The sequence below is a fragment of the Sphaeramia orbicularis genome, chromosome 16 (genome assembly GCF_902148855.1).
Source record: "Sphaeramia orbicularis chromosome 16, fSphaOr1.1, whole genome shotgun sequence".
NCBI classification, from domain to species: Eukaryota; Metazoa; Chordata; class Actinopteri; order Kurtiformes; family Apogonidae; genus Sphaeramia; species Sphaeramia orbicularis.
The window spans coordinates 2879374-3023552 of record NC_043972.1 but is presented as its reverse complement, the minus strand read 5'-3'; the positions used below and the strand labels follow the sequence as shown (position 1 = coordinate 3023552).

The following is a 144179-nucleotide window of genomic DNA, read 5'->3' as shown; positions in this document are numbered from 1 at the left end:
GTTTTTCAGTCCTTTTGATTTTGCCTTTATATACTATAGAAACAAATGTTTACTATACCCATGTTTGGGACCTTTTTTTTTTACAGCACAACTTCATTTATATCATCTGTCTATTATTTTTTTTTCGCTTTAACCTACTATATCAACAAAAAAGGACAAAAAACAAAAAAAATATATAAAATCTGATTTGAAAAATTTGTTTCATTTATTGCATAAATAACACACAGATGCTTAACGAACCTTTTCAAAGACTAAGAGTGAATATTGGTTCCAAATATTAGGTATATTAAATTAAAATCAAAATAAATTAAAATTATACTCAAATATTTGACATAAAAGCAGATCTTTACATTGGGTTTTTTCCCCTAGAAGGGCGATAATCAAACACGGTTATCATGATAATTAGAATTTAAACGGTAATACTAACCGTCTGCAGTTTTACCATGGTTTATCGTTATACCGGTAATCGTTACATCCCTAGTTTGGGGATGGCAACGTATCAGTTAATATTTGATTACATTTATTTAATGTCCTGTGGTGATGTCAACGATCATTTTGTGTTATTCTTGAAAACTATTGGGATATTCACTGAAAGGGTACAATATGGTTTAAAGTGTTATTTAAAAAGTAATACACTCAAACAGTACCTAATCCTATTTGCCTGATGTCATATTTATATGAGTACTTTAATAGTTGACAAAGTAATAAGCATCTCCCGCCTTGACTACTGCAATGCTCTTCTAACAGGCCTCCCAGCTTGTGTTGTCAAACCACTACAGAAGGTCCAGCCTAAAAGGGCACATGTCACCCCGTTACTTATTGAGTCACACTGGCTACCCATAGCTGCCTGCATCAAATTCAAATCGTTAATCCTAGTCTACAAAATCCTCCATGGGTCTGCTCCTACCTACTCAGGTGCACTGATAAAAGCTTATGTTGCCCCACGACCACTCCGCCCGTCTGGAGAACGTAGTCTGGTGGTCCCCAGACCTTGTACAAGACAATCCAGGCTTTTCATGGGTTGTTCCACGTTGGTGAAATGTTCTACCAAATACTACAAGAACAGAGGCGTCCCTGCCTATTTACAGAAGCTCCTGCAGACCCAGCTCTTCTGAGAGCACCTCCTGTCCTAGCACTGTCAGACATTTCATTTTAAATATTTTAATAAAGTTTTTCCAGGATTATCACAGATTTTCCCAGGATTATCTCTGGACCTGCTGCAGTGGTCCTGCCTCTCTCCTGCCTTCATCGTCAACACTCACTTATCCTCAACTGCCTTCATGTGTCTCCCCCTTCTCCCCCAGTCTCTATCTCTATCACTCTCTCTTTTTCTCTTCCTTTACCCTCTCTCTTTAACCCCAGCTGGTCCTGTCAGTCGTCCATCCTCCTCAGTCTGGCTCTGCTCCAGGTTTCTGCTGTTAAAGGGAAGTTTTTCCTTCCACTGTCACCATCACTAGTGTTTGTTCCTGGAGGATTCTGTTGGGTTTCTGTAAATTGGCTTCAGTCTGGTTTGGACCAACTCTTTTTGTTGTGATCTGGTGCTATAGAAATAAAATTTGATTGATTGAGTGATTTGATTGGTTTTCCCCTGTAAGTCGCTTTGGAAAAAAGCATCTGCAAAATGCATAAACATAAACATATAATATGTTTGTCTTTTTATTGATCTTTTGCATTTTTCCTTTTGTATTTTTTTCTTTGACAGCCATCCAAATAGTAGCGTACTGTCTAAATGTCAGGAAATACTCCAAAAACTGTCTAAATATTCTAGAGAACAGGAAAAATGAAGTCTTACATTTTCTAATCCGTGGTCTAAACCCATGGTATCAACATGGAATCATCAAACATTCATCATGTTTTTCTCTGGAAGACTTTCAAGTAAACTGTGAATTTCTGAATAATTGACCAGTTGATGCGGCGTTCCTTTCCTGCAGCCGCCGTACGTTTTCTTCTGTCAGTTATCTCCTCCTAGGAGATGTCGCTGTCATGCAGACGCTGGTACAAAAGACAAAACACTCTGATGTCTCCTCTGAAGACGGCTTCAAAAACAAGCCATATGCATATTTTGTTACTGGTTCCATTTGTTGACATCCTAAAAATATGTGGAGCTTTGTTCACCAGTTTATTACCACAATGAATGATGTGGCTTTTATTGTAAAGTGGAGGCATATACAGAACATGTGCTCAAGATGCAGGAAAAACACTAATTAACATCCAGATGCTGTTTGGTGTCTTTGTTCACATCAGAGGCATATTTCTTATGCGAGCTCTAATGTGTTTCTTTCTCTAACCGTGCCTATACCATTAGAGAATGCTATTCTCAAGTGTTTTCCAAGGCTTTTAAAAGATTTGTTGACATTTACTTTCCATTAAAGCCTCAGTGGAAATGTTACTTAACACTTATGTCCTCGCCGCTTCACCACCGTGTTTTGTTTTTCCAGACTGGATGTTAGGTCAAGTGGACGTTCATCTGTTCTTTTCTGTCTTATTTAAACACATTTCCTCTAAGTCACTTCCAAATATTTGATTTAAAAGTCTTAATTTTGTTCTTGAATGCAAAAGGAGAACACTGTTTTTACGATTTATATGTTGGAGTAAAATGAGCGTCTTATTTTTATAGGAATTACTGAAGTGTTTCTTCCACGTTCCAAATAGGAATATGTCAAAGGATTTATGGCAAAAATAACTAAAGTATGCAATGTTTTCAGACCACGAATAATGACAATAAAACTAATTCATATTAATGGAAAAGATACAATACTATAGTTTTAACTTTGGAAGAGTTCAGGAAACATTTGGTGGAATTATCCTGATTTTCAGTTGCATCTTATTGTGACACTCATAAACTTCCTAAAAGTACATAAAAATGAAAAAAGAATAAATCAGCTGCTTCAAGTTTGTGCTGATGGACTTGGGTTAATGATTTAATTGCTTTCCATTACTGCTCAGCACAGTCCTCATATTTGTAGTATCAAGTCCTTCCTAATGTTAAAACGGCAAAGAATATCAATAAAACCAAATTAGAACCTGTCTTTTTTGTTTTGGCCATCATTTTTTAATAAAACACTCCCAGTCTGAAATATGTTTCCCAGATTACATCTTATCCGATACCTGTGTGTCCTAAATTATGTATACTGGGCATTTATCCTGTAAACTGCTCTTTATCTGCTAAAGAAAGAAAAATGGTTGATTTATGTTTATTACAAGCTAAGCAGTGTATTGCTTTGTGTTGGAAAAATATTGGTCGCCCCTCTTTTGACTTCTGGTTAAATAATTTAACCCTTTCATGCACACTGGTCACTCCAGTGGACAGCTATTCTACAGCTGTTCTCTTGTATATTCATTGATTTTGTGGTTCTTTTCGTTTTTTTTTTTGTTTTTTTTGTTTATTTTTTACACATATCTTTATTAAAGTTTTAAGACACTACATATCTTTTCTGACATGAATTGGTAACATTCTGTGGCTCTCTCCCCCCAGAATCACAAGCCCTCTCCATAGTTTTCACACAATTCATCAGTAAATACGTGTTTCTGTGCGTCAAAAATTAAACGTATGGTGTCCAGCTGAGTGGACATTTTTGCAACTTCATGAAAAATAGGTTCATAAGAATTTTTTTTTTTTTTTTCATTATTGTTTTTTTATGTATTTTTAAATTTTTTTAAAATATTTCTTATTTCATTTATTTTTTAAATTTATTTTTCAGAAGAAAATGTTCAATTGCATTGTTTTTTTCATACCTAAAGAGGAAGAAAAAACACTCAGGAAAAAATTTTGATGAAGGTTCTCATAATTTGTGCATGAAAGGGTTAACCTCAAGTTTGGCTCTTGAGAAACTGACATATACGGTTAAAAAGAGAACTTGGGAATTCTATAACATTTGGAAGATGTTTTTGGATTTAATTAAGAGTGGTGATAATGAAGGGGTAGTGAGTAAGTGACAAATAGGGACATTTTGTTTGATGTGGGAATGTACACATATAGTATTATTTCAACTCTATACCTAAGTTTAATTTATTATGTAATTTCATCAGCTGTTTCTATATAATGCTGTCAGATTAATGTTTGTCACATCTTTTTGAGATTTATTTTATTTATTTTCATTTTATGTATTTATTTTGCTTTATTTATATATATTTATTTTCACTTATTCATTTATATATTTATTTTTTCTCTGCCATGTTCAAGATGTTCATGATGTTTAAAGTTTTGTATGAATGAAAAATAATAAATAAATGTTCATAAAAAAAAAAAAAACACTCCCAGTCTGCCTCTTGTTTCTTCTTCCAGCGCAGCACACTTTGTTCCATGTCTGTGTTTGTATCATCGCTAATACTCGAAATCCAAGGATGTGTCTAAATGCACATCATGTTTGTGTATTCTCAGAAAAACCAAGCTGCTTTTCTATAACCGCTGTGAGGAGGACATTCTGTGAATTGGATGAACTGGCTGCTCATGATGAAAGGTACTGTAGCCCTGTTATTTGTCCCCAGCACAAACTGCATCCAGTGTTTCCAGTTTTAGACGCAATATGATCAGCAAGGCTGTGGAGGAGAAAGCAAAAGAAAAGCACAGAGGATCTTTGAGAATGGGAAGGAAAAATAATTTGAGATCATCCACTTATTTCTCTCCTTTGGTAGACTGCTTTTGTTGAAATAAATCAGATTTTGTTGAAGTAGATAAAATAGATTTTATCATGGCAGTAAACACTAAAGTGGAAACTATTATGTGTACGACATTACATAGAGAAGGCCATTTTATTTTACTCTCCAAACTTTCCTTGTACAAAAGTTTTTCATTAGTGTCAATCAATCAAAGTTTATTTATCTAGCACTTTACAGCAACACAAAGAAGACTAAAGTGCTTTACATCTAAAAACATGATCAAATTCTAAGGTAACAGTTAAGTCAAATACTATAAAAGTGCACAAAACAATAAGAAAATAAGAAAAAAGAAAAGAAAATAAGTAATACTAATAAAAATAAATAAAAATAAATAAGTAATAATAATAAATAATAACAAAAATAAATAATAAGAAAATATAAGAAAAACGGTAAACGACACGCACATCCAAAAATAGGAGGTGTGCAGGATCCCAAAAAAAATTAACCATGAAAAAATGAAGGAAGGTCTGCACAACCTGTGTGTTTTTTGTTTTTTTTTTTTAGCTCCCAAACCATTTATTCTGTTACATGACATTTGGGGCTGAGGTCCTTCATCAGACTGACACCAGACAAACTTCCACAGGTGTTTCATATACAGCGTCTAATCACAACATGTGACCTGCAATATATGTCATTTTAGAATAACAGAAAAAAAGTCTTTTAAAACTTTTCAAACATATGATCAATTACACTGGGTTACAAAAAAATGTTTTTTGCAAGTTGTCTAGGTTTTTTCAGCTGAATTCGGACCATTTTGCAGCGCTAAATCCAAAAATGACATCTGTTTTTCTCAATCAGGTCAGGTTTTTTTGCTAATTTGATTTTGAAAAATTTGATCTTCTCACAAAATATAATAATTAATACCAAAATAAGATTGGTAAGTCCTAGAACCATCATGAAATTTTACATTTTGTAAGCATATGTGATGGTCTTTCAGAAAATCAGTTCTTTTGGTTGGTACTCCTTGTCATACCTGTGGTATTTGAAAGTGAAAATTAATCAAAAATGTTATTTTGCGATTTTATTATGACAAAAACAACAACAAAAAAGGATCATACCCATTAATAAATGCTGATCTGATTACTCTATATACTTATGTAAAAGGATGTGTAATTATTTGCAATATATCATATTTAGTTTGTGTTTAATTGGTCAATAAATATAGGGGTTCGTAAAAGTTTCAAGTTTATTTTCCAGATTTCACAAGGTCATACCACAGTCCCAATAAAGACAATGTTATTGAGAATATACATATGCAATCTATATGTGGTAGTCATTCATTGCTGAAAATTTCATGCATTTAGCTTGAAAACTTACTGAGATATTGCACTCTAAAATTTGCTACATTTTAAGACAATCGCGAAATGCACCAAAAACAGCAAGAGGGGTACCCTGTCCATGAATTTTTTTCTTCAAATGTATTTGATATATCAATCTGAAATTTTGGCTGAGGTGTTTTTTTAGTGTTGAACTTTATATGGTAAAAATTTCAAGCAAATCTAAGATGGCTGAGCAGGAGGCACTTGTTGAATTGAGGTGGAATGACCCTACTGTTATTGTAACTTTACTGTTCTTGATAAACTTGATCTGCACGAACATGTTTGAGTGAAAATCAATTGCTTGTTATTGTTATTAAACTGTAAATAACATTTTTTTTTTTTTTTTGCATATTATCTCCATGAAGTGAGTAATGATGAGTATTAGTGTATATTAAAATGTGAGAGAACATCAGATTAGCTGCAGTAAAAATGTTTTCGTTTCATAGTTTTCACACAGTTTATCAGTAAATACATTTCTTTGTTTCAAAAATGTAATGCATGGTGCCCAGCTGAGTGAACATTTTTGCAGCTCCATGAAAAATGGGTTCATAAAAACAGTTTCAATCACATTGTTTTTTTTAAGGCCTAGAGGAATAAAAACATTCAGGATAAAAAATCTTGATTAACTCTTTCCCCGCCAGAGCATTTTCCAGTGAGTTGGTAGCCAGCACCAGCCGCTTTGGTAAGTAAGTAAATAAGTAAATAAGTAAGTAAATAAGTAAGTAAGTAAGTAAATAAAAAAGTAAGTAAGTAAGTAAATAAGTAAGTAAGTAAAGAAGTAAAGAAGTAAAGAAGTAAGTAAATAAAAAGTAAGTAAGTAAATAAGTAAGTAAGTAAAGAAGTAAATAAGTAAATAAGTAAGTAAGTAAATAAGTAAATAAGTAAGTAAATAAGTAAGTAAGTAAGTAAGTAAGTGAGTAAGTAAATAAGTAAGTAAGTAAATAAGTAAATAAGTAAATAAGTAAGTAAATAAAAAAGTAAGTAAGTAAATGAGTAAGTAAGTAAAGAAGAAAATAAGTAAATAAGTAAGTAAGTAAATAAGTAAATAAGTAAGTAAATAAAAAAGTAAGTAAGTAAATGAGTAAGTAAGTAAAGAAGAAAATAAGTAAATAAGTAAGTAAGTAAATAAGTAAATAAGTAAGTAAATAAGAAAGTAAGTAATTAAGTAAGGAAGTAAGTAAGAAAGGAAGGAAGGAAGGAAGGAAGTAAATAAGGAAGTAAGGAAATAAGGAAATAAGGAAATAAACAAATAAAAAAATGTATTTGAAAAAAACAAAACAAAACTGTTGCATTATGCAGTTTCCAATCAAGACCATTTTTTTTTTTAAAGAAAAAAGCTAAAATTTTCCCTTTCCTGGGTCTCAGGAGGTTAATGCTGCTAATCTGATGTTTTCTGACATCTAGTTATTACTCAGATAATATGCAAAAAAAAAAAGAAAAAAAAAAACTCTTTAAATTTTAGTCTAATTCCAGTTAGTCATTGATTTAGATAAAAGAAGGGGAAAGTTCCAGTGCTGGTCTGAATGTCAGTGTATGGGCTGATGCATGAGTGTCCACTGTGTCGGCTGAAATGGAACTAAAACAACAAAGCCCATGAATATACAAGAGAACAGCTGGAGAAGAACTGACCACTGGAGTGACCACTGTGCATGAAAGGGTTAATATATGAAATGTACAGTATTCAGCCATGAAAAATGTGTTTGCTGCAGTGTGAGCTGAGTGTCTTATTTTAGTCTCAGATGAGTTAATAGAGGATGGATTGGATATGTATTTCCTCCCCAAACAACAGCGGTGTTTACATTTGCTCCTAAAATGCATTTTTAATGTTCTGAATGTAAGTGAAGAGCCGACACACAACATGGTTCACACACTGGTTTCCAGCTGACCCTTTTAATCCTTTTATAATTGGTCTCAGCTCCTTAAATTACCTTCAAACACATGTGTTGAGTGATAACATTTCAAAAAGAAAAGAGAAAAGAATCCAAAATAATTGATGATAGTAATAATTCATTTTGTTTTATAACACAACTAAGAATTGAACAAACAAACAGACAAGAATTTAATTAAAAATACAGAGGTTTAACATGAAAAGATGTGGAATAGAAGTATAAATAATGAACAGTAATTTAAATATGTGTCTGTAACATGCATGTTAATACAAACATATACACTTAACACTAGATGTTTCTTTATTGGAAAACAATTTCCTTTGACCTGCGTTTCTAAAGAAACGCTGGAACAATCTGAAAAAGATGACAGGCTTTTCTCTGCGTCTTTCTTTCTGCCTCTTCTAGTGCAGAAATAAGGATTTGCTTCGGGGATTGTTACTGAAGGTTTTAACAGCGTTTCGGATGCAAATTCAAGAGGCTCAAGTTGTTCCACTGCATTTGGACCCAGTTAGCGAAAGTGCAAGCTCAAATCCACGAGAGGAATAAAAATATCACAAGAGAATCAAAGGGATGACATTCAGGGCCTTTTTAAAAATCTTTCTTATTGTTTCTTGTTACATTAAAACGATATTTTGTCAAATACAACTCAGAAAAGCACTACATGAATCTAATACATTATCATTATCATTACACTGGTCAACAACAAATTTATTGTTGAAGTTTTTTGAGCTGATTTAGGATCATTTTGGTGCTGAATCCAAAAATCACATTCATTTTGCTCAATCAGGTCAACTTTCTGAACTATGCTACATATTGGCTTTTGAACATTTTTGCTTACATTTATGGGCATTTTCACATCATATGATACAAAATTCTTTCATATTTCTTGCAATAAACGAGTTCTGAAGATTTTACTTTTGCCAATTTATGATTAATGTTTTTTTTAATATTACAGGTGAATGAAATGGCTTCGACTAGAAGATCTTACAAAAATAAGCCTGACGTATTCTGCTACATCTGCGCTGAATACACCATCGTACCTAACAGGAATCAAGTCACAAGTTTCATAAAGTGTGTTTACCAATCTGATTTTAATATTAATTATTATATTTTGTGAGAAGATCAAATTTTTCAAAATCAAATTAGCAAAAAAAACCTGACCTGACTGAGAAAAACAGATGTCATTGTTGTATTTAGCGGTGCAAAATGGTCCTAATTCAGCTGAAAAAACCTAGACAACTTGCAAAAAACATTTTTTTGTAACCCAGTGTAATTATTATTATTAGTATTATTATTAGTAGTAGTAGTAGTAGTAGTAGTAGTAGTAGTAGTAGTAGTAGTAGTTTTAGTATTATTAGTATTAGTATTAGTATTAGTATTAGTATTAGTATCAGTATTAGGCTGTTTAACCTATTTTGTTGTGTCTTGTGACTGAGCTTTCAAATCTGTGTTGTTAAATCTACTAACACAGTTACAGGGACAGAAAAGTAGAAAAGGCCAAGCTCTAAACAGTATCAGAAGTTGTAGCATGTAATGATTTCTCCAGCTTTTATTGACATTGAAGCCATTTAAAGCTGTTCATTTAAAAACAAGGTTAGTTTAATGTTAGAAAGTCTGTGAATGTCAGAGTTAACCCAAGGACACACAGGTCTGACAGTGTAGGACTGTTTATATGCAGCACAAGTAGCAGTGTGTGTGTGTGTGTGTGTGTGGTGTGTGTGTGTGTGTGTGTGTGTGTGTGTGTATGTGTGTGTGTGTGTGTGTGTGTGTGTGTGTGTGTGTGCGTGTGTGTGTGTGTGCGTGTGTGTGTGTGTGTGTGTGGTCCCACAGCTTTTACAGAGCTGACAACAGGGTGAGTGATGAGCGCCTCCTTTAATGAATAAATAGAACTCAGGTACTGGGTCACGTATAGGACAGAACAGAAGAGACTGAAACCTCCAGCTTCAGCAGCAGAAGGGTCTCCAGTGACCTAGACCTGGACTGAAGAACACATCCAATTAGAAAACATGGGCCTGTGGACTCACTCTGACTGCCTCCAACAGATCAGTCTAACCCTGACCCTGACCCTGACCCTGACCCTGACCATGACCATGACCCTGACCATGACCATGACCCTGACCCTGACCATGACCCTGACCATGACCCTGACCATGACCCTGACCCTGACCCTAACCCTAACCCTGACCCTGACCCTAACCCTGACCCTGACCATGACCCTAACCCTGACCCTGACCCTAACCCTGACCATGACCCTGACCATGACCCTAACCCTGACCCTGACCCTAACCCTGACCCTGACCCTAACCTTGACCCTGACCCTAACCCTGACCCTGACCATGACCCTGACCCTAACCATGACCCTGACCCTGACCCTGACCCTGACCCTGACCCTAACCTTGACCCTGACCCTAACCCTGACCCTGACCATGACCCTGACCCTGACCCTGACCATGACCCTGACCCTAACCATGACCCTGACCCTGACCCTGACCCTAACCTTGACCCTGACCCTAACCCTGACCCTGACCATGACCCTGACCCTGACCCTGACCATGACCCTGACCCTAACCTTTACCCTGACCCTAACCTTGACCATGACCCTGACCCTAACCTTGACCATGACCCTGACCCTAACCCTGACCCTGACCATGACCCTGACCCTGACCATGACCATGACCCTGACCATGACCCTGACCCTGACCCTAACCCTGACCCTGACCCTCCATCAGATCAGTGTGTGGATGCAAAACCACTTTCTCCAACTAAACTCACACCAGACTGAAGTCCTTGTCTTTGTTCCACAAAAACCCAGATCCAGTCTCATCAGTCATCTGGAATCTGTTCCTCTAAGAGCTAAAAACCAGGTTCTAAATCTAGGACTAATACTGGACTCAGACCTAAACTTTAACAGCCACATTAAAACAATTCCATTATCAGCCTTTGACCGGTTTAAACCGGTCTGAACCAGACTCAGACAGACTGATCCACGCATTTATCTGGACCAGGTCAGACTACTGTACCGGCCTTCTGACTGGACTGTAAACCAGCTGAAGACAGCTGCAGAACATCCAGAACACTGCTGCTGGAGTCCAGACTAGAACCAGGAAGGACCACCATATCAGTCCTGTGTTCAGATCTGTGTAGAATAGACTTTAAAACAGCTCTGCTGGTCTACAAGTCTGTCCACGGTCTAGAACTGAAGTCCACCTGGGACATGTTGGTCCCATATGAACCATCTGGGACCCTGAGAACCTCAGGACTGGTCTGAGAACCTCAGGGACTGGTCTTCTGGTGGTCCCAGAGTCAAGACTAAACAGGTGCAGCTGTGTTTCAGTTCTGTGTGTTTTGTTTCTATGTGTTTCAGTTCTGTGTGTTTCAGTTCTGTGTGTTTCAGTTCTATGTGTTTCAGTTCTGTGTGTTTCAGTTCTGTGTGTTTCAGTTCTGTGTGTTTCATTTCTATGTGTTTCAGTTCTATGCGTTTCAGTTCTGTGTGTTTCAGTTCTGTGTGTTTCAGTTCTGTGTGTTTCAGTTCTGTGTGTTTCAGTTCTGTGTGTTTCAGTTCTGTGTCTTTCAGTTCTGTGTTTCAGTTCTGTGTGTTTCAGTTCTGTGTGTTTCAGTTCTGTGTGTTTCAGTTTTGTGTGTTTCAGTTCTATGTGTTTCAGTTCTATGTGTTTCAGTTCTGTGTGTTTCAGTTCTATGTGTTTCAGTCCAGGCTGAAAACAGCTGTTCAACTTCTATCTGCGCTCTTCTCTTTTACTTTGTTTTAACTGATTTTTATTGATGTTTTCTTGATTGTGTTTAATTATAGTCGTGTGTTTTTAATCTGTCTCTTTTCCATTTTTGTAAAACACTGTGGATGAACTGTGCTAGACTAATAAGTCTGCCTTGCCTACACTGTTTTTGTTCTCACATCTTTTACATCTTTTAATCTCAGTCTTTTACTTTTATAGTTTTTTATGCTGTTTTTTTGTATTTTACTTTTTTTTCTCCATACTGTTGCATCTTTCACGCTTATCATTACATTACATTACATTACATTACATTGCATTACATTACATTACATTGCATTACATTACATCATCTTCATCCTTTATCTTTTCGGATCTTTTATGTTTTCATCAGTCATTTTTGTATCTTCTTTCTCTTGTCTCTTTATTCTTTATTTAACCTTTTTTTAACCAGGTCGGTCTCACTGAGATGGGGATCTGTTTTTCATGGGAGGCCTGTCTGAAATAGCAGCGATACAGTCACATCTTTACAGTTTTACAAAAATAAAAGCGTGTGGAAACAAAGAAAAAACATATACTCAGTGGAAACATCTGCAGACCAACAGCCTTGGTTCCAGAGTTTTAACACTCTCTTTAAAGTCAGACAAAAGGATTCAGTTTCAGTAGACGGAGCTCAGACTGAAGCTTGTTCCAGACATCAGGAGCTGAAAACCTACAAGATTTTTTTCCCAGTTCTCTTACATGGTGCCATATCATTTCTCCTTCTCCTTTGCATTTCATAGTTCGGTAAACGTTAATGAACTCTTCTGTAAAAAGAGAAGTCCCTTCAAATGTTTTGTTCTATTTACTTGGAGTCATACCGGTCAATGATTTTAATGCAGAACAGAGATATATTTTACATATTTTACTATTGATTGCTAAAAAAATAGTAACAGTAAATTGGAAGAGTGTCAAATCACCAACAGTAATAGGATGGAAACAAAGACTGAAACAAGTGAATGACCGCATCTTTACAAATGAAAACGGATCTTTTTAAGCGGAGATGGCACATGGTCCAAGACTATTTGTATAATTAAACTTTTTGGGTTGTTGACAAGAATTGTTTGTATTTATATAGATGTGTACATATGTATACAAATATATGAATATTTCGATATTTGGCAATGTATCTATAGATGTAGTATAATATTTGTAACATTAATATGTGGTGTAATTTACTTTTTTTTTTATTTATATCTTGTCTCAGATGTTTTGTTCTGTTTCACATTGTGCAAAAATCTAAATAAAAGGTTCAAAAAAAAAAAAAGAACTCTTCCAATGCTTGTCTACTGTTTTTTTTTTTTTTTTGTAACTTATATTTTATTATTTTAAAAGAACAACAACAAAAGGAAAACACAACAACATGAACATGTCTGGGTAGCACAGTCTTACCAATTATTTTTCTTATATAATGTCCATTTTTTCCACTGTTTGTTCATTTGTGGTTCTTGTCGTCTCAATCTGTGTTAGTTTTTCCATTAGAAATATGTCCTCCATCGTAGTTATCTATTGATCCTTTGATGGTTCGTTCATCTTCCCCCATTTCCTTGTTATACATTTTTTTGCAGCTCCTAACATCACCTTTACCAAATATTTATCGTATTCACTAGGCCTGTAACAGTACACGTACCGAACCGAACCGTTTCAGTACATACCTGTTCGGTTCGGTACACAGCTGTACCCAAACAGCACAGTATGATGAGAAAAAGAAAAAGCAACGAAAGACGTCGTTCGATGCGGAACTTTAAATCCGCGCAAGTTTCACACGGACATATTGAAGGAGCACATATTGACCCGAAATATGAAATAGCAGCTGATATAAGGTTAAAAAAAAACACAACAAATATGATGTGAACCTGGAAGGAACAGACTGCAGACCCTCCACCATCAGTCCAGTCCAGTTTGGATCAGTTCAGGTTCAGGTGAAAGACAACAACCAGGAAAGAGACGGTGATAAGACGGACGTTGTTTGGCCCCTAGGAACTACGGTAGTTCTAAAACACTGACACTAGCTCTGTCTGTCTGTGTGTCTGTCTGTCTGTCTGTCTGTCTGTCTGTTTATCACACAAGCTGTATAATAGAGGAATAAATAGAACGTTGAAAGTATGTAAAGTTTTACTTTCACTTCACGACAGCATTCGTTATGTTATAGACTGCACCCCCAGGTATATAACTGCGCACCCCCCCCCACCCCCTGGCTCCGATGAAAAAAAAAAAAAAAAATCCCCCGTGCACACAGACACACAAATACACACAGTGTCCTAAACAGTTTGTTCTCTGTCCTAAAATAAATAATGTGGTTCATTGTGTTGTCAGTGTTTCTCTTCAGTTTGTTTCAACAGAATACCAGTTTACCCTCTTGTTAATGTTGCACTTCATGTGGAATTTTTTTGTTCTTTTTCTGCAGAATGTGAACTGACAGAACTGTGATAAGATTTTTGTTGTTTGTTCAAAACTACCTTTCAAGGAAAAGTGCAATACTAATGTTTAAAATACATTTAGTAATATTAATAATTTATTTTATTTTCTATTTGATTTGTAGCAGCAGAATTATATTATTCCTGTTTTTCTATATTCTATTGTCTCCAAAAATTGGGGGAAAAATGTTGAAAAATTCCTAAATGCATTAATAGACATTTTGAGGGGTTTTCTTTCTTCCCGAACCGAACCGAAAAAACCTGAACCGTGGCTTTGAAAACCGAAAACGTACCGAACCAAAAATTTGTGTATCGTTACAGGCCTAATATTCACGTATAGTGCCGTCACCAAAGTTGCACAAATAAAGAATTTCAGGTTTCTTTGGAACTGTGTCCCCTAATATTTGACATAGGACATTGTAGATCATTTCCCAATATTCCGAAAGTTTTGAATCTTTCCAAAAACATGAGAATGGTCAACATCCACCTCCCTGCATGCTCTCCAACATTCCTGATGCCTCTGGAACGGTTTACTTTGACACTTGGGTGGAATAAAAAGCTTGTCTACTGTTTTAACCAGGAAACTGAATTCACATATCATGTTATCGTTGTAATTTGAGTTCCTCTAACAGGTGGTAACCCCAGAAAAAATACTCAGTGGTGGGTCTTGTGTCTCAACCCCCAGTTCTACAAAGTCAAAGACGCTGATATGAGGATGATCTGTGTCTAAAAGGGTCTAAAATCCATAAAAATCCTGTGAGCCATATGAGGCAGGTGTTCAGAGGAGTTTGTCTGCTGTACCTTTCTGCTGTACAGTTCTTTCCAACGGGGAATTGAAGCCCTGAAGTGCTCTTCAAACCAACCAGACTCACAGAACAATAACAGCGATTCTGCTGTGACCTCATACGAAAAGAAGTTCAGCTGTGGGTGTTATCAGACTAATCTGGTGGTTCTCAAGAGAGCGGTATGTTAGCTTCAGCTCCTGTTGGAAAATCAGGTGTGTCCGAGTCAGACTGACTGAAGGACAGGCGGCTGGAACATCTGGGATCAGATGGCATTGATTGGTTCAAGGTTCCAGGTCTAGGGGCAGGTTGTTGTACAGCCAGTAGTCCACACATCAAAAACACAAATCACACACTGTTCAGGAGCCCAGTAGCAGCAGGAATAAAAGAGTTCTAATGAACAGATTCAGAGAAATGCAGTATTCTATTTTACAAAATGTCTATATATGTCCATATACACTATATTTCCAAAAGTCTTGTCTCCTCCATCCAAATAATCAGAGTCAGCTGTTCCAGTCCCTTCCATGTCCACAGGTGTATTAAATCCAGCCCTAGGCATGCAGACTGCTTTTACAAACATTTGGGACAGAATGGGTCTCTCTCAGGAGCTCAGTGAATTCCAGCGTGGAACTGTGATAGGATGCCACCTGTGCAACAAATCCAGTGGTGACATTTCCTGGCTCCTAAATATTCCACAGTCAGCTGTCAGATGGATTATAAGAAAGTGGAAGTGTTTGGGAACGACGGCAACTCAGCCACGCAGTGGTAGGCCACGGAAACTGACGGAGCGGGGTCAGCGGATGCTGAGGCGCAGAGTGCGAAGAGGTGGACGACTGTCTGCAGAGTCAATGGTACAGACCTCCAAACTTCATGTGTCCTTCAGATTAGCTCCAGAACAGTGCGCACAGAGCTTCATGGAATGGGTTTCTGTGGCCGAGCAGCTGCATCCAAGCCATACATCAGCAAGTGCAATGCAAAGCGGTGGATGCAGTGGTGTAAAGCACGCCGCCACTGGACTGTAGAGCAGGGGAGGAGCCTTCTCTGGACTGACCAATCGCGCTTCTCCATCTGGCGATCTGATGGACGGGTCTGGGTTTGGCGGTCTCCAGGAGAACGATACTTGTGGGAGCGCATTGTGCTGAGTGTAAAGTTTGGTGGAGGGGGGGTTATGGTGTGGGGTTGTTTTTCAGGAGCTGGGCTGGGCCCCTTAGTTCCAGTGAAAGGAACTGGGAATGCTTCAGCAGAACAAGACATTTGGGACAATTCCATGCTCCCAACTTTGTGGGAACAGTTTGGAGCCGGCCCCTTCCTCTTCCAACATGACTGTGCACCAGTGCACAAAGCAAGGTCCATTTGGACATGGAGGACAGAGTCTGGTGTGGATGAACTGGACTGGCCTGCACACAGTCCTGACCTCAACCCCATAGAACACCTTTGGATGAATTAGAGCGCAGACTGAGAGCCAGGCCTTCTGTCCAACATCAGTGTGGGACCTCACAAATGCGCTTCTGGAAGAATGGTCCAAAATTCCCATGAACACACTCCTAAACCTTGTGGACAGCCTTCCCAGAAGAGTTGAAGCTGTTAGAGCTGCAAAGGGTGGAGCCACGTCAGACTGAACCCATAGACTAGGAATGGGATGGACCTGACATTCATATGGGAGTCAAAGCAGGAGAGGGAATACTGTTGGCAGTATAGTAAATCTACAGCAGGGGCCTCTCCAAACTGCCCCAAATGTAAAACTGTTTTAGGGACCAGACTTCACTGCCTCTGGGAATGTGAAAAGATTCAACAGTTTTGGTAAACCATATGTGTTGGGGTCAGTGTGGTCATTAAACACCAGGTACAGACTAATCCATTACTGTGTCTCTTGGGATGTATCCCTGAATCATTGAGAACACATCAGTCTACTGTTCAGTTTGTGTTCATGTTGGGCTGAAAGGCTGTTCTGACCAAACGGGTTGGAGAAGAACCTCCTTCAGTCATCTGTGGAAGTCTTTGATATCAGACTATATTTCTCTGGAAAGACTAAGATTTTATATGAACGATCAGAAGGACGTCTGTACAGCAAAGTTTGGAAAAGTGTTGGAAGAGTCAGGAACTCAGACCTGAAATAGACTGAATAGGAACTTCTGAGATCATGGCTGTGGACAGATTTTGGATCTGCTTTACATTTCATACAATCAGTATGTACTGCACTGGACTGGACAATTTTGAAAATGTTCAATAAAAAGAACAGGAGATCTTCACCTTCCAGGGCTGAGGACCTCATCCAAATTCAGATGTGCCTGCGATGGAGAGAGTTGAGTTTATTTATAAACTGAAAAATAAAAAAGACATTATATTTCTATGCACCAAGGACCTGATGACACTGGGAACACACACAACACACACAACACACACAACACACAACACACAACACATAAAATCCACAGTGCTGTTTGAGAAAAGACCTGGTATCCTTCTGATCGGTGACAGTAGGCCCAGTTTCATACAGGTCAACAGAAGCACTTAGAGTGAAAAAGAGAATATGTCATCAGATTAAATATATGCAAGATGCCTGTCTGTGAATGTTTGATGGTTTGTGAATGCATTTGTAAATAAACAGTTGTAAAGACTGTTGGGAAATAAAATGCATCAAAGGAAAACTCCAGTTTTATCCCCAAAAGTAGTCTTCATGTATTATGAGACATTTTTATGAGTTTTTAAAGAGAAACCTCAGACTTTGGAAACATGATGCAATGTTGTGCCATAGTTCAATGTTACATCAAAACTGCCCCCTGAGTTTTATCGCCCCTGTTAAAAAGGAATAAATAGTTGGTGAACGTGCAGATGACAGTCCCACTGTTACAAGTATGCATGCAGTTCTGTGTATTTTTGCATAAGGACCGACATATTTTTTGATTTGCGGATTGAATTAGGTCTCCCACAGGCTAGAAAAATAAGGACAAATTCATCCTGGTTAAGTTGAGAGTTCAGGCTTCCATTGGAGTCACTGCTGGAGCTTAAAAGGTAAAACTGGACCAAGAATGTATGTCAGGGTTTCTGCAGGTGTCAGCAAATCTAATTTAATGCTTTTTAATGCCACTTTAAACAAATTTAACGCCCATGTCTAACTGCAGATACAGTTATAGACATATATTTATATATATATGTAAATAACTATCTGCATTTACTTGTGTTTTCCCATTTTTCCAACATTTACTAATATTCCCTCTGCTCTTTTGCTACAGCATGAGCACGCTCACAGCACGTTGCATTCCACGAAGTTGATGACTTCATGTATCGGTCATAAACAATAGCCAATTAAAGGGTTCTGCCTGTCAATCATCACACTATACTTCTCATCAAATTATTAATATTCATGTAATCAAAATAATTGTGAATAACAATTGGGTTTTTATTCCATCAAGTATATTTAATTTTCTAATGCCTCTGGACATTGAATGTAATGCTTTTTAATACCATTTAAGGCCTTAATTTTCACAAAATCTATTTAATGACTTTTAATGCTTTTTAATAACCCGTGAAAACCCTACATGTGCAAAATCCTGCTTAAAATGACCCCTCTTACCTATAAGTGGTATAGTGTAGTTTATTACCTGACATCAGAGGATGTTAACCCTCTGGTATCCCGTCCACCAAGGCCCTTACTGAGCACCAAGTGTGCCTTTTTGGCACACTTGTGGAATAATGTCCAAAAAATGTTCATACAGTTTGTTTTTAATTCTTTTACACTTTTTTCTATTTCATCAACTTGAGCCGTAAATAAAAAATACTAAATACTCAATAACTGTCACATTTTTTAACCCTTTAAATGCTGTGTTTGTAATGGAAACAAACCATTTTTTAGATGGAAAAAAAACAAAAAAATATATTTTTTTTCAATATTCTACATAAAAAGTGGATCACATATTATTGATTTTTTCATCCTTGCATATGTCAGTGATTAACTCCAACACTGGTTAATTTGCATTATTATTTTTGGCGCTAGGTCAAATATTCAAAAATACTAGCATCTGTCACCAAGTGTGCGTAAAATGCACACCTATAATCAAACTATTAATATTATATATTGATTTATTTTTCTGCTCTAATATGATTTATTTTTGTAAATCAAGGTCAGCCCTAATCATACAGTTCAAATAATCATTCATTTTAGATTTTTTTTTAACCCTTAAATGATCTCTTTTCATTGACATGTCACTACATTTTTTGATGCAAAAAACACAAAACATGTTTTGTTTTGTTTTGTTTTGTTTTGTTTTGTTTTTCAAAATACTACATAAAAATTGGATTACATATTATTAGATTTTTGCAGCCTGGCATATGTCAATGATTAACAGCAACATTAACAACGTTAATGAATTAATTTAGCCCCTCCCCTCTCAAATGAAGCCCAGATCTCAGTAAAAGCAGGATTTCTGCCTTAATGGCTTTGGATCAAAAACAGTGGTTCTAATGGAAGAAATAGTGCATTTTATGCACACTTGGCAGACAGATGCTAGTCTGGTCATTTTCTTTTGTTTACAATGTGCACATTTTAGTTGGTGGACAGAATTTTAAAGATCATGCAAAAATGAAAAACCTTTGAATTCTAACCTTATTTAAATTGTGAAAAATAATATGACATTTTTTAACACGAAGTGCAAAGTGTGCCTAAAAAGCACACCCAGATACCAGAGGGTTAAGAAAACCTGGTGTGTTTCTGTATTGTTTAATGTAGACAACTAGGAAAATATTAGTTACTAGAGGACTCTGATTGTGTTGTTAGAATATACCCAGTGGTGGAATATGAAAGTACTTTTACTCAAGTACTAAATTTAAGCACACATCTGAAGTATTTCTGTCTTATGTAACTCATTTTTTCTGCTCTGCAGTTTATTGTCTGATGTCTTTAGTAACTTGTCATCTTATAATCATCTCTAATCTTTTAAAGAACCTTGAATTCACTAGAAAATGCATCATTACAAAGTTGGTATCAGGAGCATTTTCCTGAGCTCATGAAATTTCTGCTTTTTATAGATACGTGACGCTTCAAATTTGATGATCTTGTAGATTTTGATGCATCCCTTGAAATGAGGAACAAGTACAGCAGTAAAATGCACCATACACAGCAGCAAATTGAATCCAATAACATTATATGTGATAGTAAACCACTCTGACTTTCTGTACTTTCACTGATAGTTGCATACTTTAATCTAAAGCTCTATTTGTTCTGCACTTGTACAGATGTAGTATTGGTGACCTTTAGTAATCTATACAATATGTGGAGGTCGTCCATGATCTTAATCTTAATCCCGTGTCAATCTAAACATTCCACAACTTTAACTAATCAATTTCTCTGTGATTTGGAAGGATTTACAACATTTTACGCTTCCTCCATGCATTAGTTCAGGCTGTTTCTTAGTCACACAGTATGGAAGCTGTGACATGACATCACAATTAGCATGGATATTCACTGAGACAGCGAAATTAAACCTTTCAGAAGAGCAGCGTCTCAAGAAATGATGACATTGATGACATGAAGATGTGTTGCACTGTCTGCACGAACGTTCGAGGGAGATGGCTGCGCTGTATGTGGTGTTGGAATAACAACGAACTCGCTGCGTTTTCCTCACTCGTACGGTGTTTATTCAACAGCCGCCATTACAACAACTCACCTCCACGGTGCACATGCGCACAACAACTTCCTTTCTAGACAGTATAAATCAATCAGGCACGAAACATCGAACAAACTGTATATTACTCGTTTTAAATAAAACCTTTTCTAAATGCATTTGATTTTTAAACAAAATATGTGACGAATTTAATTACTACAGTTTTAAATGTAAAATTAAATCTATATAAATCTATATTTTTCATCATTAATTAAATATAAATGTAATTACACAGTACCTTGGCACTTCAGCAACAACATACATAAATCTACAATAACACATGAGAACAAATAAACATTAATGACCTATGAAGAACATTTCAAAAAAAATAATGCGCTAACGCATTTTAACCTGTCACAGATGCAGTAAAAAACATTTATCTGTCTTTCAACAATTACCTGGAAGAGACAAATCTGCTCTTGACGTCACAAATGGAGGATAACGTCAGTAAATGTGAGTAGAAAACAAACTTCACTTTGAATGAGCTACATCGAACACAGATGTGAGAGTTAAGGCGAGTGTATTTGTGTAGCATGATTCATATATGTAGCAACAGTGCATGTAAAAGCACTTTACGAAAGTAAGACACAAATTCTGCATTACACAAGAATGAGGATTAAAAGCAGTGAGATAGAATTTTAAACAGGATATTTAAAAGTAAAATAAAAAGATTTCAGTTGGCGTATGCGGAGCTAAAAAAAAATATTTTCAGCTTGGATGTAAACACTGTCAGACTTGGGGTTTGTCTAATATTATAACAGACTATTCCAGATTTGGCAGCATAAAACTGAAACACTCCTCCTTGTTTAGTCCTGACTCTGACCATGAGCAGAAGGTCTTTAATTTCCAAATCAGCAGGATATACTCATCCTATGTGAAGAGGGATATCCTTTTTTTTTTTTTTTTTTTTTTATTGCAGTCATTTTATGTTGTCTTAATTGTATGTGGCTTTATTGGATGTAGCTTTATACTCTGTTAGTTCATTTGTATTGTACTGATGTGCCACTTGGTCAGGTCTTCCCTCGAAAAAGAGATTTCAAGATTTCAAGGTCAAGGTAAACTTTATTCTCCCCGAGGGGCAATTTGTTCTACAGCCAGCAGTTTCACACGGACAACAAACCAACAATAAATACAATAAATAATCCATTAAAAACAATAGCACCAACATTACAAAGAATTATTCAGCAGAAAAATGGCTGCTGGAACCAAAGAATTCCTCATCCTATTGGTCCTACATTTAGGAATACTGTATCTGCGACCTGATGGAAGCACCCTGAACACATCATAAAGGGGACGACTGGGATCATCCAGGACTGACTGAGCCTTCTTAAAAAAAAAAAAATTGCAGAATTTTACTCATAGTTGAGTATTTTCATAGTACTGTATTAGTATTTCTTCCACCACTGGATATACCTGAACAAAACTGTCACCTCTGTTAAGTGTACAGGGTGGGGAAGCAAAATGTACAATGAACATTTAGTTGTTTTTTCTCAGCAGGCACTACGTCAATTGTTTTGAAACCAAACATATACTGATGTCATAATCATACCTAACACTATTATCCATACCTTTTCACAAACTTTTGCCCATATGAGTAATCAGGAAAGCAAACGTCAAAGAGTGTGTGATTTGCTGAATGCACTCGTCACACCAAAGGAGATTTCCAAAATAGTTGGAGTGTCCATAAAGACTGTTTATAATGGAAAGAAGAGAATGACTATGAGCAAAACTATTACCAGAAAGTCTGGAAGATACTATTAAAGAAGAATGGGAGAAGTTGTCACCCCAATATTTGAGGAACACTTGTGCAAGTTTCAGGAAGCGTGTGAAGGCAGTTATTGAGAAAGAAGGAGGACACATAGAATAAAAACATTTTCTATTATGGACATTTTCTTGTGGCAAATAAATTCTCATGAGTTTCAATAAACTAATTGGTCATACACTGTCTTTCAATCCCTGCCTCAAAATATTGTACATTTTGCTTCCCCACCCTGTAGACAGACCTACTGCTACGTTCAAAGCATACATACACCCCCCCACATTTTGAAGTTTTTCCTCAGATTATTCCACAGATGAACCCTCTGACACAGATACACTGACTTTTTCTGTTTGTTCTACACTTTATCCTCTTGTAGATTTCAGTCCTCTAAATTCTAATTCCTTTGCCTGGGCTCAGACATCTCCTGTCGACTGTAGACAGTATAATAAGAGTATTAGGTCGACAAGATCGTGTAGTTTTAGAGTCATGATGTAACTAGTAATAGACATAACAAATTAAGCAGGAAATTTCAAACAGGTTGTAGAAATCCATTTGATTTTTGCCGGAATTAGTATAAAGATACTTTTGCAGCACCTGGAGGGTTTCCAGTTCAAACTGTATGAACTATTAGGGTCCGAATACACAAATAAATATAAATGAACCAAAGACTAATAAAAGTAGCTCAAAATTATAAAAACATGCAATTTTAAAATCAAAATTTAACCCTTTCATGCATACAGGTCACTACAGTGGACAGCTATTCTCCAGCTGTTCTCTTGTATATTCATGGATTTTGTTGTTTTAGTTTCATATCATCCAACACAACACCATCACATACACTGCAGTTCATACCATTATTGTAACTTTGCTGTTCTTTATAAACGTGATCTGCAGAAATATGTTTTAGTGTAAATCAATAGCTAATTGTTATTAGACTGTAATTTAAAAGTTTTCAAAATCAAAAAGTTTTTTTTTTTTTTTTTTTTGCGTATTATCTCCATGAAATGAGTATTATTATTGAGTATTAGAGTATGTTAAAATGTTAGAAAACATCAGATTAGCTGCATGAAAAATGGTTTTATTTCATAGTTTTCACTTTCTGATGACGGGTTCTAAATACACGTATTTTTTTGCCTCAAAAATTAAACACATGGTATCCAGCTGAGTGGACATTTTTGTAACTCCATGAAAAATAGGTTCATTAAAAAAAAAAAAATTCAATTGCATTGTTTTTTTCATGCCTAAAGAAGAATAAAAGCACTCGGGGAAAAACAAATTTCGACTGAGGTTTTCATAATTCATGCATGAAAGGGTTAAAATACCCAGACAGAGGCAAGTACAAAACAAGTTTTGCAGTACAAAAATTTACAATAACTAGAACATCAGCCAAAGTAAGTAAAAAAAATTATAAAAATAGTAAAATACACTTGGCACTTCAACATATTAACCCTTTCATGCATACTGGTCACTACAGTGGACAGCTATTCTACAGCTGTTCTAGTATATTCATGGATTTTGTTGTTTTATTTTTTTGCACATATCTTTATTAAAATTTTAAGACACTACATATCTTTTCTGACATGAATTGGTAACATTGTGTAGATCTCCCCTGAGTGTAATAGTTATAGTTTTCACGCAATTTATTAGTAAATACATGTTTCTTCTTCGCTTCAAAAACTAAACACATAGTGTCCACCTGAATGTACATTTTTGCAACTTCATGAAAAATTGGTTAATAACATTTATTATTATTATTATTATTATTAATAATGTTTTTTTGTTTTTTTTTTTACATTATTTATTTATTTATTTTTCATAAGAAATTTTGCAATCACATTGTTTTTTTCATGTTTAAAGAGAAATGAAAACACTCAGGAAAAAAAATCTTGATTAAGGTTCTCATAATTTGTGCATGAAGTGGTTAAAATAGGTGTTGAATTGATAAGCAGATAAGACATGCATTAATTATTCTGTGCATTCACAAACTCTTCAGGATGAGAGGGAAGCTTTGCTACAGTACACGACATTTCTAGTAGAGTGTTCAGACCCTTTTAAGACGCGACACAATCCCTTAAAAGCCCAGATGAACACTTGGTGCAGAGTCCCAGAAGGCCTGTCATCAGCGCTGCAGACGCCCATTACTCCAACCCCAGATGAAAAGGGAAAAGGTCAGAGGTGGTTCACAAACCCGTTCTGCTGTTCAAGGTACTGTGGGTGGCCTTTTCCTGCGTTCACTTCCTTTATTTATTTAATGCAAACCGCAAAAGGAAACGAATCAATTACACTGGTCTACAAGGAAAATGCTTCCAGAATAAAAGTAATAAAATTTTACCACGAGAGTCACTGATAAAGAAAAATCAAGTCAAAAATGGTGGTTGGCTGAACTTTCCAAGTGTGACGTAGGCTGGCCGTTTAGCGGTTGGAGGTCAGTGAAATGAGGAAGGAGATGAGGCAGAGGCGGGAGATGGCGTGGTCCCCAACTTTTAAAAAAAAAATATTTTCAATAAAATCTATTTCACACAAAGTGCAAGTGCTGAAAAGTGCAAAGGCCAAAAAAAGTGCAAGTGCATATGGAGGTTGGAGCAGCAGTGTCTTCTCCAGCAGCAGAACCACAAGTGAGGAAAATGGGCGCACTTTTATACTGCTCTACTAACTGGATAAAACCACTACAGCTGCACAGGGAAGTTACAAATCTACATAAATAATTAAAACTAATCTAAAACCTCCATAACTAAAACCCAAAACCTTAACCTATCTAAAACCCAAGTTATATACCTAAAACTCTAAATCTAAACACAAAAGTTAAATAAAAACCCATAAACCAATCAAATACACCTCCAGGCTCCCCCACACATTTCCCTGCCTTGGTCCAGGCTGGAACCTTCTTAAGGCTGCTGTTCATGCAAGGACTCTTCTAGATGACGGACCTGGACACAAGGACAGGGTAAGCACAAACACACTAACACACTGTTCACTAAACACTTTAAACTCCACTCACACAGACACTAAACAAACTAAACTGAAATACTGCACATTTAAATTGCACTCTCCGTTTGCGATCTAATTTGTGTCTCCAGGGCCAAGCAATCATCAATGAAAAATACAGGTACCACTGGATGTAAAAACTGAAAAGGAAAGACCATAAAATCAATAAACTACTTTAAAAACCAGTCATGTGCAATTATTCTGTTTGTGCAAATATGTTTGTTTGTGCTGTGCTGTAAACTACATGTGCAAGTTAAAGTGCTTAAGTGAACAAAGGTGCCTGTATTCATACTTATGTGACAAACGGCTGTTGGTCACACCAAGATACAGCCTGGGGTCAAAATGTGAAATTCAAGAATTAAGGAGAGAATGGGTTTGACTCAAAAGGAATATTTGTGTCAGAGCTACAAGATCTACTTCAAAACACTGTCTGCACATTAGAATACATTCACTTTACAGCTTCTATTTAGTGGAAGATTTATAAAACTATTATAGAAATGTACATAAACCAATATATATGTGGAATAACACTTAATCATATACCTTGAAAACATCAGCAAACCGGTACTTTTGTCATTTATTTTCCAATTAATCTTATTAAAATGCGTAACATTTAGCACATTTAATGTCTGAAGCAAATCATTTCTAAAAAATTGTAGACCAGTGTTATAAGCCGTGCCTATTCAGAGATGCGGTGCACTCCAGTCATATTCCTGCCAGAGATGCTGATTCACACACAAAGTAAAACTAGTGTCAGATTCAGCCGTCTGCTCTCAGGTTTTACAGCCAGTTTTATTCGGGTCGGAGGTTGAATCCTGCGCCATGTACAGACTTTTCAATCTGGAAAAAACCTAACAGGACAGGAGGTTATTTCAGAAGATTGTCTGGCACAAGACTAGACAGGAGAAAGCTGGTTTACTGTTCCTACTTTACTGTCTCATCACTGAAAATGCCACTGATATACACTGTTTTATTTCCTGCACAAATTTTAAGTTATTTGACAATGTTGTGCTTACGAGGGCTAGACTCTTCATTTTTAACCATCAAGCTCAAAACGTTGGAAAAACTTATTTTTTTGGATAAAAATTTGTAAACAAAACAAAAAAAATCCCAGTCCACAAGCATCCTCATTCACAACACGTTCACTTAACCCAGTGGTTCTCAGTCTTTTTCTGTCGGCCCCCCTTTGGAGCACAAAAAATCTCCAAGCCCCCCTCAACCCCAACAACATTGTACCTGTGATGCAATTAGTACTTTTATTGAAAGAAACATCAATATCGTAAAAATACTTTTTGCTTTTCCTTGAATAATTTGTTGTGCAAATTAAAAATAATGTAGATTTTTGATTGAACAATACAAATGAACTCAACCAGACTGCTCCCTGAGACATTATTTTTCAAAATAAAAACAGGAAATGTGTAATTATCTTAAAACTATGACAATAAGGTAATTTTTCTTTTCAAACAACAAACACATTTTGGAAACAAAGATGAACATTTTAACAACATCTGAGAACATTAAAGTGCAAACTGTACAAACTGTGCAAAACCAGAAACATGTCACATTTTTCTTTTCCAGTCCAGTCCATGTCCTTGTCCACTCTCTAAACCTAAACTCTTGGTCTAGTCTAGTGACAGAGCACTATGGCAGTAGGTTTATTTGTTGTACGTCCCTAAAATGAGTCCAGGGTGCTCCAACACTAAAACATTAGTTCCACCTGATACATGTTTGAACCTGAAGAAAAAATAAACACCTAGGAATGATCCCATGCTTCCCCCCCCCCCCCCCCCGGGAGGATCCACCCCACATTTTGAGAAACACTGACTCAGATTTTCACGTTATGATCCATGTTCATGTTATTTATCGACTGTATCTAAAAATATCAAAGATGTTTTAAATTTAAATGAAGATATGAAATAAAACAATATAAAACACAATGACTTAAATTCTATCATTGTATATACTAGCTCATCAAATCAGTGTCAGCTGAGTCTGTACACTAGGTTTCCTGTCGGGCTTTTGAAGGTCCAGCAGGGGTCAGTATTCAGTGACACAGTATCAGTACAGTTTGGACATGTGTCGAAACGCTTCATGACGCCTCATCTACCCATGACTACATTTAATTTAGAAACAGCTGATGATAGGAACATGAAAGCATTGGTGGAAAACTAAAGCTACACGTCTACATGCAAAAATAGTTTTTTTTTCTTTTTGTTGCACAGGTTTGCATACATTCCTACGGTGTTTTTCGATAACTGGGAGGTAATGCACTTGCTTCCGCCTGTTGTGGATGTGTGTCCGTGTCAGCAGGACTCCACAGACAACACCATGATGATTGAACTCACCTCAGTGGAACCGCAGATCAGAGGCCAAGGACGAACCCATTAAATTCTGGAGCAGATCCATAAAAAAATGGCCGATAATGGATTTTTTTCCGCCTGTTTTCAAACATTCCATTGAGATGCGGTACATGATTGAGTCTGAGGTCTGAGGGCCTTGGGCCGAGCTCTGAACCAGGTAGAGCTGTGGTTAAAACTACAATATGAGGAGAAAGTTAAGCAGTTTTCCATCCACTCTGACGTCTTCATTACTTCAGATTCCAAACGCAGCCTTCACATTCCACCGTCCATCTTTAGTGGAATCAGTGCTTCGTCTGCTCATGAAAAGAGCAGATAGTTTTCTACAAGATCCAACTGTGCAACCGTTTGTTCCCATAAACCCAGCTTGATTCTATTTGGTTGATTATTGGAGCGATGGTCCATTTCCTCCCTCTTCAGCTCAATCTCAGCGCTGTGGAAAAAGACTTTCCAGCTCATCACTGAATGGTCTCTAATCGATCTCGTGTCAGTACGTCGACATCTAAAAGCTCTTCATACATGTCCACATACAAAAGCTGTTTTATCTCTGCACAGTTTAGTAGAAGCTTTTGTCTGTAATAAAAGCACAAATGCACAAACTCACTGAATGTGCCCAGAAATAATAAACTTGACCGTGACAGAAAATATACTTCATGGAGTCACATGAAAGGACTGGATGTGTTGCTTTATACCTGGAGCGTCAAACTGCTTTAAAGTTCAGGAGTCACATACGGCCCACAGCCAGGAAAACAAGTGGTTCCAGGTACAACAAACCCCAGCCCTCACACGTACTGTAGTTTATGTTAGCGTCGATCCAGCTGATCCAATCCAACTTTATTTGTAAAGTACACTGAACAAAAATATAAATGCACAACTTTTGTTTTCTCTCACATTTGTCATGAGCTGAACTGAAAGATCTAAAACTTTTTCTGTGTACACACAAGGTTTATTCTCTCAATATTGTTCACAAATCTGTCTAAATTTGTGTTAGTGAACACTTCTTCTTTGCTGAGATAATCCATCCACCTCACAGGTGTGGCATATCAAGATGCTGATTAGACAGCAGGATTTTTGCACAGATGTGCCTTAGGGTGGCCACAATAAAAGGCCACTCCAAAATGTGCAGTTTTATCACACAGCACAATACCACAGATGTCACAAGTTTTGAGGGAATATGCACTGGTCATGCTGACTTCAGGAATCTCCACCAGAGCTTTTGCCTGTGAATTGAATGTTCATTTCTCTACCATAAGCCATCTCCAAAGCTGTTTCAGAGAATTCATGAAGAAGACTGTGCGAGGAAAATGGTGGTCACACCAAATACGACTGGTTTTCTGACCCCCCTGGACCACCCAATACAGTAAAAGTGCACATTTTAGAGTGGCCTTTTATTGTGGCCAGCCTAAGTCACACCTGTGCAATAATCCTGCTGTCTAATCAGCATCTGGATCTGCCACACCTGTGAGGTGGATGGATTATCTCAGCAAAGGACAAAGGAGAAGTGCTCACTAACACAGATTTAGACAAATTTATGACAATATTTGAGAGAAATAGGCCTTTTGTGTTCGTAGAAAAGTTTTAGATCTTTGAGTTCAGCTCATGAAAAATGGGAGCAAAACAAAAGTGGTGCATTTATAGTTTTTGTTCAGTGTACTTTAAAACCTTTAACAGCAGAAACCTGGAGGATGGACGAGTGACAGGAGGAGAGAGAGAGTTAAAGAGACGAGAGTAAAGGAGGAGAAAAGAGAGAGTGATAGAGAGAGACGGGGGTGGGAAACATGGATGGAACTGATGCACAGAAACTAAACTAGAACATCTGTGGAACTGTAGAATAAACACTATCAGAACTATATGGATAAGAGAGTGAGGATGATGAAGGAGGAGAGGCAGGAGCACAGCAGCAGGTCCAGAGATGATCCAGGGAAAACCTGTGAGGCGATAAAGCACAGAGGCTCCAGGGAAGAAGTCAAGTCAGTAACGTGTTCACTAGGGCGTAAACAGAAGAGAAAATTTGGAGAGAAAAGGTCAGACAGGGAGAAAGAGGAGCTCAGTTACTGTCTTTTTTATTTTTAATCATCACAATCATTTTAAATGTTCTACCTCTGGATTTCTGAAATATTCATCCCATTCTGACCATAAATAATCATTTTAAACACAGGTAAGTGTTTGGTTTGTTACACCGTCAGTTCACGACAAAATTCAGGTTATAAACTTAGAAGAAATATTGGTTTGACATTTGTCGTTGACATTTAAGTTCTACGAGCTGTAGGTGTGACGTGTCCTGATATTTTAGTTTTTATTGTGTAAAAAAAAAGGAAATAAAGAAAAACAACATTTCATCAAAGTCCACGTTCCAATTCCTGTATTTTTTACACATCCTCTGTATATGATTTAAACATGAAAACTCATAAATTAAGAAAAAAGTCGTAAAAGAGACATTTTTTAGGTCAAAGTCTAAAATTGAATCTCTGACGTGGACGTGTGCAGATACTGGATTTGCAGCCAGTTTCTTCTTGAACCACAGGATGAGCAGGTAATGATTTTCCTGTCAGAAAAGAAATGACACGTTTATTTAAAACAGACATTCTTGTCATACTGCAGCATTCAGACGCAACTGTAAAATGCAATTATTTTACTTCTATTGAACCACAGAGAAATATTGGAATGTAGCACGTCAGCTGTACAGACGATCTGATCTCCCATCACTATAAACACAGTCGACTGTCAGTACACAACACACACTGTGTGACTCAGCCGATGCACTCTTCAGTATCTCAGACCTCCTACCGTCCTGATGAATATCTGCTTCCAAGTGAACGTATTTGATCCTGAACTGGAATGCAAGCCCCTCTGAAGACAGATAAGAAACAACACTGGAAAAAGAACGAGAAAACCAATAAAACGTTTCAATGCAGCTGCTTATGATAAAAATCAAACAACAAAAACACACAAGATGCCATCACATTTTACAAATAAAGACTGTGCATTTTAGAAGGAAATCATGCCAGCTCCACGCAGACGTCTTCAGAACGAGGCTGCCATGAGACTAAATGGAAGTAAAAAATACATATATATGAGACTCAGAACTCCAGGAAACAGAAAATGAAATGCATTTCCACCCCAGAAACCTGTCAGTGTTTTTGCATTTCATTAATTATATCTTCCTTTCATTTGGTTTTTAACCCCGTAAAGCCTGAACCATTAAATCATTGACAGAAAATTCCAGTTCTTTGAAAGTGGAGCTTTTATTGATCCTTCTGAACAACCCAAAATGTTATTTCAATATCAGTTTCCATGTATGAGTTTCAGTTGGTATCATATTTGATACGTCAGGTTCTCAATTCTCAAATATTATTATTTTTGAACAAACAAAAACGTAATAGAACACAAACATGTCTGCCAGTTTTCAGAAGGAATTACCAGTTTGTTAAAGTTCTCCCTCCTTCCTCATTAATGTCAGTCTTGTAGTGTCACTAAAGGCCTCTGGTGAACCAACTCCTCCCCCTGGTGGATTATCAGTGTATTGCATGTATCTAATTGTTTACATCAGGTTTTTCAAGAAACAAAATATCACATTGATCATGTAGAGGGCTTCAAAACTATGTATCACATATGATACGTTTGGTGTTATAGGGTTAAATAGGTGTTCCAGTGTAAGTGTAGTGGCTTTAATGTAATTAATTGGTAAAGCCCAGTTACGTTCATACTCACGCTGAAAACTAACAAACACTGTATTTATGCACATTGTAGTTTATTCACACACTGAAACCCTGAATGCATCTAATAACAGGTGACGTAAACATGACGCATCTGTATTGTTGTGTACATATACTGTATACAACATACAGTATAATGGATGGTATGAATAGATTTGTTTGAAATGCTGAGTCTGTCATGAATAACGGACAATGAAGAACCAGAAGCGGTATCGTCACATGCTGTTTTGCTTTGCAGACAATCTGACAATCTGATCCTTCTGACTCTAGAGCATCATATACAGGCTCAGTGTGGTTGTAAGGGGCTGTATATGGTGTTGGATTCCAGTCTGTACACAGCAGGGGCACGTCCACTAATCAATACTACGTATCCACAGACTGTAGTAGAAAGCTGAAGGTTTACACACGTCTGGATTATGGACTCAGTTTGTTTTATTTAACCCTCTGGTATCCTGTCCAGCAAGGCCCTTACTGAGCACCAAGTGTGCCTTTTTGGCACACTTGTGGAATAATGTAAAAAAAAAAAAAGTTCATACAGTTTGTTTTTAATTCTTTTACACTTTTTTCTATTTCATCAACTAGAGCCGTAAATAAAAATACCAAATACTCAATAACTGTCACATTTTTTAACCCTTTAAATGCCACGTTTGTAATGGAAACAAACCATTTTTTTGGATGCAAAAAACACACAATTTTTTTTTTTTCAATATACTCCATAAAAAGTGGATCACATATTATTTGATTTTTTTTCATCCTGGCATATGTCAATGATTATACTGGTTAATTTGCGTTATTATTTTTGGCGTTAGGTCAAATGTTCAAAATTTCTAGCATCTGTCACCAAGTGTGCGTAAAATGCACACCTATAAATCAAACAATTAAATATTATATTTTGATTTATTTTTCTGCTCTAATTTGATTTTATTTTTGTAAATCCAGCTCAGCCCTAATTATACAGATCAAATGCTAGAAATAGTGCGTTTTAGGCACACGTGGCAGACAGATGCTAGTCTGGTCATTTTCTTTTGTTTACAATGTGCACATTTGAGTTGGTGGACAGAATTTTAAAGATCATGCAAAAATGAACAACTTTTGAATTCTAACCTCATTTAAATTGTGAAAAATAATATGAAGTTTTTTAAAACAAAGTGCAAAGTGTGTCTAAAAGGCGCACCCAGATACCGGAGGGTTAAATTAAATCACAGAGGCTTATTTTGACAGACTCCAAACACATGTTGTTCATGTGCTGCATCAGCTGATAGTTTACATCAGGGCTGTCAAACTCATTTTAGTTCAGTTCCACATTCAGCCCAGTTTGATCTGCAGTGGGTCGAACCACTGAAATAATTACATAATAATATATAAATAATGACAAATCCAAGGTTTTCTTTTTGTTTTAGTACAAAAAAACCCCCAATTAAATTATGAAAATATTTACATTTTACAAAAAAGATGTGAATAACCTGAAAAATAGAGATTTCATTTGAAAAATTAGTGCATTTAGTGCCTGGACTTCTTATTTCTACATGTACATTTACACACAGTGTTCCATAAACATTTGGGAACAGGCAGAATATTGTTCAAATTTTGGAGTTTGAACTAAAATTTGAACAATTTCTAAATATTCCATCTGTTATTATTCTGAACACAACTGCAGATCCCAGTGGATCCATAAATGCACCAAACATTTAGGAACAGGCAGAATATTGTTCAAACTGCACATTTCAGGTTGTTCATCTGTGTTTATTTATTTACAGATCTGTCTTAGCGGAGGTCTGCACTCTGAGTGGTTTTCTGGTGAATAATCTGTTTTTAATATGTAGAATATAATAGTAATAGAATAATGTCAACATCCATTTAGTGAGTGAGTGAGTGAATGAGTGAGCGAGTGAGTGAATCAGTGAGTGAGTGAGTGAGTGAGTGAGTGAGTGAATGAGTGAGTGAGTGAATTAGTGAATGAGTGAGTGAATTAGTGAGTGAGTGAATCAGTGAGTGAGTGAATTAGTGAGTAAGTGAATCAGTGAGTGAGGGAGTGAATCAGTGAGTGAGTGAGCGAGTGAGTGAGTGAGTGAGTGAATGAATCAGTGAGTGAGTGAATCAGGGAGTGAATCAGTGAGTGAGTGAGTGAATTAGTGAGTGAATGAGTGAGTGAATGAGTGAGTGAGTGAATTAGCAAGTGAGTGAGTGAATTAGTAAATGAGTGAGTGAATCAGTGAGCGAGTGAATCAGTGAGTGAATGAGTGAATCAGTGAGTGAATGAGTGAGCGAGTGAGTGAATCAGTGAGCGAGTGAATCAGTGAGTGAGTGAGTGAATGAGTGAGCGAGTGAGTGAATCAGTGAGCGAGTGAATCAGTGAGTGAGTGAGTGAATCAGTGAGTGAGTGAGTGAATCAATGAGTGAGTGAGTGAATTAGTGAGTGAGTGAGTGAATCAGTGAGTGAGTGAATTAGTGAGTGAGTAAGTGAATCAGTGAGTGAGTGAGTGAATCAGTGAGTGAGTGAGTGAGCGAGAGTGAATGAATGAGTGAGTGAATGAATCAGTGAGTGAGTGAATGAATGAATGAATCAGTGAGTGAGTGAATGAGTGAGTGAGTGAATCAGTGAGTGAGTGAGTGAGTGAATCAGTGAGTGAGTGAATCAGTGAGTGAGCGAGTGAGTGAGTGAGCAAGTGAGTGAATGAGTGAGTGAATGAATCAGTGAGTGAGTGAATGAGTGAGTGAGTGAATGAGTGAGTGAGTGAGTGAGTCCTTCTGTTTTGCTGTTGAATGAATCAAAGGTTCAGGTGAAATTCCACTGAAAATGAAAGTGGGTCATGTTGAACCCACTTCTGTGTAAAAATACAAAAACTACTATTTCATAAAACCTGTAAAATATAAGTTAAACATGTAAATGGTATGATGTCAGTAACATGCTTCTGAGGAATACCTGGAATATAAAATATGAATAACTTTACATCACAAAACTATTGGATGAAAACATCCTCAGCGGGTCATTTTTACCGCTCATGCATTTAAGGGTTCGTACACTGGCAGTTTTCAGTCCTGTTGCTCTCCTTGAAATCAAATAAATTGCGCCAAAATGTAATTTTCTGTCAGGAGGGAGATGGAGGAGATAGAGAAAGAGAGAGAGAGTGAGAGAGAGTGAGAGAGAGAGTGAGAGAGGGGGGGGGGGGGGGGGGGGGGGGTTGTCCTTGGAGCAGTGCGTGTCGCAGCATCAGGCGCACTTTGTCCACATTACGCGCTGGCTGTTGCGTTAGTTGGAGTGGGATGCGCGCAGCAGAGGACGCAGCTCCTGCCTCTGAGCTCCAGTTTCAGTCTGCAGTCTCACAGATGTCAGCGTCTGAAGGCTCCAACGCCACCGGTGCGTCTGCGGTGCCGGACTATGAGTGGAGATACGAGTACTATGATGACGAGGAGCCGGTGCTGTATGAAGGACTGAGGGCGCACCGCTGTGAGTATTTATGCACGGACGAAGTGATCAGACATGGACAGTTACTGTCAGAACCTAAAGCATTTCCGGTTGTAGTACTTGGAAATGATTTGACTTTACTTTGATAAGATCTGCAGAATTCACTCATAAATTCAGTCCACACTCATTTGTCATAAAGCGGATGGAAAGTCTGTGCGCATTAGAACTGACTGGAGTTACAGGATGAATTAGATTTTCACTTCTACTACAGTTCAACACTAACTCATTTGCTGTGGATGTCACTTTTTTTTTTTACATGAATTTTACACAGTTTCAGTGAAAACAGAAAAACCTTCCCCTGGTCTCACTGTGGTTTTTATTCCAGCTGTGTTTGTGTTAGGAAAATGACAGATCTGTGGACACATGAGCAGAAGTGAGTGGAGCCACAAAAAGACACAGCCAGTCTGGTCCAGGGTCCAGTCTGGGTCCAGGGTCCAGGGTCCAGTCTGGGTCCAGTCTTAGTCCAGTCTGGTCCAGGGTCCAGTCTGGGTCCAGTCTTAGTCCAGTCTGGTCCAGGGTCCAGTCTGGGTCCAGTCTTAGTCCAGTCTGGTCCAGGGTCCAGTCTGGGTCCAGTCTTAGTCCAGTCTGGTCCAGGGTCCAGTCTTAGTCCAGTCTGGTCCAGGGTCCAGTCTGGGTCCAGTCTTAGTCCAGTCTGGTCCAGGGTCCAGTCTGGGTCCAGTCTTAGTCCAGTCTGGTCCAGGGTCCTGTCTGGGTCCAGTCTTAGTCCAGTCTGGTCCAGGGTCCAGTCTGGGTCCAGTCTTAGTCTAGTCTGGTCCAGGGTCCAGTCTGGGTCCAGTCTTAGTCCAGTCTGGTCCAGGGTCTAGTCTGGGTCCAGTCTTAGTCTAGTCTGGTCCAGGGTCCAGTCTGGGTCCAGTCTTAGTCCAGTCTGGTCCAGGGTCCAGTCTGGGTCCAGTCTTAGTCCAGTCTGGTCCAGGGTCTAGTCTGGGTCCAGTCTTAGTCTAGTCTGGTCCAGGGTCCAGTCTGGGTCCAGTCTTAGTCCAGTCTGGGTCCAGGGTCCAGTCTGGGTCCAGTCTGGTCCAGTCTGGGTCCAGTCTTAGTCTAGTCTGGTCCAGGGTCCAGTCTGGGTCCAGTCTTAGTCCAGTCTGGTCCAGGGTCTAGTCTGGGTCCAGTCTTAGTCTAGTCTGGTCCAGGGTCCAGTCTGGGTCCAGTCTTAGTCCAGTCTGGTCCAGGGTCCAGTCTGGGTCCAGTCTTAGTCCAGTCTGGTCCAGGGTCTAGTCTGGGTCCAGTCTTAGTCTAGTCTGGTCCAGGGTCCAGTCTGGGTCCAGTCTTAGTCCAGTCTGGTCCAGGGTCTAGTCTGGGTCCAGTCTTTGTCCAGTCTGGTCCAGGGTCCAGTCTTAGTCCAGTCTGGTCCAGTCTGGGTCCAGTCTTAGTCTAGTCTGGTCCAGGGTCTAGTCTGGGTCCAGTCTTAGTCCAGTCTGGGTCCAGGGTCCAGTCTGGGTCCAGTCTGGTCCAGTCTGGGTCCAGTCTTAGTCTAGTCTGGTCCAGGGTCCAGTCTGGGTCCAGTCTTAGTCCAGTCTGGTCCAGGGTCCAGTCTGGGTCCAGTCTTAGTCCAGTCTGGTCCAGGGTCCAGTCTTAGTCCAGTCTGGTCCAGGGTCTAGTCTGGGTCCAGTCTTAGTCCAGTCTGGTCCAGGGTCCAGTCTTAGTCCAGTCTGGTCCAGGGTCCAGTCTGGGTCCAGTCTTAGTCCAGTCTGGTCCAGGGTCCAGTCTGGGTCCAGTCTTAGTCCAGTCTGGTCCAGGGTCCAGTCTTAGTCCAGTCTGGTCCAGGGTCTAGTCTGGGTCCAGTCTTAGTCTAGTCTGGTCCAGGGTCCAGTCTGGGTCCAGTCTTAGTCCAGTCTGGTCCAGGGTCCAGTCTTAGTCCAGTCTGGTCCAGGGTCCAGTCTGGGTCCAGTCTTAGTCCAGTCTGGTCCAGGGTCCAGTCTGGGTCCAGTCTTAGTCTAGTCTGGTCCAGGGTCCAGCCTGGGTCCAGTCTTAGTCTAGTCTGGTCCAGGGTCCAGTCTGGGTCCAGTCTTAGTCCAGTCTGGTCCAGGGTCCTGTCTGGGTCCAGTCTTAGTCCAGTCTGGTCCAGGGTCTAGTCTGGGTCCAGTCTTAGTCCAGTCTGGTCCAGGGTCTAGTCTGGGTCCAGTCTTAGTCTAGTCTGGTCAAGGGTCCAGTCTGGGTCCAGCCTTAGTCCAGTCTGGTCCAGGGTCTAGTCTGGGTCCAGTCTTAGTCTAGTCTGGTCCAGGGTCCAGTCTGGGTCCAGTCTTAGTCCAGTCTGGTCCAGGGTCCAGTCTGGGTCCAGTCTTAGTCCAGTCTGGTCCAGGGTCTAGTCTGGGTCCAGTCTTAGTCTAGTCTGGTCCAGGGTCCAGTCTGGGTCCAGTCTTAGTCCAGTCTGGTCCAGGGTCCAGTCTGGGTCCAGTCTTAGTCCAGTCTGGTCCAGGGTCCAGTCTTAGTCCAGTCTGGTCCAGGGTCTAGTCTGGGTCCAGTCTTAGTCCAGTCTGGGTCCAGGGTCCAGTCTGGGTCCAGTCTGGTCCAGTCTGGGTCCAGTCTTAGTCTAGTCTGGTCCAGGGTCCAGTCTGGGTCCAGTCTTAGTCCAGTCTGGTCCAGGGTCCAGTCTTAGTCCAGTCTGGTCCAGGGTCCAATCTTAGTCCAGTCTGGTCCAGGGTCTAGTCTGGGTCCAGTCTTAGTCTAGTCTGGTCCAGGGTCCAGTCTGGGTCCAGTCTTAGTCCAGTCTGGTCCAGGGTCCAGTCTGGGTCCAGTCTTAGTCCAGTCTGGTCCAGGGTCCAGTCTTAGTCCAGTCTGGTCCAGGGTCTAGTCTGGGTCCAGTCTTAGTCCAGTCTGGGTCCAGGGTCCAGTCTGGGTCCAGTCTGGTCCAGTCTGGGTCCAGTCTTAGTCTAGTCTGGTCCAGGGTCCAGTCTGGGTCCAGTCTTAGTCCAGTCTGGTCCAGGGTCCAGTCTTAGTCCAGTCTGGTCCAGGGTCTAGTCTGGGTCCAGTCTTAGTCCAGTCTGGGTCCAGGGTCCAGTCTGGGTCCAGTCTGGTCCAGTCTGGGTCCAGTCTTAGTCTAGTCTGGTCCAGGGTCCAGTCTGGGTCCAGTCTTAGTCCAGTCTGGTCCAGGGTCCAGTCTTAGTCCAGTCTGGTCCAGGGTCTAGTCTGGGTCCAGTCTTAGTCCAGTCTGGGTCCAGTCTTAGTCCAGTCTGGTCCAGGGTCCAGTCTGGGTCCAGTCTTAGTCCAGTCTGGTCCAGGGTCCAGTCTTAGTCCAGTCTGGTCCAGGGTCTAGTCTGGGTCCAGTCTTAGTCCAGTCTGGGTCCAGGGTCCAGTCTGGGTCCAGTCTGGTCCAGTCTGGGTCCAGTCTTAGTCTAGTCTGGTCCAGGGTCCAGTCTGGGTCCAGTCTTAGTCCAGTCTGGTCCAGGGTCCAGTCTTAGTCCAGTCTGGTCCAGGGTCTAGTCTGGGTCCAGTCTTAGTCCAGTCTGGGTCCAGGGTCCAGTCTGGGTCCAGTCTGGTCCAGTCTGGGTCCAGTCTTAGTCTAGTCTGGTCCAGGGTCCAGTCTGGGTCCAGTCTTAGTCCAGTCTGGTCCAGGGTCCAGTCTTAGTCCAGTCTGGTCCAGGGTCTAGTCTGGGTCCAGTCTTAGTCCAGTCTGGGTCCAGTCTGGTCCAGTCTGGGTCCAGTCTGAAGTCTGTTTCCTGCATTCTGGTGCATTTTGAGCTTAAAAATCTGTTCAATCTGGCTTCAGTTTCATACAAAAACATCATAAAAAAATAACGTTTTCATCTAAACTATTTTTATTTCTAATCTAATGTAAAACAAAACAAAAAATGATCGACTTATAAATACAATTATTCTGACCACTGATGTTCATGAGATTCAGTATAAAATACATTTACCAGTGAAACCTCTGAGTATGATCCCATACATTAGGGATGCACCCATCCCACTTTTTTCCAGACCGAGTACGAGTACTTACATTTGAGTACTTGCCGATACCAAGTACTGATCCTAGTCCTTAATAATCCCATTCCAGTTGTTAGTTCCTTTTGTAAATGTGCTTTATTGTCGTTGTCATTAGTCTGACTGGAACAAAGTGCTGCTACTGACATTTAATGTGTTGGAATGAGCGTTTGTCAATTAATCCACCAGGGGGCGCCGCTCTGAATTAACCATACTGGACAAATACCACGAAGAAGAGGAAAGTTTAATGAGAAGACAAAGAAAGTCAGTAATAACAAACCTGTAGACGACAGAGGGAACACTACTGTGATACTAATGTTGCAGCGTTTTCTCTGTAAGGTTTAAAAGTTTCGCTTCAGCAGGAAGAGAAAAGACAAATGAGTGAGAGGTTTGGTTTTCACTTCTATTGGTGGTGGTCTGCACCGCTCCGTGCTCCTCTGTGTGAATTCGTAAAAAATCGGAAACGTTCGTGTGAGCTGGATCGCTCTCGGCAGCGCTCTTCAGTAGTGGAGACCGCATTTTTTCTTTTCCTTGGTTATTGCTCAGACATTTTCGATCACAGATGTAAGTCACCACTGTGGATACATGGGTCGAAAACAACTTCGCCAACCAGGAAAATGCATCGCCAATGGAGATGTGGCGATAGGTTAGCACAGGACTGTCAAAGTCATTTTAGTTCAGTTCCACATTCAGCTAAATTTGATCTGCAGTGGGCTGAAGCAGTGAAATAATAACAGAATAATAGAGAAATAATGTCAACTCCAAACTTTTCTCTATGTTTACGAGCAAAAAAAAGTGAATTTACATTTTGAACAGGTTTCCATCTACAAACTATCCTTTCAAAAGATGTGAATAACATGAACAAACTGAAAAAATCTGTGTAATTTTAACAATATTCTGCCTCAGTTTATCATTTACACATGATACATTATAACTAGGGATGTCCGATAATATCAGCCCACTGATATTATCGGCCCGATATTGGCATAAAAATGTAATATCGGTGAATATCGTTATCGTTTTTTTTGCCTATCATTAAAACCGATAAAATAATGCCTTGATTTCACCAGCATTTACCAACGCGTAAATGAAGCATAGTTTGTAGCTGAAAGAAATGTGCAGTTTTCAAAGTTGTACAGTGGAGTTTCCACACTGTAACAGACTCACGGAGGGAAGGAGAGAAAATAAACAAATATGGCATTTTTTCCACAACTTCAGTTGAAGTATGTATTCTTTGCACAGACAGTGTTTACATTTTAAAAGCCTTGTTGCATTTGAGAATGCATCCAATGGGGCATCACAATCAAATTAGGCATGATGTGTTAATTCCATGACAGGAGATATGTGATGTCACCTAAAATTAGTTCAATATCCCACATATATCGGCAGCGGTATCGGTAGATATCGGAATCGGAAATTAAGTGTTGGACAATATCAGCATATCGGTTTTTGGCAAAAAAGCCAATATTGGACATCCCTAATTATAACTTACAGATCACAGTGGATCTACAAACACACAGAACATTTAGTAACGGGTGGAATATTGTTAAAATTGTACTTGCTTAAGACATTTCAGGTTATTTGCATTTTTTGCAAAATTATACTTTGTTTTAGTGTAAACACATGAAAATATTTACATTTACACAGAGAAACATTTGCAGTTGTCATTATTTCTATGTTATTCTGATAGTATTTGACTGGTCCTGCCCACTGCAGATTGAATTGTTCTGAATGTGGAACCTGAACTAAAAGGATTGTTCATATCTTAGTGTAATTTTTGCATTTCACAGATTCATCCCAGGGCCGGACTGGACCATTTGGCGGGCTGGCTTTGGCCCCCGGGCCGCATGTTTGACACCTGTGGGTTGGTGCAAGCCTAGTTCCATGTAGTTGCAGCAGAATGTACTGTACTTCAGAAACTGGAACTGTAAATTCACACCGATGTATTTTCATCTGTTTGCTGTTGTTTACTCGAACTCACAGTGGAATCCAAAAGGTCAAGGATCCGTTATTGTCATAGTTTTTTTTTTTTTTTCAGACAAAACACCGTCACACTTCTGTCCTGGTTTTATACAGATGGCATTTCTGCAGTGTTTGTACTGAGTGGTTCTGTGGAAAAATGACTGTCATTCACACACTGGTAGATGGGAAAAAAGACAAAAACACAACGTCTTTGAAATACTTTATTTATTTTGAATCTAACATTAAAACCAAAACAAGAAAAATTTATATAAACAGAAAACATTCCTTAAATTCCCAGGTCACATCCCATAAGTGACTCAACAAATTCTACTCATATCAGATTAAATTCAACTAAGTACAAACACAAAAATGTATTTATTAAAAATAAACTCTGTCCCTTTCATAACAATAATACACATATGAAAAATAAACTCTATCCATTTCATAATAATAATAATAATAATAATAATAATAATAATAATAATAATAATAGTACACATATCGGAAACAAAAATAAACTGTCCTTTTCATAATAATACACATATCAAAAATCTAAATAAACTCTGTCTGTTTTGCAACAGCATTACACATCATAATAAACTCTGTCCCTTTCATAACAATAATACACGTAAAAAAAAAACACTATCCATTTCTTAATAATAATAATAATACGCATATCAAAACAAAAATAAACTCTGTTCCTTTCATAACAATAATACACGTCAAAAACAAAAATAAACAATCCATTTCTTCTTATTATTAATAATAATAATAATAATAATAATACGCATATCAAAACAAAAATAAACTCTGTCCCTTTCATCACAATAATACACTTATCAAAAACAAAAATGAACTCTGTCCATTTCATGACAATAATACACGTAAAAAAAAACCACTTTATCCATTTCTTAATAATAATAATACGCATATCAAAACAAAAATAAACTCTGTCCCTTTCATGACAGTAATACACATCAAAACCAAAAATAAACTCTGTCCATTTCATGACAATAATAGATGTCAAAAACAAAAATAAACTTTGTCCTTTTCATAACAATAATACACATCAACAACAAAAATAAACTCTGTCCATTTCATAATAATAATACACATATCAAAAAAACTTTGTCCTTTTCATAACAATAATACACATCAAAAATAAAAATAAACTCTGTCCATTTCGTTACACTACACATATCAAAAATAAACTCTGTCAATTTTGTAACTTTAATACACATATAAAAAAACAGACTGTCCATTTCATAACTTTAAGACATATATTAAAAAAAAACTCTGTCCATTTCATTATAATAATACACATATCAAAAAATAAACTCTGTCCATTTCATTACAATACACATATAAAAGATAAACTCTGTCCATTTCATAACTTTAATACACATATAAAAAAAAACTATCCATTTCAAAATAATACACATATTAAAAATAAACTGTCCCTTTCATAACAGTAATATACACATCAAAATTAAACTCTGTCCATTTGGTCATATTTTCCTGACATTTTGGTTTTGTCTTTTTAAATGTCTTATTTGATTTAATTGCCTTCGTTTCATCATTTAGGTCGTTCCATAAGTTGATTCCTTTCACACAGATCCAACCTTCCATCACCTTCATCCTGATTCTTGGTTTATTGAGGATGTTTGTTCCTTTCAGATTGTAACTTTACCCACACTGACTCATCTAATGCATGTGGAACCTTTTTAAAAAGCACCTTCCAAACAGGATATTGGTGTAAAAGTTGAATCTGATCATCTGTGTCGATGGCATATGGGTTACATATATCATTATTTTGGAATTTCATTTGTGCCTGGATAAGTTTTATCTCCAAAAAACAAACCTACGATGGTATGTGTAACTCTTCCACCTTACTGCAGTACAGTGTCCATGAACGATCCCTGCCTCACAGACCCAACTGCTCTGGTAACACTGTGGTCCAGACTGAGGAATCTCCAGCAGTGGAATAAATTAAACACTTCTACTGAGTAATGTGCACAACTTTAATAATTTCCACTTTCTACTTCTACTTCTCTACATCTCAGAGGCACATTCTTAGATTAAAGAAGGTATCAGGTAGGGCTTCGATACTCAGTGTGTGTACTCGTACTCGTAAAAGTAATCTGATACAACTGCACCAATACCACTTCTGTCCGTGTGACATTCCCAGTTCAGTGCAGCAGGTACGAGGAGGAGGAATAATGTGTGTGAGTGTGAAGAGTGTGGAGACTGAACCAAAGAAATGAGGCTGATCACAGTAAGGCTGACTGACAGTACCGTTCAGACACAGATACAGACGCAGCCTTCTGTCCGTCCTCTGCGTACATTCATCTGTTTTCCAGCTGATGGAGGATGAGTACCCAGACAGAGAATACCAGCGGGAGTACGGAGCGGTGCGGACCGCCGCCACTAGAAGTGAAAACCAAACTTCTCACTCATTTGTCTTTTCTCTTCCTGCTGAAGCTAAACTTTTAAACCTTACAGAGAAAACGCTGCAACATTAGTATCACAGTAGTGTTCCTCTGTCATCTACAGGTTTGTTATTACTGACTTTCTTCTTCTTCTTCTTCATTAAACTTTCCTCTTCTTTTTTATTTATTAATTTATTTTATTTATTTATTTTAATTTTTTTTTTTTTTTTTTTTTATTTTTAAAATTTTATTTATTTTTTACTTAAAAAAAAACAACTTTCCTCTTCTTCGTGGTATTTGTCCAGTATGGTTAATTCAGAGCGGCGCCCCCTGGTGGATTAATTAACAAACGCTCATTCCAACACATTAAATGTCAGTAGCAGCACTTTGTTCCAGTCAGACTAATGACAACGACAATAAAGCACATTTACAAAAGGAACTAACAACTGGAATGGGATTATTAAGGACTCGTATCAGTATTCTGTATCGGCAAGTACTCAAAAGTAAGTACTCGTACTCAGTCTGGAAAAAAGTGGGATGGGTGCATCCCTAGTATCGCGGTTCTGGATGGTTCCGTTGGAGCAGGATTCATCTGCAACCATTAAACCAGACTAAGTATTTAAAGGACAGTTGGTGTCCAGGTGCCAGATGGTTTCAGTCCACTGCTTCTACTGGAATGAAACTGGTCAAAAGCTGATTGAATTTCCCCACAGGGACCAAAAAACAAGTGGAAAAATGAACTTTAGTCCTTTTGTTTTTATTGGACAGCTTTTCAGATGACCTTATTTCTGCAGAATGCCCCCCTTCACTCTTCATATTTCAAGAGTCTTATGCTTAAGTCAGGTTATAGTACAGGAAATGATTCATATACATGAAATATTTCCTGTCATATTCCATTACACTGTCCAAAAAAAAAAAAAAAACTCACCTCTGTCTGATGTTAAAACCCTGGTTTTTATGCACTTTAATGATATCTATGCATTTGTTTCCTACTGAAAAAATCCATTTTACTTTGCACATTACACTTTATTGTTGCTCCTTACTGTTTGACTGCCCAGATTTTTTTCTTTTTTACCAGTTCTGTTTTGTACACATCTAATTTATTATGAATATTGGGTTTGTACGTATAGGGTGTTTGCTCATGTTCCATTTTTTTATTCTTGCATTCTATTTTCACTGTTTCATCTACTGTTTATTAGACTGTTGTTTGTTTTCATATCCAACTAATCCTGTAAAACCCTGTGAGGCAACCTCGTTGTGATCTCCACATACACATAAAATTGAATTGAATTGAATTTACCAGGCTACTGTTGCACTACAATTTCCCAGTTCTTTCTGTCTGTCTTTCTTTCTTTTGATTGATGTATTTAATTTGAATATGAATGTCAAAGAAGAAGAAAAATAAACAAAATATTTAATTTATATGTATATAACTCAAACTCCCATCCCTTCTTCTTAAATAACACTGGTCAACAACAAATTTACTGTTTCAGTTTTTGGAGCTGATTTAGGATCATTTTGGTGCTGAATCCAAAAATCACATTAATTTTGCTCAATCAGGTCAACTTTCTGAACTATGCTACATATTGGCTTTTGAACATTTTTGCTTACATTTATGGGCATTTTCACATCATATGATACAAAATTCTTTCATATTTCTTGCAATAAACGAGTTCTGAAGATTTTACTTTTGCCAATTTATGATTAATGTTTTTTTTTAATATTACAGGTGAATGAAATGGCTTCGACTAGAAGATCTTGCAAAAATAAGCCTGACGTATTCTGCTACATCTGCGCTGAATACACCATTGTACCTAACAGGAATCAAGTCACAAGTTTCATAAAGTGTGCTTACCAATCTTATTTTGGTATTAATTATTATATTTTGTGAAAAGATCAAATTTTTCAAAATCAAATTAGCAAAAAAAACCTGGGCTGATAGAGAAAAACAGATGTCATTTTTGGATTTAGCGGTGCAAAATGGTCCTAATTCAGTTGAAAAAACCTAGACAACTTGCAAAAAACATTTTTTTGTAACCCAGTGTAATTAATAACAAGAAGCTTCATAGTCTAAACACATCTATACTCTAATGCCTCATACTTACAGTTCTATCTATCTATCTATCTAGAGACTATTATGAAGCACAAGTGATTAAAAAAAAATAAAGTATTTCTTTTAACCACAACAGCTTTCATATGTGAGAAAATCACACAAAATAATGTCCGAAAGGGCCCCATCTCCCTGTGGTGAACCACCCAGATCTGAACCATGTTTTCTAGGAAGACTGAGATATACTGTAGTAGAAACCTTGTGGAAAACATTTGTGTCAAAATGTGCTGTATTGTGCAGACAGACCCAAATGCAATCGTCTGTAAACCGAACATGAAGACTGTAGAGCTGTGTTAATGAACATTTACCCAGACTTGACTTATTAGGCTGATTATGGTATTGTTTATCCTCCTCAGACCCAGCTATGGGTTTTCTGTCCACATCTGTAGACAAGAGTTTCACAACTTTATACAAAAAAAAAGAAAAAGGAAAACTGTCCACTACTAAGGACATTCCATAAAAATGTTAAAACTGCATCTGAAAAAACTGTTACATCAGGATGTTTCCAATATAAGCACTGATTTAATAAAAAACAAAAAAAGCTAGTATTTTGCTGACATTTCCTGGGTTTTAGGAGGTTATATCAAATACACATACACAGCAGCATCACTGACACTATCTATCTATGAATCCAGACCTTTTAGTTGTAATGGAGTATTTTCACACAGTGGTGTTTGCATTTTTTATGTAAAGAAAATAGAATCATTTTACAATACATACCTTATTCTGCAGCTCTCTCAGTCCAAACCATAAGATTGGATGCAAATACAGATGAATCTGACAGTTTGTTGCTGCTGCCTGTGGAAAACAGAAGACACTTCCATGTCAAGCCTCAGATGTTGAGGATTACAGTCACGTCTGAGGGAGAACAATCAGCAGTAATGACACAAACGTATGGATCTAATCACGTATCTGTGTCAAACAAAACCCTGTGATTTTGGCTAATCACAACATTTACTAATCACATTTCCTGCAGTCTGGAAAAACAGAAGTCCACAGATAGAGGTAGAGTTTGTTTCCTCACACCTGAATGACAATATGTTGAAAGATAACACTGGGTTACAAAAAAATGTTTTTCGCAAGTTGTCTCGGTTTTTTCAACTGAATTAGGACCATTTTGCACCGCTAAATCCAAAAATGACATCTGTTTTTCTCAATCAGGTCAGGTTTTTTTGCTAATTTGATTTTGAAAAATTTGATCTTCTCACAAAACATAATAATTAATACCAAAATAAGATTGGTAAGCACACTTTATGAAACTTGTGACTTGATTCCTGTTAGATACAATGGTGTATTCAGCGCAGATGTAGCAGAATACGTCAGGCTTATTTTTGCAAGATCTTCTAGTCGAAGCCATTTCATTCACCTGTAATATTAAAAAAAACATTAATCATAAATTGGCAAAAGTAAAATCTTCAGAACTCGTTTATTGCAAGAAATATGAAAGAATTTTGTGTCATATGATGTGAAAATGCCCATAAATGTAAGCAAAAATGTTCAAAAGCCAATATGTAGCATAGTTCAGAAAGTTGACCTGATTGAGCAAAATGAATGTGATTTTTGGATTCAGCACCAAAATTATCCTGAATCAGCTCAAAAAACTGAAACAATAAATTTGTTGTTGACCAGTGTAATCGATCACAACAGCAGTTTAAAGTCAAGGCAGATCCTTTCATCATCACTGTATTTGATTAAATAAAAAGGTTCTATAAACATATGATCACATTCTTCTTTTCCAATACCACTAATGCCCCTCTTATCTTTTGTTCAGATGCCACATCCATGTTTTTTTTTGTAACAGAATTTCACATTTTAATTTATTGACCACAAACCAGTTTTACACTTTGAGTGGATTTTAACCCATAAAGACCCAGTGCTACGTTTGTGTTCAATACCAAATGAATTGTTCTCAATATCTAAACTTTCTTAAGTGATTTGTCACCATTTATTAAAATATTATCCTCTGTATTTTAAATTTTTCACTGTAAATCATGTATTTTGCTATATGTAATTTCCTATATTTAATTTAGATGTTCATGAAAACTCAGAGTAAATCCGAAGGTTATTATATCACAACTGAGAAAACTGAGGAAAAAATTACTTTCTTAGTAAACTATCATGAACAGAACACAAACTAAGTGTGTCCATCCACTGTCATTGATCCAACTCCATGGGTTTTACTGGTGAATCAATGTTGGAGAAGATGACGGTGTTTCCATGGTAACTACAGAGCCTCTGAACATCCAAATGGGTCATATTTGATGACCATGAAAAGATGACAAACTTAAAAAAACAAAAAAAACAAAGATGACAAACTGCATTTTATGCCAATTATTTACATGTTTTGATAGGGTTAGTGCACAGGTGTCAAACATGCGTCCTGGGGGCCAAATCCGGCCCACCAAAGGGTCCAGTCCGGCCTGAGGGATGAATTTGTGAAATACAAAAATTACACTGAAGATATTAACAATCAGTGGTGTCAAAATCATTTTAATTCAGGTTCCACATACAAACACATACAGTCTGATTAGATTTTAAGTGGGTCAGAACCAGCAAAATATTATCATATAATAATGACAACCCCAAATTCTTTCTTTGTTTTTTTGGTGTAAAAAAATGAAATTACATGAAAATGTTTACATTACCAAACTATACTTTTACAAAAAACGTGAATAACCTGAACAAATATGAACAAAAGGAAATGTCTTAAGAAAAGTAAATGTAATTGTACCAATATTCTGCCTGTTACTAAATGTTTTGTGTGATTGTAATGCACATGTGTAAAAGATAAACTGAGGCAGAATATTGTTAAAATTGCACTTGTTTTTCTTCAGACAATTCAAGTTGTTCATGTTATTCAAATTTTTAAGCAAACTTTGTAGATGTAAACCTGATCATAATATAATGTGAATTTTTTCACTGTTATTATTGGACTGGTCCGGCCTACTGGAGATCAAACTGGGCTGAATGTGGAACTGAACTAACATGAGTTTGACAGCCCTGGATTAGTGGATCAACAGGTATTAAACCAGTGTTTTTCAACCTTGGGAATTTCTAGTAATTGATAAAAATAAACACTTACTAACAACAAATATATGGTGAGTTGACAGAGACAATCACAATCCATAAAAAACATGACAAACTGTGGTTGTGAAACTGCAGCACTGTGGTTCTGTTTCTGTGTCAAATGTTCATTGTGGTCAGTTTCAGACGCTGCAGCTCTTTCATAATTCACAGTTTCAATTCTTCTTTGTTCAGTATTAATTGTCCTCCTTGTAAATCACAGCTGGACTGACTGGACAGATCCTGACCAAGGAAAATAAAACTCTCCCTTTGTGCAGTAATCTACACCTGGATTTACTGCCTCTGTCCACAATAATAGACATTATATAGACTAAATGTCCTCTAAAATTAACGTTTATTTACAACATAGTATAGCAAACTATGACATGATCAAAAACAAATTAATTTTAGCAAAAACAAAATGTCTCTGTTTTGAATGTCTGGGGACGCCAAAAATTTGTGATGTTAAAATGGGGCCACGAGCCAAAAAAGGTTGAAAACCACTGAAATAAACAGTTTATATCAGTAATGATTTCAGTCGCTGGTGGATGTTTGGGTCTTTATGAGTTTAGTTCCGGAGAAGACAGCGGTATTTCTGCATCTTGTTCACAGATGGCTTCTTCTCTGACACTGACATAATAGAGCTTTAACCTGCATTTATGGACAGAACGGTGCGCTGTAATTTCAGACATAGATTTCCGGGGCTGTTCCTGAGTCCATTACGGAATCGCATCTGGTTTTACTGCAGTGCCTCTTGAGGACTCGAAAATCACATGTATCTTATATTGATTTTCATGTTTGTCCCTCGCGTGCAGAGATTTCTGCGGATTCTCACAATCTTCTGACTATATTATGTATTATAGATGATGAGATACATACAGATACAAGTCCTTGCCATTTTATGCTGAGGAATGCTGTTGAGAAATTGTATTTCTCAGATTGGTGAACCTCTGTCCATCATTACTTCTGACAGACTCTGCCTCTCCAGGATGCTCTTTTCATACTCAGTCTTGTCACTGTTCTGACACCATCCCATTTACCTAAAGGCGTCCATTCGCTGTGTGATTTAGAGATGATTTCTCACTCTTGCATGTATTTCTGGGATGGGATGGGTGCCTCTAATGGTGTGTGGTGCTTGGTGCAGTGGACATGGGCTAAGGAGAAGACATGAACACCTCACCACCACCTCACCACCAGCAATCGTGTGTTCGCAAGGAAAACGGAGCTGTTTGAAATCCTGCTCGGTCCTGGTGAGGGTATGGCACTGTCAAAGCAGTGCCACGAGCCCATGGGCCTCAAATTCTCACACTGTCCATGTGCGAATACAATAACAGCCAGCAACTGTAAGCTAATGCTAAGCTAACAGTAGCTGGCTGTTGTCCTAGTGCAGTTTATCTTTTGCAGCTTCCCTCTGGTTCCCTTTGCTGTAGGACTGACAGCCCATACTGTCCACGTCTGGACAACCAGTTCCTGCACCAAACACGTGGTTGTCTGTTCTTCTTTTTTGATTCCTGCAGATAATGACACATATTGCCAAAGCGGCTCGTTGGTTTTTGTTTAGGCAAGGCAGATTTATTAGTCTAACACAATTCATACACAGGGCAATTCACAGAGCTTTACAAAAATGGAAAAGAGATTAAAAACACACAATTATAATTAAAACATAATCAATAAAACATAAATAATAATCAATTAAAACAAAGTAAAAGGTCAGAGTGCAGATAGAACCCTGTCAGTTGTTCTATGCACAGTTGAACAGCTGTTTTCAGCCTGGACTGAAACACTGTCAGAGCTCAGGTCTGTCTGACATCATCAGGAAGACTGTTCCAGAGTTTAGCTGCATAGAACTGAAACACATAGAACGGAAACGCAGCTTCAGCCTGTTTAGTCCTGACTCTGGGACCAGCAAGAGACCAGTCCATGAGGTTCTCATGGTCCCAGATGGTTCATATGAGACCTTTTCATGGTCATCAGATATGACCCATCTGGACGTTCAGAGGCTCCGTAGTTACCATGGAAACACCGACATCTACAACATTGATTCACCAGTAAAACCCATGGAGCTGGATCAATGACAGTGGATGGACACACTTAATTTGTGTTCAGTTAATGGTAGATTTTGCAGAAGAAGTCACTTTTTCATCAGTTTTCTCTGTTTCTCTTTCTCTCTCTTCAAGACATTGCCAACTCCCATTACCATACAAGAGCCAGGTCCATCAGCACAGACACTTCCCACCCCGGTCATCACCTTTTCACTCTTCTGCCTTCAGGGAGACGATACAGGACATTCAAATCACATACCACCAGACTCATTAACAGTTTTTTTCCAAGAGCCATCCACTCTCGAAACCACCAACATACACCATATTCACCAGCACTTTAAAATCCAAGTCAGAGGACTTTTATGTAGATGCACTTTTTTTTTTTTACATATATATAATTGCACTTTTATATAGTAGTATTTTAATAGTGATGTGTTTCGGTGTGTTTGTTGTGTTTGTTGTGCTTATTGAATGTATTTAAGAGTGAGAAGAATGTAGTATGAATGTTATTTGTGGTTTTTTTATGTGGGGGGGCATGTGCAATTTCATTGTATTTATTATGCAACGACAAATAAAGCTTCTATTCTATTCTATTCTGATGTAATAACCCTCAACTTTAATCTGAGTTTTTATGAATATCTACATCAGGGGTGTCAAACTCATTTTAGTCCAGGGGCCATGTTCAGTTAAATTTGATCTGCAGTGGGCCGAACCAGAAAAATAATAACATAATAACCTATAAATAATGACAACTCCAAATTTTTGTCTTTGTTTTAGTGTAACAAACCCCCCATTAAATTATGAAAATACTTACTTTTATAAACTATCGAAAAAAAAAAAAAAACAGAAAAAACTGAAATTTAAATTAAAAAACATAAGAAAATTTAGTGCAATTTTAACAATATTATTCCTCAACTTCTCATTTGTCCATGTGCATTATGGATCAGATCTACAAAGACACTAAACACTGAGGAACAGGAAGAAAAATAGTTAAAATTGTGCTGAATTTTCTTTAGACATTTCAGGTTCTTCATATTTGTTCAGGTTATTCACATTTTAGTGTTACAGGATAGTTTGTAAATGTAAATATTTTCATAACTGAATGTTATTTTTTGCACGAAAACAAAGGAGAAAAAAAATTAAGTTGTTAATTGAAGATTTTTTTACTTAATTGAAGATGTTTTTTGGCTTAATTCAAGATTTTTTGCTGAATTTGAAAGTTTTTTGGCTTAATTGAAGATTTTTTTACTTGATTGAAGAATTTTTTTGGCTTATTTCAAGATTTTTTAAATTTAATTTAAGATTTTTTTTTTTTTTTTTTGGCTTAATTCAAGATTTTTTCCTTAATTCAAGCTAAAGTTTTTTTTGCTTAACTCAATTCAAGACTCTGGAATTTTTGCACTTGGCAAAAACAAACATTCCAACTGGATTCTTTGTATTTGGCCCCCGGGCCACATGTTTGACACCCCTGATCTACATGATCTGTGAATTAAATACAGGAAAATGCTTAATTGTCACTGGAATAAAATCAATATACAGAGGAGAATATTGTAATAAATGGTGATAAATCACTTAAGAAAGGTTAAACAGAGAGAAAATTTCATTTGGGAACTGACACAATAGAAACACTGGGTCTTTATGGGTTAATATAGTCATGGAATCTTATCTGGTTCATCTGCTCAGCCACTTTCCACCTCTATTAATGTCTCAGTATCTGATTGGGACACAACTGCAGGTTATCATTTGGATAACCACGACTCTGAGGACCAGGATGAACTCAGATGAGTCAGAATATGTTGTGTGAACTCCCTCTCTCATCACTTACCCTTTCTGTATCCTTTTGTTGCTCTGCAGATTCCATAGTGATCGGTTTCTGGGTCGGCCTGGCGGTCTTTGTCATTTTTATGTTTTTCCTCCTCACGCTTCTGACCAAGACTGGAGCTCCACATCCTGAGTGAGTCACCACACATTAGCCCAGTGATTTTCAACTTTGGGGTTGCCTGAAATTTGTAGCAATTGATAAAAAATTAATTAAAAAAAACATATTAATAAAAAATATATGGTGAGTTGAGAGAGACAATCCCAACACATAAAAGACATGACAAACTGTGAGTCTGAAACTGCAGCACTGTGGTTCTGTTTATCTGTCACATGTTCATTGTGGTCAGTTTCAGATGCTGCAGCTCTTTCATAATTCATAGTTTGAGTTCTTGTTTGATCAGTATTAATTTGCAGCCTTTTTTTAATGCTGCTTTTTTTTTTTTTTTTAAAGATATTTATGCAATCAGGGTTTTTCTTTTATATTTCAGTTTTTATACTCTTTTATATACATTATTTATACTTTTTATGGCACCTAGGACAATAGCACTTTTCAATTTCGTTGTACCTGTGCAATGACAAAACAAGACATTCTATTCTATTCTATTCTATTCTATTCTATTCTATTCTATTCTATTCTATATACAAGCTGGACTGACTGCACAAATCCTGACCAAGGGAAATAAAATTCTCACTTGTTAAGATCTAATAATTAATGAACAATTTATTTCTACTCTACATTAAATTACCATTAATTTGGTTGGCTATGTTTTCTGTTTTAGTTTCAGTTCTTTATGTTTTTGTTTGTTTGTTTGCATTTTTGTTTTTTTCTTTTTACTATATTGAACGTTGGGTAGCTGAATTTGTTCTGTAGGACAGGCATTAATAGAAGCATTCTGCTTCTGCCTGTGCTTTTTCAGTCACTAACCTGTTGGTAATGTTTGGAGTGCTGACAGTGGTTGTATTATGTGATGACTATCATCACCATCATCACTTTGTGCAGTAATCTACACCTGGCTTTTCTGCCTCTGTCCATAATAATATACATAATATAGCCTTAATGTTGTCTAAAATTAATGTTTATTTGCAACATAATATAGAAAACTATTACATTGTAACAGGTAGCCCAATAATCTCAAAAAACACAATTATGTTAGTTAAATGGATTATTGTTCCAGATTTTTCTATTTTTACTACCTCGGAAAAGTGACTTTGCTGATTCCTGGACATCTATGTGGTTGCAAAGTACTAAAATCGTTGGCTCTGTCACGACTCCATTTAGGCTGCTTACCAGAGGGGGGGGGGGGGTCACATAATTTAAATTTAACTCACCAGTTACGTTTCAGATGGACGGACCAAACCAGGAGAAATGGAAGAACTCAGCAAAAAAGAAGGTTTGAGGTTTTAAAAGGTTAAAACAATAGCTTGATTTACTGCTTCAGGCAAAAGTTACAAAAGAATCTCGCATCAAAGACACATTTCGTCACAGAGAGAAAAAGAAAAAGCCACCAAAAAGAGTTTCCTTTGTTACTTTTTATAGTCTTTAGTGACTGTTGCAGACTCCCATTATTCAATGACATCATTCGTCGTATGCTTATTATTGTTTAATGGTAGTTACTGGGCAGAACATGTCAGTCACTCCATAAGCTAAGTCTAAGAAAAGCACATGCTTTTACATGTGCACAGCTTTTGCTTAACACCTGCACCATTAAGCTAGCATTTCTTGACCACAAAAATTTCCCCAGGTTCAAAATCTGGTTTTTCTGCTCGACTCTCTTTACCACAACTACTTTCTAAAGCTGTAAAATTAGATTTTTTTGGTAGAATCTGACCTCTGCTCTGAGTTCAGCACAGGCAGGTGTGAGTTCATCCAAACCACACACGAATCAAACCTGACTGTTCAGTACCTCTAAAATAAAAATACAAAGATACAGTTGGAAAATAGAACTCAGAATATAACTTAGGACTTGCAAAAATAAAAAGACTCTTCGAGCAAAAGAACTTTGTAGTGTAAAGATTAAGCAGACAACTCATAACATTACATTTCCTCTTCTTCTCCATTTTAGTTCATGATGTATGATTTATGATGTCCATCCGACATTTTAGAACTAGTCAAAGTCACACATTCAACTCCCATTTAATACGCTCTGTATCACAACATGATTAAAATTTAAATTTAAATTAATTTTAGCAAAAAAAAAAAAAAAAAGTCTCCATTTTGAATGTCTGGGGTCGCCAAAAATGTGTGATGTTAAAATGGAGTCAGGAGCCAAAAAAGGTTGGGAACCACAGCATTAGCCAGATGAAAATAGTGTTATTAAAACATCGAGACAGAATGAAGAGATGGATGGAGGCGGGTTATTAGGCTGGGAAGTGCTACTCATTTACATCTACCTTAATACCTGCCTCTCTCCTTTTCTATTCCAATTCTGTATGGAAAAGAACCTGTTGCTATTTAAAGCTGCAATCACTAAAGGTAAAAAAACCAAAAACATGTCCAGTCCACTGTTTCCATTAACATAGACCTGAAAGCAGCTGAGTGTGCCAGAACATCTGCTGGTCCTGTAAATGCACACAAACAGCAGCAGGCCAGGTTATTACAGCAGCTGAAGCAGAATGAGCGCATCGTCCTGCCGGCTTATTAAGAGCTCTGCTTATCAGTGCATCCAAGAGGAATGAGTCAATATTTACTCTGCCTGCTGGATGGACATCTGAGAGGATGGAAACCACCAGAGGAAGCACCGCTTTAAAGTCCAGAGAGACCACCCACGTAGAAGAACTGAGTGGAGGCTGGATTTGAATACTGGGGACACCAACATATGATCATACGAGAGAAACAGAGGGATGGATGAGAAACAGAGGGATGGATGAGAAACAGAGGGATGGATGAGAAACAGAGGGATGGACGAGAAACAGAGGGATGGATGAGAAACAGAGGGATGGACGAGAAACAGAGGGATGGATGAGAAAGAGGGATGGACGAGAAACAGAGGGGTTGGATGAAATACAGAGGGATGGATGAGAAACAGAGGGATGGACGAGAAACAGAGGGGTTGGATGAAATACAGAGGGATGGATGAGAAACAGAGGGATGGATGAAATGCAGAGGGATGATGAGAAACAGAGGGATGGACGAGAAACAGAGGGATGGATGAGAAACAGAGGGATGGATGAGAAACAGAGGGATGGACGAGAAACAGAGGGATGGATGAGAAAGAGGGATGGACGAGAAACAGAGGGGTTGGATGAAATACAGAGGGATGGATGAGAAACAGAGGGATGGACGAGAAACAGAGGGGTTGGATGAAATACAGAGGGATGGATGAGAAACAGAGGGATGGACGAGAAACAGAGGGGTTGGATGAAATACAGAGGGATGGATGAGAAACAGAGGGATGGATGAAATGCAGAGGGATGATGAGAAACAGAGGGATGGATGAGAAACAGGGATGGATGAAATGCAGAAGGATGGATGAGAAACAGAGGGATGGATGAAATGCAGAGGGATGGATGAGAAACAGGGATGGATGAAAGGCAGAGGGATGGATGAGAAACAGAGGGATGGATGAGAAACAGAAGGATGGATGAGAAACAGAGGGATGGATGAGAAACAGGGATGGATGAAATGCAGAAGGATGGATGAGAAACAGAGGGATGGATGAAATGCAGAGGGATGGATGAGAAACAGGGATGGATGAGAAACAGAGGGATGGATGAAAGGCAGAGGGATGGATGAGAAACAGAGGGATGGATGAGAAACAGAAGGATGGACGAGAAACAGAGGGGTTGGATGAAATACAGAGGGATGGATGAGAAACAGAGGGATGGATGAAATGCAGAGGGATGATGAGAAACAGAGGGATGGATGAAATGCAGAGGGATGGATGAGAAACAGAGGGATGGATGAGAAACAGGGATGGATGAAATGCAGAAGGATGGATGAGACACAGAGGGATGGATGAAATGCAGAGGGATGGATGAGAAACAGGGATGGATGAGAAACAGAGGGATGGATGAAAGGCAGAGGGATGGATGAGAAACAGAGGGATGGATGAGAAACAGAAGGATGGATGAGAAACAGAGGGATGGATGAGAAACAGGGATGGATGAAATGCAGAAGGATGGATGAGAAACAGAGGGATGGACGAGAAACAGAGGGGTTGGATGAAATACAGAGGGATGGATGAGAAACAGAAGGATGGATGAAATGCAGAGGGATGATGAGAAACAGAGGGATGGATGAAATGCAGAGGGATGGATGAGAAACAGAGGGATGGATGAGAAACAGGGATGGATGAAATGCAGAAGGATGGATGAGAAACAGAGGGATGGATGAAATGCAGAGGGATGGATGAGAAACAGGGATGGATGAAAGGCAGAGGGATGGATGAGAAACAGAGGGATGGATGAAATGCAGAGGGATGGATGAGAAACAGGGATGGATGAGAAACAGAGGGATGGATGAAAGGCAGAGGGATGGATGAGAAACAGAGGGATGGATGAGAAACAGAAGGATGGATGAGAAACAGAGGGATGGATGAGAAACAGGGATGGATGAAATGCAGAAGGATGGATGAGAAACAGAGGGATGGATGAGAAACAGGGATGGATGAAATGCAGAGGGATGGATGAGAAACAGAAGGATGGATGAAAGGCAGAGGGATGGATGAGAAACAGAGGGATGGATGAGAAACAGCGATGGATGAGAAACAGAGGGATGATGAACTGCAGAGGGATGGATGAGAAACAGAGGGATGGATGAGAAACAGGGATGGATGAGAAACAGAGCGATGGATGGGAAACAGAGGGATGGATGAGAAACAGAGGGATGATGAACTGCAGAGGGATGGATGAGAAACAGAGGGATGGATGAGAAACAGAGGGGTGGATGAGAAACAGAGGGATGGATGAAAGGCAGAGGGATGATGAACTGCAGAGGGATGGATGAGAAACAGAGGGATGGATGAGAAACAGAGGGATGATGAACTGCAGAGGGATGGATGAGAAACAGAGCGATGGATGAGAAACAGAGGGATGATGAACTGCAGAGGGATGGATGAGAAACAGAGGGGTGGATGAGAAACAGAGGGGTGGATGAGAAACAGAGGGGTGGATGAGAAACAGAGGGGTGGATGAGAAACAGAGGGGTGGATGCTCCTGTCTACAGTCAGATGCAGAGTGGTGGAGCAGTGTTTCTATGACGTTTCCATGGTTATTTGCATGTAGAGCAGGAGGTGTGATCACTCATAATGCATGAGGAGGTGCATTGTAAGAGGCAGATGCGATTACTCTTGAACTCCAAAAAATTACCATAATTGAAGATGGAAAAAAACACAGGGTCTATGTCTGTTTATGTAGATTTGTGTGTGGTGGCATCCATGTACAGAACTGTGCAGAAGTCCTGGTTCAATGTTAGGTTTGTAGGTTTAGTAAACTTATGTCCACACGTGCATTCGTCAGTGTCTGTATTAAAGGAGAGAAATTTAGCTTTTTAAAAAAAAAATGGAATTCTGCATTTGAAAACATTTCCCTGTGGTCTCCATAAACTGTAAATGCTCTGCGTGGGTCTGAGTTCTTCATTCATTCAACTCCACAGGTCCATCTTTAACCCTATTCCTGAGTAATGACACCAGAAAGGTGGTTTTGGGTTAGGGTTCGATACGACTATATTTTCATAGGGTCAGAGGTCACACTAATTAGTGACTTTAACCTTTACAACTGTCTATATTTTTTATTTGGTAGTGGTTTATTGTTCTTATTACCTCCGCCAAGGAGGGTATGTTTTTGCCAGGGTTTGTTTGTTTGTCTGTCCGTTAGTGTGCAACATAACTCAAAAAGTTATGGACAGATTTTGATGAAATTTTCAGGGTTTGTTGGAAATGGGATAAGGAAGAAACGATTAAATTTTGGTGGTGATCGGGGGTGGGGGGGCCCACGGGGGGGGCCACTGATCAGCCTTGGCGGAGGTCTGCGCTCTCCGAGTGCTTCTAGTTTATCTATTCTATTTATTTGTTTATTTATTTATATTGTTTTTAATTGAATGGCTTTTTAATCTATTCTTGTATTTTATTCTTTTTATTTGGGCTTTATTTATTCTTCTGTCTTCTGGGCCTTTACCTTGGAAATCACCACCAAGAAAATCCATCTGCACTGACACAAAACCTCCAAAACAATAGTATGTTGAATTAAAGCACTCACCAGCTGGAATCCTCTAATGAACCAGGACCAGGATGGACACAACTCTGGGTCTGTTGGATGCTTTCAGCCTTTGCATTGGGGATTTTCCCGGCGTTGAACTCAGGTTCATCTAAATGTCAGGATAGGTGATTTCTGTCCCAGATCAGTGTTGGTAGAACACTTGTTGTTTGGTAGCTTGTATGGATCCATGTCCAGTCCAGTTGTCTTTAATTTCATTTTATATTCCACAGTTTTCCCGGTCTGGCTGGAGTTACTGCTGTACTCCACCATGTTGAGCCGGTTTGTTTTTGCCGCTCAGTCTGACTGAGAGGGGTGTGGCCTAGGGGGGAAGTGACGGATGTGCATTCCCTCTATACCCAGGTGCCCACGGTCTAAACCAATAAGAAAACACAAAAGAAAAAAGGTGCGAAATACCAAAGAATGAAAACAATAACCATAAAAATTAAAACATACAGGGTGGGGAAGCAAAATGTACAATATTTTGAGGCAGGGATTGAAAGACAGTGTATGACCAATTAGTTTATTGAAAGTCATGAAAATTTATTTGCCACAAGAAAATGTCCATAATAGAAAATGTTTTTATTCTATGTGTCCTCCTTCTTTCTCAATAACTGCCTTCACACGCTTCCTGAAACTTGCACAAGTGTTCCTCAAATATTGGGGTGACAACTTCTCCCATTCTTCTTTAATAGTATCTTCCAGACTTTCTGGTAATAGTTTTGCTCATAGTCATTCTCTTCTTTCCATTATAAACAGTCTTTATGGACACTCCAACTATTTTGGAAATCTCCTTTGGTGTGACGAGTGCATTCAGCAAATCACACACTCTTTGACGTTTGCTTTCCTGATTACTCATATGGGCAAAAGTTTGTGAAAAGGTATGGATAATAGTGTTAGGTATGATTATGACATCAGTATATGTTTGGTTTCAAAACAATTGATGTAGTGTCTGCTGAGAAAAAACAACTAAATGTTCAGTGTACATTTTGCTTCCCCACCCTGTATATTCTAAATATTAAACAAAAAATAAACAATTAGCAAAAAAATACTAAGTTAGTAAACAAAAAAGGTAAATTAACTTTAAACAAAAAAAAAACTAAACCGACAAATAGCTCCTACAGTCTGTGTCAGTAGGTGCGTTTTCAGATCTATTGTTTTAAACCATTAAAATGGAATTTCATGCAATAGAAACAGATTTCTCCCATAATTCTGCATCTGTGTGAGTGCGGATCACTACAGAGACTGCAATGTTCACGGAATTTAGATGAGAAACAACAGATGGAAACAGGAATGAAAGGCTGTTATGTATGAAAAAACAAATGAGAAACAAAGACAAACCACAGGAGAGTTAGAGGTGTGACACGATTCAGACCGGTGGATCAGTTCAGAAGGAAAACTCACGTTCATCAGCTCCTCAATCAAAAGCTCAGTTAGTACGGAACGCTATGCACGACTCATAACATGTACATTTTTGGGCAGCGTCCAAACAGATAAACCAAATTTAAAAAACAGATTGATTTTTGTTTTGTCTTTCTTTTTTTTTAATATTTTATTTTGGTTTTTGAATTTTCATTTTACAAATGAAGAAGGAGAACAATGGAACAAACAAATGTGACAAATACTGCCCCCCTCCCTCCCCTGCTCACTCGAAAAAACAAACAAACAAACAAACAAAAAAAAACTCCTCCTTACTTTTTATTCAAAAGGACACATGGCATGACACAATAAGACCAGTTAAATTACAATTGCACCTACATAGTCTAAGTAAGGTTGCCAAATTCTGACAAAAGTTTTATATGACTTTCTTAGGCTATATGTTATTTTTTCTAAAGGGACACAACTGTTCATCTCTGTGTACCATTTGGTTAAAAGAATGGGAGAATCAGACTTCCATGTAACAGCAATAATTTTTCTAGCCACTGCCAAGGCTATTTCGAGGAATTTTGTTCGATATTTGTTTAGCGGTTCATTAGTCTTCATAAAATTTCCAGTGAGACAAATTTCAAGATCCAGGGGTATTGAACTCTTGGTAACATTAGACAAAATATCACACAAGCCCAGCCAAAAATCTCTGACTTTCACACACGACCAAGTACAATGTAAGACTGAGCCAATTTCTACTGCACATCGGAAGCATACATCAGAGAGTTCAGGTTTAGACCTATGGATTTTTTCTGGAGTCAGATATAACTGATGCAGAAAGTTGTAATGGATAAGCCTACATCTTGAGTTTATAGTGGCTGATATGCTGTTCTCACACAAATCGGACCAGAGGGCGTCTTCAGTTGTGATGTTTAAGTCTGATTCCCACCTTTCTTTGGAGTTATACATCTTTGGTTTAAGACATTCTTTTATCAAAACAGAGTGCACTTTAGAAATAAATTTACATGGGTCACCATTATGCAACAATTTTGTTTTGTCTTTCTAATAACAAAAAACAAAGTTACTACCTTACAGAAATGGAAAAACGGACCATTTTCTGACACTGGATGTTGTCATTTTCAAGGAAAGAGCGCTAATGCCTGGGAAACAAGGAATCTTACAAAGGAGGGGTTTGTACAAATCTTCCAGTTAAAACAAAATCTGGAGTTCATAGACATTCGTGGAGGGAGCATGTCTACAATGTCCAGATTTTGTACAAACTGGAAGATTCATACAAACCCATTCTTCGTACGATTCTTTGGGGCCCAGGCATTAGCGCTCTTTCCTTGAAAATGACAACATCTGATCTCAGAAAATAAAAAAACAGGTATTTTTGGTCCATTTTTCCCATTCCTGTCAGGTAGTAACTGTCTTTTATGTTATTAGAAAGAGAAAACAAAAATCAATCTGTATTTTAAATTGGGTTTATCTGTTTTGACACTGAAAAAGAAAAAATCCTTGAAATTTAATTTGAATGCTTTTATTTTAAAATGAAAATTAATTCACAGCTAGTTTTTCTTTTGTTTCTCAAAAGAAAATCCAATTACCAAAAGATACACTGACCATTTTTATACCATGATAGTGATGATGAATCGCTGGTCATGGATGGAAATGTTCAGAAATTTGCATTTTCTTTTGAGGATTTTCTAAAAACTCCCTTAAAACATTGTGATACATATGGATGGATATCCGTCTAGTGACTCTGTTTGCGTTCACTCGTTATTTCATATTCTATGAAAATATTCAGGATTTCAGATGGGTCGTATTAACGGCAAATTCTGTCTGCATATTCTGACAGCAGGTTTAAGGAATTCAAATTTCAGACCTTACATTCACATAAATAACAGTAGCATGGGCCTCACCATCACTGTGTTGAACCAGGTTTGAATCCAGCTCATTATTTACATTCCGCCATGACTCTTGAATTTCCCATGGGATTAATAAAGTATCTATCTATCTATCTATCTATCTATCTATCTATCTATCTATCTATCTATCTATCTATCTATCTATCTATCTATCTATCTATCTATCTATCTATCTATCCATCCATCTATCCATCCATCCATCATCCATCCATCTATCTAGCATCCATCCATCCATCCATCCATCATTTATGCTACTGACATTCCAGATAATAAATCTTGTACCTGAACCCTTCTGACCATTAATGATCATTGGAGGTTCCACTCATTCCGCACTTACACATTTGTCAAATTCTTTACAAAGACCTCCAAAGCAAATACTACAACATCATTATGGCACATCATGACCCCAGCTGGGTCACCTGCCGGAGGGGGTATGATGTTGAAAGACCCCCCGAAACCCCCAATGAACCCAGGAAACGTCACTGATGATGCACCCCAACGCATCATACTGATGTATCGATGTGTATGTACGATTCCCATCCCTACTTAGGATATGACTGAGGTCTGACAGATTTGATGAAAAATTGCTCACGAAAGTCTCCCGCACCTTTAAGAAGCAGCTAGAATCTGCGGAACACTTTCAAAAAATGTTTCTTTGATGCAAAAAAGGAAGAAAAAAGGTCAACATAAATGTGACCTCTCCGTTTTCATTTCCTGTTTGCAGCAGTGGACAACAATGTGAGAAGCGAGCTCGCCTGATTGGCTACTTGGACACTAACCTCAGTAATGAAGCCCCTCCCCCACACCCTCACGGCGTGGACACATCCCGTTGTGTGTTTCAGTGCTACACATCCAACAAGGATCCGAGGAGCTCCAGAGCCCTGTGGACCACAGATGGAGGGGGGTCAGGTCCGGGGGGGTCCCACAGCAGCGGTCTGGAGGTGGGGGGGGGCGTGCTGCTGCAGGAGGTGGCCGTGACAGATAACAGGACAGAGAAGGACGCCGCCGTCCTGCTGGCACACTTCAACATCCCCAACTTTGTGAGTTCTGAACAGAGCTCGACTGTGGGGGACGACGACCTGCTGCTGGGGGAGACGGAGCTGCCAATCATTCTGGAGGGGCGGGACCAGAGCAACAGGAGTAACGATCACCTGAGTGATTAGAGCAGAGGGCGGAGTTTCGTCAACTGTAATAACTCAGGTCATGACGCAGATAATTTGATTTTGGAGAATGTGGATAAAATAACTACATGAATGAAAAAAAAATAAAACTGCAGCATTTAACAATTTTCTTACCACTTTTTCTTTTCAAACCATCACTGTTCAGTCTGGTTTAATGAGACTCTGCATCTAATCTTTTTTCAGATGTGTTTTCTGGTGATTTTCTTTTTTGTTTAATGGAATAGAAAATAAAAATCCAATTTTTTTTGTTTTTTTGTTTTTACATTTTCTCTCTGTTTTTGACATTGGAAAAGTAAAATGCCTTCAACCTCAATTCAGATTTTAATATTAGTTTTTTGGTTTTGCTTTTTAAAGGTTCAATGGCAAAGACTTAGAGAGCATGAAACTGTACAAATGTCATGTAAGACTCATAATAATATTTTCATTACTGTATAATCCCCTGAAAAACTGAACTGTTGTGGTTTTATTACTTAAGAATGAGTATTTATATGTACAAAGGGTCCACCATGTTTCTACAGCAGCTCCAAATGGACCTCCTCTTCTTTTTTCCCTGTTTTAGAGCAGGTGTTAAAGTGCATGCGCATCATATGTTATGTTTGAGTGGGGACCAGACTTCATATCCCATGATCCAGAATACCCTCAACAAACAAATCAAACTCACATTTCCACATTTTCAGCAGCTACTGTACGGGAGAGTGAGGTGATCAGTGTTCCGTTGGATGCCGCCTGCAACCTCACTGCAAAATATCACCACATCATACACACAGACTAACAGTCACCAAAACATGCATCCAGTCACCAATTATTCATGAATTGTGGGTTACATATTAGTTTCAACTGACAATTTTTTTCCCCCCCAAACACAGATCAAGCTACTACTTTGTCATTGCAGAATTAAAGGTAACATTAAAATAATCAACTTAGCCTTGACATGATCCCAATTTTTTTAGCTTACCCGTCAACAGGCCGTAAGCTATTGTTGTCATGCGGCGTCTGTCGTAATCTGTCGTCCGTTACAAAAATTTCAATTGTCTTCTTCTCCGAAACTACAGTTCTGATTGACCTCAAACTTGGTATACAGCTTCTTCATGATGATGTCAACAAAAGTTAGTGAAATTATTTGGATCCGGATCTGATTCTGGATGTGGTGCGACTTTGAAAAATTTCCCCATTACACTGGGTTACAAAGAAATATTTTTTCGCAAGTTGTCTAGGTTTTTTCAACTGAATTAGGACCATTTTGCACCGCTACATCCAAAAATGACATCTGTTTTTCTCAATCAGGTCAGGTTTTTTTTGCTAATTTGATTTTGAAAAAATTGATCTTCTCACAAAATTGATTACATTTTTGTAAACTTTATCTTGGTCACCAAGTTTAATACCAAAATCACATTGGTAAGCACACTTTATGAAACTTGTGACTTGATTCCTGTTAGGTATGATGGTGTATTCACTGCAGATGGAGCAGAATACGTCAGGCTTATTGTGGCAAGATCTTCTAGTCGAAGCCATTTCATTCACCTGTAATATTGAAAAAAACATTCATCATAAATTGGCAAAAGTAAAATCTTCAGAACTCGTTTATTGCAAGAAATATGAAAGAATTTTGTATCATATGATGTGAAAATGCCCATAAATGTAAGCAAAAATGTTCAAAAGCCAATATGTAGCAGAGTTCAGAAAGTTGACCTGATTGAGCAAAATTAATGTGATTTTTGGATTCAGCACCAAAATGATCCTAAATCAGCTCAAAAAACTGAAACAATAAATTTGTTGTTGACCAGTGTTATAAGAGATAGGAAGTGGATGGATGCAATAACTCAGTAAATATAAATGATATCCAGTGTAAATGTCTCCAGTCCAGCCCTGATGGGGAGATGACCAAAACATAATGTCCACATGCTGATCAGGATCTGCTTCTGGATCTGGAACTGACACAAAGTTTAACATGGGCTCTTATGGGGAAAACATTTCAATCGTCTTTTTCTCCCAAACTCCAGTTCTGATTGACTTCAGACTTGGTATACAGCTTCTGTATGATGATGTCAACACAAGGGATTGAAATTATTTCCATCCGGATCTGATTCTGGATTTGGTGCGACTTTGAAAAATTTTCCCATTAAAAGAGATAGGAAGTGGATTGAGCCAATAAATCAGTATCAATGATATCAAATTGGAATTTGAATTTGTTACAGATCTGATTGGAATATGAGCAAAACATGGACTATTTCTGTAATAGAATAAATACACAGAACTGGGGCAGAATAAATGGCATCTGGATACATTTCCCAAAACTTTTAATTTGGCCGGTAAGATACAGGGCCATTGGTCCGATTTTTAAAAAATCTACAGGGTGTCCATCAAGTCTCTTTACAATTTAACAAATATGTTACAAACACAAATGAACAGACAAATGTGTGGCAGCCATGGCCTGGAAGGCTGAAGGGTTGGCTTGTGATTGAAGGGTTGCTTGTTCGATTCCATCACTCAAAAGGTCAAGGTAAACATTTGCATTAATTGATCTCTCGTTGAGGAAAAATGAACCAATGATCCCACAAAGTGATTAAAAACTCTGATAACCACTGAGTACATACAACAAATCTGATTAGCACATCTCGTCAATTGCTTATGTCATAATTTTTTTAAGTTGTAAAGAGACGTCGTGGACACCCTGCATATTGTAATATCTAAGACCTATTTAAGAGGTTTTGAGGACAGAAACCCTGTAAAAGTATTAAAACTAAGTTGTTTGATAAAGACATGTCCTGTTTTCTGTGTCTGTGTTTGAGTCCATTCATCATCAAACCAGAACATACGCCACAAAGTCTTATGGGAGTTGTACTTTCTTACTGGAACAAGAACACAATTACTTTCAAATGTTCCTTTTGCGTCCTTTCTATCGATGTCTGGAGCTATCACGTGTCCTCAGTATCCCTCCGCTGCAGACAGAAAACAGAGCATTGTAATCTTTGCATCGATCAAACTGTAAACTGTGCCTCTTTTGTTGCTTTGTGAATAAAGTCCAGACAAAAAGCCAGAACTGGGGAAGGCTGAGCCACGCTCTGCGCTGCATGCGGCCCACTCAAACCAAACAGAAGTACACATGATTGCTGCTGAATCCCATACATTATTACTTCCTGATTGCTTTAAGAGTCAATTATGCATTCCAGTTTTGTCTGGAACAAAAGACTGAAAATGAAAGGATTTGGGTCTTGTTAAGGGTTTCTGTTATCTTCTTCCACTGTCTAGACTCAACCTTCAAATATTCTCCAGGAATCTCTTTTTTTTTTTTTGCGGTGTAAGCCATGTTTATGTTTTTGTTCCTGGACTAAACCTTAAAATTCCATTACTTATTCTTGGACATTTTTGCATTCTCACTATTAATGAACATTTTTAGATTCGATTGTTCTGGCCTAAACATTTAATTGGTGACAAGTTTATTATTTTTTTGCAGGAGTGATAAAGGATTAAACTAGTGCTGTCAAACGATTAAAAATTTTAATTAGTTTCATCACAGGGTTGTGGTGGATTAATTTCGATTAATCATGATTAAATATAATTGAATGATTTTTTTAACTCATTTTTTATTGAAATTAGAACAATGACAATATAAAAAAAGTCATATAGTATCCAGTATATGTGATGTCAGAACAAGAACACTACACCTGCACTCACACACACATTGGAAAAAAAAAAAAAAAGGGGGGGTGGGGGTTGTCTGTCTACTTACTTAACATTAAAGTAATCTATAAAGGGCTGCCAAATTGAATAAAATGACTTTACATTATCTTTTATTAGATTAGATTTTCTCCAAATCTAAGTGTTGCATAATGTCTTTCAGTGAAGCCTGATGAGTTGGAGGATGTTTGCTCTTCCAGTTTAACAGATTTTTAAGCTATATTAATCACATTTCATTTTGCATAAGCAAACAGGCTCAAGAAAGAAGGGAATCTATATGCACTTAACACGTTTATTAAACACCTTCATCAGTTTCAACAAAACAACTTGAAACTGCTGCTGCTGCACTGTAATTTCCCAGTTTGGGATAAATAAAGTACATCTATTTATAGAAACAAAACAACTGTAAACTGTTCCGTCTTGGGTTTTTTTGTCCTCATATTTCCATCCAGACGGCCAATGTGCTGTTTAGTGTCTTCCATTTTTATGGGTTGGCTCTGCTCTCTGTCACTACCAGATCAACTGACCATTTATTCATGCGCGACAGTAACTCTACTTGGACAAACTGACCCAAATGTGTTGTCAGAGACGTTCAGAGTCATTCTTTGCTGCAGATCAGACTAATCATGATGATGGACTAATTTGTGTTAAGGCATTAACTTTGACAGCCCTAGATTAAACATATAAAAACCTGCGATATAAGTCATATAGATGGACTAAAACTTACAGATATAGTTACAAATAGTGTTGAGTTGACCTCACAACAGTTTGGTCCAGTGTATTAGTGTTAGTTAGCGTTTGACCTTTGGAAATTAAATCATCTGCATTTTGAGATGAAAGTTCTGTATAAAACAAAAGTATAAAAATTAAACCCTGAATAGAAGTCTGTCTGCCTTAATGGTTATTCTGACCCAGAAGAAGCGGTGTTAGAATAAATTTCCAAATATTAATTCCGTCTGTTCCTCCATTCAGAGCCTACGGTCATAAATGTCTGCTTTAAATGTTCTTGTGCGGTTCTTTTAAATACTGCAGTATTTGATACCCAACATTCAGCGGTGGAGCAGCAGTGTTAATGTGATTTCTAGTTCATTTTACAGTCTAATAGAACGGCCCCCTGAAGAGGAACTGGACTGACTTTTAAAATTTGATCTGAGGAACACCGATCACACTAGAACACTGTTCACTGAGTTTAAGGCACAAGGTTAGGTCTGCAAATGCAAGATAAAAATTATCTTATTTCTGTTGTGAAGTGAATTAATCCCAGCAGTCTCAATAGAATACATCAATACAATTTAAAAATATTTATTTTCATCGCTTCTATATTACAATAATTTAAATACAAAAAAACAAAACACACACACAAACACACAACAAATTACTTTACATGTTCTCTCTGTCACTTTTGCTAGGTTAATTTCTGCTTATGTCTGAAGTGTTTAAAGCCGGGGTGTCACATGCAGCCCAATTTAACCTCTGGTGGGACAGACCGGTAAAATAATAACAAAATAACCCATAAATAATGAGAACTCCAAATATTTCCTGTTGTAATGTGAATAAAAGTTAAATTAAATCAAAAATGTTTACAATTACACACTATACTTTCACAAAAAAAATATGAATATGCTGAAAAACCTGAAATTTCTTCAGAAAACTAAGTGCATTTTAACAGTATTATGCCTCCACTTATCATTTATACATGTGCATTACAGATCACAGTGGATCTACAACTGCACAAAACATTCAGTAACAGGCAGAATATCGTTAAAAGTTTGGAAAGTGGAACCAAAATGAGATTTAGTGAATTTTAGCACTTCACAAATTCATTCTGTGCCAGATTGGAACCTTTGGCAGGCCTGTTTTGGCCCGCAGACCATATGTTTGACACCCCTGGTTTATGAAACCATTGTTGATTTAAATAAGCTACTGTTCTGATCCTGAAAACGTCCTCATGTGAGCGTGAAATCATCTGTGTGGAGCTACAGCGGCGTTGGGATGACCACCCCCTGCCTCTGCAGATGTCTCAGGATGTCCAGGATGGAGTCCAGCTCCAGACGGAAAGCCTCCACCTCTCTGCTCTTGTCCTTAGCCAGACGTTTCCAGCGCTCCACCTCCGACTGGAGATCGACATCCGGCGGAGGCCACGATCCGCCGATCACCTGCAGGGACAGCGGAGAGGCGGAGATCATGAAAGTGTTGCATCTGAGGTAGGATGAGCGCTGCTGAATGGTGTTGGCGGAGGCTGACCTGCTGCAGTTCCTTCTCTCTGTGCTCGTGTCTGAGCTGCATGTTGCAGATCTTCCTCTCGATGCCGGACAGGAGTTTCACCTCTGGGCTCTGAGCTTCTTTAGCTTCCTTCAACTCCTGCAGCAGCCTGGTCAGCTGAACGCACAGACAAACCAGGAGTCGCTTTTCCATCGGACATATGCACAAAATTTTACTGGTATTTACTAAATCTCAAAAACAAGAAGTGCATAATGTCGGTTTTTCCATTAAATCACAAATACGATGGTTTGTTTATTTATTATGGCAAGATGACATGAGAAGTCATTCCATAAACATGGCGACGAACGTAAATATGGTGTTGATTGACAGATATAGTCATTATTATTATTACTAGTATATATTACCCCTCTATCTTGTACTAAATTAAAAAATGATTAAGTTTCCTGGTGTGTCCACAAATACAGTGCCATGTTTCTTTTAAAACTCTTGTTGTAACGTCCGTCAACATCCGTTTTTTTCAATTCACGTGACTCTAGCTATGGAAAAAGGTCTTTCCATTGAAGGTTTTTGTGATGTACCAATTACGCTACGCCTGAAAAACCACCTCTTGCCAGCACAAAAACTTTTAATGGAAAAATGAGAGTTTTTGCAAAATTGTCGTTTTTCCACTTGGTGAATTTTTAAGTGCAAGTAATAGTCGCACAATTTGAGGGTCAATGGAAAAGCGACTAGTTACTTACTGAAAACAGCTGTTAAGTCAGAGGCAGAGAAGCTCAAACCACAAACTCTTGCCGACTGAACAAATACAACACAAGAGAAATTTGTCACCATCTCAGATTCTCATCCAAAAATCTCATGAGAATCTAAGATACTATGAGCTATAAGATTACCTTTATGTATCTGTAATAGTTTTAAAACTATAACTCTATGGAATTTTAATTAATTTTATGAGTTATTGGATTTAAGGACCAGCAGAAGCCCAGTACAGTAGAACCTCGCAGTACGATGGCACCATTGACTAATTTGCTTTACGAGCCATGACTCCTGAGTATTTTTGTCTTGAAATACAAAATGAATTTAAATTAAAAGAAAAATAAATACATTTAAAGATGAGTGGAAATCTGCAGTAGGAGCGAGCTTCATACTAGCCAGCCGCTAGTCAGCACTGAGCTCGCACAGCCTCCACTCGCTCAGTTCTCGTGTTCACGTAGTTGAGAGAAAACACGATCAGGATCTCAGTCCTTGCAAACAATAATCCTCTTCCTCCCTGCTCCACAGTCTATCTTAAACACAGATCGCCTCATCTTTAAGGTAAATAAGTTAATAAAACCAGTTTATCTTTTATGATGTTTTTATAATTGTTCATTTCTTTCTACCTGTACTTTTTCTCTTTTAAAAACTCTTAAACATGATTTTTGGGTGGTTTTGGGGGACACAGACAGATTAATTATATTTCAATTAATTTCAATAGGGAAAACTGATGTGTAAAACAAGTAAATCTCAAAACGATCTCAGTCACGGAATGCATTAAACTTGGACTGTGATAGAAGGACTTTTCTACCTTCACTCCTCCTACCTGTTTCTCCAGAGCGTCCTCTCGAGTCCTGGATACTGCCAGTGCACTTTTGGTTCCTTGTAGCTCTTTCAGTTGCTCTTGCAGATGTTGCACCAATATCTGCAGATGTATAGTTACGAAAAAAAATTATTAGACCATCAGAAGTCATCAAAAACAATGGTTATGCAATCCAGTACTAACTCCTGTGTGTATCATGTGACTAAAACAGACAGAAAAGAAAACATGAAATGCCTAAAAGCACTGTTTTTGTCAGTACAATGCCATAGATACTGATGTAAGAACTGAAGCGATTTTGGTTACGATCAAGAAAACCATGGAAAATGACTAGATATCAGCTCTGAAATTAAATTCTTCTGAGCTATTTTTGTTGTTATCATTATATTTGTCCAAATAAATGTACCTTTAGTTGTACCAGGCATTAAAATGAACAAGAAACTGAAGAAAACAAGGGGTGGTCTAATAATTTTTTCCACGACTATATAAACAAAACAGAGGTAATACTTCTGACAGATTATTGTGTTATTTTTCCTATTTACACAGTGTTGTAATAGTGTTCTGTACCTCCTGAGTGTTGATCTTATTGGTGAGTTCTGCCACCTTGGAGGAGGAATGCTCGAGGGCGAAGGTGGCTCGTAGTTGGTTCTCCACCCTGAGATGTTCTGCCTTCATGGAGCTCAGCTGCTTTGTGCAGTCCTCCTTTAGCCTGATAGACACATTGCACCCAGTTACCCTCATATTGATGGTCTAAAACACCAACTTTTACAGTTTACGGTCGCGGCTTGGCTACTGTAACGCCCTTCTCTGTGGGATCCCCAGGAAACAGCTCCAAAAACTGCAATCCATCCAAAACAATGCTGCCAGAGTCTTAACCAGAGTCCATAAACAGGAACAGCTCACACCAATTCTCCATAACTTCCACTGGCTCCCTCCCCATCACCTCCAGAATTGACTGTAAGACGGCCCTCATCACCTACCAGTGTATCCATGGAAACGCCCCTGACTACTTTAAGAACCTCCTCACCCCTCCACCTGAAACCTGAAACCTCCAGCCCCACAGCACCAACCTCCTTCTCCCCCCCAGAACCAAGCTTCAGACCATGGATGACCAGGCCTTCTGTCCTGCCCCCCCCCCGTATCTGGAACTCTCTCCCAGACCACCTTAAAGTTCCACAGTCATTGGACTGATTCAGAAAGGGACTAAAGGTGTTCCTGTTTACAAAGGCTTTTCATGGACAACCGTGATGTTTGGTTACATTTAGTATTTTGTTTTATTTAGGATTTTAATCTAACACTTTCTTCTTCACTGTAGCATTTTGAGATTCTTTTGAGTTGAATTGAATTTATAAATGCAATTTTTATTATCCATCCATCCATCCATTATCTTCCGCTTTATCTGGGGCCGGGTCACCAGGGTAACAGTCTAAGCAGGGATGCCCAGACTTCCCTCTCCTCAGACTCCTCCTCCAGCTCTTCCGGGGGGACCCCGAGGCGTTCCCAGGCCAGCCCAGAGACATAGTCTCTCCAACGTGTCCTGGGTCTTCCCTCAGGTCTCCTCCTGGTGGGACATGCCCGAAACACCACCCCAGGGAGGCGTCCAGGAGTCATCCGAAACAGATGCCTGAGCCACCTCAGCTAGTTCCTCTGGATGTGGAGGAGCAGCGGCTCTACTCTGAGCTCCTCCCCCTATCCCTGCGCCCAGCCACCCTGCGGAGGAAACTCATTTCGACCAATTGTATATGGGATCTTGTCCTTTCGGTCATGACCCAAAGCTCATGACCATAGGTGAGGGTAGGAACGTAGACTGACCGGTAAATCGAGAGCTTCACCTTTCAGCTCATTTCCTTCTTTACCACAACCGACAGATACAGTGACTGCATCACTGCAGATGCTGCACCGATCCGTCTGTCAATCTCACGCATCATTTTTATTATTTTTATTATTATTATTATTATTAAGGGTTCGTACACATTTTTCAAGGTAAACTTTAAGCACTTTTCAAGCACTTTTAAGGGTCATTTTCAATTTTTTCCAGCACAGCACCTTATCATTGGGGTAAAATAAAAATCTACAGGAATACATATATGCATGATTATTTTTTTTCACTCTTTATCACAATGATGTACATTCTATTATGCGATAAACATCTAAAATTATGTTTCATAATAGCAAAAACTTTAGACATTAAAGGAGAATGCAAAGTTTTATCCAAAAAAGGGAAGCCACTTGGATTCTTCAGGCACACTCACATCGAGACAAAGTTTAGGACAAAAATGCACCTGGATTCTACCTGAGAACACCTGGTCATTTTTCAAAATCTATCACTTCTCTGTAAGTAGCTTTGGCTTGAAATCTAACCAGTCAGAGTAAACATTCAAAATAAGTCAGTAAATCACATCACAGTTATAATTGCAAGCATTTTCAAGCACTTCAAATAAAAGTCCAGCACTCTTCAGACCTTGAAAACACATTATCAAAATTCCAGTATTTTCAAGGACTTCAAGCACCTGTACGAACCCTGTTATTCCAGTGACATTCCCACCTGCACAGCTCATCCTGGGCCTGTATCACATCTGCCTTTAATGTCTGCTTCTCCTGCTCAGTTTGCAGCTGCAGCGTCTCCAGGTGCTGCTTCAGAGCCTCGTTCTCCTGCAGAACCTCTGAGATATGACTCCCTGTCATGAAAATAAATAAAATGCGAGATTTCAAACCAGCAGTGACATGGGGACCATCGTTTTAACTAGCATATGGTGCACCATATGCTGCTATTTTTACCTCAGCCATGTGATGACTGAGCTTTCACAGAAGTCTGCTTCTGCCTGTACTGTCCACATGAACATTAAACCACCTGCAGATATCAATCATCATGTTTCTTCATTCCTGGCTGTTAAAAGTCAGTCCTATTGTGCTTCACAATAAGTAATGATGAAAAAACCTACTGTTCTTTATCTAGACAAAAAAAAAAGATTGATATTCTCGCTACGAGTCTATACCGTGTACAATTTGCTTTATCTTGGATTAGTCTATTTTCTTTTTTGTTACTCTGTTTATCTTCCAACAGCTTCATATTTTTATTTTTATACAGAACAGCTGTTGTGCTGAGCCATTTGTTGTTGTAAGAATGTAATAAAATGTAATAAAGATAATTGGAAAAAAAAATTAAACAACTAGAAAAGCACTCGGAGAGCACAGACCTCTACCAAGGCAGATGAGTCCCCCTCCCTCACCAAAATTTAATCATGTGTTTCTTGCGCCAGTATCAACATTTCCTGAAAATTTCATCAAAATCCATCCATAACTTTTTGAGTTATCTAGCTAACAGACAAACAAACAGACAAACAAACCCTGATGAAAACATAACCTCCTTGGCAGTGGTAATAAAGATTGATTTTCAAGAAAAAAAAAAGGGCAAACCTGTCATGGTCAGTGTTCATCTTTCCAAATATATAGTTCACATGTGAGTAGGTCAGATATCCGACCGATATCATAGAAAGATAATAACACAAACCAAATCAGATTGCAAGAAAGTGAAATTTTGAGGAATTACTTGCGATTGGTGAACTTTAGAATAGACATAATAACGATGACGTTCAGCTGTGACTCATGAGCCAACCTGAATCCTTTCAGAACCGCTCCTCACCTGTGAATACAGTCGGCTGGTACGTCTTCTCATACTGAGCAGCAGGAAACGTTTCCTCCCCGGCCGGTGCCTCTGCTGTATTAGAGTTAGCTGGCGTCCTAGTGGGGGCTGGTGGTCGTCTGCTCTCTGTGGAACGCCCTTCTGCTCTTACGTTGGGGACACACAGCATGGACCTCCTCTCCTTCTGAAGCCTCTCCACTGTGCGGTTCAGCTCCTGAATGGTTCGGGTCTTAGCAGACAGTTCTTGGTTCAGACGGTCGATGCGGACACCGAACGCTGCCTCGGCTTGACGCTGGTGTCTGCCAGGACTCGCTTGTGCCTGCAACAGAGAGGGGATTTGAATTGGGTTTATGTTCTTTAACTCATAAAATCATTTTTTTTATCTTTATGTTAAAGTTCTGTGTTTGATTACCCTTTGGAAGTTTTTTTCAAAAAATATTACATTTTGATATCAAGATTTCAAAAAGCTGTGGCTTGGAAGTGGTTAAAGTCATGCTGTAAAGGAGAAAAATATTGTGTATGACCCAAAGTTTATGATGGGAGTAAATTGACTCATCTAATTTGCATACTGTGACGTCACTGCGTGGCAGCCATATTGGATTGCATAACTTGTAGTAAAATTTAACTTTGAACATATTTCCATGAACGTTTTGTGTTTTTGATTTTTTGTCACTTTATCCTTAAAATAAATGAACTTAAGCACTAGTAGAAAGTAAAATGCAGTAAATTTTAGTAGCTTTTTTGTCTAGCAGCAGAGTAACCAAATCTGTCCTTATCTATCAAAACTAAAACTAAATAAACTTTACTTACTAAACCAAGCTGGGACCACGCCTTTCAAACTCAATTTTCGTCTTCACTTTCAACAGAAACATGCCCTGAAATGGTGTTAGGATTGAAGGGGCATGTCTGCTATCTATTAGTGGGAGGTGGTATCAAGATATGCCAACTCTATCTGGAGTTATGGTCTGTTTCATTCAGTTATGTTGCTTTGGCGCTTAAAGGGTTAACACACTTTTCACTGGTGTTGTCAGTGATGCTGAAGCTCAGAGCAGACTTTATTCTCTCCTGTGCCCACCTTGTGTTGAAGCTGCTGCTGCAGACACTCGATTTTGTCCTGTAAAGACGTTTCTTTCTGCTGGTGGGTTGCCTTCACACGCTGCAGCTCCTCCTTCAGAGTCTGAACCTGTGACGTCGTCTGTGGCTCTGTCGCCGATACAACAGCTGCTGCTTCCAGCTGCTGTTTCTGTTCCAGCTGCTGCTCCAGCTCTGAGATCTGCTGCTCATAGCGAAGCTGCAGGGTGTGCACAAACAAAAATACCACACAACTTCAGCTGAAGTGGATCTGATAACCCGATGAGGTCTTAAAAAGAAACAACCCTGCACATTTTCAGATTCTTATTCTGGATTTGGGGAAGAATTGCTTGGCATGATGTAAAGTCCCAGTAGAGGGATTAAAGGCTGAGTAAATGCCACTTTGAGATATTTGGCATCGGGCGATAATGTCACCAACTGGCTGGAGATAATTTCATGAATACAGGAGCGGTTCTTCAATGCAGGCAGCATAGACTTACACACAGCTTTGTCAGTATAACTCCTGAAGGAAAAATGATTGCACTCCTCCATCATTTACAGACATTTACATTCAAAAGCAAAAAAAAAAGATGAAATACAGGCACGATAATTATTAGAGAAATTCTGACATAACTCATAACGGTCCTAACCACGTCTCAGCTCTGAGGTGGGGCTGAGGTTATGGTCTGCTGCTGTCTGCACACGCCGCCTTATACTCTGTTATGTGGATGTGCAGACAGGATGTCTACAGCACAAGGTTTACATCTTGCTTCATTTCACTGTTCTTCAACCCATAGTTGTCCTTGTCTCTAGTTGAATGTTTGTTTATATTAGGTCTGTGTTTAAGTGTGTTCGTGTTTATGTTGAAATTGTACGTCATGAGCTAAGCAAAACCGAAGCCAAATTCCTTGTATGTGTTTGCATACTTGGCCAATAAAGCTGATTCTGATTTATCTGCCTCTATATCATTTACAAATGGACATATGTGTGTCAGTTGCTATGTTGTCAATAACGTTTAGGATGAGACACATGCCCTTCATCTGATATTTGCACTATATGACTCTGTACAGTCTTCCCTGGTCTCCAAAGTCTCCCTACACCTGCTCTCAAAAAAATTCCCTTTCAGTGATGTTAAATAAGTATTAATTAATGTAAATTCATGCAGGCAATTTTGTTTTTCCTAAGACCATCATTTTATCATATACAAAAACCAAACATACGCTTTCTACATTTTAAAATCATTAGCACATTCTGTTCTGTTTCATACTGGTCAGTTCTCATAAATTGTTGAAGCTCATAAAAACAGCTGAAGAAGAATATTCACTTTTTTTAAACCATGTTCATATTGAAGAAGAAACTTTGCAAACCATTCACACATGTTGGACAGTAAATCTGATCTAGTTTCAGAGTTTTCTCAACCACTATATGTCAAAATATGGATATGAATGTGGAGCGTATCAAACTTAACTGAATGATTTTCCTCAGATCTAATGTTTTCATTTGGTTCCCTGGTAAAATTTATCTTCTTTGCTGCTGTGGGTAACTCAGATCTTTGTACAAAGATATGGAAATAATAATAATAATAATAATAGCCTAAAATAAGTTGACATTATGTATTCCTTACTGAAAAACAGAACATATTTTTGTTGTGGGGTGACAAAATCACACTCGTGTTCATTTTCAAGAAACTTCAAGAAAAAAGTGTCGTAATCTATAACTATATGAAAATTAATGCACAGTTTTCACTTTAAACAATTCTTGGGCTGATCCCAGAATCACCACCTCTCCTCAGACACCTAGGGGAAAATTCAGCATATATATGACAACATGAACAACCACAGAAACAAAGTTTACTGCATGATGTCTCTGTTTGGCAAATATGTTCAGTTATTTAGCTGCTGGCTGCGTAAGATAATGATGGAATTAGCATTCAGCCATAAGCGGAATATATTTCCTTCTGTGAACAAGAAAGTGCTGAAATGTCTTCAGACGTTTAAGTCTTCAGGGTTATAGTATATATATATAGCGTGGGTGGCGTGGAAGGAACAGATGACTGTTCATAGAAATAAGTGGAGAGGTGAAGTCGACTCAGAGAAAAACTTTGATATTAACTTGAGACTGAAAGCTGTTACCTGATAAATTAATGCTTATGCATGACACCGTGGGTGACTTCACTTAACTCATAACCTAAAAAACCCCCAGCAACCAGAAGCATCTACTGATCTAAAATGTTCAATAATTGCTGAACCACTAATCCTGTCAATGCATGTAATTAATCAAGGTAAAATGCAGTTTGTTGTCTTTTCATGGTCATCAGATATGACCCATTTGGACGTTCAGAGGCTCCGCAGTGAACGTGGAAACACCATCATCTTCTGCAACATTAATTCACCAGTAAAACCCATGAAGTTGGATCAGTGACAGCGGTTGTATACAGTTGTTTTTATGTTTAGTTAATGCTATATTTTGCTGTAAAAGTAACTTTTTCTTCAATTTTCTCTGTTTCTGACACAATAACCACTGAATTTACTCTGAACTTTTATGACCATCTACATGATCAGTGGAATAATTAAAGGAAAATATCTGATTTAAACTGAAAAATGGAAAATGCAGAGGATAATATTATAACAAACGGAGATAACTCACGTAAACAGGGTTCCTACAGGTTAAACTGAAGACTTTTTAAGACTACTTAGAACGGAATTCAATGCCCTTCTCACAGCCTATTTCAGGGCCATACTGGCAAAAATTCGTGACTCCTAGATTTTAAGAAAATATATTCATTTACTCCTACGCCTTGATTCCCATGGTTCCAAGTCATTTCTCACCGGGGGCAGCAAAGACAGCGATAATTACCCCCCCCCCCCCCAAAAGGGGAGGCAAGGGGTATTGTTTTTGGTTCAGGTGGTTTGTTTGTTTCTTTGTTTGTTAACAGTCTAGCAGCAAAACTACTGGTTGAATTCTTACCAAATTGAGTTTATAGATTGCCAGTTACCCAAAATAAATGTGGTCAAAGTTCATATTTTTTATGAATTTTTTTTATCTTTATTTTTTCTCCCATTTACTTATAATGGGCGAAATGTCAGTGTCTACAAAAACAATTATTTTGTTTCACTTTACTAAAGACTTGGCACATATATAGAGGCAATAGATACGCTGACATTAGCACAAGCATAGACATGATGACATCAGCCGGATCGATGCCAAAATAAGCTAAAATACGTGCAAGGGGCGGAGCTTGTTGTGCCTGGAACCACTTGTTGGTTCCTAATTTCAATATAAATTGTCAGGTTGGAACAGGTGGAACTGAGTAGACTAACATTACTTTCTTTGCAGCTTGGACATCTCTCAGATACATTTAAACACAATACAGTGAACAGGTTTATGGCAACATAACTTAAGACCTACCATATAAAAATTAATACCTTTTAAAGACTTTTTTAAGGTATTAAATGCAGATTTGTACACTTCACATTTTTAAGACCCTGAGGGAACCCTGAAGAAAGATTAGATTTAGAGAAAACATTGATTTGGAAGTTGACACAAAAGCACTTCTGGGTGTTTAAGGGTTAAATATCTGTTTCTCAGTTTTACAAAACTGTCATTAGGCAGTTACATTTTCTAAAACATCTACCTTGATCCTCTGGAACTGTTGCTCCATGGCCCGTAGGCTACGCTTGGACTCTTCATCGTGACTCTCCAGCTCCGCCTCCAGCCTCTGAATCCTGCGTTCCAATAGGACGGTGACCTGGCTGGGGGGAGGTGCCTTCGCGGCATCCGTACCCTCCTGAGCGCTTGCAGAAGCTGCAGCAAAGATGAGAGCGGGCAGGGAGTTTGGATTTCTGTTCCTCAATATGTGCTCCAGCTCCTTGACCTGGAAAAGACGAGAATCCAATTAAACACAGACAGAAACTAATAACGGAGAGAAATCAGATGTTTGGCGTTACTCGTGTGACTAACCTGCCTCTCCAGATCCTGCATTCTCTTAGTTTCAGCTGCTTTCTCTTTGGACTTTTTCTGTTGCTCACTGCTTCTTCTACCCACATTCATTTTCAGCTTCTCGACCAAAAACATGAGACAGTGTTATTTCTGACGCAGCAATCATTCCTTTTCAAATCACTGTATTCAGTCGCACACTGTAAGAGCAGTTCTGTGCCTTTGGCCAGAGGAAATCACACAGTACTGTGAGCTAGAGTGGAAAAATAAAAGAATAAAGCTGCCTTGGATTTGAGTTACCGGGTCCAGGTCAGTCTGACAAAAAGCAGGCAATTACCCACAATTCATGCTTCCAGACCTTGACGAAGGTGAAGAACATCGTTTAGGAAAATTTGTACAAAACTTTGTTGGAGATTTAAAGAGATACAGTGAAGAGAAGAGGCTCTGAATAACAGTTGTTGAGTTAAGTTATTAAATGATTAAGGGTTTAATGACTTTAATTAGTACATCACTACGTGGCTGAGTTGCACTTGGCAATGGAAGTTTACTGGAAAATCAGACAAATCGCCTCTATTTCACATCCTTTAAGATCTGCTGATTTGTTTTATGTTAGACGTACACTACCAGGCAAAAGTTTGGACTCATCTGGTTTTTCTTTATTTTCATGACTATTTACATTGTAGATTCTCACTAGTCGCTTTTCCATTGAACATCTGCGCAAAACTTTACATTTACTAAATGTCGAAAAAACAGAAGTACGTAATGTTGGTTTTTCCATTAAATCACAAATGCGATGATTTATTTATTATCGCGAGATGACATGAGAAGTCATTCCATAAACATGGCAATGAATGTAAATATGGTGTTGATTTACAGATATATTCATTATTATTATTACATATTACCCCTCTATCTCGTACTAAATTAAAAAATGATCGGGTTTCCTGGTGTGTCCACATATACTGTGATATGTTTCTTCTTCTTCTTTGCTTGTTGTAATGTCCGTCAACATCCGTTTTTTTTAATTCACCTGACTCTAGTTGTGAAAAAAGGTCTTTCCATGGCAGTTTTCCATAATATACCATTTGCGCTATGCCCCGAAAAACCACCTATTTCCAGCGCAAAAACTTTTAATTGAAAAATGAGACTTTTGGCGAAATTGTCATTTTTCCATTAGGTAAATTTTTATGCACAAGTTATATTTGCGCAATTTGAGGGTCAATGGAAAAGAGACTACTGAAGGCATCAAAACTATGAATGAACACATATGGAATTATGTAGTTTAAAAAAGTGTGAAATAACTCAAAGCATGTTTTATATTTTAGATTCTTCAAAATATCCACATTTTAGTTTTTTTTTTTTACAGCTTTGCACATTCTTAACATTCTCTCGATGAGCTTCATGAGGTAGACACCTGAAGTGTTTTCCAACAGTCTTCAAGGAGTTCCCAGTGATGCTGAGCACTTGTTGGTCGTCTGTAGTTCATGTCATGTCATTTAAATGAGAAGGTGAGTCCAAACTTTTGACTGGTAGTGCATGTAAAATATCTTAGGTCGTTGGTAGGTTCAGTTTGCTTTTTTAATGTTTTAAGAACATTTAAAAAAAACTCCAATGCATTCATTACATCGTGTATTTACAATTTATAAACCACAGGTGTCAAACATGTGGCCCAGAGGCCAAATCTGGCCCACCAAGGGGTTTGTGAAATACAAGAACGACACTGAAGAAATGATCAATTAATGGTGTAAAAACCATCTTAATTCAGGTTCCACATACAGACCAATTAAATCTCAATTGGGTCAGACCAGTAAAATATTATAATAACCTATAAATAATGACAACTGCAGATTTGATCTTTGTTTTAGTGTAAAAAAGTAAAATTACATGAAAATGTTTATATTAACAAACATGATTTGATTTGATCTGTCTCTTCTTTATGTGAAGCACTTTGTAACATGTTGTTTTAAAAAGTGCTATATAAATAAAACTTTACTTACTTACAAAAAATGTGAATAACCTGAACAAATATGAACTTAAAATGTTTTAAGAGAAGTAAATACAATTTTACCAATATTCTGCCTGTTACTAAATGTTTTATGTATTTGTAATTGTAATGTAAGTTGTAATGCACATGTGTAAATGATCAAGTGAGGCAGAATATTGTTAAAATTGCCCTTGTTTTTCCTAAGATATTTCAAGTTGTTGATGTTTTTCAGATTTTTAAGGAAACATTGTGGATGTAAACATTATCCTAATGTAATTTTATTTTTTCTCTGTTATTATTTTACTGGTCCGGCCCACTTGAGATCATACTGGGGTGAATGTGGTCCCTGAACTAAAATGAGTTTGACACCCCTGTTATAGACTATTGGATTTAATAATAACCTAGAATGATTTTTCATGCTCTTATTGCAAAACTATCTAGATAAGATAAATATTATACACAAAAATAGAGGGATTTTTTCACCAGCTCCTTTCAATAGCTCAGTTTGAAAATAAATAATCATTAGGTGTTTTTGGTGTTTCTGCACCAAAAACAGGTGAATCTTCCTTTTGGTGTTGACTGGGCCTTTATGACACCTACTGGCAACATCTGTGCAAATAAGAACGCTGAAATCTGAGTGAAATTTAAATATATGGGTGAAAGAGTCAGAGAAAATGAATGACAATGCCCATCATGTACGCCAGTGTGGATGCTGTAGCGATGTATAATTTCACCCTATTTTCCACACACATCCTTATTTCGTAGGCATGTTTGCTTCTGTGTCAGTCTCACCTGTTCTTTGAGCTGGTGTATCTCAGCTGTAGCTGCCTTCAGTCTATCGGTGTCTCTGTCCAGCAGCTCCTGGTTCTCTGCAAACCACTGGAGCTTCTTCTTCAGGGAAGCCACCTCCTCTCGGTGCTTATCCTCCAGCACACGCACTTCAAACGTCTTATCACCTGACATGTTCACATACAGTAACGTCAGGGTACTGGGGGGTCAGGTTCTATGCAATAGACAGTAAACACCTGCACCTGCTGTACTGTTGAAAGGTCAACTTCAATAGTGAATTGTAAAAAGAAATAGTTAAGCCACACAGTATTTTGGAGTTGGTCATTTAGGAAATTCACAAAAAATCATGTGTTGAATTAATTCTTTGTTTTGTCATGACATCAACAAAAAATGGATGTCAATGACGTTCACCAGGGTTCCTACAGGTTTCTACAAGTTCAATTTAAGACCTTTTTAAAACTACTTAGAACTTTTAAAACTTTTTAAGACCCCACGGGAACCCTGGATCACTGAAGCGTTGAAGTCTTTATTTTAGCTCACATTTCGTTAAACACAAAACTTATTTCATTTCCCTTTTATTATAACATTTGGTCAACTAACACAACATTTTTCCGCTAAACAGTCACTTGATTTTTTTGAAAAATTATTTTAGCACTATTTATTTACTTTTGCTGTCTGATACTATTTTTATTCATGAATGGCTGCTTTTAAATGAGCTACTGGATTTCCCCGTGTGGACGAATAAAATATCTTTCTCACAAACTACATTTTCATTAAATATTTGTGTACTTTATCTTTGAACAGTTTATAATTAATAATCTAAGTGGTTTTAACAAATCCATCTTTCTTTGTTTGAACCTGCAGTTGTTGCTACTGTTGCCAGCTCCTCCAGTTTTACCTGAGGCAGAGGCGGCCTGGGTTTTAGCCAGGTCCCTCTCCTTCTTCATTAGCTGAAGGTCGACGTTGAGAGCCTGCTTTTGTTGCTGCAGCTGGTGAATGTCCTCTAATAGCTTGGCCTCATTTCTCTACATTCAGGAGCATACAGTATAATAAGTTAGGCGAGTAGTACAGAATTGTTTACAGTGCTTCAATCAGAGGAGCACTTACCTGAAATGCTGTTATTTGAGACAGCAAGTCTGCGATTCGCTGAGTATGACCCATTAAACAGACATTTCCCACAGGCCTTGTAGTTTTATTCAGCTGTTCCCTGCAGAAAATAAGGACAGTTTAGAATATAGTAAACCGTAATTCTCAAAATAAAACAGATTTTACAATATGCTTTATATAAACCACTTCTAATTTAACGAAGAGCTATTCAGTGTGTTGTCTCGTTTTCAATGGACATCCACTTTTGGAGGTCATGCATGTATAATAATGCATTTAAAACTAGGACACAGTTGTGACACTTTTACTAAATTTAGTTTTTTATAAGAAGAATATTCTCTTAAATATGCGCAACAGCCACTTTAATCCAATGTGCAATAACTTGTTCTACCTCCCAGTACTTGTATTATTATTATTATTTCTCTGATAACAGTAATCTATTTTACAGTGTGTATTTGTGTCTGTCTGTGCAATAACTGTTTTCATATGTCTTAGCTGTGTTTATGTCCTAATAATAATAATACATTTTGTTTATAGGCACCTTTCTTGGCACTCAAAGACACCGTACAGTAAACTGGAGACTATAAAACAAGCAATAAAACAGAAAAAAAAAAAAAAGGCGGGTTCAAAATCGGGCAATGCAATTGTTGCAACAGAGAGAAAGCGGTCCTAAACAGATGGGTTTTGAGTTTGGATTTGAAGAGAGGGAGTGAAGTGATAATTCTGAGTATCGGTGGCTAGGACTTCCAGAGAGTTTTGTTTTTGTTTAGGTCTTTTTTAACTTTGTGATTCAGAGAAACGCACAAGAATTCCAATGTACCTACAGGATGGGGAAGCAAAATGTACAATATTTTGAGGCAGGGATTGAAAGACAGTGTATGACCAACTAGTTTATTGAAAGTCATGAGAATTTATTTGTCACAAGAAAATGTCCATAGTAGAAAATGTTTTTATTCTATGTGTCCTCCTTCTTTCTCAATAACTGCCTTCACACGCTTCCTGAAACTTGCGCAAGTGTTCCTCAAATATTGGGGTGACAACTTCTCCCATTCTTCTTTAATAGTATCTTCCAGACTTTCTGGTAATAGTTTTGCTCATAGTCATTCTCTTCTTTCCATTATAAACAGTCTTTATGGACACTCCAACTATTTTTGAAATCTCCTTTGGTGTGACGAGTGCATTCAGCAAATCACACACTCTTTGACGTTTGCTTTCCTGATTACTCATATGGGCAAAAGTTTCTGAAAAGGTATGGATAATAGTGTTAGGTATGATTATGACATCAGTATATGTTTGGTTTCAAAATAACTGACGTAGTGCCTGCTGAGAAAAAACAACTAAATGTTCATTGTAAATTTTGCTTCCCCACCCTGTATATTGCGATGTATCTGTGCAAATGGCAAAATAAAGTCTATTCTGTTCAGTTCTAAATGGACATGAACACACCTCATGAAGGCCAGCTCACTCAGCAGCCTCTGGTTTTCATTGAACATGGCCTCTTCACTAGCCTTACTGCTCGCGTGCTGAGTCTTCATCTGCAAGTACAGCTTCTCGTTCTCCTTTAATAAAATAAAACACAACGGCACACATAATAGATCTTATCCAGAAATGTACAAGTGTACTTCTGAAAACTGGAAGATCATCAACAGGCTCATTAAAAAAAAAATGATCAAGAGCAAAGCAGCAGGTGTTGGGATTTTCAATGGACGCCTTTGAAATCATTATAAAACAGTGGGAAGGTCATGAATCATTAAAATCTAACACAGAACATGCATGACAAAACTACACAACTTCGAACTTCTGTAATCCTTGTGTATGTATGAACTGCCTGTGAACTACAGCTGTCACAATTATTATATTGTAGTTAATTGACATAGGTTTCTTTTCTACCACAATGTGCCTAACAGCAGATTAATAACACACATGCACATTAATAAGATAGATTTGCTAGTTAATTAGGATATTGGAAGCTAAGGCCTCAGATGATTGCAGTGAGGTCAAATAATAGTAATTATGCGTCTGTTACATGATCATTATGGAGAGTGTTCCCTGACAGGACATCAGTGGAAGGTTGAAGCACACACAGCCCACATCATGACCAGACTCTCATCACATTAGCCACATCTGTAGGTGGTCTTGCTCACTCAGTGACATCAGTAACACCACTTGTAATGTAAAGACTGACGAATCAGAGGTCGCTCTACAAATAATGCAACCAGCCGCTGCTCACATCACGTCTGCTGAAAATGGAAAACTGCTGGACCATACGGTTACAAAATGGATCACTCTTTTAAATAGTAAGCAAGCTTTACTCACTTGCTTTACTGTAAATGACTGATAAAACCTTAGTGATATCCGACTGTCAAATGAACTATCTGACTCTCAAGGTTGGCTGTAGTTGAGAGCTGAACCTGATAAATGTTAAATATTAGAGCTGCAAATATGTAGTTATTCAATTTAACTTCATTTATAGAGCACATTTCATGCACAAGGCAGACTCAATGTGTTTTACAACAGGTATATAGCATAAAAAAACCCAATCATATAAAAGAGAGTGCAATTGCAAGTAAACGATCATATGTACACACATTTAAACTTGCACATACCCACACAAGCGCACACACAACTCAACAGAATGCTGTTGAAAAAAGGTATGTTTTTAACCTCTTTTTAAAAATGGCTGCTGATGTGCCAAGTCTAATTGTATCAGGGAGGGTGTTCCATTTTTGTGGGGTATATACATTAAAAGCTGCATCCCTCTAGGTAGGGATGGGAATCGTTAAGAATTGAACGATTCCGATTCCATTATCGATATTGCTTAACGATCCGATTCCTTACTGATTCTCTTATCTATTCTCATTGGGTGAGGGAATAAAAGAGCACAAACGGGTGTGTATGCATTAACTGTCTTTTACATTTCCGTCTGCACAGAAAATATAACGTATACAGTATGTACAAATAATAAGAACAGATGACGCCAGGCCGGTTCGGAAGGGGGGGGTGCAGTGAAAGTGAAACTACAGACTCTTTACTAATTCCTCTATTGCTGCATTTCTACTACGTGGAACCAGTTCAACTCAGCTCGGCTTGTCTCCCGTTGTTGTGCACCTCATTTCCTTTCCCTTCCTACCTTCGGAAACTTGTATTTGGGTACAACATTTGTTGCCCACACTGGAACCGGCCCCGCATTCACTCTGCCGCTACATTCACAAGCGCTGCTAAGTAGAGAATCAAATACGTGACATTCCTGTAAATGATTCACATGCTGTGGACAAATGTTTGAGGATACTGGAGGGATTCCACCCTTTAGAAGACATGGAAGCTTTGACAGTGTTCAACTGGACCTGGTGTGGTCTGTTTAGACCGTTTCTGCCTCAACGCCATGTTGGCTACGTTCTGACCAAAACAATGCAGTGTACATGTGATGTCATCGCGCATGCACAACGAAGGTGGAATCGGTAAGCAGGCAGGAAAACGATTCCAAGGAATCAAGCTACTGGGAACCGGTTCTCAAAAAAGAACCGGTTCTCGATTCCCATCACTACCTCTAGGGCTGCACGATATTGGAAAAACTGACACTGAGATTTTTTTTTAACCCTGTGATATATATTGCAATATGAAAAAATACTCAGGAGGATGTAATAGTTGTGTGGTGCTGACGTAAATGGTCAAATTCGTTGTGTTTCCTCTTGTTGTGGCAACAGGTGCAAGGCAGACAGAACACATGTCTCAGTATCATCCTTCTAGTAGCTGAAATAATTCCATTTAAATGACGTTGCTTTTCTTTTTGGCACCAAGTCTTCATTTACAGTAATTTTCTCTTGTTCGTTGCTCATTTTTCAATAGTTTTACCAGCGGCTCACTCCAAACTGATTAAGAACGATTGTGATTGGTGGATCACTGCATGCAGTGTGTGTCAGGTACCCTTGAAATTAGACTGCCTCCTACATTGAAGCACCTGTGATGTGACTATTGCGCACACGTACATCGCAGTAACGATGCTCAAATGATATAATGTGCAGCTCTACTCCCCTCGTTACAGCAGTCATATCACAGGAAAAGAACAGCACAAGTCGCACAGAGACAGACCTGCTGGTATCCCTTTATGAGCGTCTCCTGCTCTTTTATTTCTTTATCCATCTTTTGGAACTTCTCCTCCTTTGCAGCATTCGTGGCATCTGCCCATTTATTCTTCTGATTGGCTTCCTCTGCACTTCGTAACTGAGGAGTGGGGGAAAAAAAAATGTGTTGGCAACATAATGCATCAGTGTTACTAGGGATACAGAGTTTCTTCAAGTTTCCAGAAGTTTAGGAAGACCTTTCTATGACCTTTATAAATGCTAAGTTTCACAATGGAAATGAATCAAGTGTGACATTTGTCATTTTGCTTTTGTGAATATATGACAGTCAAAATTTGATTTATATAGCACACTTCATTCCAGATAGAAGCACAATGAGTGTACTTCCAATACAAAGCCAGCAACTGACCGTTAAAGGGAATCAACAATAATACTTAGTAAAATAATAATTAGAAGAAAGATCAACAAGAGAAAACAGATAATATAAACTTTAAAATATTGTTTATCAAAAACAATGTTAAACTTAACACAAGTAAATAAAAACAGATAAATGCAAAATAAAACTAGTAAATGTAAATGCAATGTAAAAATGCAAATAGTATTAAGAAGTATGCAAACACACACACACACACACACACACACCAATGTATAATGATAATGATGAATATGTAATTAGTATCTGTTTTTGTCTTGTCTTGTCTCTTGTTGACATATCTTTCACATGTTTGGTTATGTTTTTAACAGCAACCGCTTAGCTGTCTTGTCTTATGTTCATTTTGTCCCACAGTCTTGTCTCGTCCTGTCCCTGTACACTTTTGTCTATGAGTCCTCCCTCTACATATATGTAAACAAGCAAGGAATGGATAAACATGTGAATAGAAAGTTGGAGATTGTTCCTTAAACACACGCTGTAATTAAAAATAAAGTTGTCCTCCGAAGAAGGGTGGAGATGGCAGGTTTAAAAAAAAAGAAAAAAAAGTATGTAAACCAACAAGAGAAACATAGCCCTCACATAGTTAAAACAATAAATAACTAAATATTAACAGTATATTCAACTAAAGTTAAAATATAGAACAACACTAATGACAGCGAGCACTGATGGTTTTTCCACAGCAACAATGTTTGGATTTCCCATGCGACTTAAATGCCTTTATGAAAAGGGCTTAGCCATGTAAATAATGTGTTTTAACTTCTCCTTCCTTGGGTTTATTATTTTATCTGTGGAGGGCCTGAGTTTTTCCACATGCCACTCATCAGATACTGTTTTTAGTCAAAAGCAGCTCTGCAGACTTTGAAACCTGGTGGAGTTCTGGCTCCATCTCTGACTGACTCACACCATCACGTCAATAATTAAAACAGCTGCTCATTATGCAACGCAGCTGATATAACTAATATGTATGTACGTAGGTGGAGATGTTTGTGCCTGTCAGTTGACTGAATACTTATGGAAATGCTGAACGTTAATTGTACTGGATTTACATGAAAATGGTAAGAAATGGGTGTCATTTTGTCTGAGCTATGATGGATCGTAGTTTAGAAATAAGAAAACTGAACTTTCAGCTTCAACTAAACATCCTTTCAGACATTGTGGTTTCCTACCTGTGTTTGCCATGCATGTATTAAATACAGCATTGTGTTCTGAATACTGACAGTTTAATGGGCCATTAGGGCTCCATTTAAAGGTATACACTAAATGTGAATGCGTATGGGACTTTCATACTGACCTAATGACCCTCCAGGTTCATATTGTGGATTTTTTTGAAAAACTAATGTGAAAGGTCTGCTCCAAGTATTTTCTTTAGTATTGAATATTTGAGCTAAATTTCATCATTAAACCTCGATTTCTACTTCTTTATCCAACTGTTTTTTAACTGGATTGGGTTAAGATTTCTACCAGGCGTCTTGAAAGCCTTAAGATGAATTGTAACACATATTCATGTAAATGGGTGTTACGAAAAGGAAATTAATAAATGGTTATGAAGAGGTGTTCACTGTCCAAATGTAAAATCTTCACTACGTTTTACTTAATTGCAAATGGACTTTGATTCTGTGTAGCAGTAGTTATGCATCATCTAAGTTTTACATTTTTTTTTAACAAAAATACATGTAAAGATGGCACATTATTTCAGCATTTAATGAAAAATAAGCAATTGTTGAAGCTTAGAATCCACGTAACAACAAAGGGACAAATTTCAAAATTCAGACCTATTAACTCATACCTGTAGAGTTTCCTAATTTTGCAAAGTCTTGTGAGATTTTCAGATGACTTTTTCAACCCAAAGATATGAACTAGGAGGTCTAAGTCTGACTGTTATAGAATGACTAGTGCACTGACCGGTGGAGAACCACAGGTTGTAGATGTGGTAGTTTTTATTTTTGGGAGAACTTTATTTCATGTCATGCAGCGTAGTACTGTGCTTCCAGTCAACCGTCATGGACTGAAGTTAGTAGATGCGTCGTTCCTCTTTTTGTTTTTTTGTAATTATCTTTTTATTATTTTTTTCAGGCAGCCTTATCTTATCTGCATTTTACATTGTGTATATAACTTCTATATATGTAAAGAAAAACAAACAAAAAACAAAAATGTACTCATGCAGGGGAGAAATGACAGAAATAGCAAAAACATACATAGTAACCTAAAATACATTTAATGGGAAACAACACGTATATTTCCCATTTCATTCTTTCCTTCCAGAAACCCTATTCCCCTGTATAAGATTAACACAGAATATTTAGTGTGTAGCATGAACCAAGGATTTACATGGGTATATATGAACATTACTCTAATCATCAAGTAAAATCAGCTCTTAATAATTATAAAATAAACCCAGTTTTTCCAATAATTGGTGAATTTGTCTGAATCAATTTCCTGTTTTTAACTTCATTTCCCGTCATGCAGCGTGGTACTACACTTCTTGTCAACCGACATGGGCATAGCAACGTGATTGTAGGGCTATTGTATTTCAAAATTACTAATATCTCACAAAATATTGGTCCTATCAACTAGCCGAACTTGTGGAGATGAGACTATTCCTCACCTGTAGGTACCAAATTGGCCACTTAAAAACATCTCAATTTCTCAGAACTGTGCAGATGCAGATACACACACACACACACACACACACACACACACACACTCTGAGACCTTCCAGTATTATGATATAGATTAACATGTGTAAATATGTGGTAGTTTAGTTTCACCTTGCTTTGCAGGACATAGTTCTGCTGTCTGAGTGAGTGGAGCTCCTCTGCTCCCTCCTTCATCATCTGCACCTCCCTCTCCTTCTGGGCCAGCTGGACTCTCAACTCCGCCACCACAGAGCTGTCCTCTTCCTGAAAGACACACCAGCAGATGAGGCAGAATGTGAACTGCAAACAGGTCCTGGACCAGAAAATCATTGTTTACTGTAGCACAGATGCTCACACTACCCTGCTGGTGAACCATCTGCTGCTGTGTAGCTGTAGTGACTGTGTATTAGGATTTATTTGTGAAGAAACAAAAAGGTGGAGGGATCACTTATTGACTCTTCATATAAAAATACACTGGTCTACAATTTTTTAGAAATGATTTGCTTCAGAGATTGAATGTGCTAAATGTTACATATTTTAATAAGATTAATTGGAAAATAAATGACAAAAGTGCCTGTTTGCTGATGTTTTCAAGGTATATGATTAAGTGTTATTACACATATATATTGGTTTACGTGCATTTATATAATAGTTTTATAAATCTTCCACTAAATAGAACCTGTAAAGTGAATGTATTCTAATGTGCAGACAGTGTTTTGAAGTAGATCTTGTAGCTCTGAGACAAATATTCCTTTTGAGTCAAACCCATTCTCTCGTTAATTCTTGAATTTCACATTTTGACCCAAGGCTGTATCTTGGAAAGTTCAGCCAACCAGCATTTTTGACTTGACTTTTCTTTATTAGTGACTCTCATGAGGTAAAATTTCATTACTTTTCTTCTGGAAGCATTTTCCTTGTAGACCAGTGATATCAACAGCTGATTCTACACCTAAAAACACCCCCCTCAAATTGCAAAGCAATGACACAACTTTGAGTTTTGGTAACCACGAAAGAAAAAGCTTAATTACTCAAGACATAACGTGATTGAAAACAATGTAATGCAAAGCTCAACATCTACAGGGGAATGGGACCAGGTTATGATAATGTCATAACAAAAGAGAACTGATGGAGCTGATGTGTGTGACTGACAGTAGAGGGATGACTGATTTCGTTCTTTATCATTAAAAAATTAACTGTTTGACCTTATTATTCTCCTGAAAAAAAAAACACATATATCTCAATATCTGTGTGTTTCATTATCAACATGTGTAAGTATGCACACCAGGAAAATGTGCACAAATGTCTATGAAAATGGTGGAAGTATAATCATGTCAGCAGGTGTATGTGTAGCTATTGGGATACTAATATGTAGTCGTCTGTGTGCAACAACAATCTGTACATATGCTTGTATTTGTAGACTTAAAGGTGGATGTATGTCCTCAAATACACGTAATAGCAAAATGCATGAAACTCCTTAATGAATATTGAAATACAGCAGCCGGTTCAAGTAAACAGGTACAGGTGCCCATTCTATGCTATTTCACTGCTTGCAAAGTGATGCCACAGAGGAACCATTCTGCACACATGAACATAATCTGACGCATCATGAGAATATATCTGAATGATATGACATGGACTGAAACAGGACAATACCTAAGTTAACTCAGCCCTCTTATCATGATGGGATAATATTGTGACTCATTGACCCACTTCGTTACCTTTGTATTTTAATTTTTGATACTTCCCTGTCTGTGCTTGTTGATGCTCTTCTAGTGTCTTTGCATTTTTGTTTCATCATTTGTTAAAAAAATGTAAAATCTGTCAAAAATAAAGTATATATATAAAAAAAACATTAACTGTTTGATGTATACTCCAATGTGAGGTACATTCTCAAAATTGCAACCGTCAATCAGTCCAAGACTTCAGTGTTTCTGCCACATGAGAGTTGGACAGGCTACATAAACTAACACATGGGAGACAGAGGTTGGACTTGATTCAGTATCTGCGTACATTTTTATTTGGAGAGTGCCGTGTCGGTGAGGTTTCTTGAGGACCTCTGACTTGTTGGAGCTCTGGGGTCTCCTGATGGCCGCTGCTGTCGATCTGTTGTTGGAGGACAGCCACTAAGGACTGAACAGAGGCCACCAGCTCATTGCTGACCTTCAAACCTGACTCTGCTAATCAAATATGAACACAGAAAGAATGAAAAATAAATACAGAGCTTCATCTACACACATGCAGTTCAAACATTTCACATTCAGCATAAAAACGTGTTACACTATTAAAACTGTAAAAGCAGAGTTATATTGGGATAAACATACATTCGGCCATTTTTTTTTTTTTTATTATTGTTATTCTGTATTATTTGGTCCACTGTGGTTGTTTTAAAGTGCTTTACAAATAAAGTTGGATTGGATTGGATCTTGAAATTAAAAGCAGAAGTAAGGGCTTTATGAACATTTGACATTATCCCAAATTACCAATCTAGCTCCATGCATCATTGTTATGACAAGTCAATACAGATACTCGAAAGCTCACTGGCAGTGACTGGGGATTTTTTTTTTTTTTTTAACTTTCTATTTAATTTTATTTCTCTTTAGTATTACTCCTCTTTGTCTTAATGTGCTAAGATGTTGACATGCATCTATTCATACAAATTGTAACAACTGAACACCTGTGCACTATGTTCTGGAAAACAAATAACAATAATTTGATTTAAAAGTAGAAGTAAGGTAAAAATATTTAAGCTAAATAAAAAAAAACACAAAATGCAGGTATAGAAGATTCAATTAATATAAAGGCAACTGAAAATACAGTGATGGAAAACGTTTTTGTACACCTCATGCATTTGTGATATACTGCATGAAGAGTCACTTGAGAGTCATTGAATTCAAGCATTGTTCCAAACCCACATGCACTGTTGTTGAGGTTAAAACTGGATGTTTCAGCAGGATAATGCCCCTTGAAACACATCCAGAGCATGACAGCGTTTAGAATTCAGTTTTGTTATTTTGTCTTGTTAACAATAACGAAAAAAATCATTTGCGTTTGTTTGTGTCTGTCTGATGCAGCCATACCTTTCGAAACAAACAAAATTTTTATGCAAATATTTTACGATAATATTTGAGATTGTGTATAAATATAATGGTGGTTCACAAACTTTTTTCCAGTACTATATATTTAAGGAGTGTTTGCAATAAAGTAAAATGTGGTAAAAATAAAAAGAGTGAATGCTTTTTTGGGTCTCTGTATGAAGGGTATTTTCAGCACTCCCAGCTCAATGCATGAGTGCCACTTCTAACCTGAGTAGCTGTCTTTTCCTTGGCTCTTTGAGGATCGGGCGCCGCGCTGAGGGGCGACAACAGGCTTCAGGGACTTGGCAGGAGGAGCAGCTCCACCGAAGCCTGACGACCTGGTGGACAAGGACGTCCTGGTTTCCACAGTCCTGCCTCTCGCAGCAGCCACAGTCGGCTTCTTTCCATAGGACATAGAGGGTGGCTGGGAAACGGAGGCACGGGAGGTCTGGAAGAAAATACACAAGACTTTACATCATGCTTATTTTTAGTTAAATAATGGAAAACATTAACACTAGATATGGTTCTTGGTCAGGAAAAAGTAAAGATAGTAGTTACTGTTACTGGTATAAGAACTGTTAAAGAAATACATAGTAATAAATCATTAACTGAAGTCCTGATTTTTCTATTTAGTCTTTAGAACCAGCATTCTGTTTAGAGCTCTGTGACTATAATAACAGAGCGATGCTTCATCAATCTGTGGGAAAAAGTATTTATCTTTATTGTCACTGTAAATAACCTTTATGATATGGGGAGAATCAGGGCAAATGTTCCAGTTAAGACAACAGAGGAGCTCCCAGTTCAACATCACAGGTCTGTCTGCAAACAGAACAAACTGAGCCTCTTCTGATAAGATGAAGATAGATCAGAACACAGCGCGTCTCAGAGTGTAGTTTGTTCAATGAAAACATTTCTACTACAAAATGCAAGTATCATAATATTTACTTGTACGTTATAAGTAAGCAAAGCCCTTACTGTCACACATCTGTGGTCTTGTAAGATTTCCACAATATTACTTTGCACACAAGAACAAGTGTGTGACCTTTATAGTTTGACTGCTTTAGAATTCTGCTACGACTTATTTTCTTTTTTTTATGACTTTCCATTATTTCACTAGCTTTCATTGGCAAGTATAAATTTGGTGCAGTGGAAAATTATGTTATACAATCCAAGGCCAACTTTTCTTTTTTTTTTTTTTTGTGAAAACGAGAAAGAAGGTGAACACAGGTAGACTGGGGAAAAAAAAAAAAAAAAAAAAAAAACAGAAACCATCAACACTCCGATTACATCTTTAACTATGTTGCACCCACTGCTTATTTTCTACACTCTTCTATCTCTGAACCACAGCCATGTGATGCTGTGAAGCTCCCAGTTGTATTTCCTCCAACGTACACTGCTGAAGCAAGAACTGCTGATTCACAGCCCTTGTGCCTACGAGGAAAAACTGACATCCGGAACAAGAATGATGACTATAAAAACTGAGTAGAACCTGACCAGTTTGTCTCTAACAAATGAGCATTACACCACTATTCAGAGCATCATTCTGTGAAGAGTCTTGAGAGTTTTCTGAAGATACAGGGATTGAGTGGTGATTTCTATATGTACGGATAATTATTACACATCCACTAACAGTGCTTCATTTACATCAGACGTACTCAATATGTTGATTAATCAACTGGTAGATTGTAAAAGTAGTACTGTTAGATTGTGTACCATTTAAAAAAACGTTTTAGATGGAGATTATCTCTCCTCCCTACTTCATTTGCCATTTGACTGACATACAGGGTGTCCAGTCTGAGATCCTTTCTCTTCTAACACAGGGTCACCATGGACTGTGGCCAAGCATGTGAGCTATTGCTAAACTCCAGTGAGCTAAGTGAACTAGTTAGGCTTCCAATGCACAGTATATCTACAAAAGGAGAGCTATAAAATGAATGGGAGAGTTGGACCAAGTAAGAAACCAAAAATCTCAAACCATTTACTTCCATGTGGAATAGGTGGAGGACTTCATTTTTCACTGTCATTTGAAGTGCGTTTGTCTGATCTGTCAATCTATCACTTATATTCCAAAGGACAATGTGGAAAGGCACTTTCATAAAAACTATGACACTCGCTTCTATCCAAAAACTGAACTGAGAAATAGAAAGGTGAGGGAAGTAAAATCAGAGTAAGATACTGACCACAAAAGGATTGAACTGTATTGAGCCACAAGGGTTCATGAGACTACACAAGACTACATTTGGGCAGTGTGGGAACCCCTAAATTTAGAGGCTGAATGTGGAAAGAGATTCTTGCTGCTCTCATCCCATTCATGGGCGACAGTGATTAAGAAACAAAGTAGCTAGTCAGTGCCAGAAGAAAAATCCATACATCACTTCTGAAATTACATTATCCAGCAAGAAAATTACAAAAAATGTCAATTAAGTTAAAATTACCTTTCCCATTTGGTATAATCTGCACAAATAGATGAAAAACTATCAATCTAGCTGTCTAATTGCAGTGAAATTGTGCCTTCTGTAGCCATAACTGTGTAAACAGATCCTTGCAACCGTGATTTGCAGTTTGATGAATTATCTGACCATGATTTTTATTCTGTGCTATAACTGTACAATAAATAATACAGTAAACCGTGCAATAAACCTGTGCCATGATCAGCATGTGCACAGTTGTAAATAATGTATATAGCTTTCTTGATTGTGTATATCTTGTTTTTGCACTTCCTTGCTTTTGTACTTTGCTGCTGTAAAACTGGAATTTCCTCTTATGGGACTAATAAAGGCATATCTTATCTTATCTTTGATCATTAATGGGAGAAAATGTCAGAAAAGAATACCAAATCATGTATTCAAATACTGCTTTCTTCACGTTGCTTTTAAAAATGTCACCAGCATGTTCTGTCAGTACATACTTAGTAAAGCTGTGTGACTATAACAGTAGAATGCTGTATTTTTTTTCTACAAATTTGTCTGTGTGGGAAAAAAGAAGAGAGAGAGGACAACCTGGTCTAGGATGTGGGAGTTATTTGGCCAGAATGTGACAGTTATACAGCAGAATGAGCAAACTGTGCAAAGCAGTGGTCCGAACTGCCAGTCTATTTCAGTGGTTTTGTAATTTAAAATGTAACAGGGTTGGTGTTAGAATACATTAAAATGCATGACAAGGTAATGACAGAGGAGACTGAGGCTTGCTTTACTTGTGGCTTCTTAGCTTTGCCGATTGGAGGGGATTTGGAAGAAGATTTATGATCCTGCATCAGCTTCTCCACTTCCTCTCTGATGCTCCACGTCAGCTCATAGTTGGGAGGATCCTGGGAACCGGAGGGGTGGCTAGTCTGTCCTGTTGATCCCTTAATTCCTGCAAAGGAGTCAACCTTCTGTGGTGGCTCTGGAGAAGACTCCTGCAGGAAAGTCCTTTGCAAGGATTCAGCTGGTTTGTCCTGATTGTATTCTAGAGCACTAAAATGAAAAAGTTACATTATTTAAGTCACAACATGTAAGTAAATAAATGTGTGAGTGTAGTGTAATAGAATTTTAACTTCTTTGTCTCATGTCATTATCCAAAACACCCCCTGCTGCACTCCAACAATCAAAATCTTAACAAGTGTATTTTTCTCATTTCTAGTCAAAATATCTCATCACACTTAAAATAAGATACAATCACCTAAAGAGTAACTTGTAAGTGAGATATAAGAACTTATTTTTAGACAATAGATCTTGAAAATCTTATTTCAAGAAATCTTACCCAGATAATTTTCACTTGTTCCATTAGCAGATTTTTTTGCATGAATTAAGCTAAAAAAAAAAAAAAAAAAACCAACAACCTTGAATTAAGCAAAAAAAATCTGCCAATGGAACAAGTGAAAATTATCTTGGTAAGATTTCTTGAAATAAGATTTTCAAGATCTATTGTCTAAAAATAAGTTATTATATCCACTGAAAAGTTACTCTTTAGGTGATTATGTCTTATTTAAAGTGTGATGAGATATTTTGACTAGAAATGAGAAAAACACACTTGGTAAGATATTGATTTTTGCAGTGTGTATGTAAAACTAGAAGCAACAAATGTGACCGTGCCCATTTCTGACTATTTGTTAAACTTTAACTTTCTCATGTCCTTAACCAAACACCCCCTAATGCATGTTAACTTTCTCATAAGGTAACAAAAGGTGACTGTTTAAACCTGGGGCTCATCATTCAATCAAAAGTCCCTTTGAAGAGACTGGAGGTGTCACTTAACAGATGAAATCCACCCTATAAAGGTGGATCTTGCCAGTAGTTAGGTGTCTTTTCTTCACAATCACCGCTCGTGTGCAGAACTGACCTTTCTTTGCAAAAAAATAAAAACCTTGTCGGCCGGCAGAACTCTATTTCATTATTCACCAGCAGCAGAGCACAATTTCCACAACAGTATTCTGTACAGTGCAGAATTTCTTGCAGCAGTAAGCTAGGCAAGGCATTTCCTCAACAGTATCTCTAGTGACAGTACACGAATGAAACTGATGCTCTCTGCAGCTTGACTGAGAAAAGGTGTGTTTCAACACCTACAGTTGGGGAAAAAATTATTAGACCACCCTTGTTTTCTTCAATTTCTTGTTCATTTTAATGCCTGGTACAACTAAAGGTACATTTGTTTGGACAAATATAATGATAACAACAAAAATAGCTCATACGAGTTTAATTTCAGAGCTGATATCTATCCATTTTCTATGTTTTCTTGATAAAAACCAAAATCACTTCAGTTCTTACATTAGTATCTATGGCATTGTACTAACAAAAACAGTGCTTTTAGGGATTCCATGTTTTCTTTTCTGTCTGTTTTAGTCACATGATATACACAGGAGGTAGTACTGGATTGCATAACCATTCTTTTTGATGACTTTCTATGGTCTAATAATTTTTTCCACAACTGTATATGACCGTTCCTTTAACAAATAAAACAACTGCAGGAGAAATAAAGCTTTCATGGATTAAAGTCAAGCTTATAAAATTCATATGGTGTAGACTGATGGTGGTGAATGTTGTAACACTTCTCTAAATGTCATCAATTGATTCCTACTGTTGATCTGCAACTTGATGTTTGAGGTTAAATTCATGCTATGTGGATGCGGATGTTTACAGTAATAATGTTTATATGTAATATTTCGGTTGTGAGATCACAGTGGTAATACTTATGGGGGAAATATCCTTAAAAATATGACTTTGGAAATGAGCATGGGCTGGATGCTGTCCATCAATCATCTGATGAGTGCATTAACAGATAATAACTTGTATTCTTGTTTGATAATCAGTTAAATATTCTCAGTGCCCACCCTAATGTCTGATGTGGCCAAAAAGCTCAATAATCAATAAAATGCAAAAACACTGTGTTAAGTAATGTTTTATTAATGTGGGAGGTATATTGATTTTTTTTTTCCCTTCAGACCTCCTTGATAATCATGAAGCTCTGACCTGACGGGCTGGAGGGTGAAGCCTCTGATGTGGTCATCCTCTGGTCGGATGGGTCTCATCAGTTCTTCTGCTGTGGGCAGCTCTAAAGAAACACATATTAATTATCAGTGTAGGGTCACTGAACTCCAGTGTGTTCAATTTCAGAAGGCAGTAAGGGCAGCACAGCAATAAAATAAGAGAAAACTGTTATAAAATTAAGTATTAAGAGGTAACTATAAGGACTAAACATGCAGCAGTTACCTGTGCTGTGTTATTTCATTGTGTTAGTTGCATATTAATATATTTAGGAGGTGGCTAAGACTGACATTAGGATAATCCTATAATAACCAGGATCATTGCTCTTCAAAAATATTATTTTTTACGGAAGAGGATTAGGGCCACTGGGAAAAAAAAAAAAAAAATTAAGGTCCAGTATATTTTTTTTAATTATTATTATTCTGAGAAAAAAAGGAAAAAATTCAGAATTCTAACTTTTTTTCTCAGAATAATAATAATAAAAAAAACATATTGGACCTTAATTTTATTTTTTTTTCCAGTGGCCCTAATCTTCTTCTGTAAATTTTCATTGTTTTTATGGAAAAAATACTTTATTTCAGACATTCACAGAACATAAACTGAGCTTTCACCATTTTATTCATTTCCGTTTTCCTACTTCCCAAACCAAATAAAGATGGGATGAGAAAAAAAAAAAGTTTTGTCCAGTTGTGTTTTGTTTTCTTCACTGTTCAGTGCTTACTGGACAGTTCAATTCATGCTTTTACTGCAATACAGTTTGTTGTGTTTTTAAGTTGAATATAAAAAGTTAGTTATGTCGTGGCACAGAAAAAAAAAGTCTCATGTACTTTTTGCATATGATTTATTCTTGTTTAAAATAACTTGTCTTTAGTCTAAAACATTTTCAAGCACCAAATGATCCAGTTAAAGGAAATGACACTTTGCCCTGCACCCTGGAGTTTTGAGAGAGATGTAAGAGCTCAAACACTTGTGTTAATTTAACTGTGGGCTGCTGCAATCATAATCACCACTTACAGTGGATTAGCTGCCACCACTACTGGTGTTAAAAAAAAAAAATCAATCAAGAATATGAGAACATGCTGAATTATGGGCTATTAACAAATGATAAACTGGCTGCACATTCCAAATTTGGGAAAAGGATGGCTGCATTTCTCAGAAAAACCGTCATAAAAAAATGTTGGAGATCGTCATTCCACTAATTCGAGACACTCCACCATAATCCTAAACACGGTTCAGAGTGTGAATGTGTCTGACCTGACTCGTTAGTAGACACAGGCTGAAGAGAGTGTCTGGATGGCAGAGGAGGGGAAGACGGAGACACAGGCCTGTTGGTCGTCACTCGGCCTTCTGAAGATAAATATGGGGGATTGTGGCCATCGGAGTCCTCCACAACATGGATCTGCCTGTAGGCCTCATGAAGAGCCTCCATGTCTGAGCCTCCACTCTGCCCGTAGGACTGAGCTACAACACACGTAAGAAGAGGTTTTCGTTGTTGGGGCTTATTTAACAAAGTTTGCTTCTGTGTGAATTAAAATGACAAGTTGCATCAGTAATTCCAAACACACTAATTAAAGCAAATGATATAGTCGCAGTAAAAATTGCTAGACCATCAAAAGTCATCAAAAATAATGGTTATGCAGTCAAGTATTACCTCCTGTGTGTATCATGTGACTAAAACAGAAAAGAAAACATGGAACGACTAAAAGCACTGTTTTTGTCAGTACAGTGCCATAGCTATTGATGTAAGAACTGAAGTGATTTTGGTTTTTATCAAGAAAACCACGGAAAATGGATAGATATCAGCTCTGAAATTAAACTCTTTTGAGCTATTTTTGTTGTTATCATTATATTTGTCCACAAATGTACCCATAGTTGTACCAGGCATTAAAATGAACAAGAAATTGAAGAAAAAAAGGGTGGTCTAACATTTTTTTTTCCACAACTATAGGTTAATTTACAGCCAATTTATAACAAACATTATAGTAAGATAGGTGAATATGTATTAATGTAGAGCTATGGTAGAATGCTGCCTGTACATCACCTCTGTCCAGTGATCCTTCTATGTTCTTCGTCCTGTCATCTCCACCACTGTTGGCCAGAGAATCACTGAGACAAACTGACAGTAAAGAAAGATTAGAGTTTCACTGTATGCAAACTGCTCACTAATGATACATTCCTTTGCACTAGGGGTGACAAACATACGGCCTGTGGGCAAAAGCTGGCCTGCCAAAGGGTCCAATCCTGTGGGATGAATTTGTGACAACAATGACATTAACAACTCCAAATTGTTCTCTCTGCTTTAGTGTAAAAAAGGTAAATTACATGAAAATGTTCACATTAACAAACTAGCCTTTCACAAAAAATGTGAATAAGCTGAACAAATGCAAAAACATGATATGTCTTACGAGAAATAAGTGCAATTTTGATAATATTATAGCTGTTACTAAATATTTTGTGCCTTTGTAGACCCAATGCAGATGTGTATATGAGAAGCTGAGCCATAATATTGTTCAAATATCATATATTCGATTATTCGATATATTCAATATATTTATTATTCGATTATTCAATATGCGATTCTGTTGGGTTTCTGTAATTTGGCTTAGAGTCTGGTTTTGACCAACTCTATATGTAAAGTGTCATTAGATAACATATTTCTTAAGACATTTCAGGTTGTTCGTGGTTGTTTGTGTTATTCATATTTTTTTAAAGGATACTCTGTAAATGTAAACATTGTCATGATGGAATTTAAATTTTTTCACTGTTATCATTTGACTTTCTGGCCGACTTGAGGTCATATTGGGCTGTATGTGGCTCCTGAACTAAAATGAGTTTGACACCCCTGCTTTACACAGACCAGAAAAAACATGAATAATTAACAGGAATTCAATGAAAACTTTCAGATGATTAGTTCTGTTCACTGCTTTCATGACTGATGTGTAATATTTTTTTGGCTCTAATAACAGTGGTAACATAACAATATTTGCATTTAGTGGGGTTGATGGGGGTTTACGTTTACAAAATACATTGTCTTTCAGAACCAACTCTGGGCAAAGACAGTCCAAACAGACAGAGACAAAACCTGGGGAATTCAGGAGCTCAGTGAATGATGAAAGAAAAAAAAAAACCTTACACTTCTTACACTATTTAGACTAGTAATAATGTGTTCAGCTGTGACTTATTCTTATGATCTTTAATTAAACAATGTGGAGCTCCATCATACAAATCTTCTTTATGGTCATGAAGCTACACTGTATCTGCGTGAGTGTATGAACACAGATTGGTGGTGAAAGTGGACACAATCCCAGAGCCGTCAGATGAAATTTCGCCTGAGGCACCAGATGGGTCAGACTCTGACTGACTTTACCAATTCCATTCTTCCTACAGCACCCTAACACCTCTGTAAAAAATGTGTCTTTTCTTACCTTTAGCCAGAATCGGAGAAATCTTTGTCTTCTGAAAAATGGATGAGAACATATGTTAGCAGGCGAAGATGTAAGATATAACTTTTTTTTAGTATTTTAACCTGTTCTCAGAGGTGATATGAGCTCATTGATTTGTACAAAACCTGCTGCAGTCAGAATGAAGAAAAAGGCTTTGAAATGAATGTCTTTCATCTTGTCTAATGATGAAGCAGATAGCGGTGTTTTAGTGGAAACCTTGCTCTGCTGAACTGAACAAATCCCAATCCAAGAAGTCAGACTTTGGTTCTCTCACTCTGTCCCTGGTGCTCTGACTCACTAACTCACTCATTACCCCATCCCCCGAAGGGGAGGCAAGAGGTATTGATTTTGGTTCAGTTTGTTTCTTTGTTAACACTCTAGCAGCAAAACTATTGGATGAACTGGGAACAGTAGGTCAAAGTTCAGTTTTTTTAATGAATTTTTTAACTCTTCTTTTCTTCCCCCATTTGCCTATAATGGGCAAAACTTCAAATGTCTGTAACAGCAAAACTATTCAGTGAATTCATACCAAATTTGGATTATAGATCACCAGTGACCCAGAATAGATGTCATTACATTTTGGGAAAAGTAGGTCAAAGTTCAAATTTTTAGTGAATTTTTAAAATTCTTTTTTTCCCCATTTCCTTATAATGGGCGACATTTCACATGTCTGTAGCAGCAAAACTATTGGTTGAATTCATACCAAATTGGGTTTATAGATTGCCAGTGACCCAGAATAGATGTCATTACAATTTTGGAAAAGTAGGTGAAAGTTTCAGTTTTTTAGGAATTTTTTAAAATCTTTTTTCTTCTCCCATTTACTTATAATGGGCGAAATTTCACGTGCCTATAAAAACATCAATTTTGTTTTAATTTACTTCAAACTTGGCACATATATAGAGGCAACTGATATGCTGACATCAGCACACGCATAGACATGATGACATCAGCTGGATCGATGCCAAAATAAGCTACAATATTTGTGAGGGGCGGGGTTTGTTATGCCTGGCACCACTCATTATCATTCACTCTAGAATAATAACAGACCCTTTCTACAGCTACAAACCTCCTCCTGTGGTTCATTTCCAGCACCATCATCTTCAAAATCCTCACTGTAGTGCGGAGAGTCTGTGATGGTAGTGAGAAGAAAAGGCTGAGTGATAACACTGAGACAACATGAAGAACAGAGGAGGGTGATTACTCATACCTGGAGAGTCCCGGGCAGTCCCTGTGTCTTTGCCCTTTCTTTGATCATCACTGCTCTGTTCCACTGCTTCATCAGCTTTCCTGGAGGGAGGACATCCATGCTCATTACGTTACAGCTAAAACACTGCCGCTCACACCATCACCAGCAAGCATGAAGTCTTAGTATAGCGGTGCAATGTTCTATGTTGACTGTAAAGGTAGATGAATGAACAGTATAGGCCTTCAGATTCCCCGCTGTATGAACAACATGAAGAAATGGACTTCCTAGTTTAGTGCAAAAAAACCTTCTGCTCACTTTGTGTTTTAATGGAACCAAGACCTCATGGCATGGTTGCATTTGGTTTTTTTCTGGCCTTTACCTCAAGAGTGTGTATAAATCAGACAGTAATTGTTGAAATACCTGATATTAGTACCAGTGGTAGAAGTAGTGGAGTCCAGTTCTCTGTTTAGTTTAGAATAATCTATGGTTGACGATGCTCCAGCCTCCAGCTCAGCAAAGAAGCGTGCCTTCTCCTCTTCTTCCTCCAGAGTGTCCATACCCATGTTTGTCATGCTCAGAGCTGGTCTTGATATCGACTCTGCACATGCAGAGACAGCATACATCTAAAACAGACCTGTCATACACCAGAGCTACAAACAGAATCTTTGAAGACATTCCCGGAGGATGAGAGACATTTTATGTTCAGTTTATGGTTGATTCTGACAAGGCGAGAAACATCAAAAAGAGGGATTAAAGCAGCAATGACCTGCTGCTTGGAATGCCTCATACCAATGAAAAGCTTAGGGTGAAACTCACTGAAAAGGAATCAAAAGGTCTGTATGCATTAGGAGTACCCTGGTCTGCATTTTAATGCCGTGTAACACCAACAACTCCTGCTGCTGCCTCAGGAAAGCTGAGTTGGCTGGTGCAAAGAGATTTTCTTATTCATCCATACATTAAAAGGTACTGGTTTTAGAGAAACCAGTATCTTTTAATGACATGACTATTCAAATATTCATTCTTTTCATCTTGCGCTTTCAGGGAGGTACTTAAAGGTTCCCTGCCAGATGTATTTCATTACTTTTGTGGTAATGTCTGAAGTTCTACCATGGACTCTGTAACATTTTTTGTGGAAAAAATGCCTTGTTTACCAAGTTTAAAGCCATTCTAACGTGGTATAGAAAGCCTGCTGGAAGACTCAGCTTGATTTACGCCAGTTGTCATGAATATTCAACATGCTAATCTGCTTGACTCTGATTGGCTAATAGCTAGCCAATGAGAGCCTGGCTTTTCAGTATCCTTTACCCTGCGCAGCAAGCAGAGAAACTGGCGTGAACCAAAAATTAAACTTCACTTTCTTTGAATGCCCAATTCCTGGCTTCTATGCCTCTCTTGTACAATGAACCTTATACAGAATTTTCACACCTTCTAACCTGTACCTGCTGGACCCCCTCCACTGCTCTATGGGCCCCATGAATTTGTCACGTTTACCCCTTCTTTACAGCGCCCCAGCTTGCTGTATACGAAAACTGTCACTGAGCTACATGAATTCTGTGGGCGTGGTCTCAGCAGGGCGAGCTCATGAATAGTAATGAGATCACACTGATCAGCTTTTCTAATTGACCTGATTTCTCTGCTTATTTCTTTTCAGTGGCAATAGCAGACAGAAGAGGTAGCAGTTAATTTTCAAATTCACTACATAACACAAACACCTATGGACCTAACATATTTTAAAAAATACAAGTAGAAACGGTTCTGTGGCAGGACACTTTTAAACTGGACAATGCATGAAACAATAATATTTTGTATTGTTGGATTTCCAAAACTTCCACCAACAACCTGAAACATTTCCAATAACAAACTGGACACATGTACAGTAGCTATACAGCATATATATAGATATATATTCAGAAAGCTAATACTGAGCTGTGATTTTCATGAGTTAATTTCTTTTATTACCATGAGGAAAAGCCTCTAGGAAACATTTAAATACTAGGGCAGTTGCTGCACTGACTCTTGCCTAAAAAAATGCTCCAGTGATTAATGCTAATCGCTACAGTTACACAGTTCATATATTTTTCATCCCACTAAGGATATTGTTTTTAAATATACCTTCACTATTAACATGGATGCTAAATAACATGATGCATATTTAAATGCAAAAACCATTTAATCTACCTAACAGAGGACGTTATCATTCTGTTGTTGAGTTCAGTGAATTCCACTTTAATTCACACTTATTTGAGCAACTGAATGTTCCAACAAACTTATATGGATACAGAGCAGTTTTGTTTTACTAACTCTGTTTTCCCTCATTCATCTCATCATGTCATTTAACAAAATAAAACATCCACAGAAAGAACAGATGTAGAGAGAATTCTAACCAGAGACACATATCCAATTCGACATTTACTTTATTTGGTCCTAATATTTGGATACTATTGGATTATTTAGGTCCATGTAAGCACAGCAGTTGCTTTTGCAACAGTATACTGCCTCTTCAACCTCCTAAGACCCAGGGCATGTCAGCAAAGTATAAGCTTTTTTGTTTTTTATTAAATAAGTGCCTATATTGGAAACATCATGATGCAACATTTTTTTCAGATGCAGTTTTTAAAATTTTTTAGGAATGTCCTTGGTGGTAGACAGTTTTCTTTTCTTTTCTTTTCTTTTTTTTTTTTTTTTTTTTTTTTATAAAGTTGTGAAATTCTTGTCCACAGATGTGGACAGTGGGTCCTAGGGGGTTAAGTCAACTAACCCTGCATCCCAGCCTCAGTCCTACACTCACCCTCTGTCTCTGACTTGTCTCTGATGACGGCAGATACATCTTTCACATTACTGTCCACAGGATCTTCATCCTCTTCTCGAATTGGCTGCGACTTCCTCAGGGATTTTCTGAATGTCCTCCCAGTTCCCAGGAGTCCTAAATACAGGCAGGGGTGAAGGGGAATGTCAGTTTCATATCAGTGAGGCTGACGGGGTAAACCACTTTAATGAGGGTAACTGCCACACAGAACTGGAAGAAAGGACATTTTACCTACGTGGTTCACAATTTAAAGAGGCACTCAAATCATTTTACTAGCTACTGATGTTCATACAGTCATGGTAAGTCATCTTGGGCTAATGAAAAAGGTGTAAGATGAGAAAACCGTGAACATCACCATTACAACATATAAGGAAAACGTTCAAAAGACATGGACAAAAGACATTACAAGTGGGAAGGAATGTCTCTACATCTGCTTGTACAATGCTTATTCTAATTGTGTTTGTGTTGTAGTGCATACTTTTTAACTATTTATATTGTATTGTCACATTTTACACTTTTGCAGTCAATACCAGAGCTGATGCTTTAAACAATGAAGATCTGACAATTAAGTATTGACAGACTTCACTTAAAATGCAGAACTGATATCGTACTGTGAAAATGTTCCACTTCTGTCTACTTTCCAATACGACGCTGTTGTCTGTGTGATGGTCTGACCGCTGACTGTCTGGTCATGTTGATAGTTGGTGATGCTTGCGGACTGACAGCAAGTAAAGTAGCCTCTACATAAATGAACTGCAGATCTGAGTATTAAACCAGCACATTCTCACCTAAAAAACAACAACTTAAAAATCGTTTTCTGTGAGTCAATAACAGTTGTATTTCACAAAGTATAATTTATAGCAGTCAGTAATGCACAATGCAGTAATGCAGAGATGACTTTGTAACCATAGCAACAACAAACTCCTGGCTGAAAGTCAGGTCGTGGGCGCTTTGGTGCAAAAAAGCTGCCTTTGGACACCGGCCCTAAAGGCTCAGCAACTTTTCATGAGCTCAGAAAAACAAGCCTGTTCTTACTCGTAGGTCTAACTAATCCAAACTAAATTACTTTAGCTTTAGAAAAATTTTACACTCGACCCATGAAGGAAAAACTGATTTTAATTCATCTTTATCTCAAATGTTTTACCTCAAACATTTAAAATGAACACATTTGGACATTACTGAACAGAAAAGGACAAAATCAGGTGAAGAAAAATATATGGAATTTTCCTGTGAGATGTAGTGAGGTATATAGCTGCAGAAAACGCTCACTTCTCTACTTAATGTATACTTAAGTGCAGTGCTTGAGAGAATGTACATTATTATTACATCATCGCTTTGTCCTTTCTGCCTTTGAATCTTCACTGGCTTATCACGTCCATTCAATAGTGATCCACCGGTCAACAAATTGAAAACACAATAAATGCATCTTACTGAATCTTATCCTCCTATTTTTAACTCCATATAGCTACTTTTTTCACAGGGTAAGTAGTGGAATCAACATAAGTCCCTCTACAGCGATGTATAGGTCTACATCTTTGAAACCAAAATCATTTCAGCATCTCTAGTGATTTAATGTAAAGCCCAAACCCTCATACATCCCAATGTGTATGCACCAAAAAATAAACAGCTCAGAAGCAGTGGCAGAGTACAGTCACGGAAAAACTATTAGATCATCAAAAGTCATCAAAAACAATGGTTATTCAATCAAGTCCTAACTCCAGTGTGTATCATGTGACTAAAACAGACAGAAAAGAAAGCATGGAATGTCTAAAAGCACTGTTTTTGTCAGTACAGTGCCATAGATATTGATGTAAGAACTGAAGTGATTTTGGTTATTATCAAGAAAACCATGGAAAATGGCTGGATATCAGCTCTGAAATTAAACTACTATGAGCTATTTTTGTTTTTATCATTATATTTGTCCAAACAAATGTACCTTTAGTTGTACCAGGTATTAAAATGAACAAGAAATTGAAGAAAACAAGGGTGGTCTAAAAATTTTTTTCCGTGACCGTATATGCATCAAAATATAAATAGCTCAGAAGCAGTGACAGAATTCATATTAAGTGCAAACAGAGTTGAATAATATCACCATGAAACTGTGTATTCTGTGTCCAGGTATTTGCTTAAGTTATTAATTAATCACGAGGACAATGCATACATACATGCTTGTATTTTACACAGGGTTTTCAAGTCGTCATCACATATGTACTTCATTTAAGTCGTCTGTACTAACACTTAAGGTCCCATACTGCCACCTTGTGTCTGCAGCCCATACCTACACAACTGTTCTAAACAGTGCACAAGCAAGACAACGAATGCAATCGCAGAACAGTTTAGAGTAGTAACCCTATACAAATTTTTTTGTCAGTCATTGTGCTCTACAATAATCATAAATATACTTCTACCTGGCATATCTTTAAAAATCCATGAAATGCTATAAACTAGTAGTAAACTGTGTAAGCCAACAATGCGATGGATCAATGTAAGAAATACAAGTAAATTTTTGAGAAAAGAAAAGAAATTAAAGCCAATATTTCTCCTAAAAGTAATTCTAATCCTAATCTGTTCCTGTTAAGGTTTATTTCTTTTATTTCATTGCCACATTTTTAAATTAAGAAGTCGTCCTGTTTGATTGAAGCAAGTGATTCCATGAATGCATTTTAAACTCTGTCATTTGTTTGTTAATTTACATAGTTTACAATGAAATAAAAAAGACCATAGGAGATGTATGTGCAATACCCTTTCATTATTTCAGAATCTACACAGTAACCAACGCAAACTTGGCATCAAATGCATCTGTTATTGACTTTTAAATGCTTAAATATATGTGATCACACTCATACTAATAGATATTCTAATTGCAAGATAGTCTATATGGGGAAAAAACAAAACAAAGAGTTGAATCTTCGTATTGAAAAATTCAGGTTGGGTACAATCTACGAACACACAGCACAAATATTAGTCAACATATGACATGCGGTTTGGAGAAACACTACATGGAATGAACACAAAATTAAAAGGTTAACAGACAAACACCAGGGTTCGTACACATTTTTCAAGGTCAAATTCAAGCACTTTCAAGGGTAATTTTCAAATTTTTCCAGCACAGCCCCTCATCACTGTGGTAAAATACATATCTACTGGAATGCAAATGGCCTACTAATTTTTTTTCACTTTTTATCACAATGATAAAAATTAAGTATTATGCTATAAACATCTAAAATTAAGTTTCATAATAGCAAAAAGTTTAGAAATTAAAGGAGAATGCAAAGTTTTATCCAAAAAAAAAAAAAAAAAAAAAAAGGAAGCCACTTGGTGTTCTTCAGGCACACTCGCACTGAACCAAAGATTAACACAAAAATTTACCTGGAATCTACCTTTAGAGCACCGGGTCATTTTAGTTTTTGACATAAAGTTTTATTTTTCAAAATGTATCACCTCTCTGTAAGTAGCTTACTATCTAACCTGGCAGAGTTAATATTAAAAATAAATAAATTACATTACAGAGTTATAATAGCAAGCACTTTAACAAAAATTCAAGCATTGTAGATAATTCATGTATCAAGACAGGGGTAGTTGTTTGTTTACCTGCTTTACTAGTTTCACCTACTTCCTGTGGCCTTCGTCAGATGCGTCACATGATGTTGCTGAGACGCATCTTATGGGCTGCTCAGGAGGGTTGGCCAGACAGCAGGGAGGGTTTATGCCCCCTGCTGTCTGACATCACAAAACAAGCTGTATAAGACACGTCACAGCAGCATCATGTGATCCTTCTGATGAAGGCCACAGGAAGTAGGTGAAACCAGTAAAGCAGGTAAACAAACAACTACCCCTGTCTTGATAAATGAATTATCTATAATAATTGTAAATGGAAGACAGCATGAAACTTGACCAGACTATAAAATTCAAGCACTTTTCAGACCTTGAAAACACAACACTGAAATTCAAGCATTTTCAAGGATTTCAAGCACCTGTACGAACCCTGAAACACCGATCTACCAGACATTATCTACCACTCTACTGCTGAGGGACCACTGCTAAACTACCGGGGGATTCTGGGCTTTCATTTGAGGTTACCATCTTCACTGTCCCCCCTGGGAATGACTGTCAGTGTCGGTTGGTGATGTGTCAGTGGAGCGTGTCTCATGAGGCCTCCTCTCTCCTGATGCACTGTGGAGGTTTTCATGAGTGGGACTGCTAAGGCTGTCGGAGTTAGCGTCGTTACCTGGAGTTGTGTCTCTCGCCACAGTCTGGGAAACCTCCAGCTTTGCTTTGTAGGTTTTGTCCAAACAAACCGACTTTTCCAAAGCAATGCTGCGAGGTTTGGGGACCGGCTTATAAATGGGCTCTGCACTGATAATGTCTACCGATGAGAAGAAAAGGACAGGTTGTGACCAACAGGAGGGTTAATGTGACCAGCTGTGACTCTAAGGACTTTACACAAACACCACAAAGAATATTACAGTAGACAGCTAACATCTGAGTTTTAAAAATGCCTAGTTTAGCGTGGATGTGAACTAAAAGACTCTCTGGTGGGACTTTTATCTCAATTTGTTCTCACCCTCTTTCTTCTCAGGCTGGGGCTTTTTAGCTTTGATAAATCTGCTTTTGCCTGTCTCTGCTGGAGAAAGAAGAAAAATAGAAAAGCACAGTCTTTCAAGTCAGCTAACAGTTGAACGACAGACGCAGAGCTATGACCCATCTTCAACTAAATCTGTGTATTTCTGTAGTCAATGTGCTCTTTTATATCAGTGCACTCAGAGATTTGTGTACTGGCTCTATCCACACATACTGATAATACTACTGTGTCTTCAAGGGGAAAATGACTGCTGGTTCCTCTGTACTTTAACTATAAAACAAGTGGAAGTCACATTCCAACAATCATTCACACTCCTAGAAAGAACGGTCCACCAAAAATAATGATGACACAGACAAACATAAAAAAAAGTGTTATCAGTATGTTCTTGTAGATTTTGAGGATTTCTTTACACTCTCTCAAGCCTTGTGGTGCTGATATCCCATACTTTGTATTCTATTAGAGTACAGCAGAACCTTGCAGTATGAGTTTAATTCATTCCATATTCGAGATCGATTTGTGATTTACTTATTTTAAAAATCAATTTTCAATACTGAAATTAACTGAAATACAATTAATCTGTTCAAGCCCCCCCGAATCACCCAAAAATGATTTTTTAAAGGAGTGATATTTTGCTTTTTAGCTTACCGCCCGATAGGCTGTAAGCTATTGTCGTCATGCGGCCTCCGGCATTGTCGTCTGTTGTCATCATCGTCTGTTACAAAACTTTCAATCATCTTCTTCTTCGAAACTACAATTCCGACTGACTTCAAACTTGGTATACAGCTTCTTTATGATGATCTCAACAACAGTTAGTTAAATCATTTGGATCCGGCTCTGATTCTGGATTTGGTGCGACTTTGACAAATCTCCCCATTATAAGAGATAGGAAGTGCCGGTAAGTTACAGGGTCATTGGTCCTATTTTTTTTTTAATGGAATGATACATTTTAAAACATTTCCCTGTGGTCTACGTAAACTGTACACCCTATGTTTGGGTCTGAATTCTACATTAATTCAACTCCACAGGTCCATCTTCAGCCCTATTTCTGAGTAATGACACCAGAAAGGTGGTTTTGAGCGCTGGCCCTTTAAATGCAAATGAGCCACTTCATGCCCCTCCCCCTCCAGGTTGTTGACCGTGCTTTCTGTCCGGTTCAGCCACTTGTGTTCATTAATACAACCAACAACTGAACATTTTAGGTAATCAGCTTGAAGTTTGGACACATTTTCAGTTTTTTACTACAACCGCTGCTGCTGACAAACAATTATGTCGTACTCAGAGAACTGTTCATCGGAAGTCTTGACCTTATATGTGCAAATGTCGTGACGTAACTAGTAATAAAACGTAACAAATTAAGCAAGAATTAAAACAGGTTGTACAAATCCACTGGATTTTTGCCTGAATGAATATAAAGATAGCTTTGCAGCACCTGGAGGGTTCAAATTCAAACTTTATGAACTATTAAGATCCCCAAATACACAAATAAAAAATAGGACCAATGGCCCTGTAGCTTACCGGCCAAATTAAAAGCTTTGGGAAATGTATCCAGATGCCATTTATTATCACCCAGTTATGTGTATTTATCGTATTACAGAAATAGGCCATGTTTTGGTCATAATCCAATCAGATCTGTAAAAAAATTCAAATTCCAACTTGATATCATTGATACTTACTGATTCAATCCATGTCCTATCTCTTATTATGGGAACATTTGTCAAAGTGGCACCAAATCCAGAATCAGATCTGGATCGAAATAATTTCAATACCTTGGGTTGACATCATCATACAGAAGCTGTATACCAAGTTTGAAGTCAATCACAACTGTAGTTTTGGCTAGTAAGCTAAAAATGAACCAAAGACTAATAAAAGTGGGTTTAGCAAAATATGACCCCTTTAAGGGTTTTTAAAACAGAAAAAGTGCAGTTGGAAAGAAATCAACAATTATAATAACATAACTAGAAAAGCACTCGGAGAGCGCAGACCTCCGCCAAGGCTGATCAGTGCCCCCCCCCCCCCCCCCCGCCAAGGAGGTTATGTTTTTGCCAGGGTTTGTTTGTCTGTCTGTCTGTCTGTTTGTCTGTCCATTAGTGTGCAACATAACTCAAAAAGTTATGGACAGATTTTGATGACATTTTCAGGGTTTGTTGGAAATGGGCCCCCCCACCCCCGATCACCACCAAAATTTAATCATTTCTTCCTTATCCCATTTCCAACAAACCCTGAAAATTTCATCAAAATCTGTCCATAACTTTTTGAGTTATGTTGCACACTAACGGACAGACAAACAAACAAACCCTGGCAAAAACATAACCTCCTTGGCGGAGGTAATAAAAGAGAATGTAAAAGAAATAAATGGTCATGATGTTGCCTCAACACGATCAACACATGAACTGAGTGAGTGGAGGCTGTTCCTGTTGGGGGAGCACAGGGGGCTCAGTGTTGACTAGCAGTGACTTGTATGAAGCTCACTCACACTGTGGATTTCCACTCGTATTTCACGACAAAAATACTCAAAAACCGCAACTCGTAAAGTAAATAACTCGTACAATGGTGTAATTGTACTGCGAGGTTCTACTGTATTTGTGTATCTCTTACAGCATACATCTGCAACTCTCTCATGAAGCTACAACTGGGGAAGTATGAAGAAAGGCATTTTATGAGTCTACATCTTCTCAGTGTCATTGCAGTTGATAAGCTTTTCCCCAGTCTTCAAGTAGAAACTCTCCCTCACTGGTCTTCTTGTACTCCCTCTCCTTCCTTTCATGATTAAATCACCTTTTCATAATGTTGCCTGAAATGTTCCTTCATCATGCAGTGTTTTACCACAAAGTGGCTCCATGTTCAGATGTATAAATACCTTCAAACGGTCCACAAATTAACAGTGACAGTATCCATTTCACTAATCACATCAGTCTTAAAAGTAGCTGTTTACACCGACTTTGGTTTCGGCTGTTTTCAACTCCTGTGTCAGATGAGATTCTTATCGGTACAGTAACACATAACTGACGGAAAACTATTCAGAACAGACACCATTTCAAAGCACTGTGAAGAAACAGAAAAATCTAGGAGTTAGACCAGAAAGACAGAGAGATGCTGAAATAGAAAAAAAAACAAACAATCACAAACAAAAAATAAACATATCCATCCTGCTGATCTAGAATGTTGAAATGAAATAAAACTAAAACAGTGAAAAAAGCAGGATATGAAGATAAGCGATTAAATCCAATAAGAAGCAGGACTGTTCAAACAAACTCCCAATAGTATTTTAACTGAGATCTTAATATATTCAATAATATGTAATACAGGGTGAGTCAGAAAAAAACGCTCTTTCCATTTAAAGAAATTGTACTGCTAAAACGGAAACACTGATTTTTCTTTTGACCATACAGTCATATTGATGTGGTTATTGAGCATGTCTGGTGATGTAGTCATAGATTTATTGCATTGCATAAGAGAGAGAAGGTCCATTGTTTATTGGGCACTGAAATACCTGCCAATACAATGTATGCCACAGTGAACAAACTTGAAATTGACAACAATTACAGGAGTCGGGGCTTTGCTTTCACACTCAGGACATAGGCCTACATGACAGTGCCCAGGGAGTTTTCATCATGGCAAGACCACAGTTTACGGATGTGCAGAGAGCTTTCATGGTGACAAAATTCTGCGAAACTGGTAGCGTCCAAGAAACCATCCGGCAGTTCCAAGACCTTGTGGGGGTATCTTAAAAACCGTGTGTATCAGACTGTTCCACAAACTCTTCAGGAACTCCAAAATCGCATCACGGCTGAAATCCAAGCCCTACGACGAACACGAATGGCGAGAAGAGCTGTGTTAGAGATGCGACAATGAGCACAGATTTGCATCAGTCTGAATGGTAGCCAGGTTGAAGGTCGTGCCGGACAACTTCGTTGAGACAAAACATTTTGATGGCGAGTAAACATGCTGTAATGGTTGACAATTTCAATTTCATTCACGGTGGCATAAACTGTGTTGGCAGATATTTCGGTGCACAATAAACAATGGACATTCCCTCTGTTATGCTATGCCATAAATCAATGATTCAATCGCCAGACATGCTCAATAACCACATCAATATGACTGTATAATCAAAAGAAAAATAAGCATTTCCATTTCAGTGGTACAATTTCTTTAAATGAAAAGAGCGTTTTTTCTGACTCACCCTGTATAATGGTTTCATTCATTAATTTTCCATCTAACATAAATATACTCCAAACACATGGCATCCTACTATATAATGCACGTTCTGTGTCCGTCTGATTGATGTTGCAGCACAGGAGGGCGTTTGTATGGATTTTCCTCAGCCTTCACAGGCGCGATCGCCACCAAACTCACCAAATGAATAGAAACATTACCTGACTATCTACTAGGCACAATTTTATGTCTGTATTCAAATGTTGTGAGGTATGCTGGAAGATTTTAGCCTCTCATGCTATCGTACAATGGCACCACGGGTACAATGCCGCTAGTTGCTTATTAATCTTATTAATACAATATTCTGAATTGAAGACCACCTATATTTTTCATAATGTCCAGCTTTTAACATTATCCCTGATTGTACTTCATATGAAGAGGCTCATTTTACTGCCATGGGAAGCCTTTAGTTATTTTACTGATTTAAACATACAAGACAGGCTTGAGCAGAAAAATGGGTTCTTGATCCTGGGTTCTGTGAGTTTCAGCTGTCTTTAGTTTAGTTTCACGCCTCTGTTCCTCTTTGTCACTTCAAATATCAACTTTAATTTAACGTTAGTGCCTGCTTGTAGTCCTACCACAGCTGCGTTACAGTAACTGAGGATGTAACCCCACGCTGCTGCTGCTTCATATTAAACTCTACTTTGGTCAGACATTTGGATGATTTTTATTTAAAGTCGGTACAAGAAACTGAGTGAGAGGAACCTGGTTACCACTGCTACTCAAAAACAGGTGTACAGAGGTGTCCATGATCAGCTGTTGGCACTTAAAAATGGGTCACTGTTGAAGGCCATGAATAAAAGCTACAAATGAACCTAAAAATAATCAAATACAACAAAAGCGCTGACCGACTCGTGTTACACATACAGGGGCTTTTGGATTACATTAAACTTGTGTGTGCACTTGAGTCTGATTCTTTTATTTTTTTTTTTTCGGTTCCACTTTTAATTCATTTAAAAATATATTGCATAATCAGTTAGCAATGTGTCATTTTGTCCTGTTATGCTTTTTTATTTTTAAAGTATTTTACTCTTTAAATGCTTTCATTGTGTTTTTATGCAATCTATGTTTTTTTGGACAGTACTGTGGTCGCCCCTGTTGTTTTTAAATTTGGTTATAAATAAATTTGGATTGGATTTGATCAATTCTAGTAGAGGAACAAGTGTTTTAAGAGTTGGGCATGGCTCTTAACCTTATTTGGCTACTTCGATATAATGATCATTTAAATACTAAAACACATACATTCGCGGAAAAAATTATTAGACCATCAAAAGTCATCAAAAACAATGGTTATGCAATCAAGTATCAACTCCTGTGTGTATTATGTGACTAAAACAGACAGAAAAGAAAACATGGAATGCCTAAAAGCACTAAATTAAACTCATATGAGCTATTTTTGTTATCATTATATTTGTCCAAACAAATGGACCTTTAGCTGTACCAGGCATTAAAATGAACAAGATATTGAAGAAAACAAGGGTGGTCTAATAATTTTTTCCACGAATGTACATTTGAGAGTTTCAATGTGCATAAATATAGATTTTATACACATAAAGAATGTGGATATTGCAAATATAGCGTTTTTAGTAGCACAAATAACAACACTGCCAAGTTACATCTGGGTTATCCTTGTGCACTGTGTTCATTTAAGATCAAACACATGCAATTAAATACTAGTTCACACTATAATCTGATATTGGTCCCATTGAAAAACTAATGTGAAGATCAAAAAAAGAAAAAAAAACATCTGAAGTGAACACAGAGAAAACAATAAGAAAACAGATGGCGTAACATGTAACTACAAAGATTCCATTCATCATCACAGTCATATTTTACAACGTTGTACTGTGGTTGATCCTCACATATGGACCCACACTGCATCCTGCCAGTCAGTGGGATATGTTGTTTTTCCATCCCAGACTGATTATGTTCTGACTACTAAATGTAAAGTCTTTTAACAAATTCCAAAATTATCTCAAAGTTCCAAAGTTGCAACACAGATGAACCCGCAGCCACTGAAACTGCATTCTGATAAGTCCCAAAGGAAAAAGTCTACTCCTCATACTTACCTCTCCCAGTTCCTCCACCGGTGTCATCGTCATCTTGCCACCATGACACAGTCTGTTTCGGGGTTGATTTTTGACTGCTTTTAGTCGATGCTCCAGGCTGCTTGTCAGAACTCCCCAAATCCAGCGAGTCATCTGAAATAGACTGATAGAGAATCATGTTAGAGTCAGAGCGAGCTTCAAGATCAGGCTTTAAATTGTTATCTTTGATTCTTTTTATTTCCATTTTTGACATTATGCGTCTCTAAGGATGCTTCTCATACTAGACAGTGATAGAGATGAATGCTTTATTTACATTCAGCAGTAGTACACTAGAGGCAACATGTGTGACTGACGCTACCTCAGGTATATACATACAGGTGACAAATTAAAAGAAAACCCTGCATTATGTGTTTTAGTGAATTATAGGGCCACCACGTGCCTCTAGAAATACTTCAGTGCTCCTTGAGATTAATTCTAAAAATCTGTGAACTCTACTGGAAACATGGTCTAGGTTCAGTCATGTACTAGCTGCATGTTAACTCTCCAAATACTGATCCAAGACTCTTTTCACACCGCAAGTCTTAATGCTATCAAAAAATATTCATTCATTTAACATTATGATTATGTGGAGAACACCATCTCTCATTTCGATCCAAACTCTGCCATAGGTTTTATGTTGTTGCATGTTGATGATTGTTTATCAACTATAGCCCAGATCTGCATATTGAATTCCATTACCTCCTTTAAAAAGAGCTCAAACTGTTCATCCAGCTCCTCCTTGGTCAGCCGGCGAGACATAGTGATACTGTAAACTCCATCAGCGAGCAAGAATCTGGAAAACATAACAGAAAACAAACAGGGTGAATAAACCTAGTGAATGTTTCACCAAGAATAAAAAATACAATAAAGACAGGAAAGGATAAACTAAAATAATAATAAAAATAATAATAATACATCGGTTTTATGTAGCACTTTTCTAAGTACTCAAAGACGCTTTACAATAAACAGCCAAGGGACGAACATACATCAAACGGGTAAACTGATACGGAGTTAACACTAAATGGTAATCAAAGAACAAATACAGAGACAAATACGGACAAAAAAAATCACACAAGAGAAGGTAGATGGGAGTGGATGAGGTGGAACAGGCAGTCAGTTTTTGAATGATGATCTGAAGAGGTGGGATTTGAGTTGGCTTTTGAATGAGGTGAGTGTGTCAGAGTTCCGGATGTGAATGGGTAGGGGGTTTCAGAGGGTTGGGGCGGCAATGGCAAAAGCCCTGTCACCCAGGGTACGGAACTTAGTCTTGGTGATGGGGGTGAGAAGGTTAGCATCTGCAGAGCGGAGGCGGCAAGGGAAAATAAGGGAAGCCAATATCTAGTTAATATACAGATAAAGAACAAATAAAGTGGCATTTCCAAAACAATTTTATGGTGAATGTTGGATCAATCACTTTAGAGTAACATTTCTCAGTCCTTTAAAATGTACTTTAATTTCCTCATACCAACTCTTAAGATATCTATTATGGATGTCCATTAATAATCATCAGTTAGTCAAAACTGTAGGTCGATATCTTTTTCTTTCTTTAGAGTAAATAAATTTTTATTTGATGTGTCAAGAGATTTTTGTTTTGCTTCACTGACAAGAAAAACAAATGTTTATAACACTGTTTCTGCCTGAGTGCTACATATTGTTAGTTTATTATTATTGTTGTTGTTATTGTTTAGGTTTGTGTGGAGAGTATATTTTAACACTACAACCACAGCTATTTAACTACCCAAAAGGTAATTATCATCCCCATCCCTAATATCATGCTGTAGATGAGACTAAAGTAGGCTGGGACAGATGTATACATGCACTTCCAGTCAAAAGTTTGGCCACACCTTCTCATTTAAATGACATGAGATGGACTGCAGATGGCCAACAAGTGCTCAGCATCACTGGGAACTAATTCAAGACTACTTTAAAACATTTCAGGTGACTACCTCATGAAGCTCATTGACAAAATATCAAGAATGTGCAAAACAGTAATCAAAGCAAAGGGTGGGTATTTTGAAGAATCTAAAATATACAACATGTTTTGAGTTTTGTCACAGTTTTATTTTATTTTTTTATACTACATAATTCCATATGTAGTCATTCATAGTTTCGATGCCTTCAGTGAGAATCTACAATGTAAATGGTCATGAAAATAAAGAAAAACCAGATGTGCTCAAACTTTTGACTGGTAGTGTAACAGCTAATAAATGCTTATGTCTGCAGACATTCAGGACAGTGTAGGCAATTTCAACAGTAAAAGCAACACACCAGTAAAGCTTTAAAAATGAATGGTATCAAAACAGATACACACATCTGACTATGACACATGTATCTCTATTTCTGACTGTCTCATTGTTTATTTTGTACTCACTAAGACCCAGTAAATTTAAAGAACAAATGCATCTTTATTGTGAAAAAGCGGTCACATGAGGATCCCACTGACAAATACAACACACTATTTAACTGAATACTCCTCGTAAAAAGTCGTTTTTAAGAACAATGTAATTCCGCCTACTTTCACATATTACGCTGAATCTCTACTAACAACTCGACAATTGTTTAAACGTGTTCGAGTCCACACAAACTTACCAAGTTAAGAAGCGTAGTGACATTTTATTTACCATCACCGAGATGTTAGCGGCTAAGCACATAGGATATCACCACCACTTCCGGTTAAAACTATTAAAATAAAATCTCATTTACGAGAGGTTCCTCAAACTACGTAAAAAAAATTCACAAACTTAACAGTGGAAATACACATGCAACAAATACAGAATGTTTACTGAACCAAGACGTGACAAACACTGAATCTGAATCACACGTATAAAGCCAACAAGAACATTTTTACTCTCTAGACAGGTTAGTTGTAAAAGCCCATAACTACCACAAGCAAGTTCTACACATAGTAAATACTTTATCCTACACACTCAAAATTATCTAAAGTTGATCTAAAAAAAATTGGACATTCTGTAGCAAAAACACACCAACATTACAACTAATGATGTCGGAAATGTTATTATAACACTATGTTATTATCGCGCCATGCTTTTATTTTGAAGTACCACATCACTCACTTCCTCTGTTTGCCTGATGCTAAGCAATATATCTTGTTAGCTAGCTTGTAACATTAGCTAAACAAAACACAAAGGTAAGTCGAGTTCGCAACTTGAAGAAACTTTACACTGAAGCCACAGTTTCTTGTACGGATTTATTCAGAGGTACTCACAGGAATGATAGGACTTCGCCAGTTCTGCCGGACGGACACTTGTTGAAACGGATTATTTTGAGTGTCTTTAGTTGTTCCCGCGACACCACCCGGGTAACAGAGCTACGCTGATTGGCTGGAAAATGCTACGTCATTAGAAAGAACCAACCACTAGGCGGGCAGGTAAATAAACGACTCAAAAAAACAGAAGAATAACACCACCACGTGGAAAATGTTTTTGGAAATTCTTATTTTACAGGCTGTAATTAGAGAAAGACATGGTTTGCTGTTCACGAATTTTGCATCACAATCAGAATAAAAAAAATATTTCAGAAACACATATTCCAAGATCTCTAGATGTTAAATTTAATTTCAGAAAGACTGAACAAGAAACTGTAAGTCATTTATTTTATGACTGGAGGACACATGCAGGAAGAACGTTCTTAGTTATTATATGATGTGCAAAACAACACATACAAACATCATTTTTTATTTGTTTTTGTTACGTGAAATGTATGAACTTTGTAGACTCTTATGAATAAAGGTAAAATGACAAATGCACAGACATGGATGTGAGTTGTTTTACAATTTCTAACCTAATTAAAGCTGTTTCTAATTGTTTTGGTCTCTTTTTGGACCCCTGTGGTAGGGGTTGATTACTTTTTTTTTCTTTTTTTTTTACTTTATCCTCCTTTTCTGTGAAATGAGCACATAATAATATTCTGGCTACTAATGCACTTCTGTCTTTGCGTCAGCAGTTTGAAGAAATCCCTTACTGTTACACTGACCATGAACTAAATGTCCTTGGTTCCAGTTCTTTTTTTTTTTTTTTTTTTTTTTGCATGTCATTCCTCATCTCCAGAGCTTCCTGTCACCTCACCTGTCCTTATCTGATAAAAGGCTTTCAGTGCCCCCTCCTGCAGCCTACATAATGCATAGTACATGTTTGCATCAGCTAATGTTAATCAAATATTGATTAAAAACACGTGTTACCTTTAAGTGTAAGTAAGAACATGACAACAGTGTTTAGGCATTTCCCAGTTTCTTTTTTTTTCCATATATGCATGCACATACAAATGTCTTTTTTTTTTTTTTTTTTTGGATATGCTTCTTAATATTACTTTTAAAATATTATTCTTAAAAGTCCAGGTTTGTAAGACTGAAAGCCACTTTTACTTCTAAACTGTCAAGAAATTATTTTCAAATGACACGAGCAGACTAAAAGTTAAAAAAAAAAAAAAAAAGGAGTTTCTTCTGAACAATTCATTACATTTTTATTTTATTTTATTTTATTTATTTATTTATGTATTTTTAATTTAATTTTATTTTATTTATTGGTTTATTTAATAGGGACCATGCACATTTATGAACATTGCTGTATAAAAAAATACACCCATGTAAATATGCCAGAATTAGTTAAAATAAATAAATAAATAAATAATAATAATAATAATAATAATAACTACTTTTCATCTGCAAATAGATTTTTTCAAATGACACAAGAGCAGACTAAAAGTAAAAAAAAGGGGTTTCTTCTGAACAATTCATTACCATTTTATTTTATTTTATTTTATTTATTGGTTTATTTAATAGGGACCACGCACATTTCTAAACATTGCTGTATAAAAAAATACACCCATGTAAATATGCCAGAATTAGTAAAAAAAATAAATTAATAAATAAATAAAAAATAATAATAATAATAATAACTACTTTTCATCGGCACATAAATTATTTTCAAATATCACAAGAGCAGACTAAAACTTCCAAAAAATGGAGTTTCTTCTGAACAATTCAATATGTTTTCATTTCTCCTGCTCAATAGCATGAATCATGTTCCAACACAAAGCCTATCATGGCGTACATGTCCCACCTGAGGGCAGTGTTGTGCTGACAATCATCCTTCATCTTGCCAGTCTGCCTCCCTGATAGGGCAGTCCGTCACCACAGATCAGTAGTAATCTAATAAACTTTGCCCTGCTCACATTTCTGTCTCTTTTTCAGAGGTCAGAGCGGATCCATATAAACTGTGTTTTCCCCTGCTTCTCTATATGGCTCTGTCCCTCATAACCTCACATACACGCCTCCACTACTGACACAATGTCAAGGATACAAGGAGGAAGAGACACATTGTGTTCATGTCCTATTTGTGCTGACCTGTCTCATACAGATCCAGTTTATTGTTCATAACCTAGAGGTGTAGTAAAGGGTAGATGCAGTGGTGGCCGAGCACTGTACCTGAGTAAACATTTGAGGTAGTTGTGCTTTACTTGAAGGTTTCTATTTTATGCAACTTTCTACATCTGCTCCACAACGACTTAAAGGCAAATAATGCACTTTTTACTTCACTGCATTTGTGGGGCAGCTTTTGGGCTAGTTACTTCTCAGATCTTTAAACCCTTTAACCCCTGACGTGTCTGTGGTGCTCATTCTTTCTTTTGTTTTATTTTATTTTATTTTATTTTATTTATTTATTTAATTATTTAATTATTATTATAATTTTATTTTATTTTATTTTTTTGTGGTGCTCATTCTGAAAAGTATGATTTATTTTAAATATTCATAAAATTCTACCATTTGCTCAATAAGAAAAAATTAAAAATGTGCTGCTAGAGTAGCCCTTGTTCTTTCCATAGACATTTGAAAATACACTGCCCCCCCCCCCCCCCCCATACCTGTGAAATGAGTGAGACTGTCTCACTACAAAAATAGATGTTTTTGGCTTTTTTTTTTTTTTTTTTTTTTTTTTTTTTTAATTACACTGTTTTCCTTGTCCTTTTTTTGTTTTTGTCGTTGTTTTTTGTAGTGTTGTGGTGATTGTCCTTTATTTTTTATTTATTTATTTATTTATAAAACTGTTTTTACCTAGTTTTGTCCGTGTAAGGGGTTCAACCAGGTGCCAAAAAGCAGTTGGACTGATTTCGAAAAAAACAGCCCCAAAACAAAAACTACTGGGCCAAAACTCAAATACTTGTTGTTGTTCAGTGTGTTCCGGTTCACGTTAAACATTCTAAATCTCTTACTGATGTACATTCTGAGTGCCTTATTTAGTAAAAACCTGTAAAACTTTAATTCCTCTCTTTGTCTTTTTCTGTTATTCCACCCTGTTTTGACCCTAAAACACACAGTAAAACAAAAACAGAACACAAGCACATACTCACAGCAGCTTTTATGACACTGAAACAGACGCAAATTCACAGCAGCACGTTTACCTGAAATACTGTTTCAGCGGTTAAAGGGTTAATCCCCCAAACCACATAAAAATAGCCAACGTACAGTAGAAGTAAGAGATAGCAGTAGTAAAATTCAACACATATTAATGCAGTAGTAAATATAAGAAAAACATAACATATAAGAATAAACTAACAGGGACCATTTTCCTGCACAATGACTATCTTTTACTGTGCATTTCACTGATAATAGATACTTATAGTGGTATGTTTTTGTTCAGAGCTTCTGTGATTCTTTCTGCCTGTTGACGTCCCAGTTTGTTCGCACATGTCTGTTTCTGACCTCAGCCTGTCCTAAACCCCGCCTTCCTCTACCTGTGCCATTCTGCCACCTTCTAAGCCAATTAAATTCTTTAAAACATGCGTGCCTGCCATTTAAGTCCTTCCTTCCTTTCCTCTTTTCCCAGTTCGCAGACCCTTAGCGTCTAAACCCCACGCAGTGATGGAAGTATAAACACCTACCGACACACAGAACTGCATTACAATCATGCAGGTTCTTGGCAGTTTTATACATCTATACACAATAAACCTGTCACATAACTCCTTGCTAGATAGCCATGCTTCATTTATTAAATATTTCCAGCTATTTTGCATTCATCATGTGACCTTCTGGGTTTGTTTCAGGTTTATTTATATATACTGTATGTGATCAATAATAAATAAGTAGGGTGTGTGAATTATTAATCACCATAAAACAGGTGCAGAAAACAGCTCAACCTTCTTTACTTAAAGGGCTCATATTTTACTAAACCCACTGTTATTAGTCTGTGGTTCATTTATTTGTGTATTTGGACCCTAATAGTTCATAAACTTTGAATTTGAACCCTCCAGGTGCTGTAAAGCTATCTTTATATTAATTTTGGCAAAAATCAAGTGGATTTCTACAACCTGTTTGTATTCCTGCTTTAATTTGTTACATTTATAACTAGTTACATCACAACATTTGCAGATATAAGGTCAAGACTTCAGACCAACATTTCTCTGAATACGCCATAATTGTTTGTCAGCAGCAGCAGTTGTAGTGAAAACAGAAAAAATGTCCAAACTTCGAACCGATTAACTACAATGTTCAGTTGTTGGTTGTTTTAATGAACACAAGTGGCTGAACGCGACAGAAAGCACAGTCAGCAACCTGGATCTCGTTGAGGCAACATTGCAATCATTTATTTCTTTTAAATTCTTTTTTTATTATATTTTTATAATTGTTAATTTCTTTCCAACTGTACTTTTTCTGTTTTAAAAACCCTTAAAGGGCTCATATTTTGCTAAACTTTTATTAGTCTGTGGTTCATTTATTTGTGTATTTGGACCCTAATAGTTCATACAGTTTGAATTTGAACCCTCTAGGTGCTGCAAAGCTGTTTTTATGTTCATTCAGGCAAAAATCGAGTGGATTTCTACATCCTGTTTTGATTCCTGCTTAATTTGTTGCGTCTATAACCAACATTTCTCCGAGTACGACACAATTGTTTGTCAGCAGCAGTGGTTGTAGTCCATACTGAAAATATGTCCAAATCTCAAGACATTCCCTAAAATGTTCAGTTTATGGTTGTATTAATGAACAGAAGTGGCTGAACCGGACAGAAAGCACGGTCAACAACCTAGAGGGGGCGGGGCCTGAAGTGGCTCATGTGGATTTAAAGGGCCAAAAATGACCTAAACTTAACTTTTGACTTAAAGGGTCAAAATGACCTTTCTGGTGTCATTACTCAGAAATAGGGTTGAAGATGGACCTGTGGAGTTGAATTAATGAAGGATGACACAAGCAGAACAGTTTATGTAGACCATAGAGAAATGTTTTAAAATGCATAATTCCATTTAAAAAAAAACAAAAAAATCACTCCTTTAAAGAATTAAAAAAAAAAAAAAATGTTTTGTTTGTTTTTTAAATGCATGTAATACAATAAAACTCTCAAAAAAACAACTCTTAAATGCTCATATTACACATGAAATTTCAACAGTTCCCTTTATAAAATACAATATTTCACTAAGTTTACCTGTAGGATCTGGTTGAATGTCAGTTTTTAATACATAAGCCCAGTGTTTGTGTGCAAGCACTTTTTTTTTTTTAGCTTTAAAGTGATTTTCAAGGAAGACGCAAAATCTCTTTGGATATAATACCATATACTCCAACAATAAAATGACCTTTAATGTGTTGTCAGATTTCTCATACTTTGTGTGAGAAATGTGTTCATGACTGAACAAAAGTAAGAAATGTGACTCATTTTCACCACAGCTGATCCAACATTTTCAGTCCAGTCCAGAGCGGTTTAATGTGATTTCAAGGATGTTTAAACAAATAACTGATTCAACGTTTAATGCAGCCTTTGTCAAAAATTAGTCATACAGTATAACTTTTTGAATGTTTTCCCTTTTTTTATATAAATCTTTTTGTGGTTTGGTTTTAATGTTACATTTAAAAAAAATAAACAAACTTTCAATATGTGCTTCATGCAGTCATAGCTCCCTAGATTCAACTTCTCACATGCACAGATAGGGATGGGAATCGAGAACCGCTTCTTTTTGAGAACCGGTTCCCAGTAGCTTGATTCCTTGGAATCGTTTGCCTGCCTGCTTAACGATTCTGCTTATCGATTCCGCCTTTGTTGCACATGCGCGATGACATCACACGTACGCTGCATTGTTTTGGTCAGAACGTAGACAACATGGAGTTGAGGCAGAACGGTCTAAACAGACCACACCAGGTCCAAACAGACCACACCAGGTCTAAACAGACCACACCAGGTCTAAACAGACCACACCAGGTCCAAACAGACCACACCAGGTCTAAACAGACCACCGCAGGTCCAAACAGACCACACCAGGTCCAAACAGACCACACCAGGTCCAAACAGACCACACCAGGTCTAAACAGACCACACCAGGTCCAAACAGACCACACCAGGTCCAAACAGACCACACCAGGTCTAAACAGACCACCGCAGGTCTAAACAGACCACACCAGGTCCAAACAGACCACACCAGGTCTAAACAGACCACACCAGGTCCAAACAGACCACACCAGGTCCAAACAGACCACACCAGGTCCAGTTGAACACTGTCAAAGCTTCCATGTCTTCTAAAAGGTGGAATTCCTCCAATATGTTCAAACATTCGTCCACAGCATGTGATTCATTTACAGGAATGTCACGTATTTGATTCTCTACTCAGCGGCGCATGTGAATGTAGCGGCAGAGTGAACGCCGGGCCGGTTCCGGTTCCAGTGCGGGCAACAAACGTTGTAACTCCTCAAATACAAGTTTCTGAAGGTAAGAAGGGAAAGGAAATGAAGTGCCCAACAATGGGAGACGAGCCGAGCCGAGTTGAACCAGTTCCACGTAGTAGAAATGCAGCAATAGAGGAATTAGTAAAGAGTCTTTAGTTTCACTTTCACTGTACACCCCCCCGCCCCGGAACCGGGCCCGGTGTCATCTGTTATTATTGTTTGTACAAACTGTATATGTTCTATTTTCTGTGCAGATGGAAATATAAAAGACAGTTCATGCAAACACACCTGTTTGTACTCTTTTATTCCCTCACCCAATGAGAATCAATAAGGAATGGGATCGATAAGGAATATCAATAATGGAATCGGAATCGTTAAATTCTTAATGATTCCCATCCCTATGCACAGATCACAGTGTATAAACTTAAGGTTAAAGTTGTCACTCACTATAAATAGTCTGTCTCGTCTCCGTACTAAAGTGTCATCGTTGCTGTTTAAATCCCAAATGTGTGAGGACAGAGGAGGAATAACAGTGAGGAATTATGAAGTGAAAGCTATAGGGCCCTCTCACCCAACAGCCACATGAATGCCTAATGTATTCTAATATTGCCTTTTCAGGGTTGGATGGAGCCATCAGAGTTGTGGCCAATAACTAGTTGACTGATTGAGATGGGAATGCTTGGTAGCACAGCCTCTTTTTCATGTGCATCTTTGATGTAAATGCCCCAATCCCCTGCTCTAATGAAGGCTTCGTCCTCTCCTGTCACACTGACATTGGGATCACCAGCTTCACTGTGAGAACCGGACAACTCTCTCCTCAGTCCTCGCACTCGCAGGAACCTTATTCTGATTCATATTCATGTGTAGATGCTACTTACAGAAAAATATGGCTTATGAGGATGTACTTCCATCACAGATAATTGGAGTGACCTTCAGTGAAATGTAAGTGCACCTTCTGCAGCCATCAGCTTTATGTTTTTGATGACTCAAACCCATGGTGAGACTTTGTAGCCTGGTAGATTCTCTCCCTCACAACGCTGACGACACATTTGATGGTTTTGGGTTCGATTTCCCAGCTGGTCATTCAGAAGGCAGTGTCAGAGGCAGAAGGTTTCTCTGGACCGGATGAACTCTGAACTTTCGATGTACCGGAACAGAGAACATTAAAAAATGGATGACTCATGCTGTATCCAGACATATCCAAAATATGTTTACTATTGTTTTTTGATTTTTTTAAGTACTACATTCAGCTCTTGCTTATTATCTTTAGCATTTACAGCAGGGGTGTCAAACATGCGGCCCGGGGGCCAAATGCGGCCCACCAAAGGGTCCAGTTTGGCCCCTGGGATGTTTTTGCCAAGTGCAAACATTCCACAGTCTTGAATTGAATTAAGCAAAAAAAAAAAAAATTAGCTTGAATTAAGGAAAAAATCTTGAATAAGCCAAAAAAAAAAAAAAACATCTTCGATTAAGTAAAAAAAAAAATTCTTCAATTAAGCCAAAAAAAAAATCTCCATTTAGGTAAAAAGAAAAATCTTGAATGAAGCAAAAAAAAAATAAAAAATCTAGAATTAACAACTTTTTTTTTTTTTTTGCTTTGTTTTAGTGCAAAAAATAACATTAAATTCTGAAAATATTTACATTTACAAACTATCCTGTAACACTAAAATGTAAATAACCTGAACAAATATGAACAACCTGAAATGTCTAAAATAAATTAAGCACAATTTTAACAATTTTTCTGCCTGTTTCTCAGTGTTTAGTGTCTTTGTAGATCTGATCCAGAATGCACACGGACAAATGAAAAGTTACTACTCAAAAAACACCTAAAAATCACCTAAAAATTACCCAAAAACCCACACCTAAAAATCACCCAAAAATGACCCCCAAACCACCTAAAAATTACTCAAAAAACACCTAAAAATCACCTAAAAATGACCCAAAAACCACCTAAAATTCACCTAACATTTTGCCTATACATAATGACAACTTCAAATTTTTGTCTTTGTTTTAGTGCAAAAAATAACATTAAATTATGAAAATATTTCCATTTCCAAACTCCGCTGTACCAATAAAATGTGAATAACCTGAACAAACGTGCCCAACCTGAAATGTCTGTATTAAATTCAGTCCAGTTTCAACTCTTTTCTTCCTGTTCCTCAGTGTTTAGTGTCTTTGTAGATCTGATCCAGAATGCACATGGACTGATGAGAAGTGGCGGAAGAAGACTGTTAAAATTGCACTAAATTTTCTTATGTTTTTTAATACAAATTTCAGTTTTTTCATTTTTTTTTTTTTTTTTTTAATAGTTTATTAAAGTAAGTATTTTCATAATTTAACCCTTTTATGCATGAATTATGAGAACCTTAATCAAGATTTTATTTTTCCTGACTGTTTTCATTCTTTTTTACGAATGACAAAAAAAAACAAAAAACAATGTGATTGAATTTTTTTTATGAACGTACTTTTCATGGAGTTGCAAAAATTTCCACTCAGCTGGACACCATGCATTTTATTTATTTATTTATTTATTTAACCTTTATTTAGCCAGGTAAGTTAGTTAAGAACTGATTCTCATTTACAATAACAACCCCAATAACAACTGAACTGAACTGAAATGAACTGAATCAAACTGAACTGAACTGGACTGAACTGAATTGAACTGAAATGAATTGAATCAAACTGAACTGAACTGGACTGAACTGAATTGAACGGAAATGAACTGAATCAAACTGAACTGAACTGGACTGAATTGAATTGAACTGAACTGAATTGAACTGAATCAAACTGAACTGAACTGAACTGATCTGAATTGAATCAAACTGAACTGAACTGGACTGAACTGAATTGAACTGAAATGAACTGAATCAAACTGAACTGAACTGGACTGAATTGAATTGAACTGAACTGAATTGAACTGAATCAAACTGAACTGAACTGAACTGAACTGATCTGAATTGAATCAAACTGAACTGAACTGGACTGAACTGAATTGAATTGAAGTGACCTGAATTGAATTGAACTGAATCAAACTGAACTGAACTGAATCAAACTGAACTGAACTGAATTGAATTGAACTGAACTTAACTGAAGTGAATTGAATTGAATAGAATGGCAGCAGTGTGGCTCTTCTCTTCTGTTGACTTCTTTAATAACTACTTTTCTAATCCTTAGTTTTCAGTTTGTTTTGGGGAATAGTCTTATTTTCTCAGTGTCAGAAGGAACGCCAACAGCACTGAACGACACCGTCCATGAAACCTTCAAATACAAATAATTCACAGACTTGTGGTTCGGCTGAAACAGAGGTGGACCTGCAGAAAGGAGGCTGCTGTGTTCCTCCTGTACTTCTACAGAGCTTTTTCCAACTGACATAAGTGATTATCCTCTGCACCGTCTCATCTTTAACCGTAAGAAGCGATGAGCCGTAACTTGTGAGCAGAGAACGATGAACATGCCAGCACGTCTGAGGGAAAGATGACAGCCGCTAAAGCTACAACGGCTGATGCTCACTTCACTACAGAGCCACGGCCGCCTGCTGACCTGCAGACGCTGTGCATCATGTCTGTCCTTGACCTCAAAAACACAATCCACAAAGCTCCACTGAAATGGAAATAATTAAGCATTTGTGCAAAATGAAAAGAACAACATGTAGTGGAAACGCTCATCCTTAACTCAAACGAAAAACACCACAATCTAAAAATACTCCTTAAGTCCTCGATTACAAATATGGTTTAAGTATTATCAGTAATCATCTTCATTCACAGTGTTATCTCATTACATGGAGTATTAAATTATTCTGTTTTAACCCTTTCATGCATGAATTATGAGAACCTTCATCAAGATTTTTTTACTGAGTGTTTTTATTTTTCTTAAATTTGGCATTATTCGTACAGCTTTTTTATGTTTTTAATCTATTCTTGTATTTTATTATTTTATTTCGGTTTTATCTGTTCTTTTGTATTTTTATTGTAATTTTATTTTATTTTATTTCATGATTTTTTGTTTTTTTTGTTTTACAGTTTTTCTATGTCTTTTAATCTATTCTTGTATTTTACTCTGTTATTCTGTTTTTTATTTATTTTTCTGTACAGTACTTTAATCCACTGTGCTTAATAAATAAAGTTGGATTGGATTGGATTAAAAAAAACAATGCGTTTGAATTTTTTTTATGAATCTATTTTTTATGGAGTTGCAAAACAGTCCACTCAGCTGGACACCATGTGTCCAATTTCTGAAGCAAAGCAACATGTATTTACTAATATGTTGTGTGAAAACGATGAAATAAAAACATTTTTCATGCTGCTAATCTGATGTTTTGTCACATTTTAACATACCCTAATTCTGGTCATTACTCACTTCATGGAGATAATATTTAAAAAAACAAAAAACAAAAAACAAACGTTTTGGTGTTAATTACAGTCTAATAAAAATGATAAGCTATTACTTTATGCTCAAACATATCACTGCAGATCAATTTTATCAAGAACAGCAAAGTTACAGTAATGGTGTGAATGTCAGTGTATGGGACGATGCATGAGCGTCCACTGTGTTGGCTGATCTGGAACTAAAACAACAAAACCCATGAATATACAAGAGAACAGCTGGAGAAGAACTGTCCACTGGCGTGACCACTGTGCATGAAAGGGTTAACCACAGACTGTATATAAAAATGGATGCTAATACACTGTGTCTTCCCACTGTGTAAAAATCACAAGAACTGGTGCCATGTGGAGTCAGAGACGTAGCTTTCTGATTGGTTGGTGGCCATATATCTGATAGATTCAAAACTGTGATTGGTTATCTCACTTGTCAATCATCCAGTTTACATTTACCTGTTTAATCCTGACCTTATTTTCAGGGGAAAAACGCCTAAACAGACAAACCCAAAGTAAATGAAGAATTCCTTCACAATAATAAGGTTCATATGGATGTTCTTGGTGTCTGTGGACATTTACAGACCTCACAGAATCTATTCCCATTGTCTAAAATATAATATCTATTACTATGCCTGAGTAAACTGGAACAAACTAAAAGAGAAATTGGAATTTTTTATCCTCCCCTGTTTTTTTTCCGGCTGGATTGACAATGATATGCATAAACTAATTGTTCGTGTCAGAGATTTTCAATAGCGTATATTTCACCCCACAAAGATTAAAAATCATGTTTGAACATTAAAGTTTGCACTAAAATACACTTTTGATGTACTTTTATTAACATTAGGGTCTAAACTTTGAGCAAAAGTTGAAAAAAACATCCATTGTCCTGATTTATTATATTTTTATAGTAGATGAATATTAATATAATTTTTCAGGCCCACGGGCTAAAGGGGTTTTAAATAACTTTTTAAATAACAATTTTTTTCCCCTGTGTATTGTTTATTTCTGGGGAGGTATTCACATAAGCTTTTTTTGGCTTCTATCCCCTCCTGCGCATGACATTACTTGTTTGAATGTTGTTGTTGTTGTTGCTTTTTCTTGGTGTTTTATGATGTGCAAATAAATAAAATTAAAAAAAACAAAAAACAAAAAAAACAATGGCGATTTAGACATATATAAACCCAATAAAATAAAAGGGAAATGACCCTTGAGAAAACTTTATCTTATACATGTTCTGTTAATAGTATGGTACTGCATCATATTACAGTAGCAGAAAAAGGAGGAAAACTGCTGTATTTCATTCCATTTGAAGAGAATTTGAAGAGAAAATTCAATTGGAACATTTAGGTACGCTTATATGGTTGTGAAGCATGTGAAAAATGCAAATACAATGCAAATGTTCGGAGCTGTGTCAAGTGCTGCCTGAGACAAGTTGACCTTAGAAAGAAAATCTGCCAGGAAGAAATCTGAGTTCACGGCAGTCACATTATCCAGTTCTGTAGAGCTCAAGTGGTGGGAATGAATGCACTCCATGCAAAAAAAAAAAAAAAAGACGAAGATTCACTCTGTTGGATGTCAGAGGTAACGTTGCCCTGTAGTTCCATAATCTGCCCTGAGGTTTAGGGTGAGACGAGTCAGCCCAAGTCCAGAGATACTAAGAAATGTTTTAATTTAACAGGCAATGAAAAGACTGAAATCTATCTATCTATCTATCTATCTATCTATCTATCTATCTATCTATCTATCTATCTATCTATCTATCTATCTATCTATCTATCTATCTATTTTTTATTAATTTGTCTCAAACTTTAAAGTGAAACTAGAAAAGCACTTGGAGAGTGCAGACCTCCACCAAGGCCGATCAGTAGGGCCCCCCCGTGCCCCCCCACCCCCGATCACCACTAAAATTTAATCATTTCTTCCTTGTGCCAGTATCAACATTACCTGAAAATTTCATGAAAATTCGTCCATAACTTTTTGAGTTATCTTACAAACAAACAAACAAACAAACAAACATGCACACAAAGCAAAGTGATCACAATACCACCTGGTGGAGATAAAAAAGAAAAAAGAACCAAAAAACAATAAAAGCAAGAAGTCAATTACATATGCACCCATCACTGGTCATTAATCACAAAAAAGTAAAGAAATACAATAAATGTAGCATAAGTGTACATATGGAGCAACTCAGACAGTTTAAAATCTGTCCAAAAACTCTCTCTCTCTCTCTCTCTCTCTCTCTCTCTCTCTCTCTCTCTCTCTCTCTCTCTCTCTATCTATCTATCTATCTATCTATCTATCTATCTATCTATCTATCTATCTATCTATCTATCTATCTATCTATCTATCTATCTATCTATCTATCTATCAGTTTCTCACAAACTGCAAGGGAGGCCCGGCTTCCCCTAAAATTACGAAAATTAAATGGTTAAATATGTTCGGTTGTGTTGACATTTTATTGACTACAAATGTGTTAGAACACGTTCATCTTAAAGATGAGTTTGTTCAAATCAGCTTTATCACAAATCAACGGACACGATGTTGTTCACTTCTCCTCCATTCCCGTGTCTGTGTTTTCTCCTCCATCTCTGCTCAGTGCATGTGTCTGCAGACTGTGTCCGTCTCTGGGCTTCAATGGGACTGAGTGGAACTGGTTTTTTCATTGCCTCTAAACTGGACGGTAATTGGATAAAAGCCACGATGTTGTCCCGCCCCCGGTCGCCGGCCGTCTCTGGGGGTGAATGGAGCTGTGGGCGGAGCTCGGCCGGGCCGGACGCCAGAATCCCACGTGCTGATTGGAGGATCAGTCGAAAGGCTGAATCCCGTTTGATTGACAGTTGTGTTCAGATCTGCTCCTTCACTGACAGTTCAGTTTAATACCGTCACACATTCTGCTGTGAAAGAGAGAGAAACCACTACGAAATTACTCGTTCATTTCTTGCACTGTAAATAAAACGCACTTCTTGTACTTTTTTTGTTTCAATTTAACATAATTTCACTGTTTTCTTGTTTCAGTTACATAATTTAATCATTTCTTGTTCGAGTTTAATATGGTTTTGTAGATAGTTAAATCAGTCAAACTGTCGGCTCGGTCACAGTGAAAGGAGCATCTGTTTAAAAAGGCTGAAGTCTGACACCCACAATGCACTGGGCCAAAGCAATCTGAGCAGAGAGGACACTGGTCCAGTCCCTGGAAAAGACGCCTACTGTGTACGATAAGGACACTGAGCATTTTCTTAAAAAGGAACGGAGGGACGAATGTATGTTTAAATAACTTGACTTTTTTTTTTTTTTTGCTTTGTTTTGATGTAAGCCGACAATGAGCTTCCCCTGTCTGAAAGACGAGCAGCCGCCACTGGATAGCACATATTCTTCATTTACTGCTTCTAACATCTTACTTTGAAAACCGGAAGTCAGACTGCCTGTTCGCCGGTTCGGGACCGTTTGAATGCATTTCCTGGAATGCTTAGGATGCGCGGGTGCGCTAACTTTAGTGTCCGCTGTTTGACCACGGAAAAACGAACGTCCGCTGGCTTGACCGCAGTCAGATGGGAGCATGCGCACAATTCTTACAGGGTAAAAAACATTATGTCACACCGGACTACACCCTCCGCTAGCTGGGATAACACCACCGGTCGCCGAGCTACAACCACAGCTAGCCGGGACAGCACCGCACCTAGCCGGGCGGTAATCACAGCTAGTTGGGATAACACCACCGCCAACCGGGTTATAAACACCGCAAGCCGAGAATACATCGCCGTTAGCCGGGATTGAACCATTGCTAGCCGGGACAACATCACCGCCAGCCGGGCTACAACCACAGCTAGTGTTAGCTAAAATACCCCCGAAGAACAGAGCAGAAGCTGACCTGAGGATGAGTCTGTGTCACTGCACAGGTAAGTGGACTGCTTCAGAAGGAAAAGGAAATGTTTGATCAACTGCTAACACAAAACAAAGACAGTTATCAGGGATTTATCAACACAGTTATGGGTAAAGCAAACACTACAACGGTTAACTTACAAGGGAGCTGCAAAAGCTAAAAATGGGACCAAAGGCCCTGTAGCTTACCGGCCAAATTAAAAACTTTGGGAAATGTATCCAGATGCCATTTATTATCACCCAGTTCTGTGTATTTATTCTATTACAGAAATAGCCCATGTTTCGCTCATATTCCAATCAGATCTGTAAAAAATTCCAATTCCAATTTGATATCATTGATACTGATTTATTGGATCAATCCACTTCCTTTCTGTTATAATGGGAACATTTTTCAAAGTCGCACCAAATCCAGAATCAGATCTGGATCGAAATAATTGCAATACCTTGTGCTGACATCATCATACAGAAGCTGTATACCAAGTTTGAAGTCAATCAGAACTGGAGTTTGGGAGAAAAAGACGATTGAACTGTTTTCCCCATAAGAGCCCATGTTAAATTTTCCATAAGTTCCCGGATCCAGAAGAAGATCCTGATCCGGATGTGGACATTATGTTTGGGTCATCTCCCCATCAGGGCTGGACTGTAGAAATTTACACTGGATATCATTTATATTTACTGAGTTATTATATCGATCCACTTCCTATCACTTATAATGGGGAAATTTTTCAAAGTGGCTCCAAATCCAGAATCAGATCCGGATCCAAATAATTTCATTAACTTTTGTTGATATCATCATAAAGAAGCTGTATACCAAGTTTGAAGTCAATCAGAATGGTAGTTTTGGAGAAGAAGATGACTGAAATTTTTGTAACTGACGACAGACGACGACGGACACCCCATGACGACAGTAGCTTACGGCCTGTCGGCCGGTAAGCTAAGAATCGGTCTGCAATTTACACAGAAGGATGTGGATGATACAAAGACGCAGTTGGGCAATCCAAAACAACAGAATAACACCACCCAGACAGACTTGTTCAAGGTATGTGACAGTATGCTGGTCGTGTCTGATAAAATAGAGTATCTGGAGTCTCAGTCCAGGAGAAACAACCTGATAGATGGCGTTACAGAGTCACCTGGAGAAAGCTGGACGGACACAGAAGTAAAAGTGAAAAAGCTTTGAAGTGAGAAGTTCCAGTTCCAGAAGGATGTTGAGATGGAGAGGGCTCACTGTGCTGGAAAACCTGAAGGAGACAGACCAAGGCCCATTGTAGTCCGACTTCAGAAGTTCAAGGGTAAATCCGAGATACTACAGAGAGCCAAATGCCTCCGAGGTACGAAAATCTATATTAACGAGGACCACACAGATGCTGTTTAGATAAAAAGAAGAGAACTAATGCCAAAGCCAAAAAAACACTGGCCTACATTGAAACTACAATGGATCCACATCCAGAGATGGATCCTGATAATAACTTTCTTTCTACCATAGCAACGGATTGCAATTATTTCACCCAAGAGCAGTATGAAAATGATATCAAATCAGTAGATAAGTATTCAATAATATATTTTAACAGCAGAAGTATGTATAAAAATTTTAATTCCATCAAAGAATATTTACAATAACACTCATCCATTCAGTTTCATTGTCATTTCAGAAACCTGGTTTAACATTGATAAAGGTTTTGACTTTTGTCTAGATGATTATGAATTAAGATATATGAACAGAAAAAAGAAAATGGGGGGTGGGGCCGCGCTATATATTCATTAATCAGTAAAATGTATGGTCTTAACAGAGATGACATTAGAAATAGATGAAACAATGGAATGTGTGACTGTAGAGATCCACAATGAAAAGAAGAAAAATGTAATTCTAAGCTGTGTATATCGATCACCTGGTTCAAGTATTGAACTTTTCAGTGAATGGATGGAGAAACAATTTTCTCCTGTAAAAGAAACTAAACTAGAAACTATAGATGACTTCTTGGACATAATGTACAGTATGTCCCTTTATCCATCAATAACTAAACCAAACAGAATAACATCACACAGTGCCACAATTCTAGACAATATCTACTCTCAATATCACTCTGTTTGACTGTGACATAAAGAAAAGTAAAGAAGACATGAAAATTATCTGTAAACCAATAAGAACTGAAGAAACGATCAATGCCTTTAACAACAGTCTAATGCTCCAGGATTGGAGTACAGTCTACAGGGAATCAGACATGGAGAGTGCATATGGTAATTTCTTAGATGTATTTATTTCTCTGTATAACACACACTGCCCTGCCAAAGAACTCTGCATAAAGAAAAAGAAAATAAAAACACTCGTGGCTTATTAAAGAAATAATAAATGCTTGTAAAAAGAAAAATAATCTCCATAAATCGTTCATTAAGTTAAAAACTAAAGAAGCAGAACAAAGATATAAGACTTACTGAAATAAATTAACAAACATAGTCAGAACTACCAAAAAGCAATATTATAATAAATTATTATATGAAAGTAAGAATAATATAAAAGGAACTTGGGATATATTGAACAACTTAATTAAACAAGGACCTACTAAAGCAACATATTCCGACTATTTTATTGATAAAAAATAGTGTAAATCACAGCATGAATAACATAGTCAACCGTTTTAGTAGTTTTTTTTGTAAATGTGTGCCTGGAGTTGGCTGCAGATATTCCCAACCAAGGTGATGACCAATGTAATGAAAGCATTAAAAGGAATCCATATTCAATTTTTCTGTGTGCAACAAATGAGCAGGAGGTGATAAACACTGTTGTAAAGTGCAAAAGTAAGCTATCCACTGACTGTCATGATATTGACATGATTGTTAAAAGAGTCATAAATAACTTTGCAAAACCTCTAACCCATATCTGTAACTTATCATTCCATTCAGGCCATTTCCCAAATAAAATTAAAATAGCAAAAGTCATTCCACTGTACAAAAATGAGAGTAAACACAGCTGCACAATGTACAAATTTTCCAGGTCATATGAAATCTGGAGTTCGTAGACATTCGTGGAGGGGGCATGTCTACGATGTCCAGATTTTGTACAAACCCATCGTTTTTAAGAATCTTTGTGACCTAGGTATTAGCGCTCTTTCCTTGAAAATGACAACATCCGGTCTCAGAAAATGAAAAAGACAGGCATTTTTGGTCCATTTTTCCCATTTCTGTCAGGTAATAACTTTCTTTTTTGTTACTAGAAAGAGAAAACGAACATCAAAGAAGTAACAATAAATGAACAGCATTATGGTTCTTTGTAGCACCGACACCAGCGCCACCACCCGGAGCTCCTACAGTATAGAGGGGATGCACATACATCACTTCTCCCCCGGGCCACGCCCCTCTAAGTCAGACTGAGTGCCTTAAACCAACCTGCTCAACATGACGGAGTATAGCAGTAAACACAGCCAGAGAAAAGGGAAAATGTGAAATCTGAAATTAAATGAAGGACAGTTGGACTGGACATGGATCTGTACGAGCTACCAAAGAACAAGTGGTCCATGAACACTGACATGTGGACACAAATGGAGGATCCGGACATCCAGGGTGGAGGGGATCAGCGCTATTTTTACATGAAGCAAATATACATGGTTTCATCATTACTGACAACCAGGCTCCAAAACTAGGGCCCAGAACCAGCTGATCCAAAGTGCATTTCCAGTAGACCGTGGACTGACCCCAGTGAATATATGCATGATCTACTGGGACTGAGGAGATTTACTGAGTCTAGTTCAGATCCAGTACTTTATCCAACACAGATACTACTGTGGACCAGCAGGGCACCACTGCATTCTGGGAAATTAGCAGATTTAAACCACCTGTTTTTAAATTGCGACATTATTCTTGTAATATTATAGTTTTATTGTTGGAATATGACGACTTTAATCTCATAAACGAATGACATTTTTATGAGTTCTTTTTGTAACTACAACTTTATTGTCATAACATTGTGATTTTTTTCTGTATTCAACTTTATTATCATAAAATTACGGGTTTTATATCGATGTTTTATGACTTTATACTCGTAGTCACAAGTGTTTTTATTTTCTTATGTGGTCCTAATACTCCATCATAGCTTTATGCTCCACTACCCCCGTATTTGTGAAACTAGGTGAGCCTCAGTTTAAGTTAGTTTACTAATCATGTAGGAGCACAAGGTTCAGAGTCACAAAATGAAGACAAAAACCATGAAAGATCTGATCATGAAACCAAGAGTTTTACTAAGAAGGAACATTAGCCAAAACAATACGTCATTTAAGGTATAGTTTTACCCAAAAATCCAGCATAAATTAATGTTAGCTGACACCAAACAGGATCCACAGATCTAGGTTTGGTTTCCTGGATTTGTGGATCCATCTACTTCTCTTTTCTTTGTCTTTCGGCGTCTGTAAAACAATAGCTCCGACTGCTTTTCAAACCTGTTCATACAATCAATCTCACAACAGCTCTTTCCCCATTTTTTATTAAATATTGTTCTTCAGTTTAGACAGGATTGAAGCCAACGCTGTCACTCATCTCCTTCTTTCTGCCACTCAGTGAGCGGAACCGCGGTGATTTCCGCTAGCAGTGACGTCACGCGCAGACCCTCTGTTGTTTGCCACAGAAGTTCAAGCCTTCAGGTAGTGAGTACTCCACTTTACATTTCAGTCAGGAGCTTTGATGTCACTTTTTTTTTTAACTTCAATCAAGTCACAATCCACCAAATCATCTCATAATGAAGTCCAGTTAAAAGATTGTTGTGTCTGGTGCAGCATTAACCAACAGTATGTGAACCAAGGGAAGCTGGGAGCAGCCGGACTGGGAAGCCACACAACAAAAGAGGTGAGGTGGGAGCTTTGCCACACCGTCACTTGTTTGACATTAACTTTTGGTTTATATGAATAATGCATCTCTTCTTTTCTTCAGTACAAACTGCTTCTGTATCTGAGCCATCAGAAACAAGTGACCGCTGCCAAGATCCACCCAGGCTTTATGTTAACGGTGAGCACAAACCCAAAAATGGTTTTTTTGGTGTTTTTTTTTTTTTTTTGACACTTTATTTATAAACATTTTAGTTTTACAAAAAAAGAACATGAAATTGAGGTCTAGATATAGCGATTATAACATCAAACATGCATACAACATCAAATGCTTTTATTAACTAGTACTGTCACTGTTTGTAAAGTCTGTCCATTTTCTCCAGTGCCTTTTTCAGGGCTCCTCCTGGAGCCGCAGGGTAAAAGTCAGCTGTTCCATCAGTCAAATGTTTTCTGCGATAGAAATAAAAAAGCCTGTTGCAGGTGGCTCTTTCTGTAGCTAACATTTTGTTGTGACTTTTAGCTGATGTCAACAGAATCTTTAGGAGATAAACATTGTCTGAATCCAGTTTGTCTGGGAAGCAACCAAGATACAGTACAGTAGAGCAACTGATGTGAAACTGATGTTTTGCTGGTTTTGAAATGTACAGACAGATTAGAAACAGCCAGATGAATGAATAGAATAGAATAGAATAGAATAGAATAGAATAGAATAGAATAGAATAGAATAGAAAAGCCTTTGTCATTGTGTTTACAATGAAATTAGGAAAATTAATATCGTTAGACACTTATGGACTTTCTTTTTTGTTACAAGAAAAAAATGAAAATCAATCTGTTTTTTAAAATTTGGTTTATCTGTTTTGACACTGAAAAAGAAAAACACCTTGAAATTCAATTTTAATACGTCTATTTTAAAATGAAAATCAATTACCCACTAGTTTTTCTTTTGTTTTTGAAAAGAAAATCCATTTACCAAAAGATACACTGACTCGTTTTTAACAAGCACATCAGAATTTCATTGTGTATGCTCTGTGTATACAGTGACAATAAAAGGAATGTTGAATCTTCTCCCTCTGCTCTGTTCTCTGCACGTGTAACGAACTGCCTTTCTAACCCCCCTCCTTCGCTTCATGTCTCTGTCTCTGTCATCCCTTCTTCTTTTACTGTTCTGTCAGTCTGACTGGGGGAATGGGTGAGGAAAATGGAGAGGGGTCATTTTTCCAGACCACAACTCCTGCCAAACCCCCTGCGCCAGCCAGTGAGTAGGAAGAGAAGGAGGAACTGGTCAGAAACCTGTAGAGTCCAGACTGAGCTCTCAGATTTGGTGGGAAACACCGCTTCAAACCCCGACCCCTGCCTTGTGTTCCGTCTTATGTGTTCAGTCAGACAGCGTTGTACCAGATCTTTCCTCATACATCACTCATGTTTGATTTCTTTTTTCTCTCTTGTTTGTGTTCAAAGCTTGAATTCTCCACCTGCCCCTCTGTTGAGTGACGACGACGAAGACGATGATCTGGACTGGCTAAACTGACATGACGTGCAACCACAATAGTGTCTTTTTTTTTTTTTTTTTTGAATGGTCAACACTGTAGTAAGTAAGTAAAGCTTTATTTATATGGCACTTTTTAAAAGAACATGTTACAAAGTGCTTCACATAAAGGAGACATAGATAAGAACAAATAGGAAAGACAAGAATAAGAAAACAGTTTCAACATGCAGATACTAACTTTCTGGCACAAGCAACACACACTGAACGAACACCATGGCCACATATGTCACAAACAACCCCTAACACAGACCCATAACCAACACTTAATACACCAATACACAGACACAGTATAGATGGAAACAAACCTCCATACACAAATATATGCACACGCACACATACACTACACTGTCCTGATTTAATGAAATGCTTGTTTATAAAAGTGAGTTTTTAAGTCCCTCAAAGGTATATAAAGAGGAATGTGGTGCTTTCCCATCTGTCTGCGAGGAGACGCTCATGCTGATGAACTGAAGGAAAAGTCAAACAGATGAACAACTTCTCTGCGGTTTCACATTGACTGAGCTGCTGCCACAGCTTCACGGAGGACTAAACTACAATCCCTGGTTTTTATTCTGGTCAAAATAACAAGCCTGTAATTCACAGAAACTGCTTTTCTTTAATTGTGTCATATCTTTCAGTGATACAATTTAATATCCAACTTTTTACACAGCACTGTAGCAGGTTATTTAGTTGGATCAGCAGTTACCCTGTTGACGTCTGTGGTTTCAGACTGTATCGTGAAATGGTTTTTAATTATTAGCTCACTGCTTTAAGAATAACTTTTACACAATTTTGCTAAATTTTGCTTATATACATTCCTGAATATAAATGAGATGAAATTGTGGCCTTCATTGCCCATCATAATGTTTTCATTCATTCATTTTCTGAACCTGCTTTATCCTCACTAGGGTCGCTGGAGCCTATCCCAGCTACATAGGGGCGAAGGCGGGGTTCACCCTGGACAAGTCTCCAGTTCATCTCAGGGCTGAACATATAGAGACAAACAATCACTGTCACATTCACACCTATGGGCAATTTAGATGAACCAGTTAACCTATCGGTGCATGTCTTTGGATGGTGAGAGCAGCCGGAGTACCTGGAGAGAACCCACGCAGACACAGGGAGAACAGGTAAACTCCACACAGAAAGGTCCCACCCCCCATCGACGGTGTTGAAATGGAACCCAGGACCTTCTGTCTGTGAGGCACCAGTGCTAACCACTGCACCACCAAGTCGCCCATCATCATGTTTTGTTCATGTTAAATCTGTTTTTGTCTGCCATATTTTTGTTAAGTCCTCTGAAGATGTTATTTTCTCTCCTCCATTTGCTTGTTAATTTATTTCTCTGAATATCCACTGCACATATATTCATGAAACCTGGATGAAGCGTAGAGCGTCGGCCATACAAATTGGATACTTTTTTTTTTTTTCTCATTGCAAGATTTTGATTGAATTAAATGACTTTCTGCAGAGGTATGCCCTACTTTTTTGGTTTTTCACATTGTTTACATCTATTCTATATTTATTGTATAGTTAATTACTTTGGAATCAATGAGCCTGGTGCTTGTGGATCAAATATTTGCCACCAGATACCACTGATTTAATTATTGCCTTAAGCCTTGGGAAGTTTTTGTTGAAATAGTAAACTAATTATTATGTTGGAGTTCAGTCTCATGTTAAACTTCAAAATATGGAAATGAACAATCATACCATTAGATTTAAGTGTCAAAACATGAATTCAAACCCAATCGGATGTTTTTGTTTAAAAAAGATGCAATAATATTTCTAATTTGGACTTAAATCTAATGCTGTTTATTGTAATGTACATAGTTCACGGCTGCTGTAAATTTGTTTTTTCCATTGTTTTTTTTTTTTTTATACTGAAAATGTTGAGTTGATGTTGTGACTCCTTTGAGCCAGCAGGCAGAGCTTAAGGCCCTGGTAAACTGTTATTGTAGCCAAACAGAAGCACCGCACCGGTCATGAACGTGGATCAAAGCCCAAACTAATATGAAATATTCGGTTACAGTCATGTAAAAGGTAGGTTTATTCCAGTGGCATTAGGTTTGGTGTAGATTTATTAGTTAATTGTTGACCTCAAAATGAAAGACACTTTTGTATGATTTTTTTTTTTTTTTTAATTTTTTCTCCTTTTTTTTCATACTTTACTTACAAAATACCGTATACACATAGACCAGAACATGGCATGGAGAAAAAAAAAAAAACAATGCTCGAGGTGAGGCAGGAAGAAATTAAATACAATTACATAAATAGGTAAGTAAATTAAATAAGAGTAAAGGAATCAACAAGAAGAGAAAAAAATAAAAGGAAAATAAATAAATTACAACTTAAATTCTTCTCATTAGGCTTTAGTCTTCACAGCTTTAGGGTTAGTGCAAAAGTTAAGTGTGTCTAGATAGGATTTCAAATAAGATTTAAAAACCACGAAGCTGGGTTTCTGACTGGCAAATTTGCTTGTATGTATATGAAATTTAGCTAAAGAAATGAGATTAAGAATAAACAATTTCCGAACAGGCAAATCAGTAATAAAGAAACCAAATAAAATATCTTCAATTTTGAAGTTAAAAGAAATATCCAGCTTTCTATTTTAAAAAAAAAGATTGATATCACACCAAAAAAATTGACAAAAGGCACATTCCCAAAACAAATGAGTTAATGTTTCATCCAAATTATGACAAAATGAGCAAAAATGGTCGACACTGATCTTCTACTTAATCAGAGCTGAATTAGTTGGATAACACCCATGGAACAGTTTTAAAGATACCTCTCTCACTTTATTGGAAATAAAAAAGCTTCCTTGGTAATAACCATACCTTTTCCCATTCCACATCAGAATATAAATTACTCCAAACAAAGATGGAAGCTGCGTTACAAATTGTATCCCTTTGAATCACTTCTCTAATGCATTTATTTATTTGTTTTTTTACTCGAGAATGGATGTACATTTCCTGTGTATAATTCTGGTTGCGCAATTTGAGGAATAATGGTTGTTGAAGGACTAATAGTAGAAGATGGCATCAAACACAATTGCATATTCTCTAGGGAGTACTGGAATTTTATACTGTAACAAAAATTC

General features: G+C 37.6%; 2 protein-coding genes across 4 annotated transcripts; one reads left to right on the top strand and one right to left on the bottom strand.

The window, feature by feature from the left end:
* The first annotated feature begins 34589 nt into the window (after window positions 1-34589).
* On the top strand, window positions 34590-62817 carry mrap2a (melanocortin 2 receptor accessory protein 2a). Its single transcript, XM_030158505.1, has 3 exons — window positions 34590-34758; window positions 52179-52278; window positions 62355-62817. Exons 1-3 carry the CDS (start codon window positions 34638-34640, stop codon window positions 62791-62793), a joined length of 660 nt encoding a protein of 219 aa, XP_030014365.1. The 5' UTR covers window positions 34590-34637; the 3' UTR covers window positions 62794-62817.
* Window positions 62818-68195: 5378 nt separating this feature from the next.
* cep162 (centrosomal protein 162) lies at window positions 68196-120130 on the bottom strand. 3 transcript variants are annotated; one of them, XM_030158471.1, is made up of 29 exons: window positions 120039-120130; window positions 117512-117605; window positions 116795-116936; window positions 105911-106045; window positions 103543-103720; window positions 103144-103223; window positions 103003-103064; window positions 101919-101949; window positions 100535-100609; window positions 99748-99954; window positions 98479-98560; window positions 96225-96486; window positions 93260-93479; window positions 91968-92134; window positions 90090-90221; window positions 86899-87030; window positions 84256-84368; window positions 82813-82912; window positions 82604-82730; window positions 81709-81872; window positions 78957-79061; window positions 78631-78870; window positions 75001-75216; window positions 73926-74244; window positions 72828-72960; window positions 70850-70991; window positions 70289-70387; window positions 68734-68868; window positions 68196-68645 (listed from the first exon to the last, which is right to left on the bottom strand). In XM_030158471.1, the coding sequence occupies exons 2-29, from the start codon at window positions 117569-117571 to the stop codon at window positions 68466-68468; spliced, it is 4038 nt and encodes a 1345-aa protein (XP_030014331.1). In that variant the 5' UTR covers window positions 117572-117605; window positions 120039-120130; the 3' UTR covers window positions 68196-68465. The 3 variants fall into 3 exon arrangements, with proteins under 3 accessions (XP_030014331.1, XP_030014330.1, XP_030014332.1); XM_030158470.1 differs by having other exon boundaries at window positions 68197-68645; window positions 91965-92131; XM_030158472.1 differs by having other exon boundaries at window positions 68198-68645; window positions 78957-79052; window positions 91965-92134.
* Between the last annotated feature and the right edge of the window lie 24049 nt (window positions 120131-144179).

Coding starts and splice junctions, on each gene's coding strand:
- mrap2a (XM_030158505.1), top strand. CDS start 34,638: ATGTCAGCGTCTGAAGGCTCCAACGCCACCGGTGCGTCTGCGGTGCCG. Junction 34,759..52,178: donor AGGACTGAGGGCGCACCGCT/GTGAGTATTTAT, acceptor GTTGCTCTGCAG/ATTCCATAGTGATCGGTTTC. Junction 52,279..62,354: donor ACTGGAGCTCCACATCCTGA/GTGAGTCACCAC, acceptor TCCTGTTTGCAG/CAGTGGACAACAATGTGAGA.
- cep162 (XM_030158471.1), bottom strand. CDS start 117,571: ATGTCTCGCCGGCTGACCAAGGAGGAGCTGGATGAACAGTTTGAGCTC. Junction 82,731..82,812: donor CTCAAATAACAGCATTTCAG/GTAAGTGCTCCT, acceptor TCCTGAATGTAG/AGAAATGAGGCCAAGCTATT. Junction 68,646..68,733: donor GAGAGAAGGAACTGCAGCAG/GTCAGCCTCCGC, acceptor CTGTCCCTGCAG/GTGATCGGCGGATCGTGGCC.